This window comes from Semicossyphus pulcher, unplaced genomic scaffold (genome assembly GCF_022749685.1).
Source record: "Semicossyphus pulcher isolate SPU_LCO1_2020_fin unplaced genomic scaffold, fSemPul1.0.p SCAF_6, whole genome shotgun sequence".
NCBI lineage: Eukaryota > Metazoa > Chordata > Actinopteri > Labriformes > Labridae > Semicossyphus > Semicossyphus pulcher.
In genome coordinates, this window is record NW_027211737.1 from 2,604,075 (window position 1) to 2,747,390 (window position 143,316).

General features: G+C 39.7%; 6 protein-coding genes across 9 annotated transcripts; 3 read left to right on the forward strand and 3 right to left on the reverse strand.

Annotated features, from left to right (window-relative positions):
- Positions 1–21,838: 21,838 nt before the first annotated feature.
- htra4 (HtrA serine peptidase 4) lies at positions 21,839–46,729 on the forward strand. Its single transcript, XM_069682360.1, has 9 exons — positions 21,839–22,262; positions 36,569–36,668; positions 36,755–36,959; positions 37,891–38,085; positions 38,200–38,232; positions 38,761–38,875; positions 38,986–39,043; positions 41,147–41,242; positions 46,410–46,729. The coding sequence occupies exons 1-9, from the start codon at positions 21,839–21,841 to the stop codon at positions 46,573–46,575; spliced, it is 1,392 nt and encodes a 463-aa protein (XP_069538461.1). The 3' UTR covers positions 46,576–46,729.
- A 3,453-nt stretch (positions 46,730–50,182) lies between these two features.
- tm2d2 (TM2 domain containing 2) lies at positions 50,183–55,337 on the reverse strand. The gene is made up of 4 exons (XM_069683603.1): positions 54,982–55,337; positions 54,381–54,468; positions 54,189–54,304; positions 50,183–53,221 (listed from the first exon to the last, which is right to left on the reverse strand). The coding sequence occupies exons 1-4, from the start codon at positions 55,245–55,247 to the stop codon at positions 53,008–53,010; spliced, it is 684 nt and encodes a 227-aa protein (XP_069539704.1). The 5' UTR covers positions 55,248–55,337; the 3' UTR covers positions 50,183–53,007.
- Positions 55,338–62,941: 7,604 nt separating this feature from the next.
- tbx3b (T-box transcription factor 3b) lies at positions 62,942–64,251 on the reverse strand. Its single transcript, XM_069682361.1, has 5 exons — positions 64,048–64,251; positions 63,702–63,969; positions 63,404–63,550; positions 63,164–63,240; positions 62,942–63,026 (listed from the first exon to the last, which is right to left on the reverse strand). The coding sequence occupies exons 1-5, from the start codon at positions 64,206–64,208 to the stop codon at positions 62,942–62,944; spliced, it is 738 nt and encodes a 245-aa protein (XP_069538462.1). The 5' UTR covers positions 64,209–64,251.
- A 21,431-nt stretch (positions 64,252–85,682) lies between these two features.
- Positions 85,683–97,145, forward strand: lman2lb (lectin, mannose-binding 2-like b). The gene is made up of 8 exons (XM_069682709.1): positions 85,683–85,887; positions 86,656–86,774; positions 87,077–87,194; positions 93,815–93,897; positions 94,745–94,906; positions 95,068–95,182; positions 95,432–95,557; positions 95,971–97,145. Exons 1-8 carry the CDS (start codon positions 85,683–85,685, stop codon positions 96,111–96,113), a joined length of 1,071 nt encoding a protein of 356 aa, XP_069538810.1. The 3' UTR covers positions 96,114–97,145.
- LOC138609847 (uncharacterized) lies at positions 88,888–89,784 on the reverse strand (the record flags this gene model as incomplete). The annotated part of the gene is made up of 1 exon (XM_069682512.1): positions 88,888–89,784. A coding segment is annotated over one exon (897 nt), but the record flags the coding sequence as incomplete, so codon positions are not given.
- Positions 97,146–101,881: 4,736 nt separating the features above from the next.
- On the forward strand, positions 101,882–111,265 carry LOC138609655 (leukocyte surface antigen CD53-like). Of its 4 annotated transcripts, none has more exons than XM_069682286.1 (8): positions 101,882–101,998; positions 102,626–102,716; positions 104,751–104,939; positions 107,636–107,710; positions 107,991–108,101; positions 108,243–108,350; positions 109,036–109,119; positions 109,287–111,265. In XM_069682286.1, exons 2-8 carry the CDS (start codon positions 102,654–102,656, stop codon positions 109,353–109,355), a joined length of 699 nt encoding a protein of 232 aa, XP_069538387.1. In that variant the 5' UTR covers positions 101,882–101,998; positions 102,626–102,653; the 3' UTR covers positions 109,356–111,265. The 4 variants fall into 4 exon arrangements, with proteins under 4 accessions (XP_069538387.1, XP_069538388.1, XP_069538389.1 ...); XM_069682287.1 differs by having other exon boundaries at positions 104,790–104,939; XM_069682288.1 differs by lacking the exon at positions 102,626–102,716.
- The last annotated feature ends 32,051 nt before the right edge of the window (positions 111,266–143,316 follow it).

Genomic DNA, 143,316 nt, shown 5'->3' on the forward strand with positions numbered 1-143,316 from the left:
TGTAAAAATGACTGCTAAACACTGTTTTTTATGCTTTTTCAATCATTTTTCACAAATACCAGCAGCAGCAGCAGCAGCATCTCTTCCCCTCTACCGCATTCATTTATCAACCACATTAAACATTAGTGAAGTTAGCTAGCTCTAGATGCAACTCAATATACCAAACAATCCCCTGCTGTTACAGTAACGTTAGTATAACTTAAATGTGACTTCCACTCACCAGGTACGATGACAGCGTCACTATCACTTAAGGTTTCGGAAGCATCAACCTTACAACAGGTATCAGGCTCCCTTTCTGTACTTTCCGTAACGTTAGCAGTTTCACCCAGAGCGGCCAGCAGGCTTACGGAGACACTGAAAGAGTGTTTTCTGAGTTTGCTTTTATTTCACATCTCTGTGGTGATTCTACGCATTAAGGTTAGCTGAAACGTGAAGCGCTACATAGCTACTGACAAGCCAGACAAATTACAGCCAAGCAACTGTTTTGTTTCCTTGGTGACGTCATGTCACCTTACGGAAACCCATATGGTCCAAAAGTCTGTGCATCGTAACACAGACAGAGCGCACTAAGTGAATTTTATGAATGAAAGCGTGTTGTTACGTATCCTTGAGCATTTTTAAGTGGGTATACAGAAATCTGGGACCTTTCCTAGTGGGTATACGGCGTATACCTGCGTATCACGTAGACCACACCACTGACTCAAACATAAGAATCCTTGGTCTGCACAGAATCTGTCTCTGCTCTTTGTCACTTGGTAGCTGTCAACCTCATATTTGCCTTTTAGTTGCTTATAAACAGCATGCCACCTTAGTGTAATGGCCTTCTCTGAACCTCCCTGCCACCTTGGCTTTTCATGTATTACAGTCATGCTGAGGCAGTCTGGGTTGTACTTATGATGTCCCGATACAAAAGAACTGTCAGACACCTCCCCCTTGTGTATCTGCACTTTGCATGTGAGAAGGGGAAGGTAACCAGCGGGCTAGCGCCAATAGAGACCAGTAAACAGTAAAGGTATGAGCTATGAAATATTCATGACTGTGTATCCAGTGCAAAGCCTTCAGCGAAGCCCCTCACAGCCTGTTATGCTCTGGTGTGAGAAGCATTCACAAGCCAGTGGTAAATTCATGACACAAGCCAGACACCCCTGCAATCTATTTAATTCTTCTGATTTTAAATGTGCACTTTTACCTGCTTATTTCAGCATTCAACATACAACTGCATAATATGAAAGATTTAAAATGACTAAATATAAACAAATCAAAGACATACTATGATTTACATACACTGTCACAAACATATCCTTTTATGTCTACATGTTTTGTCATAATTGCATGAAAAACATGTTCAAGTTTTCAGTGCTATATTAAAAATCTAATCTCAGCACAGATTAGTAGAGATATTGAAGAGACATGTTGCATTTCAGTGTTGCCCAGCAGAGAAGAGAGCTGCCAATACTAAATGCAAAGCACTGTCAGTTTTTAATGAGGACATGCTTTTTCTTTGGCTTTTGATGTGAACATGTAACATTGTATCCAGAATACTATTGGGTCAAATTACATCACATGATGTTCTTACGCTGACTGAGACATCCATGGTTATTTGGTTCGAGGCACTTCTGCAGTATTTATTGTAATTAACACTTGGAAGTTTATGTGAACACAATTTACAAGTTGGAAACTCGTAATTAGAAGAACTTTGATGTGACATGAATGTTTCATCAGTGTAACAGATAGCTTAGATGTATGCATGCCCAGGACTGAGAGCCCCTGATTTTGCATAACACTCTCACCATTGAAAGCATACATATGTCTAAAACATTGGCTCTGCTGGTGCTTTTTTGGCCCTGCAGTATGATAGTGAACTGAAACGGTTTCTGTCTGTCTGTAGCATTAAGAATGGATTGGGCTGGACAGACAGTTATAGGGATTTACTTGGCAGAATTCTTCATATGTCTCAACAGCTTTGCTAAAAAGTGTTAGCTTGCTAAAATTAGCTTACAATAGACAATCATGATACCTACCACGTTATCATGCAATATGTCTTTATGGCATAATTTAGTCATTCAGTTATTTAGCCATTTTAAATCTTCCATAAATGTGTGGATAGATAAATGTGAGCATAAAGGTGCTGCACTGTTACAATGTTACACATTCATTTAGCAGACGCTTTTGTCCAAAGCGACACACATCTGAGAGTTAATACAACACAAGCAAGGATCTAGACAGAAGGGAACACATAAGTGCCAACAATCAGCTGCAAGTGCGATCAGGCACAGGTGCCATCAGGCAGTGCACAGAGAGCAATGCACAAGGTGTAGAGAAGCAGATTTTTTTTTGTATCATCTTCTTCTTCGTCATCGTCATCATCAGCAACATCAACGACAGCATCAATATGATTAAGTGTGGAGGTGTTCATAAAAGGGTCATCAGCTTTTTTTGGGTAGAAAGCGAGGAGTTGATGATGTGCCTGACTGCAGGGTTAAGTGTTAATCTTGGATCCCATCAGCTATAACCTGAGACGATACAGCCTCTGGGGACACCGGTGAACGTGCCGGGCAGTAAGAAATAAACAACTTCCCTTCAAGACTTCTTTTTCCTCATGCTGCATTGGTACAGAAAGAGAACCCATTTTCTTGTGATTTACTTGTTATTAACGGGTCTTACCATTGCCAAAATTTCAATATCATGATGCAGATTTGTAAGAAGCAAAAATTCAAGCTGTGTGTGTTTGTGTGTGTGTGTGTGTGTGTGTGTGTGACCAGTAAAGTTAGCAACTAGTAGTGGTTATGATCAAGCAAAAAAAAAAATCAGGCAAATATGAAATTCTAATTAGGCTTTTTTAACAAATATAATTTAAGGTTATGAAATGTGAGTCAATTAAAATGTTGTTGATACTTACTTCTACCTCAGGATTGTAAGAGTGTGATGAGTAACAGCTACTTTCTTTGGGGGACAGTAACCACGAAAACAGCCCCTGGAATAGGCCCATTTGTTGTAAAGTTTTTTAAAGTTAATATCATGATTTAGCAGAATAAATAATGAAATACAGTTTAAGAGTATAATATACTACAGCGCTAATGTAGTTCCGGTAGCAAGCTAACATTAACAAAATAGTTAAGGATTTAGACTGTAATTCACATGACATACTAAATAACATGGGGTGTATGAACAATCATTGTACCAGCACAACAAATAATGCAAAAAGTTGGTGTATTTTATTAAACTAGAATACATATGATGTGGATGTTAGAACCAGTTAACTTGCCTTACCATCCGACACATCACAAGCATCCAGAGGTATTTAAGTCTCCGCCCCTTGGAAATCCAGACTATGTTTAATGCATGAATCTGTCTGACAATGTCAGGATAGGGAGGCAGGTAGGAAAAAGATAGATGATTGTTTCTAGAGCTTATATACAGTTCCAGTTTGTTTTCCAAAAGTAATAACATCTCATTAAAAATACTTGTTACTTATTAATACTTACAAATACCTATTATCTTTTAAAATGATCTAATATTGTTGTATATTCAATATTAAATTGAAAAAAGGGAAGGGTTGATGTCAGGGATATGGATGAAACCACATGTTAGTGCTCCTTACTAAACCAAGTAACATTAGATATTCAACTTTCATGTTTCTTAACTTTAAGAAACATGTAAAAAAAAAAATGGTTAAAACCATAAAGTACCACTTGGCAAATTTTAGACATATTAGAAACTGTCTCTCTTTGGATGCAGCCAAGATATTTATGCATGCGATGATCCTCTCCCATATGTCTTATTGCATTACATGTTGGGGGCAGGCTGCTGAAACAGCCATAAGACCGCTTGAGTCGTTATATAAACAAACTCTAAAAGCTCTGGACAAAAAGCCATTGCACTCTCATCACTGTAGGGTACTGGAGAAATACAATTTACTGAGCTTTGAGAGTTTTAGATTATTTTCAAATTTGTGTCTGGTTTATAAAACTTTAAATGGTTTGGCCCCTCCCCCTCTACGCGGCTTTGTGTATACTCGCTCAGTAAATTCTTTTAGATCCTCAAGAATATCCTCTACAAATGATTGTACGATACCATTTCGCCGCACTGCTTTTGGGCAATCAGCTTTTTCTGTAAAAACCACAAATCAGTGGAACACCCTGCCTGATGCTGTGAGGAGCTGCAGCTCTATCAGCATCTTCAAAACCAACTTAAAAAGTCTGTTAAAAGCTGCTCAGCTCTGCACTCACTGACCTTGTTTCCCATCTTATGGTCTTTATGGCTTGATTTTATTTGACAAGCATGCATTTAGGATGTGCTACTCTGTGTGTAGCTTTGCATTTTTGGTGTGCTCTTTCTTGTGTAACTTTGTTGTATACTTTACTCTGTACTGTTTGTTATTATCCTGTTTTTTCTTTTGTGTTGACCTGCCAAGGGACTACAGATGCAAACTAGTGCTGCAAGCAGCATTGAACGGGCCCTCGCACCCGTGGCCACGTTGGGGCGTGTCGCGGCCGCAGGGTGTGCTGCAGACACGAGGTGCACCTCAGAAGCGGGGTGTGCATGAAGCACAGGATGGGCTGTAGCCACAGGCTGTCCACCAGTAGGGGCTGCTGTCGGCGTGAGCACAATCAATATTTAGATCTGTTCACACCGGGACTGGCACCATGCATGTGAAATTTGGAGGAGATTGAACAATGTATAGGAGACCTACTACTGCCTCTTTCCACTAGGTGGCGCTATGAGTATGTGTGAAAAATTAATATGTAGACCTGTTCAGGCAGAGACTATAATCATGCATGTGAAATTTGAAGCTGATATAACATGGTGGGTGAGACGTATTACTGGCTCTTACCAGTAGGTGGCGCTATGAGTTTGAGAGAAAAATGAATATGTAGATGTGTTCAGGGCAGTACCCTCATGAAAGCAGTGAAATTTGGAGGAGATTGGACAATGTATATGAGAGTTGATACCGGCTGCCACCAGTGGGTGGCGCTATAGAATTGGCCATAAAAGGAGTGTGTAGATCTGTTCGGGGCGGGAATGTTATCAAGCATGTGAAATTTGGTGCAGACAGGATGAAGTACAGGCGAGTTATCATTGGCTAAATGTAATGGCGAGGTATCATGACGAAGGTTATATTCGCCACTCCGCCAGGGTCACGCCCTCTGTTGAAACCTCAGCGAGGCTTTTCACACACCTTAATTAAGGTCTTAAGAGTTTCCTGACATGATTTTGAAGCTAATATGTTTTACCACCTTGGAGGTGGGGCTTGTAGAGTAAAACATGTCACTTCCTGTCTCCAGTAGCGGGCGCTAGGCCTGATGGGAAATATTTTCCCGTAATAGTGTTCAGGCTGGGACTCTTGTCATACATGTGAAATATGAAGAAGATAGAAGACTGTATGCAAGAGTTACAGTGATTTTCAGTTTTTGGCATTTTGCCAAATAAACATCAGACCTTGACCCCCCGCCAAGGCCACGCCTCCATTGATGAAAACTCAATTTTTAATCATCAGTGTGTTGTCAATACACTGACTCAGTTTGAAAAGGATCAGATCAAAGGCCTAGGAGGAGTTCGTTAAAGTATGGACCCCTCGCACCGCCTTCGGTGCTCGGGCCCTAATTAGCTTAAAGCTATAATCTGGTACGGTGCATCAAATGGTGACATTGTTTTTTAAACTGTACATGGTCCCTTTTAAATAAAATACAATAAATATATAAACTCATTACTAAGCTGAACGTTGAAGCAGTGTCACACAGAAAGGAGCAAAATCAGACTAAGCAAAAAAGGACAGGAAAGCAACGATCGATCGATCGATCGATAGATAGATAGATAGATAGATGAGGTAGGCTACCTGTGTATAAAAGACTAGAAATAACTGAAAATGAGTTGAGTTGTGTTAGGTCACCCTTGGTTAAGAGCACATAACCCTCATATTGATTGGTCTACTGGCAAAATTTGGAGTTGGAGTCCCGCTTCCTTATCCTTGAGCCTGCAGTCTGCCCTCGCCCCAGTAGAGGTCACTGCAACTCCACTCCCCTCTGAGCCCCAGATCTGTCATCAGTTCCCTCTGAGTATCTGGACCTATAGGTGTTGAGCAAGCAATGTGCCCTCTCACTGCCCCCACATCGTCCATATGACTGCTCCAGACCTCCTCCCTGGAGATTCCCTGCTTCCAGTCGCCTTTACAACCTGTCTTGTCCAGAGAGGGAGGCAGTTTTATGATGTTTTTAAACCACACAGTGAAGCAATTACAGATGAAGTATGCAGAGATTTGTTTGTTCAGATTTTAAATTGATTCACTGATTTAAAACGCCTTTAAAATCTTTCAAATTTGCTGACAGGTACAACAATTAAGGTGTAACCTCAACTACTGCGATATAAACTAGCTTGTAGAGTGCAACCCATTTGTCACTCACTGCTCTAATTCCAACTAAAACTACATTTTAACTTACACAAAGCTGTTGCCATAGTCTGAAGGGATGACTAGCTGGGGTTCACTACGGTTGATTAAGGTTGAGGAATGATGAAATATTTCTTGGGCTTGGGGATGACTGAAAATGTCTCCTCCATGCGTTGGTGTCAAGAGCTTGTGTATCTGTACACACATAGCCTGAATGTTGCTAATAAACAGCTTTAACAGCTAATGACTTTTTCCTGATCACCTCTTGTTCATGCATTTTTCAACCAGAATTTGTTTTGACATTAAGAAAGCTAATTCTCTGCCCTCAATTTTGTACAAGCCCAAATCCTCTTAATAGATTACGCTCCATCAATCAGCACGCACAAAGGACAGTGAGGGAGTAAACTCGATATCCATGACTGAGCTTATTTGCCATGCTGGTGATCTGACAGCTATCGCCAGGGAGAGGGTGTTTAGATGCGCTTTGCCACCACATTACATCTCATCCACAACAGCAGACAAGGCTAATCAAATAAGATCTGGAGAGTTCCCCTCAAACAGCCCTGCTTTTGACAATTGCCATATGAAAAAAAGCGTCATATCGGATCAGGTCATTTTGCTTCTGTTTCATTTTCAGTGTTGCAAACACATTCCAGAGCAATTAGTCCAGCAGCCATCAGCGGAAGAGGAGAGGAGCTACTGCGGTCAGTGTTGGTCCTGAGATACCTGACCTTGGGAGCAGCAGGATGCCCTCCACTGGCAGCAAGACTATATTTAAACTTTTCAACGTCTTTCCAGAGCCGAACAGCAGCACGAGGTTGTGATCAAATGGTGCACTGGTGGTTGAAGACATGGCTCTGGAGAAGGCCAAGACGCCATGGCTCACGGTGACATTGTAATGAGTCAGAGATAAGTGGAGTGTGCAAAAAACTATGTGAAGCTCTGTGTGTGACCTGAGATTTTCATGACATGAGGACAAACTAAAGTCCTTTCAAAGTCACAGACAGAACCTCCAGAAGTTGGAGGAATAAACGCTTTTAAAACCGTTCTTGACTTTCAAAAGTAGGCCACTCTGGATCAGGAAATTGCACAAAGGATGTTTGCAGACAGACAGCCTCTATAAATAAATAAAAAAATGACTTGCGCAGTTACAGTCAGGCATTATGGAAATGTCAGGTCATTTCTTTTGCCTCTGATGTAAGGGATCTTAACTGCACTATGTTAAATGTAAATCCATTGGCCATGTGGACATACTGTAATTACAATCATTACAAAATAATCAGGAAATTGAATTCCACCACAGTCTGACATTATTGTGTCTCATTCTGGCCATTATGCCGCCAGCGTTGGGGAAAATGGGATGTGGGCTGTGCCTTCAGAGGTCCACGTCAATTGTCACAGTCCTCACCATGAAATGACACGGTGTGCTTAGATGCTGAACATGCAAAACACAAATAGTTTTTGCAACAAGCTGACACTCAAGAACTTTAATCCAAATCCAAAGTTCTAATTTTTCTATTTCAAAGCAGGTGGTGTGTGTTTAACTTGAACTGCCTTTAGCACATACCAAAGCTCTCTCACAGGCAGAATGAAACAGATGCTACTCATCAATTCATCAGCTCTCAGTCACCATATAATGGAGCCTTGGAGGCAGTCTAAACATCATATAACGTCATGTAATTGAACTCTAGCCAAAAGGTGCATTTGTAATGCCAGTATCATTACTTTTACCCATAGACTGTATAAATAATGGACGTAGTCTCAGTGACGTCACCCATTGGTTTCTGAAGAAGCGTTTTGAAGCCAGAATTGCGCCGCTGCTGGTGGTCTCCATATTGCAAATGCCAGAGCCGGCTAATCCAGAGACGGGCAAAGAGGCGGAGCACGACCGAGCTACAGCCTATGGCTGAGCTCTATGGGCGGGCCGCATGAATCAGCCAGCTACGGCTATGAAGCTAGGCTATATGCTCCTCAGCGTAGCTAGCGGTTATTAGCCATAGACAGCCAGCAGGATCCACCTGTCAATCAAGTGAGCCGGCCCCTATGATTTAAGGCTTAATATAATTAAAACAGGTGTGTTATAAAAAAATTCACCCCCTGTACCGTTATCGTGAACAATAAAATTGGCAATTTATAACAAAACCGTTTTTTGTACCAGGCTGGTATTGGCTTCATTTTTCATCACCGGAGGTTGCCGCTTGCTTTTACCCAAACTGTTAGCATTATCATGAAGACCTCATTTAAAGAATCACTCCTCCATATGTTCGATCAGCCCATACTATCACAGAGGCCCCCCTGAGGTGTCTACGATAGATGTTGCAAGAGGTGACGTTAAAGAATTAAACAAATATATGGGTTAATGGTCTTGTGTGAAGGGTGAGAATAGAACAAAGAGAGCATATAAACTGGAACATAGAGTAATTCAGTTAAATATGAACAAAAAACACTACTTTGATTATGTACCTGCCTGAATAATCTCCCTATGGGATGCGACTGTGGTTTCAGGAGATGTAAAAGTAGCAGTATTAGTAAAAGCACCAGCTTCCTTGTAATTGCTGTTGTATTGTTTGTATTTTAGTTCTGTTATGCTGTATATCTGTGTGTTGACTTCATCATGCATGCACTGACACTTTCATGATAGAGTACTTGGCCTATTTTGTTTTTAAGGCTTAAATATTTGCATGGCCCACATTACATTTCCATTTTTTTTAACGATTGCTGTGAGTGGAAAGAGCTATCACTGAAATATATTAGGCCTACATTATGTCACACAGAGTGTGTCACACACTGCCACTGGCTGCTTGTCAGAGACTATTGAGCTTTTTATCAAGGTCTCTCATACTGAGAATGTGCAGACTCACACTCTTTGTGCAATATCAGTATCAGAAACCCAGTGATGACCAAAAATTACATAGATGGACAATCGCTGTCTTTTTCAATCTACACAAAATAAGTACTGTCATCTTAAAACTATGAGGGGCCATTCTGGTACACACTGAATCATATCATTGCAATCTTTTTTGAATCATGCTTTTTATTAACTGATTACAAGACAATAAATGGTGAAAAACAAAATATTAAAAAACAAAAGGAAAATAAATTCAATAAGTAGATAAATAAATAAATAAAGATAAATAAGCAAGTAAGGCAGATTCACCCATCAGATTCTCATCGCCTGCTTGTGTCCCCATGCTGTTTCGCCCACAAAGGGTAGACATTGTTCAAACATTGTGATTAAAGAGCATTTAAAGCCCATTTACAAAAGAATAAACAAAGCAAGGCACAGCAGTGAATAAATGACACAAATAAAAATTAAATAAAATACAAAGTAAAAAAAACCCAACCCTATAACCCGAACCAATACCACCAATCTAGAGCACTGGGCGGTGACTATCTGTTTCAACTCCCTGGAATGTGTCAGGAAAGGTTCCCAGATTTCCAGGAGGACATCTAGTTTGTTGTTTATCTTGTAAATGAGGCACTCGTAGGAAGCTGTTCCCACTAGAGCAGGGGTGCCCAATCCTGCTCCTGGAGAGCTACCTTCCTGCATGTTTTAGGTTTCTCTGTACTTGAACACAGCTGATTTGAATGATCTGCTCGTTATCAACTGAAGCTTCTCAGGGGATTGATAATGAGCAAAACATTCGAATCAGGTGTGGAGCACGGAGAAACCTAAAACATGCAGGAAGGTAGCTCTCCAGGAGCAGGATTGGGCACCCCTGCACTAGAGTATTAGACCATTCTTGATCATTTGGAGGTTCACTCTCTTTCCAATGTCTAACTATGACCCTCTTAGCAGTGGTAAAGGCGACCTTTAGCCATCTCAAATAGTTAGCACTCACGCCTTTGATGCCATTAGTGATGTTCAAGAGGCATAAACTTGGATTGAGAGTTACCAGTGTCCCTAGACTGTTGCTGATCTTCTCCATGGTCTTTTGCCAGAAAGTGACCAATGAGTGGCAACTAAAAAACATGTGCACTAGGCTGGAGTTGCATCTCCAGCACAGGTTAGACGGTATCAAGCCCATTGTCTGTAGCCTTGCTGGAGTGAAATAGATTCTATTGAACATTTTATATTGAGTGAGTTTTGATCTAGCATCTCTCATTGGAAGGAGCACCTGCTCTACCAATGTACTCCAGTAATCTTCCTCAAAAGAAACCCCTGAATCTCTTTCAACCCTCCAGTGTTTACAATGTATTTGCATATAAGGTATTTATAAATTAAGCTTGCTGTGTGTGGCAAGTCAGAAAAACGCTTTATGTGTTCTTCTATATCTGATTGTTGCAGAGATTTACATTTAATCTCGCCCACTTTAAGTAGACAGCTTCTGTTGGAGATATCTCCAGAAATCATTTTTCTGCAGATAAAACTGACCTTTAAATATCTCAAAGGATTTCAAAATATTCTCCTGGTAGAGACACTCGAGACTCCAGTAGAATGACTCCACTCCTATCCTCAATAAAGGGTTGTTCCAGAGAGATGCTGATTTAGTTAAGAAGGGGGAAGATGTCTCTCTTTTGTGTATTTTGTCCCAAATGGTTTTAGTGTGCAACATAATTGGATTGTCCGGTTTAGAACGCTGGCTTAGATAGTCAGCTGCTCCGAAGGGGTTATTCAGTTCCTGTTCTATAGCAACCCATGTTGGTCTGTTGTTACTTTCTGATAAGAGCGATCCTATTTGGGCTATTTGACAGGCCTCCTGATAGAGGCCAGTAGTTTGTCAAGTTTCATTCTAGCTCTTTTCCCCGCCCATATGAATTCTGTGAACATTCTATCAATGGATTTAAAGATATTTGCAGGGATGTTCAACTGCAACATGCTTATGAGGTATATCAGTTTTGGGGCGACAACCATTTTTATAACCTGAACACGACCCCACAAGGAGATTAGGAGCTTGTCCCAGCTTTTAAAGAGAAGCTGAATCTTCTGCAGGAGCGGGTCAAAATTATCCTTTACCATATTGACGAGTCCAGGGTTTAACAATATACAGAGATACTTCATGTTTTTGTGAACCCATTGGAATCTCCATTCATGGAAATCTTTTTTTGGCAGTCTTGATAGGGGCATTACCACAGATTTACTCCAGTTCACCTTGTACCCTGAAATTTCAGAACATTTCTCAACTGTATTTATTCCCTATGGGTGATGGCAAGTTTGCCTTTTTTATCTTTAACCCTTGCAATTTCACGAGGAGCTTCCCTGGCCTTTAACTGACTAGCCAAAAGTTTCCTGGCCTTGTCTCCAGACTCATACCATTTTTGTTTGAGGCTAAAAAGAGAGTACTCAGCTTTCTGAAATAATATTTTATTAAGTTCATATTTTACTTTGACTAAGTCTGAGAGACAAGAGTCGGTGGGGGTAGTCCAGTTCTTTTCCAACCTTTTAATTTCACTCTCATACCTATGGATTTTTTCCTGATCAAGCTTCTTGACTGTGGCAGTTTGGTGAATTGAGACCACCCTAATGTAAGCTTTGAAGGCAACCCAGACATAAATTTGTTTTGTGCTATAATGGCTATTGCTCCAATGCTACAGGCCCTGGTACTATCAATTAGAGAGTGTGTTATAAGAAAATAATCAATACAAGAGTAAACGGAGTGCCTGTTTGAGAAAAATGTATAGCCACGAGTAGCTGGATTAAGCAGCCTCCATATATCATGTATGTCACTATGTTTACAGAGGGATTGAATTGCATTCTGAGTTTTGGAAGGTATGGTTATCCCGGATTTGGATTTGTCCAAGAAAGCGTCAAGAGGCTTGTTAAAATGTCCACCCAATATAACTGGGAAGTCTCCAAAATCTAAAAGAATTTTCTTAAGGTTTAAAAAGAAGTCTAGGTTGTTTAGAGTGTATAGGTTCCCAAATATCCCCATTTGGCCAGAAAAAAATCTTTATCTCTGAATTCTTTATCCACCTTTACATCTATGTGTTTCAAAAATTAGTGTTGGAGAGTAGAGCCTTCAATTAGAGCCTTCAATTACCAGGCCCCCCTCTACCAGTCAAGGTCCGGGAGGCAGACACCCTCTCTTCTTTTAAGAGTAGACTTAAAACTTTCCTCTTTGATAAAGCTTATAGTCAGGGCTGGCTCAGGCCTGGACTAGCCCATAGTTATGCTGCTATAGGTTTAGACTGCCGGGGGATCTGACACACCAAGCTTCTCTCTCTCTCTCTCTCTCTCTCTGACTCTCTGACTCGCTCTCTCTCTCTCTCTCTGTCATATTAATGCAGCTCATTAACTCTGTATCTTCTGGTCCCATTAACATTACTAACCACATATCTTCCCGGGAGTTCTTGTGCTCCTTTGTCTTGAAGGTTCCTGGGGATCGTTGCTGCAGACCACCTGCTGCTGTGGACCTGCTCGACTGCAACAACTACTAACATAAGTCTTCCCCATAGTATCATTATTGTTGCTGCTAATGCTAATAGTAGACCTGTTGACTTCAACTGTTACAATTACGATTACCTCAGCCTTTATCATTACTCTGCTTCTCTCGCTAATTTATTTATTTATTTATTTATTTAGCCAATCTTCACCCTAGTCTACCACTATTATTGGCATTGTAACCATAAGTATGTGTCTGTTGTTGTTCATGTAACAAGGACATATGTTGTTGTGGTAACAAGAACATATGTTGTTGTTGCTCTCTTTGCCCGTCTCTATCCTGCATCATCTTCTATCCCATTTTGGGCCCATCCAGTCGAGGCAGATGGCTGTTCAACATGAGTCTGGTTCTGCTCGAGGTTTCTGCCTGTTAAAAGGAAGTTTTTCTGCCAATGTGCCGAATTGCTAAGTGTTACTCATGGTGGATTCATGTTGGGCCTCTCTTTAAATAACATAAAGAGTCGGTCTAGACCTGCTCTTTCTGTAAAGTGTCTCGAGATAACCCTGGTTATGATTTGGCGCTATACAAATAAAATTTGATTGATTGATTGATTGAAAAATAGGACAGAAACTCCCCTTTGTTTTTTGTTGTAACAAATGTGGTAAGAGCAGCTCATCCATCTACCCTGTATTCTAGGTGCGTCCCTCTTTAACAGGTGAGTCTCCTGGAGCATTATCACGTCCAATTGTTTTTGCTTTCAATATTTTATTGTTCTGCGTCTCTTTTTAAAAGACCCCATTGTCTCTTACCTCCGTTAAAAGTTACAGTTACAAATCCTGATAAAATTTGAACAGTCTGCTACTGAAAGGGAGCAATTCTTTGGCTAATAATTCTTTGATTCTGCGTCCTCAACTAAAAACCCGAGCAGAGTTCGCAGGAGAACGCAATCTAGGATTGATTTTGCCTCGTCAAACTCCAAACAAAGTGAGCCTGATGCTAATGCTAGCACCCCCACGATGGAAGCTGAGGAGGAAACCCCCGGTGTCGAAGAAAACAGAAGCAAGCCAGTCCTTGATGCAATTAAAGACTTACAAACGGACTTCTCCAAAAGATTTGATGGAGAACTGGCTGCGATTGAAGGAATGAGAAAAGAGGTGGGGGCATGTATGGAGCGGGTTAAAAATGCAGAGACCCGCATCTCCGACACTGAAGACACGGTTGTTGGCCTGCAGGCGAAAGTGGACCTTCTCGAAAAAACTAACAAAGAATTGGTGGAGAAGGAAATTCTGATTTCACTTTGGGTCAACAGCCATGACCAGTGGATTAGAAGTTAAGTTTACGTCTTGGAACTGCAGAGGGTTACGAAAGCTCGAAAAATTTAGAAAAGTTATGGGAAGGTTAAAAGATTTACATTCCAAAATATTTTTTTTTACAAGAAACACACTTAGATGGGAACGAGGATTTAAGGATTAAGAGGAGGTGGCAGGGGTGGTCTTTTCAGCACCCTTTAATACCCAGGCCAGGGGAGTTATGACTCTTGTGCACAGGTCTATCCCCCTAAATGTTACAAAGGTAATAGCAGATAAAATGGGTAGATACCTGATTGTTCAGGGTACTCTTTGTACAGAATGTCTGAATTTAGTCAATATTTACGCACCAAATACAGATGACCCCAAATTTTTCAGTAATCTATTTATTAACTTGACGTCACTTAAAGGGCATTACATTATTGCTGGCGATTGGAACTGCACTCTAGTCCCCGAGAAAGACAGGTCATCCCATCCAGAAAACTCTCACAATAAAAGTAGGGAAATAATTCACCAATTCATTAAAGAACTCAATTTGAAGAACATCTGGAGGGAGAGAGGCCCAGACGCTTCAGTGTATTCCTGTTTCTCTAAAACTCATGGATCGTACAGTCGAATTGATTACTACTTAATTTCTGCAAATTTAGCATATAAGATTAAGGACTGTAGCTATGACAGTATCTTGATTTCGGATCATGCTCCCAATAGCCTAATGTATGTGGATCTGGGTCTGTGGCGGGACCCCCCTAAATGGAAATTTCAACAAAAATGGGTACATGATAAAGAGTTAATGGACTTTTTAGGGAAGCAAATTGACTTATATTTTGCGGTAAATACCACTGAAACGACAGCCTGCACTAAATGGGAAGCATTCAAAGCTTTTATAAGGGGGCAGATAATTAATTTTACCAGTTCCAAATCCAAGAAGGCCAATCAAAAACGATTATTATTGCAGACAAAAATTAAAAACTTGGAAAATACCTATTTTAAAAATATCTGCCCTAAATTACACCAAGAGTTGTTGCTGTTGAGATCACAATATAACGAAATGTCAGCCTCTAAGGCGACTGCTAATTTGCTAAAGCTTAAACAATCTATATTTGATCAAGGAGAAAAATCAGGCAAGGTGTTGGCATGACGCATTAAAGAACTTGAAACCGAAAGATCCATTACAATGCTGAAGAACAGTGTGGGGGAGACTGTGGCAGACCCTGCTGCAATAAATGAAGTGTTTAGGGAATATTATGAAAGATTATACAGCTCTGAACTAACACAGGGACATTTACACCAAAGCTCATTCCTAGACGACCATAAGATACCCAAGATAAAGGAGGAGGACAATGTAAGGTTGGGGGCAGGGTTGACCCTAGAGGAAATATCTGAGGCTTTAATGAGCATGAACTCTGGGTAGGCGGCTGGGCCAGACGGCCTGTCTATTGATATTTACAAAAAAATTGTTTCAAAACTTAAGACGCCCCTTTTGGAAATGTTTTCAGAGGCCTTTCAGTGTGGAATACTTCCACCTACCTTGGGAGGAGCCCTGATAACCCTCCTGCCAAAACCTGGGAAATCAAATGACAAATGTGAAAATATGAGGCCGATCAGCCTTTTAAATTCAGATTTATAGATACTTTGTAAAATTATGGCCAAAAGACTGGAGGTTTTACTACCAGAAATCATATAGGAAGATCAGAATGGTTTTATGGTTGGAAGGCAAGGATTTCACAATGTGAGAGGGGTTCTAAACATTTTATATGACCAGAGGGGGGCGCCGGATACTGCCTTCTTAGCTCTTGATGCTGAGAAGGCTTTCGATAGGGTGGAATGGTCTTACTTGTTTGAACTTTTAGAGCGTTTTGGTCTTGGAGAGAACTTCTGCAGATGGGTTAAACTTCTCTACAATGACCCTTATGCAGAGGTGATCACTAACAATATTGTATCCAAACAGATAAGGATAGGTAGGGGTTGTAGACAGGGTTGTCCTTTATCCCCTCTTTTATTTCTGATCGCGATAGAGCCTTTTGCTATAGCAGTGAGAGAAAGTACAGGAATTAAGGGTATGAATATAGGAGGGTACGACCATCGAATTGCCTTATATGCTGATGACGTGATTCTTTTTCTTACAAATTTAGAACAGTCGGTGCTAGCTCTTATGGAGTTAATTAATCAGTTTGGTGGTATATCTGGGTATAAAGTTAATAATTCAAAATCTTCCATAATGCTCCTTAACCCAGAAGAGAGGAGTAACCCACCAAATTATGCATGTCACTTTAAAATGGTAGATAGATTTACATATTGGGTATTCAGATTGTTCCTAACCTAGAAGAGATTGTGAATCATAATTACAACCCACTTATGAATACTATCTCCGAAGCGGTGAACAGGTGGTCAAGCCTTCCAATTTCTCTAATAGGATGAATTAATATACTCAAAATGAACACACTCCCTTAGCTGCTATATTTGTTTCAGAATATCCCCTTGTCACCTCCAATTGGTTATTTTTCTGTAATGGAAAAAATGTTTCGTAACTATATTTGGAATAATTGACACCCTGGGCTCCGTTTGTCTCTTTTATACCTGCCTTACGATAGGGGAGGATTAAAATGTCCTAACATGTTGTGGTACTACTGGGCGGCCCAATTGAGAACAATAATGTTCTTTTTTACAGAGGAGGGATCTCCTACATGGAGGAGTATTGAAGCTGGCTCATTGAGGCTCCCTCTGCCCACTTACCTATACTCAAATTCTGTAAAAAAGCTCAAAAAGATTACAGGTAACCCTATTGTTAGAAACATGATTAAAGTCTGGCAGGATGTTAGAAGACGTGTGGGATGTTTCCCCCATATCTCGCTTTAGCCCAATCTGGGGCAATGACAGCTTTGTCCTGGGCAGGGCGGATGGGGGCTTTAAACTATTCTTAGCAGAATTTTCTCCTGAATCTTCTGAACCTAGATTTAAAGCCTGGAATTCTGATCTGCAGGGGGAACTAACAACGGAACAGTGGAGTACAGCCTGTAAGGAGGCTCAAACCCAGACGGGTAATACTCGGTTAAGGTTATTGCAATATAACTGGCTGATGAGGGTGTATATTACGCCAGAGAAACTAAATAAAATTAATGTTGATATTCCAGATACTTGTATCAGATGTGGGGATGATAAAGGTACATTGTTCCATTGTTTGTGGGCATGCCCAAGAGTGAAGGAGTTCTGGGGGGAGGTTAGAAGGGAGGTACAGAAGATTTTGTTAATAAATGTTGAGCTGGACCCAAAACTTTTTATCATGCAAGAAGTGTGGCAAACCGAGCATCGCTCAGTGTTTTAAGGAATTGACCAGGTGCCTTCCTTTGGAAAAAATTACTTACACTCTAAAAGATAAGCAGGAGTTGTTATGGGGACGATTTATTAATTATGTCAAGGACAATGATCTGTCTCATTTAACGGATGTTTCTGGAGATGGATAAATGTACTCTCTGCAAATGCTTGGTCTTATGGCCATAAAGACTCACAGGAGAACCAGTTTAAGTGCCCTTATTTCATGTACTTGTATTTTTATTTTTGTATTTGTGTATATTGTTTGTTTTTTGTTTTGGTTTGTTTTGTCACTTTGAGCGATTGTGTTGTCTAAGTTGTGTTATCTGATTGTTTTGTTGTATTGTATATGTTTAAAAAATAGAAACTCTAATAAATATATTGATTAAAAAAAAAAGGAGAAAATATCCAGCCAATAGTTTAAAGTAATTGAAACCAAGTGATAGATTGGAATAAACAACATAGTCCACAACTAGATGACTGGTGGTCCCTACCCTAACAACCCCATAAAGAACACAACACCCCTCTAGAATACCCTTTCTCCTCCACCCCGGATCCCCCTCCTGCAATGTCAAGACCCCCTGTATTACCTTCATCCATGTGAAGTCGTCCAGGTGTCGGCTCCAACGGCAGTTGTAAACAACTAGAGTCCAGTCATTTGCTTTGTAAGTTTAGCTTAACTTTTAAGTCCCAAACAACAGCCTCAAAATATAATTAGGCTCTATCATATGAAAGAAGAAAGGAAAAAAATCAAGTAAAATAATAATAAAGTAAAAGAGAATACTAAAAATGAGCACAGAGCCCAATATGCATCTGTCCTTTAAAGTTATCCAAGTAGCCAAGGCATTTGTGGTTCACTGGATGAAATCCCAAAGACAGGATATCATTTTTTTTTTTAAACAGTCGAGAAAAACAACCAGGGATGGATCACAACAGGCAACACGTGTGTGTGCGTAAAATGTAAACATGTACTCTCTCGCCCCCAAAAATTGAAAGTCACACATTTAGCAAACGTATAGCTATTTAGTCCAAAAGAAAAACAAACATAGAAAGCCACATCTGTGTGGTGTCATAGCTGAGTCAGAAAGCTTTTACACTCTCCAGTTCTGTGTATGCTGCTCAGCCTCTTCAGCTGAGTGCTGGTGGGAAACATACCGCCTCGCCTCCTCTGCATCCTCAAAAGGGCGTTTGGTTCCGTTGATCATCACCCAGAGCATGGCGGGGTATTGCAGAGAGTAGCCCAGGCCTCTCGTCATGCAGATGTCGCAAACTTCTGTGAACTTTTTTCTTTTATCCTGTACCTCTTTGGAGAAGTCCGGAAAAAAGTCCACCTTAGACCCGTTCCAAGTAAATGTTCCAGCCCCCCGCGCTCGGGCGTGCACCTCCTCATGGTCAGTGTAGCGCAGTAATTTCACCAGAATGTGACGTGGCCATTGTGGGGGATATTCCTTCCCGTGTCGGGTCGTCGATGTCCGGTGGGCTCTCTCAATGTTCACTCTGGACCACGTCAGGCGTTTCCTTAAATAGCCCACGAAGCATCTCCTTGACAAAGTCCACCATGCCCGTGCTTTTTTCCACCTCCTCTGGGACACCCTTGATTCTGATTGAGTTCCTTCTGCTGTAGTTCTCTTGATATTGTAGCTGTTCCCCTAGTTTTGAGATGGTATCCGTCACATTAGCTATTTAGCCTGGTGTTATCATCCTCCAGCTGAGATATTCTGTTCGGCTTCATCAGTTCTGCTTTTAAGCCTGGTCATATCCGTTTTGAGAGAGTCCACCAAGCCTTTAATGTCAGCTACATCCTCGATTACCTTGTCAATCTTTGTTTTGAGGATATGGTTCTTGTTGGGAAGCTCGTGCAGCACCGGGATATCCTCATCGTCTCCGCGGTGCACTTTTACAAGAAGTGTAAAGTATTAAATGTCATTTCAACAGCCCTGCAATGTACAAATACAGTAGTGTCTTACCAGCATTATGCTGTTGACCAATCAGAAGCCTTGAAAGTGCTGAGGGGAGAGAGAGCAGATTTGTCCAAATATCAGTCAAACCTCACAGCAAGCTGGTATTTCTCCAGTATTTATTACTTTTGGAGTCACAAGTTGCCACTCCAGGTGTTTTTTTTGGGGTTCTCATTTTACAGCCCCAAAGGCTTCCTGTATATGACCTGTGTATTGATCACTTCTTTTTTATTTGTAATCAATCAAATTACATCATGTCAGAAGGTCAGAAGGCAACTCACTTATTAAATTCAATTTGTCAGGAAACCTTCTTTCAACTGTCTATTGAAAACTAACATGAAACTAAAAGGCACTACTTAAGATCCCAGCTCTTGTCTCTTGAGTTGACATTACAGTGTTTGATCAAAGGTTGTTCTAGATCTTTCAAAAAGGCACAAAGGCACTGCCCTCAACAGGTTCAATTCAGATGAGAGACAAATACATTCAGGGGCTTAATAAAGTAAATTGAAACCCACACAAATATACATAGTTAAGATTGTAAAATATGTTGGTTATGTAACACGTGTAAGCTAAGGAAGTAGTTTTAGTGCCTCAACATAACCAAACTGTAACCTTTTTAAAACTTGTATTGATTGTTGTGCATATCCAAAAGCCATATGTTTCTTGTTCAGTATCGCTAACTGGACTGCATTATTTTGAAAGTCTAACCGGAAGTGCATATTTATTATTGCTAACTTTGGCATATGGGGCTCTGCACCTAACTGATGCTAGAGTGGTACCTAGATTAAGACCACAGACTAAGCTGCTGTATTCGAGGTTGGTGTGAGCACATATTTGACTGTGAATAGTCTTACAACTGACTAATGATACATTTTATGTTGTCCTGGCTTTATCTTCTGTTTATTTTTATCTGGCTGTTTGCTAACTAGTTTAAAGATGTGATATAACTAGGGAACATAAGTAAATGTTAAAGCCCTTGTAACATCTACTATGAGCAAGCAACTGAATCTGTTACGTCTTAGCTCGTGCTCTAAGAACTGTATCAAAACAAAGTTTATTATCATAGATGATTATTATTCATCTTACATACCCAAAAATAGAAACATTACCTCATTACTATGCCTTGCTGTGTTTAAAAAAGGAAAGTTGCATCTTTCTTTCGTATGCGTCGAAAACAAATGCTCTGCCAGCCAGATCAAGACCTTTGCAACACCTGGGCTAAGCCTTCTGTCTACAGGGGACGCCAAAAATCAACACAAAAATAAAAGTCTTTTAAGCTATTTAAGATATTTATGTATGAACAAATATCAGAAAGCTCAACTGTTACCAAACACTGTTTGTTCTCATGGAAGGTAAAAATGTGTTCCTGAGTCAAATCCAGTTTCTGTTAAAATGTGATGGCCTCTTTCTTGGTTGGTGCCAAATCGGGCTTCTGTTATCCAACCAACAAACAAATGACCTCCTCGGTAGAGGTTATTAATACGGCAAGTTTGAATAGAAAACTGCTAATGCATTGTTTGTTGGCTGACCGCCAGGGTCAGCCCTGCACATGGGTCTGTATGTGAGTGAGTGAGTAATCAAATCATTTCCTGGAAAAGTTACAAATAAAGTAAAAAAACAACAACAACAACAACAACGGCCAGGAAACACTTCAAAATAAAAGCATTTTGCACAAACGAAGGGAGTCGGAATTCCAGGTCGGGCTTTTACTTTGAAAAACATACCGGAAGTGTTGTCCTACATTACTGTCCATGCTTGTGACTTTTACTACAGGAAGAGATGTTTATATTGCTGTCTGAGATATTCTCTACATTTTCGGAGAATTCTACTTTATGTCTATAATTCTCAAATGCAAAAAAGAAATATACTCGCCAGAATAAACATATCATAGGAATTTATTTTTCTTTTCTGAAAGTTGAACGTTATTCAAATGAAATGCTTACAATCAAATCTAGCCTGTCTACCTCCTTTTTTCAACACTAACACCCCCTGCCCTGTTAGGATACAATATGTGTTATGCAGTATCTTATGATTAACTTAATAAGTAAGGTGACATGTCATGCTCGCTCTAAAAAAAACATTTAACCGTTTTGTTTTTAAAGTTTAAAATAATTCCGTCAGTAAAACATCATATGCACCAAGACATAAATGTCAATTATAATCTGAGAATAAGACTGTCAGCCCTGAGGCGCAGCTCAGGGTTAAAAGGCAGTTTTAAACTAGTTCTTAATCACAGACTAAAGAGTAAACCATTCATCATAACTTGCAATTTGGTGTGCATGAGGGGTATTTTATGAGACTGCATTCCATAAAGGTTACATAAGAACACATCATACAGGAGCAAAAGGGGGAAAGCGGGATCAACATGCAGCGACTAGAAGATAAAAAGGTCTGCTGGCCCTGAGCCAGACCTGTAGGCGATGTTAACAGCAGTACGGAGATTGTCTCAGCGAGGTGGTGGAGCCCAGCATGACGTTTATTAGTAAGGACACAGGCATCGGTACATCATAGTCCCCCCTACTGTCTAAAGGAAGACAGTTGTGAATCGTTGTTACGATGCAGTGTGTGGCTTTCTTCACCCTCCTCACCTCCGCAGTCCATGCTGGTCTGCTGAGAAAAAGACAAACTTGCCCGCAGGTGTGCGATGCCTCTAACTGCGCTGGCGCTCCGCAGGCCTGTTTCTACGGGCAGGTGAAAGACGCATGCGGCTGCTGCGTGGTGTGTGCAGCCGGGGAGGGGGATGTATGCGGAGCGCGGGGCGATAGAGGCCTTTCCTGTGGTGACGGACTGAGGTGTGACTATGTCCCGGGGAAGCTCGGTGGGCTCCATGGCTCCTGTGTGTGCGCCTCCTCCGGCTCGGTGTGCGGCAGCGACGGCAGGACTTACCCCAGCATCTGCCGCCTGAGAGCTGAGAACCGGCGAGCCGAGCTCGGTGAGACCCCCTCGGTCATCTTGATCCATAGGGGTGCGTGTGATTCAGGTGAGTGGTGTGACTTTTCTTTCTTTCTTTCTTTGGTTTAAACATTTTAATATCTTGACCTGACAAAGGTTATTGAAGTTGTAATCAACAACAACCAATACATGTTTATAGTATGCTATTAGCTTGTTGATTAATATTAATTTGATCGTATCATTATTCATATTTATGAAAAGGCTAGGTAGCCCATTTTAACTTTGCATCTACTAAAACAGATAGTATCCATTATAATGGTCAAAAAATGTCATATAAACCAAAAACTTCACTCCAGCACCAGAGCGCTTTACAAAAATAGGAACGACCAGGCTACATCAGAAAGTTATCGCGATAAGCTGCCGTTGGAATAAAGAAAAAAGTTTTAGACGTAGGCTTAATATTCGTAGGCCTTGTTTTTGCAACCAACTAACCATGTTACGTAGGTCTTTATATGTGTGTGTGTGTGTGTGTGTGTGTGTGTGTGTGTGTGTGTAAACAAATAAACAAAAAATGCAATATGCAAGTTGTATAAGAAAAGCCTTTCCCATTCCATCTGATCCGCTGAATCTGTGGGTTGTTTCAAACTGCTGCTGAAAACGCATCTGTGCAGGTTAGACTTTTTGAAATACTCTCTTTTTGCCTTTAGTTTATTTCTCTCATGTGCTTGAATATTTTTCTATGTCTCATTTATGTGTGTATTTTATCCAGTATGAGAAGCACTTGCAATGTGTGTTTGAATAAAATTATAACTGAGAATGTTATTATTTACAGTATGACATTTAGCCATTGATATTCTTTTAAACTAAAGACCCTTCTGAATTCATTTATTTGTTTTATTTTTTATAAAGTTCATAAAGTTTAATACAGTATTTGTTCATTGTGGTATTGCATCTTTTAATTAAAGGAATAGTTTAACCAGACGTATGGAACTATTGCTTTAAATACAGGATCTTCATACAACACGGGTCCCTGGAAATAACCCCAACCATGATTCCTAAATGTCAAACATTCAGAAAAAGATTGTGTTACAGCCAGTAATGTATAGTTATGACATGATCAACAAAGATCATGAGAGCAGCACAATAGTGCTGTGTACCCTACTTGATGTCCGATTTAGGATAAGATTACATGAGTCCAAGAAAGTTGAAAGAAATGTTGAGCAGCAGTGCCTAAAATAATAAATATAGAGAGAGGTCATCATAGTGTCACCTGTTCCGTCTGTTTGCTTTTGTCAAGTATCCAGGATGCTGTTTGCAACAGTTCAGCTGCCTGCCATATACAATGATGAAGTTAAATTTTTTTGGGCCAGTCAGTTCGCATGCAGTCCAGGGACGGATCCAGACTTCTTCGACTGAGGTGGCCCAACTGGGGCACTGACTTAAGCTGGGGTGGCATGAAGCGTGTGTCCCAACCACACACACGAATCAATAGCATCTATTTACCCTTTCTTTCTGCACTAATCATATCTACTTTGACTACTATTAAAGTATCTAAAAGATATGATATTCATGTGTATATATTTTAACTTAGAAAAGTAACACAAAAGAGTAGCAACATATAAATCTTCTAAGCTTCATTCTTTAAAGGAATAGTTGGGTTTGTTTGAAGTGGGGTTGTGTGGACCGCAACAGATTTGTGTTACTACGCCTGCAGCGTATGGTGTCAGAGGTTTGTAAGAGACAACAAATAAAAGAAAATACAATATAATGGATGCGACAAAGTGCTGTTCATGGTGGGGACCAGAGGACATTGTTTTCCTTCTTGCCATGAAGTGTTTTATGCTGTTGAGTTACAATAATGTTAGATAGCAGGGGCTAGCTGCCCTAAATGTAAACATCAACACTCCAGGAGCAATACTGAGACAGTTGTATGCCTGCACCAATCATTTTTCTGAAGAGGATTATGCAAAACTAATGCCGATTGATCCATGTGGGCTCTTGCTTACTCTTCATGATGGACACTAGAGGATACTTTTATGAACCAGAGAACACAGAGGAGGTACTTTTACAGATGAGACTGGCCGACAGATACACACACACACGTCGCTGTTCCGCCCTGCCGGCTTCGCTGTTTATACAGACGCCGTTTCACCTCTGTTACTACCTTCGATACCGGCACAGAGGCAGAACAACTTCGCCCCACCATTACGCCTCCGTGCGTTCTACATAGAAGAGGGAACGTAACAGAGGCGTAATAATCCCACCTTGAACTGGCAATTTAAAAGGGGCTATAGTTTACGATTTTGGGGTGGCACCTGGGGTGGCCAATCGACTTCAAGGGGGGCCCATGCCACCCCTCTGGATCTGCCCCTGATGCAGTGGGTCTGCAGTGTCGGCATCATCACAAGAAAATAAGTGAAAATAGAATTTAATGAAAATTAAATGAATTCAATAAAACATGATCAGACATTGTCTACAAAAAGATATCAGTATGTTTGATCCAACACGAGAACAGTTTAAGCAGTAGAACAGCATTTTCAGAGGCATTTTTAATGACCACATTTTTCCACCATTTTATTGACCCGACACGGTCTGGATCTCTGCTCTCTCTCCTCTTGGACATGAACAGGTCGGGTCAATGATATCTGAGGCAGACACAGACCCGACCATCAAGATAAATGAGATGTCAAAACTAGTTTTCCAGGTAAATTTGGTTTTGGGTCCAGAATTTGGGACATTTGAAGCCAAAAAAGAGGCTTTTGTGTTGCATTGTGGGAAGTGTAGGATCCAGTGTTATTTTAAGTTGACTAATACCAAAGACTAAAACTCAGGAAATATCCACCTCTGCTGCATCAGTTTTGTTTATTCTTTTTAAAAAATCTTTTTCCCATGAGTCCTTAAATATTATGTCAGCACATTACTACATTGGTGAGGTTCCCTGTTAAACCGAAGCTATACTGGTAGGCTCTTCTGTGACCTAACAGACTGCGGTAACATCTGTCACTGTGCTCAGCAAACATTCCCAAATACATTTTACAATGTGGTCGGATTTCCTATTTCCCCACTGTGTGGAACCTTAAAAATCCCACTCTACATCATGCTCTTTGATTTCACTGGAGATCCTTATATGCTAAATGGGCTGTACTTATAAAGAGCTTTTCAAGTCTTACGACCACTCAAAGCGCTTTTAAAATACATGTCACATTCGCACTCAATCAAATTTTATTTGTATAGTTGACAATGAGAGCCTAAGAGCCGATCTCCAATCAGGATCTATGGACATTCATAGGAGGGCATTGCCTTTGGGAGCAATTCGGGGTTCAGTGTCTTGCCCAAATACACTTCGACATGTGACTGTAGTGGTTAGGGACAGAACCTGCAACCTTCCGATTGAGAGACAACCGATTTTACCACTAAGCCAAAGCTGCCACAGCTATTCTGGAGACTTGTCCATTGGATAGCAAGGATATCCAAAAAAAGCCTTCCCTCAGAGCTTGATATAGTGAGCCTCCAATGCTCTGCATGTTCATGCTTAGAAGAGAAACAAGACAAACTGCAGTCACAAATTCTCCAACGATGGTGTTTAATTCTCCTGAGGGAATCCCAACATCACGCTTCTGTGCTTCTGTACATATTTCCATCTTGTGCTTTTCATCTTTATCATGTGCACTTTGTTATCGTAGTCACCCTACCATAGAGAATAGAAAAATTTATTAGAGCTCTTACTTCTCTTCTATACAAGCCAGGATGAAAACGCTCGCAGATAAATGATGTAGATACACCTTCTGTTACATTCTTTGAGTGGCAACATGTGGGTCAGAGGTAGAATCAGTCGTCCTTCAATCTAAAGGTTGGCTGTTCGATCCCCAGCTCCCTCAGTCTACATGTCGAAGTGTCCTTGGGCAAGAAACTGAACCCCAAAGTGCTCCTTGTGGCATAGGCATAGGTGTGTGAATGATTAGTGATTGACAGTTGGGCACTTTACGTAGCAGCCTGTGCCATCAGTGTGTGAATGAGTGTGTGAATGGGTGAATACGACATGTAGTGTAAAAAGCAGTGTGTCACAAGACTAGAAAAGCGCTATATAAATACAGTCCATTTAACATTTACCATATTTAGATGAGAAGGTGGAGCTAGAGAGGAGGGGATGGCAAACGCCAAGTTAACAAAGCTGTTTGTGCCACAGTCTGTCTGTGGCTGATCAGTTAGCTTGTGAGTTTAACTTTGTGTTTCCCACAGAGGAGATTCTTTATGTGGTGGTGACTGACAGCAGTCGTTGATTAATCAGACTGAAGAAGTAGCAGTCACTGATCAGACACACAGTCACTGATGACTGACTGTGTGTCTTGTAACTCAAGTGACTTGCCCCTATAATTTAAGGCTTAATATAATTAAAAGGTTAGTAATAAAAAAAATGTAAGCCTGTGCAGTTATGTTGAATAGTAAAAATAGCTATTTATAACAAAACCATGTTTTGTACCAGGCTGTAAACATGTTTATTTCGGCTGTGAGAATGGCCATTTTAGTGGAGCAGATAAGTCACATAATCGTGCATTTGGTGATACAAGCATGAAAATTGGCATGAGCAGTCTCCATGGGTCACTTGACAAGAAAATTGTCCTAGCCACTTGGAATTTCAAGTTGGCGGCCATTTTTCAAGATGGCCGCCACCTTGGTCGAACAATTAAGTGATGTTATTGTTTGGTTGGTGATATAGGCATGACAATTGGCATGGGCAGTCTCCATGAGTCACTTGACCAGAAAATGCTCACAGCCAATTGAGATTTCAAGATGGCTGCCACCTTATTGGAGCATTTAGGCTAATACAAGCATGGAAACTGGCGTGAGCCGCCTAATGGATCTTCAAAAGGTCAATTATCTCATATAAATATTGTTTTTTTCAGTAAAGAGGATTTAGAGTCATTTTATGACCTCTAACACTGATGCATAAAAATACACTTGTGTAGATTTGGTGATTACAGGTAATTTAGACTAGAGTGAATATCTGCACTTCCAGGGCACACTGGTGATATATCACTGCTGTTAAACTCAGAGTGGGGTTCAATGTCAGCTAATTGAAAGTTAGTATCCCAAATGTTATCTTATTTACCCCAAATCAGTTAGATAGCCGCACCTGAATTGACAGGTTTTGCCAGTGCGGGAGGGCCGAGCTAAGGTTAACAGATTTTTAAGTAACCGGATGGTGTACAGATCGCACGGGATTTAAATGGCATTGGATGAACGATCGGACTAGGTGTAGGGCGAAAGCATGAACCTAGTTGTATCCCATACAAGAATGTGCTTGGTAAAAGGTGGTAAAAGGATGAACCCTCGGCCTTTGCCTATACATTTGCTGCAGACATGGCAGAGGTTATCATAACAGTTCAGAAAACCAACTGGGACAGATGTTGTATTTGTCAGCAAGACACAAAGGAAAAACTCGTTCAGAAAACATGGGACATGTGTGATGAGGTCTCAAACACATTTGCAAAACTCAGTGAATGCCCCTCTGCAGTGGATGACAGCGACCTGCAAGCTTTGGAGAGATTTGTTGTGCTAATGTATGACAGATCCAGCGATGTCACAACTGTGAATGAGGCGAGGCTTGATCTCTTTGCCAGAAAACAAAGACCATATGACCTGATCTCACCAACTCAAGTAGCACTCAAGGAGCATGCCAAACGTGCATTTTATGAGGCTGGATACGTGTGGGGACAGGCATTAAAGCAACAACCGGAAATGCCAAGCCCATCCGACTGGGGATGTATGAAACAAGATGAGGAGTGGAAAATCCTTTGGACTCCTCTTCCACCTATTGCAGAGAGTTGTTGGGAGTTGACCAAATGCGGCTGTACCAAGGCATGTACTGGAAGGTGTAATTGCTTCAGATATGGAGTCACTTGCACATGTCTGTGTAGTTGCCCCTGCTAGACCCTATGTGTGTATTCTTTTTGCCAGGGTTACTCCCCCTTGGCCACCTGTGTTTTCTGGTGTAGACCTATGGCTCGGCTCCCCATCGCCACATCAGTGTGACTTCAGTTCTAATAGTGAATCACATTTTGACAAGAGTTAGACAAAACACAGTCAAAAAAACACTTTTGGCCTTTTTAGGAACTCAAATTAACATGAGGAAATATATTATTTAAAGATCCTGGTGGCAATCTCAAACAATGCCATCTTGAAATCTCAATTGGCTGTGAGCAGTTTCTGGTCAAGTGACCCAAGTACACTGCTCATGCCAATTTTCATGTGTGTATCACCAACTGAATGATGACATCACTTAATTGTTCGACCAAGGTGGCAGCCATCTTGAAAAATGGCTGCCAACTTGAAATTTCAAGTGGCTGGGACAATTTTCTTGTCAAGTGACCCATGGAGACTGCTCATGCCAATTTTCATGCTTGTATCACCAAATGCACGATTCTGCCTAAAATCAGCTCTTAGCCGCTCCACTATTTTCCCACCTGCTCTAATGTTATCTCTTGTTTTCTGGAGCCTCAAGTGGCTGCTTGTGGAACTGCAGTTTTTTGCACTTTCGCATTAGCTTCATTTTTCAACACGGGAGGTTGCCGCTTGGTTCCAATCAATCAATCAATCAATAAATCAATCAATCAATCAATCAATCAATCAATCAATCAATCAATCAATCTTTGTTATGTTATTTAGAGAGAGGACCAACATGAATCACCATGAGTAGCACTTTACAACATTCGGCACATTGGCAGAAAAACTTCCTTTTAACAGGCAGAAACCTCGAGCAGAACCAGACTCATGTTGAACAGCCATCTGCCTCGACTGGATGCGCCGAAAATGGGATAGAAGGAGATGCAGGATAGAGACAGGCAAAGAGAGCAACAACAACAACAACAACAACAATAGATAATTCATACTTAAGGTTCCAATGCCAAGAATAGTGGTACAAATGTGTAAAAATGAGCAAGAACAGCATAGTCATGATAAAAGGCTGATAATAGTAATTGTAACAGTTGAAGTCCACAGGTCTATTATTAGCATTAGCAACTATAATTATGATACAATCGGGAAGACTGATATCAAAACTTGTTGCAGTCTGAGTCGAGCTGGGGTCCGTTTCAGAAAGGAAGTTCGACAAACCCTCAGTCTAACCCCGGACTGTGGTTTGACTTACTCTGAGTTAAAATTCGCTGGCTTTTTGGTTTCAGGACAGCTGATCTGAGTTAGTTCAATCAACTCTGAGTAGGTCCAGCCAGAGTTAAAAAGCCAGCATTAATGGAGCCCTGATACCACCATTCACCATGGCAACAGTACACAAAAAGAGGTCCTCCTACGTCACACCAGTGGAGCTCGAAATCTTCACGCGGACGTTCAGCGAATACGAGCATGTTTTTAGAAAAATAAAGTAACACGGCTGCAGCTGCAAAAGAGAGAGAAGCGGCGTGGGAAGAAACTGCTGCTCGAGTTAATGCGCAAGTTGGAACTGGTCTATTTATTTAATACTTAATCACGACCGGAAGCTAGAATTTATATTAATTTAGGAGCAATCCAGCGGGAGAAAAAAACATGCATGGAAGCAGTTAAAAATAAAACACCAGAACATCAACAGGCTCATGGCTGAACCTCATTTTAATCATATTTTAAATATTAAACTAATGAAATATCATTCAGTGGCTGTTTTAATGTGCATTACTGTTTGAGGGACTTGAGGGACTGCCTTGAAGAACTGATGACAACTGGAAACTAACATGGAAATCTGTAACTTGGGTTGTGCTTAAAGATGTAATCAGTTCGTATTTGGGGCGATGTCATTGCGTCTCTCCTGACCTCAGTGCCTTGGACTTGAAGAGACTGTACGTCTGCTTCTGCTGCAAGACTTTGAGCAGGTTCAGGTGCAGCCAGCTGCCTACTTGTGTTGACAAGTCTTTTCTCAGGAACTTCTTGAGAAAGTGGATGTCTTACAGGTTGTTGGCAGCCTGAGATTAATCAGTGGCGGAGGTGAAACTGAATAAACCTGGCATGTGGTTATCTATTTTCCTGACACAAACCAAACATTATTCTTGTTATGTAATAGCCATGACTATTTTATTGATGATTAGTCAAAACCGTAATGTTATGTAATTTCAGTTGAATCTATTTTTCAAATGTACAACAGCTCTTTTTTTGTTTTTGTAACATACGTACAAGTGGAACCCCTCTTATTGTCCTTCTGCTACTCTGTGGTATCGACCTTTGCCCATTGTGACATTATATGTGCATCATCATATAGGAGGTTCTTTATTTTAATACAGCCTGGTTAACACTCATGGTAGTCGTGTGACTGAAGGGAGAATCTGTGATCATTATTTTTGGCTAATATGTGACATAAATTAAATGAGAAAGGCAATCTATTGTAAGGAAGGGTTTTATGTAGAAATCCACCCTTCTCTTTCAAGTGAAAATGATTGTGTAGAGCTGTGAAAGAGAAGATCAATACATTTACCCTGTTTGTCGCCATGAGTCTTGTGGGTGGGATGCTCATGAGCATCATGATTTGTGCCACATTGCAAGTCGACTTGTTCCTGCTACTACAATATGGCAAGCACTAGCAGCATGACAAAATCATATATTATATAATATATTATTAACAGAATATATTAACAAACAAATACACTTTTTGATCACACTAAAGGTGAACTTGTTTTGATCAGTTGAAACTATGTATGTGACAACCCTTATATTACTGTGCAGCAGTTACCACCAGCTGCTCGGTGCTGTTAGCACGGGCGTTTGTGAATGAGGTGTTTTTAGCTAGGAGGCCCATGTGCATAGAAAGAGGCCAAATTTGCCCTGAATGTTTGCTTAATGACTCATTTAAATACGCTCAAACGCCACCGGAGCACAGAGACGCTGTTGAGACACACTTTGGGGTGCACTTAACCCTCTGCGTGTGCTTCGAGAATGAGACGGAGTCTTTTTGTGTCATTTGCACAGGTTTAGCTGTCGCAAAAACCTTGCAATCCTTTGGAAATTCCCCCCTATGTATATATATTTTAGCTTGATTACTGCTTTCTGGGGTGGTGCAGTGGTTAGCGTTGTTGCCACACAGCAAGAAGGTTCCTAGTTTGAGTCCCGTTTTGGACGAAGTTTGGAGTTTGCATGTTCTCCCTGTGCATGTGTTGGCTCACTCCGGGTACCCAGGCTTCCTCCCACAGTCCAAAAACATGCTCGTTAGGTCAACTGGGATTATTAAACACGATAGGCAGTATATAAAATAGATGGATTGCTTTCGGTTCTTTAAATGGGGTTCCAGCATAATGCATAATGATAACATGTGAACTCTAATAACTAAATCCACTGACACACGTATCAAACAATGTCAGCATCACAAATTAAATGTTTTACCTCTTAATGAAAGTACATTTGGAAAAAGATCCTCTTACATACAAGAATATTTAAGTTGTCAAAACCCTAAACCCATGTATACCATACACGTTTAGAGAAGGTAAATAAGGACAAAGTGACTTGCAGAGGCCTGTCAGCGCATTTCATCACCTTTCACTGCCTCTCAGTAACCCATGGTGAACTGGAAACAGGCAAGTCAAAATGTTGGCATGTCCACAGCTCCTCTGCCTGCTTGATGGTAAGCATCCACCACAATATGAAAGTTGTAAAGTGATGTATAGATGTATCGTTTGTATGTCATTCAATTTTACATTTCACATATATTTTTACATACTTATTATTATCAATGTTATCCTAATTTGAGTTTGTTTAATTATTAGTACCCATATCTATCTTTGTGCTAATGTAACACCTGGATAAAAAAAAAAAAGCTTGATGGGCAACATGCCAAACTAAGTTCAAAAACCAATGAATGATGTCATGGCGGCTACATCTACTTATTATATACATTCCATGAATAATACACATTGTGATTAAAATGTTTAATCTAGTTTGTGATCTGCTTTGCCTCCTATATGCATATTTGACGCTTTTGACAATTGGAGACTCTGTAGCACATTAGGTGGCATGTCAAGTATAGATTCTATTCAACTGATGGATCATCTACAATCAAGCTGGCATAGCTACTCAGTCTAATTGAAATGATAGTGAGGGCTGCAGGATCTGGCATACTGTTGATTTGTTAGTAAAGCTTTCTGACAAGAAAAATAGTTGGTCTTCTGCCAGAGTAGCTCCTGGCAAAAGACACAATGTCATTTGCAAATAAAACTATTCCTGCAGAGACAAGTTTATTTGTGAAAGCCTGTCTCATCAGTCAGAATGTGGTGTTCACAGCACGTTTACGCTTCACTGTAGAGGTTTGCCCTTCCATTTCCACTTGTAGCCACTAAAACCTTTAACACCTTTTATTCAGCAAATACGTATTGAACTGTGTAACTTAAGTGGTGGCAAGGCATCAGGTTTGATTGTGTTTTCGGTTATTTAAAGATGTCAGAGAAAATAAGGCCAGAATGATTTATCACTGCTTGTCTCAGAAACAACACATAGTGAGAGTAGCGTGCTCTGAAAATGCAGCTTAGCATTGGGAAGTAGATGGTAGCTCAGCCTGCAGGGACTTGGCTTGGGAACCGTAAGGTTGGCCGGCTCAAGTCCCAGTGTGGAACAAGCGTGGAATTGGGGCTTGTAGCTGGATAGGTGCTAGTTCCTTTCCTGGGCACTGTTGAGGTGTCCATGAGCAAGGCACCGAATCCTCCAACTGCTCTGGGCGCATGTCCATGTGCAGCCCCCTCACTCTGACATCTCTCCATTAGTGCATGTCCATTGGTTGATGTTTGTGCATGTCTGTATTTCTGGCCAATGTGTGTGTAGCATGTTTGTAAAAACAGAGAATAGAGTTTCTCCTCAGGGATTAATAAAGTATGTCTTCTTCTTCTTCTTACTTACTTAAGCACCTTTTCTAGCATTTAGAGAAATAGAACAACGTTTATCATGAGCTTTTCTATCATTTCACAGAAGCTGCTCTTTGAGATTAAACACCATTGACTGTGTTTAAGAATTGGTCATAGCTTATTAGTTTTAAAGTGAAGATAATGCGGAAGTAGGTAGGTGGAATAATGGCTGCAAAAAAGCATGACTGCACGTATGTCTACCAGAAAATGAGCCGAATTATAACTTAATATATTACTTTGGTGGTTCAAACAGGAGTGATGCATGTCCACACTCATGTCCAAGTATGGTCACTTCTGGTTTAAAAACACTAACATGGCAAGAGCACAAATACAAAACTCAGAGCTTTAAAACAGCAGTCAACTAAGCAATTGGGGAAATCACGGTGGCGACATGAACTTTTATATAAAGTCTATAAATAGCAGAAATAGCAGGTGGTCAGTCTAAACAGACAAACAAAACTTAAGGGCTACTGAAGACAGAAACAACGAATAACAAGGAGGAAGTGGTGGGGAGCTGAGGAACAGTGTATGTTTAAAACTGAAGAAAACTACAGGTCATGGAGACTGTAAAACCTCAGTGAGAGGCAATGACTGTCAACAGGAAATAATAATGTTTGCAAGCAATGTGAAAAAAATACTTTTAGCAATGCCTTATAGGATTGTCAGATCAACAACAAGGGAAACGCTATCTGCTAAACATCTGCATGTTAACATTGTAATGTCCAGTGTATTAGCATGCTGACGTCAGCTCAGGTCCTTTGATGTCTATCAGTCAGTGGTGGCAAGTGTCCATTTTTATGCTGCAGTCTGCTGGGGAGGTAACCTGACAGAGAAGACTCCAGGCGGCTGGACAAGCTGGTTAAAAAGGCTGTCTCAGTGCTTCGTAAGAGTCTGGATTCACTGGGGACGTTGGTGGCGACACGCACACGGAGTAAGCTGCAAGCCATCATGAACAATGTCAACCACGCTCTCCACCACACCCAGGCAGGACAGGGAGCAGCTGCAGCAGACGGCTCATCTCGCTGCGGTCGCGGACTGAGCAGTACAGTCCCCGCAGCCTTAGTTGAGGGCAGTGGCCCCTGACCTCCCTCTCTCTTGACCTTGGCTGCTGGATACCTGAACCGGATTGGAAAAGAGGCATTCCAGGAGTGCTGATACAGAGAACAACATCACTGAGACTTTTAATGTGTATTACTCCGCCTCAGCCACGTGTTCTGAATACTGTTCACACTACAACAGGAGGTCTCTATCTTGATTAATCAAGCTGGTACCTTGGAATCACACAGGCCCCCTAAGCATCTGCAAACAGACTCTTATGTCACTGGTTGGAAAGATATAGATGAATGTTAATAATACAACGTGCACGCGTCGGCGCAGTCTATGACTGGAAAAAGTGAACCGACTTTTTACGCATTTTATGCAGTTTTAAACCCAGAATTTAATGAATTAAGTTCCTGATCCGTATTGTTTGAACTCTAATGTTCAAATTGGGTCTTAGCTTGCAATCATCATACGTCTAGACCAGAAGCTTTAGACCTCTATGCCTCACGGATGTCCTGGCAGAGAGACCAACACCCAGAACCGCCTGTAGATGCTACACATCTACAACACAAATGCAGACGGTCCAGTTAATTAAAAGATATACGGAAGGAAATCATACCTTCTCCTCTGGTGCCTCATGACCCTCCTTCAGCCGCGCCTGTCTTAAACAAGTTTGACCCAGTGTGTCTTCCCTCTCTCTGCGACATAGTCAACCATCTGTAGCCCACAACATGCCCATCTGACTCCATTCCCTCACACCTACTTAAAGAGGCATTTGATATTGTTGGCCCCTCATAAATTGTTGCCTCTCTATGGGTTGTTTTCCTTGGTCTTTAAAACACACTGTGGTACAGCTACTTCTTTTTATCTAAAATTCTGGAAAAGGTTGTTCACCAACAAATTTCCCCATTTTTAAGCAAAAATAACTTGAAAACAGCAGTGAATCGGCTCTTTCAAAAGTTCTTAATGACCTGTTTTTAGCGCCTTAGCCTTAGCGCCGCGCTTGACATTGTTGATCACAGCCTGCTTATCGCCAGGCTCAAGGACTTGGTCGGGTTCCAGGGAAAAGCACTAAATCTGCTCAATTCATATCTAGAAAATAGAACCTTTAATGTGACCTGAAGAAATGTCCTGTCCTCATCGGGCCCCCTCACCTGTGGGGTTCCCCAGGGCTCAGTATTGGCACCTCTTCTGTTTTCTCTCTACATGCTTCTACTGGGTCCCCTCATAAAGAAGCATGGCATCTCCTGCCACTGTTTCACCGACGATACCCAAATATACCTCCCACTAAAATGCCATAGCCCTCGGTCTCTCTAACCGCTGCTTGACTGCTTCCAGGACATTAAAGACTGGATGGCCCAAAACTTCATGAAACTTAACGATGAACTACTGAGGTAGTTCTGTTCGGCCCATCTGATTACACCAGCCAGATCTGTCACAAACGTGGTCTACTGTCAGCATGTATAAAACCGTGGGCTGATTTTTGATTCTTCCTTTAAATTCGACAAACAAATAAACACTGTGGTGAGAGCCTGCTTCCTCCAGCTGAGAGCCCTAGCCAAAGTGAGGCCATTCCTAGTATGTGCAAAACGCTGCTGCCAGATTTTTAACAGGTACACGACGGGCTGACTGCGCCTTCTCAGTTGTCGGCCCCAATCTGTGGAACTCATCGCCTCCTCATATCAAAAGTTCAGACTCAATAAATTAATTCAAAGCTCAGCTCTAAGCCCACCTTTTTTCCTTGGCCTTTGAAACTACGTAAAGCGTTTGAAGATGTTTGAAATTGTTTATATTATTCATGAGTATTTTGTATGTATGGGTATATATACGTATGTGTGTATGTATGTGTTTATGTATGTTGTTGTGTGTTATATTCAGAATCATAAAGCACTTTGGTTAGCTTATGTTGTTTCAAATGTGGTATACAAATAAATTTGACTTGACTTGACAAAGTAGCTGCTCTGCCGTGTAGACTCACCCAAAGTAGGCAAGAGTTTAGAGAAATATTTGGGTTGCTGGCCATCAGTCCAGTTCCAATCAAGCCGTGGAACTATTTGTGTTGGTGGAGCCAAGTGTATGAGTGAACAAACAGAAAACTATAATCTGCTGTTACTTATTACTTTTTACTACTGTATGCCCCTTCTTGTATGAAAGCAATATCACACTTAAGGTTGTGATGTTGTTGTCCAACATTACTCCCTTTCATGTGATATTGCTTAAACTTCAAATACCTGGTGGCAATAGAGAAAAACAAAACAGGGACTCACCAAAGTGACAAGGAGGCTAAGGCTATGAAAGGCAATCCATCAAAGAGTGAATGAGATACTTTTGTCTGATCAAGTGGTGGGCATACAGATCAATCGCTTTATACTAACATCCACGGATGGCCAAAAAAAAAGTTTTTATTTATTTTTCAAATTTTACAGGTAAATCACATTTCACAGAAGCTGACTGGCCTAACCTGTTATCTATGATCCTGTGTCCTCAGGAGTGCAACATCCAGGAAGTATGCGCTACAAATTCAACTTCATCGCAGATGTGGTAGACAAGATCGTCCCAGCTGTGGTGCATCTGGAGCTTTTTCAAAGGTAAAACTAACTGAAGCAAAAAAAAATTGGAAGTCTCACCTCACATTTTCAAACATACAAGATGATTTGATTTTTTCTCTCCTCAGAGTGCTGTTTTCCAGTGAGGAGGTCTCTGTGTCTAGTGGCTCTGGGTTCATAGTGTCAGAGGATGGATGGATTGTCACAAATGCTCACGTTCTCAACAACAAGCAGCGGATAAAAGTAGAGCTGAAAAGCGGCTTGCAGTACGATGCTAAAGTCAAGGACGTGGACCAGAAAACAGACATTGCACTCATCAAAATTGAACCAGAGGTGAGTGGCTTTGTTTCCCCTCAACTCCCCAAGTGCCTTAGACTAAATTCTGTCCTGTGTTTTCTTCTGGTCTGGGAGCTTGTCATCAATGGCTACATACACTGTGGGGCTGATATTCCATGGAGGTCAACAAGGCTTTGTCCTACCAAAGTAGACTCTTTTCCTTAACATAGTGAATTTGTCTTCTGACTTTCTCTGAGGGGTATTTGGTCATGCCTTGTTAATCCAAAGCCTTAGCTTTTTTTTTTATCTGTGTGTGTGTGTGTGTGTGTGTGTGTGTGTGTGTGTGTGTGAGGTGGGGGACTCCATTTCTGTCAGTGCATACTTAGCATGAAGCACATGATTAACATTTTTCATACTGATCTGAATACAAAAATTCCTTAATATCACCTGAAGAATTACTGTAGTTGGCTGCTCTGTAGGTGAAGGAGTCCGTCTTATAACAACCAGGGAGTGGGGACAGCTTTACCATGCTATAAATCCCTCTAAAGCTTGCCTAAAAGGCACATTTCTCATAAGGCTCCATGCCCTGGGAGATGCAGCTATAAATCCAGCTGAGCATTACAACCCACCCCAGTTATAAATTGCTGCAGCCTAGAAAAAGACACAGGCGAAGACATGCTGAGGCTTTGGGTCGTTCCATTCATGCTTAACAAATCCCATGTTAAAATTATATAGATTGTAATCACATAGATTGGTGCTTGAAAAAACTAAAGACTAATTTCAACTTGTTTTTTCAGGCTTTAAAGTCGATTTTTTGCATTTGAAATATTTAACTGTATTCTATAACATCTCAGCATTTCAACTTAATCCTCAAATCAATCTTAAATGAAAAAATGACATTTTTCCCCCAAGCATGTGTTCGTTCCATTCATTAAACAGATTTTGATCCTTCTTTATTGGCATCTGTCTTTTTTGTCACCCGATGCAGAGTCCCCTGCCTGTGCTTCGTCTGGGCCAGTCCTCAGACCTGCGCCCTGGTGAGTTTGTGGTTGCTGTGGGAAGCCCTTTCTCCCTGCAGAACACCGTCACCACCGGCATTATCAGCACTGCCCAGCGCAATGGCCTGGAACTGGGCTTCAAGGACTCGGACATGGACTACATCCAAACCGATGCCATCATTAATGTCAGTTAGACCACAACAATTTCCTCTTATTTTCAATAATTCCATTTGATCTATGTGGACAGCTTTGTTGTTTAATAGCAATGAAAATGTTGTTGTTGCTCTGTTGATTTACAGTACGGAAACTCCGGTGGACCGCTTGTCAACTTGGTGAGAGGATTTATAATATTATAATTTCCTGGCATGAAAAGAGATCATAGCACATCATTTTCATATTGATTCAGCTTTCTGCTATGTTGGCTATCTCTCTTGTTTTATTTATGACAGCTGGGAATAAGGTCAGGATTTAGTTTTATTTAATACCCAAAGTCTCCAGTCCGCTCCCTCAGATTCAAGATTAAGACTCCCTCACAGTGGCAAGTCCTGATTATGGAGGCCATTGCAATTATTACTGTATAAAATCACAAGATGTTATCAAGGTTGCTGACGCCACCTCCCTCCCCAATAAAATGAGTTCTTTCTAAAGGAGAACTGTTGTCATGCCAACAGTACACTTAATAAATCAGAAAGGACAAATAATGGTTTACAATAACCAAGGCTGCTTTTGTTGTTGGTTAAATAGAACATTTAATAGGACCTATTTTATGGTCATGCAATTAATTATTGAATTATTAATTATTATTATTAAATACTTGAGACCACTTACTCATGGCTTTCCTTTCATTCTTTGTTTAACAGGATGGAGATGTAATAGGCATTAATACTCTGAAAGTGGCAGCAGGAATCTCGTTTGCCATCCCTGCAGACAGAATACGACAGTTCCTCGCTGAATCCTTCAACAGACAAGTCAGCGGTGAGCAGGATCTAATGTTGGTATTGCAGATGTTGGACAATCTCCCGAAATAAGTAAAAGATTTCATTCATTCATTTAAATAACTATTTTATTCATTCATTTGCCTCTAGGAAATACAACTCAAAAAAAGAAATACATAGGTGTCCGGATGCTGCAGCTTTCATCATCGTAAGTAGACATCAGAAGAAATATTTTCTAAAATGCCACAAATTATTTTATGAAAACCTCAAATGGTATTCGGTATTATAAAAACTGGATATGGGACTCAGAAATGCAACCCAAAAACTTCAATGGAAATCACTTGCAAGCAGTCAAAGCAACTTAATAATTTTTTAAAATAACAAAGAAACCTTATAAAAATAAGAGTCACAACTGACTTTGTTTTTGGCTGCAGGGGATTTTTTTTTTGTGATCAGTACTGTGACTAGCCACTGGGACAAATGTGCAGCAAGGCGCCTTATTCATTCCGAATAGATAACAGCCGAGCTCTGTCCTACTGAGCTGTGATTGGCTACTGTGCTTTTGTTGGCTAGGAAAGCCAATTAGTGAAACAAAGAAGTTTATCCTGGAGGCCACTGGTCGCTTCCCAGTAGAAACCCAACTGTCAGTGTTGTCGTAATATTCCAGCCCAAACCATATTTTTTCCTAAATGGAAACAAGTATGTGGTTAAAATTGTGAAATGGTCCTACTTTGCCGAGGAATAGGCGGTAAAACTACTTGGATAGTTAAAGGAAAAATGATGGTGAAAACATTAAGTCAACACGGAACTTTTACACAGGACACAAACATCGGTCTCCTGCACTCCTGACTGAAAAACCTCTATGGCACAAAAATGGACAATACTAACATGACGATGTTAAGCAGGTACAGTGTTTACTTTGTTAACCATCATAGTCTAGTTTGTGGGAATACAAACAGTTGCCTATTAGCACTTGACACCTGAAGAACTACAATTTAGCCTGAGGAGGACACAAATGTGTTTCAAAAAATGTAATGGACGCGCATCTAATATCAATTCAACTTTCTTTATTAGAGGCAATGTCTTTAATCATGTACAGTTGTGATATTTCAGTCTGGATCAAATTGTGGACAGACCAATCTCTGCCCTCATAAGTGTAATCTGTTACTTAGAGTGGATTGTAGGGATGGGGCGGCTGTGGCTCAGTGGTAGAGTCGGTCGTCTTTTAACCAGAAGGTTGTAGGTTCTATCTCAGCTCCCTCAGGCTACACGTCGAAGTTTCCTGAACCCCAAATTGCTCTAGATGGCATAGCCAACGGGTATGAATGTGATAACTGATTGACAGTTGGGCACTTTACGTAGCAGCCTCTGTGTATGAATGTGTGTGTGAACGGGTGAATGTGATATGTAGTGTAAAAGCAGCTTTGAGTGGTCGCAAAGACTAGAAAAGCGCTATATAAGTACAGTCCATTTACCATTTACCATTTACCAGAATACAAACAAAATCTTTAATCAAATCATATCTAATTCTATTTATCAATATCAATTATTACCATGCTATTGCACATAACAAAAAGAAACAAATGCAAATTTTAATAATTCACAAAATATCTGTAAAAATACATCTATATTATACAATAGTGGAACCTGTAACAGAAATGAGAAATACATTTGAACTCTGACACTATCCCACTCTTTATTGTTTCACTGTAGCCTATATAATGTGATGCTTGCAATATATATGATATAATGCAATAGTTTAGAAGAATGTTGCATATAATATGCTAATGATCTGATAAACTCCTTTAAATATTTAATTGAAAGTTACAAACCATTCAGCCTTCCAAAGTTTGTGCTTTGTGAGGGTGATGGTTATTTGACCATTATTATCATGCAAAATGTGTTTATGCATACATCCTTATTCACTTAAATTGCACTCCCATCCTTCAAAAATAGCAATCATAAGTATAAATCTATATCACACTTTGCAGAATCATTTTTAATTGGCTTGTGACGTCTTTTTTCACTATTAGTATGGTTCCTAACTAAAGACACCACACTTTTTGATTTTTTTAAGTAGAAAACATTATCTCCAGCTTAACAGTATGAATCAGAGAAAGAGCTCCTTTAGACACAAGGTATACAATATCCAACAACAGTTTGGGGTTCTCCAGATATTTTCTGATGTGTGGAATAAGAGCATCCATGCAGGGATTCAGATTGGTGTGTGCCTTTCTGAACAGAATTTTGTCTTAACTGGAATATACTGTTTTTAAGTTACTCTAATCCATCTTTGTCTCACATTCACCAGTTTGAAACGAGATCTCAAGGCACGTGATGGAGAATTTCCTGATGTGAGCTCAGGGGTTTACATTTATGAGGTCATACCTGGAACAGCTGCATCCAGGTAAGAGTCCAGCTACAGTACAATCTCTTCTACCATGTGGTCCGCAGTCCCATCACCAATTGGAAGATATTTGACCTTTTTTATTCATCAGATCCACTATTCATTATCCACTACTATATGATGGAAGTAAAATTGATTTACAAAACAGCCTTCAAGGCTGCACAAATATTTTTATATTAACAGTTTAAAAAATGTTTCTAACGCCGGGGACACACCGGTCGCGGAAGCGCCGCGAATAGCCAGCGGAGCCAGTTTCCTTTCGGCGCCCATGTTAACCGATTGTGTCGTTCATACCAGACGTGCCGCGGTGCGCACCTCCGCGGGCGGCTCGCGCCCTGCAGCGACCGTTTCGGCATCTGGTCTATTTTTTGCGCGAGCCGCAAGCGATCGCGTCAATCCTGGCAGGAAGTCACACATGAAACAATGAGAGAATCCGGTCAATTTTCAAAATTAAAACAATTTTCAAAATAAAACACCGCGATTGACAAATGCAATGTTATATTTGTGTGCTTTTATATATTTGTCAGTATCTAAACAGAGCGCGAGAGAGATGAAAGAAAGAGAAAGACACAAAGTGGGCTGGCTATAGGGGGTGGGGGCGGGGTGTCAAAACACACACGCAAACAGAGAGAGAGAGCAAGAGAGAGAGAGCATGATGAAAAAACAGCTCCAAATGTGAGTGACAGCTGAGGAGTAGAGGCGCTTGTCGACCGGCACGGAGAAATGCGCGTCTGGTGTGAACGGAAGTGCTCTGGCTCGCACGCGATTTTCGTCACGCGGCGCTTCGCAGCACTTTCTCGTCCGGTGTGGTTTTTACAGTGAAAAACCAACAGAGAATTTAGACTCTGCCCTTCAGCTTTGTGGAGCATTTCCCATTTTTTAACTCCTTGTTTATGTTTTAAGGCTGCAGCTAAAACAGCCCAAACAGCATATAGACAAGTTAACAATTTTTTGGAGGCATTGAAGCATTTGGCAGGTAAAGCCAGATTTAATGTCAAACTTTATGTGCGTTATAATGCAATTTGGCCACCTTGTTCACCAGATAATTACTAACTTTATTAGTGTACCTTTGTGTGCTGGGCAGTAGAGAACAGTGGTTTAGTTACTGTTTTTAATGCCTCTGCACAGGCCACAGCTGTGTCTGGAGGCATTCTGTTTTGGGGGTATCCATCCACCCATAAATCTGTCAATCATATTCTTTTGAAAACCATACTCTCAGAGCGCCTTGGCAGAATATCTTCATATTCATCTTCATGAATAACTCATTAATCAAGTAGGATAAAATCATGAAGTAAGACATTTTCTACCCTAAAAGGTCAAAGGCCAACTGCATCATAATTTCCTGAAAAACATTTTCTGACCATTACTATTATCTCATTCATGAGGACCTGCTATCTCTTGAATGCTCATTTAGACTTCAACTTGAACGTTTTGCTGAAGCAAGAAAGGTCCACTGACAGTCACATGCTCTGTAGAGGAAGATTGACATGTCCCTCCTGAACATTGTGGTGCCGCCCCTCCTATGTGGGCCGAGTTATGATGCTATTTTCTTTTTTTAGGTGATGTATTCTTTGAAATATTTGCAAGTTGTCTCTTGTCATACACCTAAAAAACATCAGCCAACACAAAATTCCTCATACAACTTTAAAAAAAGTAGATAATTCTAGCAGAAGAACGCAAAGCAGTAATTTTCCTTAAGCTGAAACAGCTGTGTGCTGTGACTAGAAATGAATATTTTGGTCTGTAATACTATTCCAAATTAGCTACAATGCGCCAAAAGAATAATGACAAACTGAGGGGAAGTGCAAAGTTGGGTGGATAATTCAGAGTGGGTTCATCACGAAACGGCTTCATACGGAACACAAGACTCATTTGATCCATTATTATCATAACATTTGTGCAAGTGCAAGTTTAATATCATCAGGTTTCCCACCTGATTCCGGCTGTCTGGGTTGTAAATATTCCTAGACTTTCCAACCTTAGAATGGCTACTTTAGAATAAATCTTTTATTTACTCCAAAACATATCAGAAACCCTATAAGCTTTTAAAGTAACAGTGACAAACACTGACTGACAAATGAAAATGTCATATTAATATGTTTTACCCTGAAATGTTTGCTCTTGCATAAAATATGTTGCTTGTTTAAAGATTAAATGTGTTTTTTCCCATTGGTGTCGGTTTTTAAGTTAGACAACACACCAGTGAGTTGTCCTTTTATCAAGGAGCTTTACCTGGAGCTCATCAATATGATGCTCAGTAAGAGCTTATTTAGACACTAGGTTTTACAAAATGCAACAGCAGTGCTGTGAACTGGCATTTGGATGCCTCTGACTATTTTTCGAGGCGTGGAATAACAGCATCCCCGCAGTTCTCAAGGCAGCAGATTGAATTGTGGTCCAGTTGCTCATTATACTTGTGCTTCCCACAGGCAAAGCTTTGACATCTTTCTCTTGGTGAAGACAGGATCTCTCTCTCTGACTCTTTAGACATTAAAAGTTTAACGCCTCCTCCTGGGATATTGAAGCCTGAATCTTTGAACAGCAATAAGCAGTAGTCTAACATGCAACCAGTACAGCAGAATCTGACCGTTTACTGTGACAATGCTGAATTATCTGCTACACTTCTCCTGGCACCCCTCACTATTGTTTGGTAAAATGAGAATGCAATCTTTAATCTTGCCTTAGAGTCTTGGGTGTATTGTCAGTATCAGTCTGCATTGGATCATCAGCAGGAGTAAATGCCTCAAATGTAAATGTCAAGCAGTACAGTGCATTATAAAGCATGACCCCATCGCACTCAGTGTGTCTCTTGAAGAGAAAGGAACCTGACAGGAACAGGCTTGTCTAAAGGTCAATGCTGTTTTCCTGAGGGGGTGAGATCTACCCACCTGGGTTGGGCTTGGTTTACCGGGTTCCTCTGCAGTGTGGAAAAGTACAGGACTGTGCACAAGTTTTAGGCAGGTGTGAAAAAATGCTGTAAACTACAAATGCTTTCAAAAATATCAATAATAATAGTTTATTTTTGATCAATTTACAAAATGATCAGTGAGCAAACAAGAGAAAAATCTAAATCAAATCAATATTTGGTGTTACTACGCTTTGCTTTCAAACCAGCATCAATTCTTACAGGTACACCTGCACAAAGTCAGGGATTTAGTAGGATCATAGTCTTGTGTAAGATCAACCAATTATACCAAACAGGTGCTAATAATCATCAATTTCACATGTAGGTTGAAACACAGTCATTAAGTGAAACAGAAACAGCTGTAGGAGGCTTAAAACTGGGTGAGGAACAGCCAAACTCTGCTACCAAGGTGAGGCTGTGGAAGACAGTTTCATGTCACAGGTCAGACACCATGGCAAGACTGAGCACAGCAACAAGACACAAGGTAGTTATACTGCATCAGCAAGGTCTCTCCCACACAAAGATTTTAAAGCACACTGGGGTTTCAAGATGTGCTGTTCAAGCTCTTTGGAAGAAGCACAAAGAAACAGGCAACGTTGAGGATCGTAGACGCAGTGGTCGGCCAAGGAAACTTTGTGCAGCAGATGAAAAACACATCAAGCTTATTTCCTTTCCAAATCAGAAGATGTCCAGCAGTGCCATCAGCTCAGAACTGGCAGAAACCAGTGGGACCCAGGTACACCCATCTACTGTCCGGAGAAGTCTGGCCAGAAATGGTCTTCATGGAACAGCTGCAGCCAAAAAGCCTCCGACATGGAAACAAGGCCAAGCAACTCAACTACGCACGAAAACATAGGAACTGGGCTGCAGAGAAATGGCAGCAGGTGCTCTGGACTGATGAGTCAGAATGTGAAATATCTGGCTGTAGCAGAAGGCAGTTTGTTCGCCGAAGGGCTGGAGAGTGGTACGATAATGAGTGTCTGCAGGCAACAGTGAAGCATGGTGGAGGTTCCTTGCAAATTTGGGGCTGCCTTTCTGCAAATGGAGTCAGAGATTTGGTCAGGATTAATGGTGTCCTCAATGCTGAGAGACACAGGCAGATATTTATCCATCATGCAATACCATCAGGGAGGCGTATGATTGGCCCCAAATGTATTCTGCAGCAGGACAACGACCCCAAACATACAGCCAATGTCATTAAGAACTATCTTCAGCGTAAAGAAGAACAAGAAGTCCTGGAAGTGATGGTATGGCCCCCACAGAGCCCTGATCTCAACATCATGGAGTCTGTCTGGGATTACATGAAGAGACAGAAGGATCTGAGGAAGCCTACATCCACAGAAGATCTGTGGTTAGTTCTCCAAGATGTTTGGAACAACCTACCAGCCGAGTTCCTTCAAAAACTGTGTGCAAGTGTACCAAGAAGAATTGATGCTGTTTTGAAGGCAAAGGGTGGTCACACCAAATATTGATTTGATTTAGATTTCTCTTCTGTTCATTCACTGCATTTTGTTCATTGAGGGAAATAAACTATGAACACTTCCATTTTTGAAAGCATTCTTAGTTTACAGCATTTTTTCACACCTGCCCAAAACTTTTGCACAGTCCTGTGTGTCTTTTGATTTTGGTAATTCCAGAAAAATGCTTGATGCACAGCTGATGTTTACTTCTCTGTAAGAAACAGCCAGCCAGAGTGAGCATCCTGTGTCCAACACGAGCCAAGAACTATTGCAAGTGAACCAAAGGCACAGTGTTGCCTCTACATCTGTACGTACATGGCCTTGAAAATATCAGCGACCATATTCATTTGAAAGAAATGCATCAATAGCTTTGAATTGCATATATACATAGGAACACAGAATACCAACATTACAAACATTTAGCTTGTCTTAACCTGTATGAGGTATGCATTGAAGTATTTAAGAGATAAAGAAAGTGATTATCTTTTCTAGTGTCGATTCTCTCTCGTGAACACAGTGAATAAACTTGTCTGCCTCAAAAAGTCAATTATCAAACTGTTTCAAGTATTTTTTGGTTGTTTGTCTTGTGGCCCTAACATTCCTAAAATTCTGATCAAGGTACCACTCTTGCGTCAGTTTGGCAAGTGCAGGGCTCTGAGGTCAAGTTAGTGATGAAAACGTTCATTCTTTTAATGATATTAATTTAAATGCATGGTCAGGTATATTAAAAGAAAATTATTATTCTGAAGGAGAATGGAATTTTGAAAAGCAGTGATGTGTGATGTTGTATCCATCTCTGCAGTGCTGGCATGCTGGATCATGACGTCATCATTGGAATCAATGGCCAGATGGTTCACACCACACAGGAAGTGAGCGACGCCATCCACAGTGGCACCGCACTGTCAGTGCTGGTGAGACGAAAGGACAAGGATGTTACACTAACTATCATTCCTCAAGAGATTGACTAATACCATTCAGACATTGAAAAAAAATGTACTTTAATGTACCGTTCCACTGGTATAACAGTTTTTAAGGATGTGCCCTGCATGACTTGGTGTATTCTGTGGTTACAAGACCAATCTACTGATGGGTACAAAAATGTGATCTTCAACAATCAAGGAATTAAACACCACATTTAGTCAGTTCCTCAGAATGTAAATGCGAGGGAGCCTTTCTGTTATTACTGAAAAATTCAACATGGTTCCACAGAAGAAGGAACCATCAAAGGTAAATAAACATATTTTTACACCTGAAGCAACAAGACACGTCACGTTCTGGCTGACTGAGGCAACAAGCCATGGCAGTAAAAATACCCCAATGTTCACAAGCTACAGTAACTTGACATGACATGCCTAGAATAATTTAAATACCCATACACTCTATTTTTTTAAGCAGTTAGATGGAAATGAAGGATAATGACTGTGGGAAAAAACAGGTGCATACACTGAAGAAATTAAGTGGAAGTATTTTCACAAAATAACTCCTGGGGTGCATAAACATCACTTACTGTTTGTTACTCAGTTTATCAGACTGCTACGGTATTATTTTCCCACGTAAGAGAAATCCATCTCTGAAATATCGGCCTCTGTAGCAACTTACAGCAGCAGAACCACTCATTTATTCCTGCTGAGGGCATTTTCCTGTACTGTATGTACCAGAACAGGCATAAATGCTTTTGATTTTCCACATTGTCTGATGACACGAATATGCAGTATGATAATTCTGTTCAAGCATAAATTGGCCCTTCGCCTGTCTATGAAGGCTTTCTTATCCTGTGTATGAGCAAATGCTTTTGTTTCCACTAAATATTTAAATCTTTACAAACAGCTACTAATTCTGTAATAAATGTGTTTTAGTTGTTTTCTGAAACAGTTGTGTACTGTAGTTTTTATCAAGTTTTGTTTAACCAGGAGTAAATAAGGTGGTGGATTAGTGTGTGTTTGGGGCAGCAGGATGAGTTCACATTATACAATTAGTATGTTTATAGTATTAAACAAAGATTAATGTCAATGGAGTTCTATTGGAATGAGGAATAAGTTATCAGGGTTTGGATACACACACAGTATTGTTGTTACAGGAGGATCAAATAATCCCCAGTCTTGCACTTTTTTTATGTGAAACTTAAAGAAACATAGAGAAAACATTTAATTACCACCCTTTCCCATCAAACAATTAGTTACATGCTGATTTATGAGGTTGCTGGCCATTGTAGTACAGTTATTTTTTTCTGTAACTATCAGGAGAATGATAGGAAATGGTGAATAGACACTTTTATTGGCATGTGTTTTTGCCACCCAGGACATGCTCCTGTATCAATGTCCCACTGTGTTTTTCTGGACCCACGTGCAATAAACCAATCACAGCCATCTGACGTCATAGTGCTCTTTTTACTACTGTGAAAGATCCCCTTCTGCTTTGTTGTTTTACACACTTATATTAGTATAATTGAACAAAATCCTTAACTGCATGTTTACCTCATGATAGCTAGAGCTCCAGGTAGGTAATACAATCTAAAGATTGAATTTTCATCACTAAAAGTACTTAATGATTGTGTTCAGCTGTACTGATATCAGTTTGGAAAACTTGGTATCACGCAAAGCCATTTTGAAGATGCACAGGAGCGACTGATGATGTCAGAGGGCTGTGACTGTTCAGCATCACATTGTGCAATCTATAATGCCTCTTTAGTCATCTGACCACTTACATTGCTTTGCACTACACTCCATCCATACCCCTCACACACAAATAAACACACACATTAAATGCGCAGCTTCAGGTGCAATTTGGGCTTCAGTGTCTCGTCCAAAGATGATCCGACATGCAGACTGGAGAAGCAAACATTCTACCCTGCTCCAGTCCATGACATCTTATCGGTGAAGTAGGAGGACACTCTGTATCAGATACTTTTTATCAAGTCATAACAACTGTGCACAGTGATAAAACAGCATGAGACACTTTCCTTCTCATATTCCCAAAAGGAGAAATTGGGTTTTCCCATGTATCTCTAAATAAAAGTTGAAGACAACAGGAAACTTCCACTATAGAACAATCAGTCTGCTACAGTGCATACGGAAAGTATTCACAGCGCTTCACTTTTTCCACATTTTTTTATGTTACAGCCTTATTCCAAAATGGATTAAATTAATTTTGTTCCTCAAATTTCTACACATAAAACCCCATAATGACAACTTAAAAAAAGTTTGTTTGAAATTTTTGCAAATTTATTAAAAATAAAAAACGAAGAAATCACTTGTACATAAGTATTCACAGCCTTTGCGATCAAGCTCAAAATTGAGCTCAGGTGCATTCTGTTTCCACTGATTGTCCTTGAGATGTTTCTACAGCTTAACTGGAGTCCACCTGTGGTAAATTCAGTTGATTGGACATGATTAGGAAAGGCACACACCTGTCTATATAAGGTCCCACAGTTAACAGTGCATGTCAGACCACAAAACAAGCATGAAGTCAAAGGAATTGTCTGTAGACCTTCGAGACAGGATTGTCTTGAGGCATAGATCTGGGGAAGGGTACAGAAAAATTTCTGCTGCTTTAAAGGTCCCTATGAGCACAGTGGCCTCCATCATCCGAAAATGGAAGAAGTTTGGAACCACCAGAACTCTTCCTGGAGCTGGCCGTCGATCAAAACGGAGTGATCGGGGGAGAAGGGCTTTAGTTAGGGAGGTGACCAATAACCCGATGGTCACTCTGACAGAGCTCCAGCGTTCCTCTGTGGAGAGAGGAGAACCTTCCAGAAGGACGACCATCGCTGCAGCACTCCACCAATCAGGCCTGTATGGTAGAGTGGCCAGACGGAAGCCACTCCTTAGTAAAAGGCACATGGCAGCCCGCCTGGAGTTTGCCAAAAGACTCTCAGACCATGAGAAACAAAATTCTCTGGTCTGATGAGACAAAGATTGAACTCTTTGGCGTGAATGCCAAGCGTTATGTTTGGAGGAAACCAGGCACCGCTCATCACCTGGCCAATACCATCCCTACAGTGAAACATGGTGGTGGCAGCATCATGCTGTGGGGATGTTTTTCAGCGGCAGGAACTGGAAGACTAGTCAGGATTGAGGGAAAGATGAATGCAGCAATGTACAGAGACATCCTGGAGGAAAACCTGTTCCAGAGCGCTCTTGACCTCAGACTGGGACGACGGTTCATCTTTCAACAGGACAACGACCCTAAGCACACAGCTAAGATATCGAAGAAGTGGCTTCAGGACAACTCTGTGAATGTCCTGGAGTGGCCCAGCCAGAGCCCAGACTTGAATCCAATTGAACATCTCTGGAGGGATCTGAAAATGGCTGTGCACCGACGCTCCCCATCCAACCTGATGGAGCTTGAGAAGTTTTGTAAAGAGGAATGGGCGAAACTGGCCAAAGATAGGTGTGCCAAGCTTGTGGCTTCATATTCCAAAAGACTTGAGGCTGTAATTGCTGCCAAAGGTGCCACAACCAAGTATTGAGCAAAGGCTGTGAATACTTATGTACAAGTGATTTCCTTGTTTTTTTATTTTTAATAAATTAACAAAAATTTCAAACAAACTTTTTTTAAGTTGTCATTATGGGGTTTTATGTGTAGAATTTTGAGGAAAAAAATTAATTTAATCCATTTTGGAATAAGGCTGTAACATAAAAAAATGTGGAAAAAGTGAAGCGCTGTGAATACTTTCCGTATGCACTGTATATTTTAGTTCCGCAGAAATAAGCTTGATAAGGAAAGGTTAGATCAAAACAAGATTCAAGACAGGAACCAGAAACATGTTTTTTTTCTGAATCATCACACAAACTGCAAATAAATACATTTTATAAAATGTGACACTTCCCAAGCAACGTTTCTTTTTGGGAATTCTATATTATATACCATATCTTACAAGGCCAAAAGACTTTCAGTGTGTTTTTATACTAAGTCAAGAAAAGTCTGCAAAGCTGGATTTAGACTCGAGTACAAAACGGAGCAAATGATCTCATTCAGATAAAAAGAAAGACCTTCTGTTTGAAACACTCTGAACATATTTTTCAGATTTCCATACTGTGAATCAAATGGAAACCCGCAGTATGTAATGCAGTGTTTAAATACTTCCTACTCCAAAAGATGTTCAGCCAGCTGAAATATATTGCCTGCTAAAAGTGATCGTGTCTTCTTTTTTATGATTTCAACAGGCTTTATGGATCCCCAGGTAATTAAACCTGCTCTACCTGTGACAGAGCACATAAACCCTCAGTTGAGGTAAAGACGAGAAATTTAACAAAGTGGAGGATGAAGATTTCAATATTTAATGAGACCTGTGCCAAGCTGGAGAAAGTCAGTGAAGACTAAGATTTGTTTTAGTTAGAGACATTTAAACAGGGTCGGACTGAACGCAAAGGAGGAAATGCACACACAGCATGGATGGCGTTTTTTTTACATAACATTCAAGTCAAACCTAAAAACCAATAAATCTCCACCTGGTGACTTGTGTCAACGCTGTCCATCTTTAGTTGTATGTTGCTGCTTGCTTGAGGCTGTGTTGTCAACCACTCCAAGTACAGTTGTAACAAATCAAGGAGTCAGAACGCCTACAGTAGAAGAGGACAGCGAAGGGTCAAAGCTGGGTTTGCTAATCTGAATGGGGAAAGCCATTATAAGCTTTTATATATAAGCTAAGTTTGTGTAGGATGTTGCCTTCAGGAAATTGCAGAATATTTCTAAGATCATTTCCCAGAGTTTAAGTGGAAGTGAAGACTCTTGGACGGTATGCAACATTATGTATGTGAGCAGTGACTGTCAACTAGACCATATCACTCCACAACATGCATGTGAACAATATGTAAAATACGTATGGGGACTGTAGCTCCAGAAAATGTGGAAAACCCATTTGGTTGATATTATACACATCACAGATGTATCTTAATAGGCTTCTAAGTATACTAATATCCACCGACATGGAAACTTTTTTTTTTACAGCTCATATATTGCACAATGCTTAGCTTTATTTAGAATGGTTGATGTGATGTTGGTCCAGCAGAGACACACCAACTTTACTTTTTACAACACTCTCAGCACCGTCAGCCGCACATGTAACAGAGCATCACAGCCGAGCAGATGGTGGTCCACACCAGAATTAGCTGTCAATGTATAACAAGTCATAGCCTGCTTTAAAGCAAACTTTGATGTGTTTTGTTTGTGGTGTAAAAGCCAAATGACTGACCGTCCGATCCATTCCAATGATATGATATAATGAGTGTTTGTTATTTTTGCAGCAAGTCAAGGACTGCACAGCTGGGAAATCTATCTATGAATCAACAGCTGTACACACAGCAATCTTATGTAAATATCTACGTAATTTTTTTGGTAACCATGGTTACAAATATGTGCCACCACGCGAGTGCAGTGATGTTAGGCTTGTGTCCTCCATCTGTCACTCAGGTCAAGTCAAGTCAGTATCACCATGAAGCACAATTATGGCTGGGATCAGACTAGAAGAAGTCCATAATCCCAACTGATTTAAAATCAGGTTGCTTCGCTCACATGCACGTACTCTCCTGACACGGTCTCACATGTTCTCACAGGGAAGCAGATGTAAACAAAGCAGAGACTGTGGCGCTAATGGTTGCTGTAGTAATGCTTTGCAGTGACAAAGAACAAAACAAAAGCAGAAGGCTTCACAAGTGTGGATGATAAAAGGTTCCGGCTCATGTGGTTAACACGGGTTCTCTATTTTCATCAAGAACCAAAGGTGAGATTTTAACTTTGACCTTCAAGCTAACGGCGGTGTACTTGCTAACATTAGCCTCAGGGCTAGAATGTTTACCGTTGCTTAGAAACACCATCAGCTGCGCTGTCTCCTTGTGGACTAGTCTCTTATTGGCTATTGTTGTATGTCTTGGAAAGTAAAGTAATAGTCCAGACTTTCAATCCTAAATATAAAATGGATTTGGGATTTGAGACTGGATCTGTAAAGCCCCCAAATTAACAGATAATATCAGCCATCAGGAGGTGTGAATCAGGCTTTGGTCCCAAACTCCTGCAGACCTAGCCTGACCTAAAAAGTTTTTTTTCTTGGCACAAATTATATAAACTGAACTATAGATTTAAAAGTGACTGGAGATGACAACTTAGTGCTAAATAATGCCATTATGGTATTTCTGGGGAGCACAGTACAATAGTCATTGGGATGGATTCTCAAATTGGGATATTTCAAATGAATTAAATTAGAGTGAAACCCTGTAGGAGTCCTCATGAGGTCCCTGGACTCCACTTTGCACAGCAGAGCTAAAAAAAACCTCAAAGCAGGCCAGCACACAGATTCATAATCATAGCAGGCTGAGGCCAGATCCCTCCAGTTCTCAATATCTAACCGATGGTATCAGTCTGAATAAGTGGCTGGAGTCCTCAGTCCCATTCAGCAGTTGGTCTCAGTAGTAGGTGCACCAGTTGCTGTAATCGCTAGGCATCAGACCACCAGTGATGAGCAGGATCAAGTCCACAAACCACCAGATTCCCAGGCCTCCAAGGGTTAATAGCTTCCCAACAGCAGTGCCGGTGTGGCCCAGGCAGAAACGATCAACCCCAAAACAACCAAGGAAGAAGGAGTACAGCAGCGTGGTGATGAAATAATGCCCGGTGTATCTGTGCAAAACCAACAGCAAAAGAGGACGTTTAGGCAATTTTTATGTAACCTTTAATTAAATATGAACAATTGTGCAAATAAGATAAACCATGACATTTAATATTACATTTAATGTCAACATGATCTTATATCTCATATTACAGCCATGTCTGATTTCTGAACCTGCTGATATTCAGTTTAAGGTTTGATATGTAAGAAAATACATCTTGCCAGTTATTAAGCAAAATAATATTAGGTATTTTGATATCATAAAGATAAACCAAAGCACAGAAGTTCATAAAAAATCTGGTGCAGAGCACCTGCCACTCTAATTTTAGAAGGAGGGACAATAAAAGCAACACCTTTTTAGAGACTAAACATTATAGGCCTTGCAGTAGTGTCTTTGTGCATGCGCTACTGTTTGTGTCTAACCGCTGCACATGTCTCTCTATGCATTTACTACAGTGATTAAATGCTGTGCTGATGAATGCAGAGAACATGGTGGGAGAACACTGTGGACTGAAAAACTACCAAATAAAAAACAAAAAAACCCAGGAAAGTGGAGGTTCATTCATTTGTGAGCATTGCCCTCTAGTGGTTTGGTCATGTTACTATAGATCATTCAACAGGATCTGGAGGTCTGTACACATGAACAGACAAATACTGTATTATTATTGTTTTATTGTATTTCAGCAACTATTAGGTGGTGCTACAAAAAAGCAAAAACATGGATTTGATGTGCCATGTTGAATGATCAAATCCCACCGAAACAGTTTGCTATTTTTTTTGTAGAGACGTAACAAAAAAAGCAAGCAGCAGCTTAACTCTAAGCCCCTCCTTGCGTCTTGTGTCCACTGAAGTGACACCGATGTTTAAAGTGAAACTGCTTCAGTAGATGTTGCATCATCCCCACACACATGTATAATTACAGATGAGCAGATTATTGGCACATGTATATACAATTGTGTTTCCAGCAGGGTCTCTTACTTGATACAGGGTACGTTTCCTCTGAGGAATTCTCGGGGTCCAGCACACTCTATATCATCAAGAGCAGTGCAGACAACTGGTGTGTGGTTCACCTCTTTTTGAGTCTGGCCACCCCACTAAACATAAAAACAGTAAATCAGTTCATTACAGAGTGACACAAAACATTAGATACTCCTAAAAAACTAAACTCACCCCAACACAACCATGGCCCATCTCCAAATAGGCACTGTTGTTTCCTGCATGATCCACAGGGTCTTGACAGTAGATGAACTCCTCTGGTCTTCATCATACATAGAAGGTATAAAACAAAAGGCAGAGTGAGGAATGAAAATGAATAATAACCTACAATAGGCAACTTCAGATCTAATTAATTCTGTTGAGTAGAGAAGAGAAACTACCCTTCTTTTGATATCTGAAAGGTAATTATCTAATATACATATGTTCATGAAAATAACCAGAGCATGACTTTGGGCCAGTTTTGACCATTTTGACATTACAATAATTTCGGCATACATATTACCAATGCGGAACTTTATGTTAAGGCTAGGTCACAACAGCTTTATCTGTATAACAGCGGTTGAAGTTACAGACTCGTATTACGTAACGGTAAGTGTAAATTAGACCTTTGGAAACGGCACTGTTTTTGTTTCTGATTCGTTGATGGACAATTAGGTATGATTAAAAAGATTTCAGAGAGCACAGAGCAGTTTGCTCACGACAGAGGCTGTGCGTAGTTAGCATTAGCTAGCACGCTAACGACTGCATTATATCAAGACTACTGTATGATACTTACAGATAGTTGCAGAGGACGACTGGTGACGGCGGTCTGTACTCATAGGCCTCTGTATAATTGGTACTTTCCACGGGTATTTCATATTTCACTATTTCTGGCGGCTGCTCGCTAAACGGGAGAGCTGTAGCTCCCTGACCAGGAGAAGCAGACGGCGTTTCCGTTGTTGTTGAGTTTTGGGAGTGAATTCCTTCCAGACATTGTAACAGAATCACCGTCAGTAGCAGCAGGAACTGTCCACACAACAGAATATAGCTCACTGAAATCATGGTCTCGCCCAAAACATTACGTTAATTCCTTAATAAAATAACCATTCATGGTTAACGCTACATTCAGCTAGCTATTTAACGTTACAAGATTCGTTCGGGTCACATGTGTATGACGTCGTCAAAAAGCGCTTTGAGTGGCAAAACTACAAGTACGGCAAGCCAAATGATACTTTGTATTTGTCTTTTTTGATCGTGACATTTCGCTCCTCGAAATTCGGTGGAACCTTGAAAATCACAAAATAAAAAACAGAATTAAACTTTGTTTGTGAAAACATAACATAAGACGATACAAGAAACTGAACGAGAAAAAATAGGATTAGCTCAATTAATTAATTATTGCCTAACGGAAGATGGTCATCAGATAGTTACAGTTAAACATCTTTACTCTTATAATGCTTTTGAAATTACAACCTACAAAGACATCCTACAAGGACAGTTAGCTCCTACTGGGAACTACGTTTTGTAAACTTGCAACCAAAAAAAAAAAAGACTTAATAACCATATGCAATTAAAACCTGCTAAGAGCTGGTTAATATTTGCTAGCCATCTTTAACCTGTTCTTGAAATATTTGTGTATTTCAGTCAGACTTTAGTAAGGAAGGAAAGATAGATAGATTCATTCTGGACATGATAAAATAGGCCTATTGCATTTTTATGTAGGCTATGTGCCAGTATGCCAGTATAATTATTTATATTATGTATTATCAACTAACTTAATTTATCAACTATTCCCAAACAAAGGGAATTATTATTTTCAATTAAAAATAATGCATACTATATAAGAGCAATCCATTTTAATATAAAAAATATGCATAGATATTATAATGTGTAAAGACAAAAAAAGAGAACAAATAAGCAGACAAGACAATTTGGAGAGTTTGAAAAAATCCAACCATTGGCACATAAAAAAATCTGTTATCATTATTACTGTTATCATTTACTGTCTAAACTAATCCATGCATGCCATTCTTTCTATCCTTCTCCTATATGTCCTATCCTGAATCTCCAGGCTTGAATCTAATGCACTTGAATTAATGGTTGGTGTATTAAAGTTCAATTGAATAAATATTGAATAAAAGTTAATTTAGCACAATTTGGTTCTTTGTATTTTCATGTACCAAAAACATTTATTGAAGGAAGCTGGTCGGTATTTTTGTTGAAATGTAACATGTTTTTTCTTATTTTACTGTTATGCTGTCATCACAGTTTCACACCACATGTCATCAGCTTGTGTAGTAATAGACCAATCCTGATTAAGAGTGAAGAGCACTGAAGAAATTCTAACCTAAGAAAAGCACTAATGTCATTAGGAAGAACATGGCTTGCAGCCCCTCTAACTGCCTGTCCACCAAAGAGCGTTGCAATGTAAAAAGACAAAAATCACTCTATTCTGTGTTTTTAACAGTTTTTAATTTTCACTTTAAAAAATGCATCGTTGAAAATGTGTGTGAAGTGGATCCATATCAGGATTTCACCTCTTGCCTAGTCAAAGTGAATATTCTGTTTTTTATGGTAGAGCAGTTCATAGTTCTTTTCATTACTTTGTAGTTGTTTTTTCAGTACTTATACAGAGTATTCTCATATCAATCAATATACTCTGAGAAAGCATGTCTTCTTTTTATTTTGCCTTTACAAAAAAAACACCTATTCCAAAAAAGCAACTGTTGATGACTACAAACAGCTTGCTGTGCTATCTCAACAACATGTGTCCTCTGATGCCATCGTGCTATATGACTCGTGGTCTTGAGCATAACAAGTTGAATTTTCACTTTTTGAATCTTCTAGCTATAACCCCTTAAATATATGGATAATGGACTGTACTTATACTTTTCTAGTCTTTGCGACCACTCAAAGCTGCTTTTACACTACATATCACATTCACCCATTCATACACTGATGGCAGAAGCTGCTACGTAAAGTGCCCAACTGTCAATCAGATATCACATTCATACCCGTTGGCTATGCCACCACTGAGCCACAGCCGCCCCATATATACAAATATGTACACCTCTCTGGGGTGAGTGGCAGTTTTACTTTATCTAGCAAGTTACAAAGTGGCTTCAGTGGTATGAATCTAAAAGAAACACATTTTCCTGTCATTGAGTAGTAATAAATGGCTCAAAAGTATGCCAAAGTAACTTCATTATGATGCAAGTCATGATTTGTTCGGTCTGTCTGCAAGTGAAAAAGCAACCTACTTTTGACATGCTTGTTTAATGGAGGTTGGATTCATAACTTTTGATTCAATCTCAGCACATTCCGAAATGTAAGCGCTGATAGGCTTTTGCAACACAGGGTCATGAAATTCTTTTGGGCAAGTTGAAAATGATTAACTTGGGTGAAGCAAGTAAAGTCTGAGACTGAATGATTCTGTGAACAAACCTTGAATGAATATCTTTAATGAACACATTTTAAAGATTCAGTTATATAAAAGAGGAACTTCTTTGCCCAACACTTTTCCAGAGGATTACAGAGTTTCCTTCAGAGAACTACGCAATTTCCTTAAGGCTTGCAGAAAATATAACAGCAAATAAAAAGTGAAAACATTTTTTCTTTATGATATCTGAAGAGGATATTTGACTCATGTCCTCAGTATCATGACCTTCATCAACATGTGACAGATATCATAGTCTTTGTTCAAAATGCACCAACAAACTGCAGCTGCTTACAAGGCTTATGTCATTTGTTTTACTATCATATTACACATTACTAGTTAATTAACCTGTTACATTAAGAAAACCAAAAGCAGTTGCTTTAAATGCCTTTTAATATTTGTTTGTGATCACAGGATAATAACATAAAATGATGGCAAGAGCATGTCTGTTTTCAGCGTCGGTGGTCATGGACTGTATATGTTAGTGACTGAATGACACAGGGAAAGAGATGAATTTCAAAGATAAACTCCGGGAGCGTTGCAATTATGATGTTTTAATAAAATTTGCTTGTGTCGATAACATTTTTAAGAATTTCAATGCTTCTATTAATTATTATGGATATTTGACTTGCATGACCCTTTAGTTTATAATCTATAGTTAATAGATGAAGCATTTCAATATACTCAAAGAAAACTTCAACATAAGCAAAAATATTATATAGTCACTGGCTGACTATTTTCATTGCAGAGTTAATGAGTACTTGAAACATTTTAAGAGGCTTTAAACCCACTCACACAGGGGGACATTTTTCAGGATTTATGGAATCAGTCTCTCAGTCTTTCAGACAAAAACTGCACTGTCTCATGGAGAAGTACATTGATTGTTTAAATGAAAAGAGAAGCCATGTGTTGTAAGCTATTCATTTGAAGTTTGTCTTTCTTTAAATGGCTCAGTGGTTGGCTCATAACTTTTCAGAGAACTTCACTGGAGAAAATCTAAAAAGATATTAATCAATCTTTTTGGCTTTATATTGCTCCTTTTTTGTTAAATGTACTAAGGCCATATTTTATATGACAAACTTCATTCAGAAATCCAACCATATAGTGTCTCAGTTTCTGGGTTCCACAACATTTTCTAAATCGTAAAGGGCCATACCTTAGCATCCGCATGACTCATCAATCAGCACCCCAACTTATTTTATTGATTAATATAAAACGCTCTTTGTACCAGTGTGATTCAGTTTTCAGTCATTTACCAACACATAAGTTTCATTTTGAAATAACTAAATCGAGTCATCCCCGCAGAAGAACAGCCTCAGCAGTGTAGAAGGGAGTAGGCAGACCACATGCAGGGGCAGTAACAGCTTACAAGTCAGTATTCACTCTGACTGTGACTCCTCCTTACTGCAGTCAGGACAAGCTTCATCCACTGAGTTCTTCTGGTCTGTTTTGGGTTGCATTAGCAAATCAGGGGTGAAATATTTCAATCCACCACCACCCACAGGAGGAACAAAAGAAAACATAGGAGAGGTAAAGCAGTCCCTGCTGTTGATACCTGGAAAGGCACTGAAATCCACTCCGGACCGCACTGGTGGGACGAGATACGGGAGCGATGCTGCAGTGTAGTTCGAGTAAGGATAAAACAGAAAGCCTCTGAATTGTGAAAGACTCACCAGATCCTGTAAAAAGGGAGAATTAACACATTTAACAGATTATCAGTTGTTAACAACAAGGGACAGCTCAGCTGTTATTTAAAGTCTATGACACTGATCTGTACTGGTTTGTATTTGTAGTTAATATGGATGCACCTGTATAAAATTGAAACTGTTTCGTAACCAGTTAAAATTTCCTTTAGTATGTTAAAATAAGTATTCTTCTTTAGGCTCATTTCAAATATTCTTTTGTTAAATAGATGAATATTGATTTCATCCATATTTGATTAGCAACCAGTTCTTGACTACAATCACGATACATCGCTTTGTAATCCCTCAGTGGCTACAAAGGTCACTTGGCCAGTGTTCCACTGTTAGGGCTGAAAAGATCAACCTGTTCCTAATTTCCAATACCAGGTCACTAGGCCTCCTGGGTATGGAAAGACGTGTTTTTGGATCGTTGGGGCCCTATCTTTGTCATTGTCTGTTTCCGTCAGACAGTTGTATCTGCACCCATGTGCATTTTAGCGATTGCACTGTTGACAGCCAAAAACTGGTAAATGTCAATTGATTTTCCTGGTACTTAGGGGGCACATTTTCAGATAGCAAGTTGCCCGTCAAAGGTTTGTTTCACACACAGATGCACAGCAGCACTCCTCCTCAGTTAAATATCAGTTAAATATTTGCTTATATAGGTTCAAATATAGAAAGCCTGAAGATGGTAAGCTTTTGTTTTCCCCATCTCCATTCTCCATCTCTTTCAGCATTATGTAGCAGTTCCAGGAAGCCAGAAAATAAGGCTCACTGCTGTGTCCTTCATGTCTACTAGCCCTTGTGCTTCCACACCAAGCTCTCTCTCATGCATACTTAGTCTTACATGCAGCATGTCATGAGATTGAAATAATCCTTGTGTGTGCCTTGTGCGTAAATGTTTCTCTAGTCTAGCCCAGTTTCTCTATAAATGTGGAGATACATAAGCTTTTTTGCTTTGGTGGGATGGGATCATTGCAGTGATATATTACTACAATTCATGCATTAGGGGACACGGGTTTAGTTCTGTTGTTAAGGAGCGCGCCCCTATACAGAAGCTCAGTCCTTGATGTAGTGGCCATACCAACATAATCTTAAAAAATAATAATGATAATTCACCACCAGATTTTTTTTTTTTTTTTTTACATAAAACATCATTTCTTCATTCATGCAGTAATACCTGTCTACCAAGTCTAAAACGTTTGCTGTAACAATGACCATCCAATATTTATTTTAGCATCTTTACACTTTGCTCTGTTGTCCTCTTGTTCAATGTTTCATGTTAAATATTGTTCTGTGAAAGTACATGAGAGCAATGTCAAATTCCTTGTTCTTACTAATTGAAATAAAGTGGATGCTGATTCTAATTTTATTAGCCAGTGCTTGCATAAGAGATACTGTGTCTTGGAGTTGCTCCTAAAAATATTGCACAGAAGACTAATGAAATAAAGTGATGATCAAATATAGTTTTTAAATCTTTGTATAGAATTAAAAAAAAGAAGTGTATAAATAAACTAAAAAGCCAGTTGTGGCAGATGGCTGTCCACCATGATTCCAGTTCTGCTCATTAAGTTTTCAGCTTGTTTAAACCTGTTTTGTCCTTGTCTCTTGTCTCTTTGTCTCTTTGATGCACACACATACACACAAGTGTTTTAAGAAAAATGCTTCTATATAAAATCCTCAGCCAAATATTCTTGGAAATAAAAAATTAAGTTGACTGTTACACCTTTTCTTATCAGGGTTAGTGGCGCATAGATTTGTGATGCAGGTTACATAACTATGCAACAATAATGATAATAAGAAAAGTTAAATTTTTTAAGTAAAAAAAACATTGATTGGCGAGCTGTCCAGGGTCTACCCGGTCGTGGCCAGCTGACATGGGCCACGACCCTTAACAGGACAGGGGTATAGAGAATTGATGGATGGAAGTTCAAACCATAGCGTGACTACTATGTGACTAACAGTACTTCTGTACTTGTTACATAAAATATATGATGGCTTAGTTTCTGTATTATTAACAGACAATGAAATACAAAAATGTGATCTCAAGTATTGAATGTGTTTAAACTTATTTTTAGTCTGTACTGTACCAGTGGGTGCTGTTGAAGGCTGATGGGAATCCCTGGAGTTCCTGGAGTCCTGACAGGTGCTGCCACGCTCAGTCCACATGATACTGCTTTGTCAATGGTGGCACAGCTGTTCCACGTGTTTACCTGAGCAGTGTGGAGAAGGCTGGTGGGGGAACTCTGATCCCGCAAATGTTTGTGTGTTTCCCCTGGATAAACGCAGCTGTGTGGAAAACTGCTGCATAGTTTGCAGAATCGAGTCTCCTCTGAGTCTTGTGGCCCCAAGCAACCCGCTCCATCAGTTAACGTACTGGTGGCATGGCTTTGACATGGGTCCATTTCCTTCTTTGTACCAAACTGAATTGTGACTGTTCTTTTCGTTAATGACACCTTTGGCTCAGTTCTTGTTTCCTGGTGGGTTGTGTGGACCTCTTGTCCAGGACTGTCCTCAACATTGTTGTCTTTGTCAATGTCACTTTCATGAGAATCTTGGGAAAAAAACATAAATTTAAAGTTATTTTTGACTCCTGTTTGTAGCTCACACAAAGTTAATTACTGACAGAATCAGAAAGATATGAGATCAAGTACGTCTGTAAAAAATACATTCTGTACCTGAAGATTTGGAATTGTCTGAATACTTAGCAGATGATGCTTTTAAAGGTTCAGATTCCCTGTCTGTCATCTGCATCTCATTGGACCTTATCGGTGAATGTTGTAGTTTCCTGAAGTAACAAAAAAAGGAGAAAAATGGCTGATAATCATTTCATATAATTATTATTTTGGAATCATTCTGCAAAACATGGATCAATTGGAGGGCATTTATGCTGCTTATTTACCATCTCCTTAAAGTTTATGAATGTTGAACAGTATTGTTTGTCTGTGTAGAGTTTAAATCACTGTGGAGTATAAAATGAGTGTGACAATCCTGCAAACAGCAGTATGATGTTGACCTTTACAGGTTCTGAAAACGAGATTTTCTCCATGTATAAACCAAGAGACATTTTCAGCTTCTCTGGCAGGGTTAAGGTTGAAACTGTATTTGCACTGACTTGGCTACACTGTTTAGCTTTGGAGACAGATTTCTGTGTAATGAATAGAAAAAAAAGATACAATACCAGCAACTACACATTTTATGCACTGTAAAAAACAACTAGTCATGGCAATTATTCATTGTTGAGTGTAGAATGGGAGTCATAAGGATATTCCTCGTAATAAAGTTGACCCAGATATGAATACATAATTAGGTTGAAATAACATGAAGTGGATTTGGTGCAGTGGTTAGTGCTGTCGCCTCACAGCAAGAAGGTCTCTGGTTTGCATACTCGTTTGGCCATGAATGGGATTGTAAGACTGTGCTGACACAACAACTAACTTACAATTAAAAGCTAAGTTAACTATATGACAACAACTACAAGTTCCTTTTTACAGCGTTGTTATTATGGGAACTGCTTTATTAAGTTCAAGCTACTGTATTATTATTATTATTATTATTATTATTATTGTTATTATTAAATTATTAATAGACAAATTATTATTATTAGTAGTAGTAGTATTAGTAGTAGTCATAGTGGCCTAGTAGTAGTAGCTAGTGGTAGTAGTATAACCAAGGATGAGGTAGGATGAGGCCTGGGACATTTGATTGTGATACATGGCAGAACTGAACATTGTACATTGCGGTATTAAAAGCTCCTTCTTCCAGAGGAGTTGAACTACATTTTTTTAAAAAGACCTCCTCCAGGATACTGTAAAACATATTCATGTATTGTATCACAATACAATGAAAAAGTGACTTGCCTCTTCTCTCTCCTTCCGTTGCCCGTGTCTCGGAATCCCTTCGCGAAAGGATTGTTGTCTATTTTCAGCTGCGTGATCTGAAAAATGCAACAATGTAGAGCAACATGGAAGTTGCATGTTTATTTGTCACGTGGTTAATTACGATTACATCCCTCATTGTAAAAAAAAAACTACACGTTATAAATAAAAGGTATTTTCTCTTTGGAAAGTTGAAGCATTTTTTGAGAAAAAACGTTTTACCTTATCATTTTGGTAAGCTGTTACTGCGATGAATTCTGTCTCACAGAAAACATATGTCCTGAAGGTGCTGTAAGGCAGTTTCTGGAGGTCATTTGCCTTCACTATATGAAATCTTGGCTGGTATTTGTGCATCGAGTTGAGAATTGTCTGTAAATAAAACATAATAAAGTCAAACTCATATTTTGAGAGATGTCGTGGGGAAAAAAGTAGATACAGAAATAAATATAAACAAATGAGTCAGCATCAGTGCACTTTGTGCCCTAAACAGTCAAGAATCGTTTAAATGGAACGAACTTACAAATCCATGTTTATCTGATATATTGTTGGTCAGTTTCAATTTGTGGAAGTTGACCAATTTGGACATCCAGTGCTCGCCCGTGGCCGGACTGTCCGGGTGGATGTACATGCGTTTGGGCATCTCCGGGTCCGCCTTCCCCGCCACCATCCAGCGGGAGTTATGAAACTTATATCTGCAGTCATCAGCAGCTACAATGTCCATCAGAAGAATATATCTTGCTTTCCTGTCCATCGCAGTGCACCTGGCTCTGAGCGGCGGAAACATGCGTCTGTAGGAAACAAGATAACGGCGTAAAGCGTAAAAAGTTTATACCCTGCTTAGCCTAATTATTTCACATTTACTGTACCTTCCAGATTTCGTAATAACCATTTCAGTCCCGCATTTGTGGAATTGTCTCCAAAGGTCACTTGATTCCAAATAAACTTTGGGCTCATCCTGTGACATTTCTTCTCCCTCCGGAGTTTCGGCAGGCCTGCAGGTCTGATGCGCTGGCGATGTGAGACTCATCGGGTCTGTACTGTCATCCAAACTGAGATCTGATGATCGTCGGGAGGCGATGGTCGAGAACAGCGACGGTCCCGCGAAGATAGTCGCGTGAGGGGTTGAATCCCCTACTCTTGTTGAAAACGCTTGTAGTCCGCCGCCTGGGACGCACGCCTCCGAATAGCTGCGCATGGTCTCCAAAGAGAAATAAACTTTTACGCACGACTCTGACCGGGTCGCACTTTTACGTCACGTTTATATCTATATGGAAACTGTATTTGCATTGTTTTTACATTACATGCAGCTGCTTTGAAACTATTTTTGCTTTTTCTCTGGATGCTTTGTCTTAGAAAAGTCCTGCATACTGTCCAGTGAGCTTTGATGCCCCCCTGCCTGTGGCCAAGATGATTTGCTCCTTGACATATTTGGACTCAGCATGACATCAACAGTGGGCGGAGTAACCCTGTTGTAGGCTTTTCGTGCCGGAAAATGGGAGGAAGCTGCTGAGCATTATTTATCATTAAACGGCACACCAAACCTTAACCATTACAGCACTTTATTAGGCACAAAATCTCTACATTGTTCTCCTCAGTATATCAATTCTGTTTGGTTTGTTGTAAGATCTGAGGGTCCCATATAAACACTTTGGTAAGGAACAGACCTGCACCATCATGAAATCTGAGTGATAACCCAACAGTCTGGTACAGACACTGACTTTGTCTTCCCACATCAGAGTGCCCTGTGGTTTGATTAGCCGCACTGATGTGGTCTCCCCGCTCATGCAGCGCTGCATGTGGACAGTCAGCAGGGATTCAGCTCTGTCGTGATGCAGTCTCTGCCAGCGATTGGCCCTGCTGGATTAGGTTCTGGGTTTGGTTACAAGCTTTTATTGCCGTATGGATCCTGACAGTGTAGGAACGTCCCAGGGAAAACTTTCTGTGAGTGAGAGCGGCAGGTTCAGGACACATATGTGCCACTATCCATGTTCAGCACAGCAGGGGCTCTACAGCATGACAACATTAGGAGGTGGTGCTCGATATGAATTCACTGAAACTATTAAGTATGGAAGCGTAAGAAGTTTCTGAAAAATCCTTGAATACGTTCCCTTGTTTGTTTGTTTTTTTATGTCTGTTTTTACATTCTGACATACCACAATATGTGCTGATGGTAAAATGGTATGATTATGATAAGGGGAACATTCTAGTCATGGTAATTAAAACATTAAAGTATGGTGAGGTTCAGACTGCTAAAATTCTCAGTTAGGGTCAGAGAAAGATCGTTGTTAAAGGATAACTTTGGGATTTTTCAACCTAGACCCTATTTTCCCATGTGTTGGTGTGTAAGTGACTAGTGGCGAGAGGAGCGAGAGAAGACAAAGACGAAGACGGAGAAGTGGCGTTTGTTGTGTTGGAGTACAGAAAGCGTTGCTCAGTGCTATCTAAAAAAAAAGATTGTCATGGCTGAAGATCCTCTCTCCCTCTTCGTCTTCGTCTTCTCTCACTCCTCTCTCCTTCTTCCTGCAACAACTACAGTCTCACGCGAGATTTCAGCGTGAGACTTCTCCGTGAGCGAGACTTGGTTACGGACAACAACAGAGAGCATAAGGTAAAGTATCATGGCTGCCACAGTGTTGTCAGACACAAACGATCTGAGCCTGTCAGTAGCAAAAACAAGCGCTTTTAGTGGCTGTATATTGGCGTATGCCCGGTGCCCCGTTTAGTTACATTGTATCTCATTTGGCAGCTGCCGGCTGGTGCTCCCTCCCTGAATACTGGAACGATTTCAGTAATTGTTGTCTCCACGAGTCACTTACACACAAACACATGGGAAAATAGGGTATATATAGGGTATAGGTTAAAAAAAGTTATCCTTTAATGGTCAAACATGGAAATAGGAAAAAGCAACAAATAGGTGCTTTAAATGTAGCTATTGTGATGCTTTTCTACAGACTCTTTAGACAACATTTTTTAAGTACAGTTTTTTTTATTAACAAATTACATTAATGCTTGAATTTTAAATATTTAAAAATAAAGCATTAAAAAACACACCCAAAAATGAAATGAAGACATTAAGATGTTTCTATTAAACTTAAAAAGGCAGGATGTTCTAGGGACCTAAGAAAGCACAAAGCACACTGACTGACACACTGAAATGTCACATGTAGTGCTCATATTATTTATCGTGAGCAATGCAAATAAAACAATGAAGGTTTAAAACTGAAAACTGACACACAACACATTTATCTTTAACCTACCATCAAGTGTGTTTTTACTTTCTTTGTGCTCTCGTTGTTCACTCATTTATCAGCTTTTTCACCACCAACTTTTGCTACGACCTGCTGCAGGCAGTGTTTGACAGTTGAATAGGGTGAAATGAAGTAAAATATGCAAAGCTGCTCTCTGAATATTTTCCACTGCTCTTTAATAATAAAGAAAGGCAAAGAGAATAGATTCAACAGAACTTTACATTACCACAGTTTATTTTGGGTTTCAAGATTTTCAATTGCATGAACTGCAAAGTGTCCAACACTGGTAGTGTTGGCCCCATATCACAAACATGAACCCAGACGTATGTATGTTCATTTTATTGCACATGACTGAAAGACACGTGTTTAGTGCAATTGTTATGATTTCAATGGCAGTCTTTGACATGGATTACAGAATATACATGTTTATGGTGGATGGATTTTTCTTGCTTTTAAAACAGGATATCTATTTTGTTAATCAAAAACGTTTTAAACAGGATCATCAGTGATAATACCATGTATTCAGTTTATTCACAAAACACAAGAGTTGCAACTACTGTGCTGAAAGTTTTGCACCATGACCATTCAATTATTTATAGCTTGATACTACTTGAAGGCCTTTGATGAAACAATGGTAAGCAGTAACAGTAGTGTTTCTAAAAGCAACACACTGGGGCTTAGATGTCAGTGAGGACTTCACTGTGAAATCAGGAAATATCTCACACTGGGACTTTTGTTACTGCTTCCCGCCAGTTCTCTGATCAGATGCCTAAGTAAGCACACGTCTTATTCAGAGGTCATTCAAGATATGCAATGCGTGGCAAAGCTGTAGATGACCCAATCTTTTTCTGGCAGAGAAGCAGGGGAAAACCCTGCCTGTCCGTCAGCCAACTTCAAAGAGCCAGTCAGTAATCTGAAACAGGCCTGAGAATGATGGCAAACAAGACGCCTGGCTGTTATTTGTGGGTTGGCCCACGAGCTGCATGTGAAACCTGTCGCTGAAGATAAACCCACAGATCTCCACTGGGTCACTGCCCAGGAACACATTCTCCCCATTAAAACCTCCACATTACTGGATGGACCCTTTTGGGTGTGAGGATATTGTCCATAATAAGGCAGGAGCAGCTATCAGTCCCAGCACGGCCACATTTTCTTTTCTTTTTTCATTCTTTTTTTTAATTGCTTTTCCATTACAACACAGAGAGAAAGCAAAAAAAGTCATCAAACAAGACAACAAACAAAGAAAACAAAAGAAAACATTAAAAAAGATCTGAATTGGAATGTTTCCAAAAAAACAAAGAGAACGTTTCTGTTCCCTTGGCATATTCAGTAGTTCGTCCTCCAGTCTTGTTGTTGACATGTAAACATTGTCCATTTCTCTTGACATTGTTCCTCGTGGGCTCTTATCCTATGAGCCAACAGTTCCATATCACATACAGTATTTCATTCTCAATTTCCAGCCATTCATCTCGTGTTGGCGATTCTGCCTTGTACCATTTCTTTGTGAAGCCTTCTTACAAGCTGCCAACAAGCAAATATCTGTCTTCTCTTAACACAATATCTCCAGTGATATTACCAAAGTACAGCACCATACATGACCTAGGTATGTCAGAGCCCAGCATTGTGATAACAGCTGTATGAACAATGGCCCAGAACTGTACAATGCCAGGACAAAGCCAAAAAACATGGGAATGGTCTACATTTATTGCCCCTCTTATTCCCATTTCAGCTTCATGTATAAATGTTATGTTGTGTTTCCTCTTCTCTCCATTAGGTGTTGGTATAATGTAGATTTTGTTCTATATTTATTTGGATTGTACACTCCAATTATGGTTGTAGTTATTCCATCTTTATCTAAATTTATGTTGTACTTTATTTCTCTGGCATAAACTATAATCTATAATGTCCTTCATAAAGTGTTACATCTTTTTGCGATAATCGAGGTATACAGTTTATAATCTATGTTCAATATAGATATAGAGTAGGTCTGTAACCCGAGCAGGTCTTACTGTTCTCACTGATATTACAGCTTCATTCCATGATGGTGGGAGTTCACCATGTTCAATTGTATAATTAAATGAGGACTCAAGCAATGGTGTAAGTGGTTCACTGAATGTTTTGTACCATTCCGATGGTAAACCGCCACCGCAAAAAACTTCCTATTGCTTTCTCTACTTCTGTTTTTGTAATGGGTGAAGTCAGAAGGTCATTCTGGCCTTTCCCAGTTGCTGCTAATTCCAGTGTGTCTAAAAAGCTCTCATTTGATCAATGTCAGCTGATGGAGGCTGGCTATTCAAATCCCCATAATAGTCCTTGGAAATAGTTTCAATCTTGTTTCTTTTCTATCTCTGTGGGTAATAGTTTATCCAGACCCCTGGTTCTCAACTGGTGGGTCGGGACCCAAAACTGGGTCGCGGAGCTGTTTTCAGTGGGTGCGGATGTGTTCTTGTGGCCAGAAGTCTATGCTGCGCTTTTATTTTGAAGAACATCTGAAGTGCGGGCAGTAGACGTGTAGTTTATTCACACTCCATGTATCGACTGATTGGGTAACCAGCTATAGTTACATTTGCATTCTTCAAACTTAATGAGCCCTACAGTACATTGCATTTATGTTCTTGTAGTTTATTTCTGTTGAAAAAAGGCTGTTAATTGAATGAATTGTAGAGATATTATGTTACGTATTATTATTACGTGCGCCTGCTTGTCATTTTGGCGGAATATACTGTGGTGTTTTGTGATGTTCATTGCGTCTCAGTTCCAAAATGCACTTATTTTAATTAAATAAATTTAAATGGTGAAATAATTTCAGAAATTTGGGTCGCAATTCGTCATTAAGGAGGCGGTGGTGGGTCCTGAGGCTGGGCCAGTTGAGAACCACTGCTCTATATCATCCCTAATTTCTTGAGTTTTTGGTAGCAATGTGGAGTTTTGTGTTTTCTTATGTTGCTGTTCAATTTCAAGCAGTTTTTTCGTTTTTATAGATTTCCTCTTTATCTTTTTTGATAGATGCTGTCTTAGCAACAAGCTTCCCTCTCATGACTGCTTTAAGAGCATACCACAGAATAGTGGGGTGAACCTCTCCATTGTCATTTTCATTCTGATATGTTGTAATTTATTTTTTAATCTACTGGACAATTGATTTATTATTTAGTAATACCCAAGTAATTTAACCTCCATAATATTTTCTTCTCCTGCGGTTCCAATTTAACAATAAGATTAACTGCACAGTGATCCGATACGTCCGCTCCTTCAGTTTCACACTCCATTACTCTGTATAGGTCCATTTTATTCATAAAAAAAGAATCAATTGTGGCATAACTTTTATTAGGTGCTGAGTATTGTGTATAATCCCTTTTAAAAGGATGCAGTTCTCTCCAAATATACATTTCTTTAAATGTTGTCTTGATCGTTTTTGTCACATGGTTGGTATTTTTCTTATCGTTGTTGTGTCTAGATTACTATTCATCACAACATTAAAGTCACCCGCACACATTATTTATACATCTTCCATTTCCAAAATGATGTTATCAAGTAAGTTAAAAAAACAAACCAAAAAAGCTTTTCACTGTTACATTAATCAGTGTCACTTTTTCGTTCTCTAGTTTTCCTTTCACAATAATAGATCTTCCCTCCTTGTCACTGATTTCTTTAGTACATTCAAATTTCAGTTAGGAATAAGTATAGTCATGCCTCTTCTACAACCATGATGGAATGAGCTATAGAATGTATTAGCAGAGCCAAACCTCTTGAACTTTTCATTTTCCTGCCTAGATTATGTGTTTCCTGTAAATATATAACCTGTGCCTTGTCTTTCCTAAACCGTTCAACAGGTTCCCTGTTGGTGGGAGGAGGGTAAAGTGCCTCATTACTGTAGGGACCCTCCCTAAATTGTGTGAAAATATTCACAAATTGTACTAAGTGTCCAACATTCAGATTTCACTTAAACTACTCCCTCTGTCATTTTCATAAGCTTGTTTAGTTGAGTCATAAGTCTGTCAGAGTATGTGGCCCAGAATTAGCATTTTTCAGACAGTAAAAACCACAACAAAAACATCATAAACAAAACCAAATCAATAAATTGTCATCTTTATCATTGTAACTAAAACTATCAAGAGGTACATTCTTAGAATTTGTATTGTATAATTGATAATAAGAGCTTCGTTAAACTTTATAAAACATGACTGGATCCTCTTCTTTTATTTAAACTGAATGATGCACTTTGAAAAAGGGTTTTTGTTGTGTTTATTTTCTTTTTTCACAGATTTGGGAATAATGCTCTCTTAATGTTTGTTGTGGGATCATAGGAATATTACAACTGCAGCTACTCGCATGGATGTTGTGTATTGACGGTGAAAAGAAGTTAAGTAAATGTGTCAGTCCATCAGAAATTCAGGGCTACTTTTTTATGGTGCACTGGCACCTTTTCCACCTTGATACTGGTAATGACTTTGACACAGTGCATCCAAAGTAGAGTTTGCTATAGCATCAAGCATCACCCATTCACACTCTCTTTAAGACCAAAAACCAAAGAGTCTCTAATCCCTCAGTTTTTCCTGCAGCCTAAATGTCCACTGACGGGAAATCTCCTCCACATGGTCACTGGAAAGCTTCCAAACAGCTCTGGCCGCGCTGTCTCCCTAACACCTCTCATGTTTGGACAGTTGAACATTGATGAATGGCCTAATGGTAACGGGTGAGTGCGAGCGAACATAGTTTGGTTTCGGAGGTGGGAGGAATGTAGTTTACCAGAGAGCAGAGGTGCTAAAAGAGACAGGGCCTGATCTGATTTCAGACACAAACACAGCAGTCACAAGTTTCGAGGTGAAGCAGACTGGAAGAAGAACTACAAAAGAGTCAAGTGTAGACAGTCTCCAACAGACTGCACTGTATTGTATCATAACTGCCTTTATTTAATGTCTTGTCCAATAGCGTGAAGATGGAGATTCCCTCCATCCATTACTGATCAGCATAGCACTCCCCAGTTGGTACTGCACAAGAACACAGAAACCACAAACCCGAAGAAACCAGTAGGAAAAGAGATGAACCGCTCATTCTACTTCCATCATCATGTTTATTCTGTTTTAAAAGTCATCATGTGAATATATATATACTGTATATATATACATATGCACTAAAGGGCTGAAAGTCGGAGTTGAACCAGTGGTCCATGCTGCAAGAACTTGACCGCTCTATATGGAACCCCTGTTTACGAGGAAAGGGGCTGTTCTCTCCTCGTTTCCACAAGCCGCCAAAGCCTATCACTTCTCAGTCTTCTCCTTCTGAAAACTCCCAGCCTATTCCCCCACAGCCTCTCTTCTCAACTACAACTTTGATTATTGGGCTCTCCATTATTAGGAATGTGCGCTTCTTTGATGCCGTAACGGACTGCTTCCCCAGCGCCACAGTCCCCGATATCCGCAGCAAGCTCCAGAACATGCACCCGTCATTCCCCTCCTCTATCAGCAGAGTAATAATCCATGTGGGAACTAATGACACCGAAACTCCATCTCTCTGAGGTGACAAAGATAGATTTTAACTGTCTTTTAAATTTTTTAAAGCACTGCGGGAAGATAGTTTATACCTCAAGTCCCATTCTAACGGTTGATCATGGGTCCGGTAGCTTCAGCTGGCTCGTGAACCTCCACTACTGGCTTCTATCCGCTTGCAATGCACAAAACATTGGGTTTATTGACAATTTTGATCCATTTTGGAACCTTGTATCCTTTTTTAATAGAGACGGACTTCACCCAAACAATCTGGGCTCTCGGATGCTGGCTGCTAATATGCAGCATGCTGTGCAGACTCAGACACCCGCGATATCTTCCAAATTTTCTGACCCGTGTATTGGTGCCTGCCATCTTTCTCTGTCCCCAGTACCGTCACCTGTTGATCTCCCCATTGAAACTGTAATAACTCACAACCGGCGTATTCTTTTTGTAAATACAGCCTTGGATCTTTATACAAGTAGATTTGACAAAGCCAAGTCCGGTGCGGGCCATCCATGCCAACTAAGTTCGCACTTTTAAACATCAGATCCCTCTCAGCAAAACATTTTATATGAATGATTTAATCTCAGAACACTGTCTTAGCTTTTTATTTTCAACTGAAACCTGGCTCACCTCAACTGCTACTTTGTGAGAGTCTTTTCCACCTAATTTTACCTTTTTATTTTCAAATAGACAAATCAAGAGAGGGGGTGGAATCAAAAGTATTTTATCTTATAGTTTAAACTGTACCTCATGCTCTTTTGGTAATTTTCAAACATTTGAATACCTGGCCATGATTATCTCCACAGCCTGTACTCACTTTAACTGTGTATCGCCCCCCAAAACATGAAAGCAATTATATAAATTATATAAAAATAAATAAATTAAATGTTTTTATTTATTTGACAAATTTCTTATTTTTGTATTCATTTATTTTTATATTTAATTATTTCCCAATTTATTCTTTCTGTTTACATTTATATCTGTTTTTCTTTATTTCAATATTTCTTTATTTCTGTATTTATTCATTTCTGTCTACATTTATTTCTGTATTTATTCATCCATATGTAAATGAGTAGGCGTGTCTTGATTGTATCACTTAACAGCCATTGGTTGATCATATGAGAGTCCACAGATCGGTTGTATACGTCTAGCTCCCCACAGTTTCCGGAAATTACTTAAAGAAGCAATGCTTGCCTAGCTATATGCAACTAGTAATGGATGTGAAAATGCTTCTCCAGACATAATAATGATGGTTACATCCGGTTCAAAACAATAATCCAAACTGCACTCTAATTTCTGGTTATGGCTCATACATACCGTTGTTGTAGATCGTCTAGGCGATCAGTCGCGCAGGAGCTATGAAACAGAGCATCTGGCAGCTATCTGATCACGAAGCTAGATCTAGAGGGAGAAGTGTAGTCTTACATGATTGGTGTGTTTGGTGATCGATTCATGAGCTAGGGACGACTACTGACTACACTTGACAGTGAACATTAACATTACATGAAGTTATCCTCATGCACTGGTTGAAGCGCTTACCATGTAACTGAAATATTAATTAGACATAAGTTAGACATAAGTCAACAGTTACAGCTCCAACACTGTAAATGTTGATATCCTAGTTCTAAGCATTATCAAGTTTACAAGGACAGCTTGCTACCTAACATAGCGTTAGCTTGCTAGGTTGTTGTCAGTATTACCTTGATAATGTTGCCAAATTTCCTTGTGGCGTGTTTCTACACAGCCCTCACCAGCTACTGGCATCACCACCATATTCGCAGCTCTGGGCACAGACCTCGACACATCCACGCAGTAATGTGGTGTGTGGGTTTGATTGCTAATGCCTGGATAGCCAAGAGACGCCTACTCATTTACACACGGATGAAGAAATACAGAAATAAATGTAGACAGAAATGAATAAATACAGAAATAAATAAATATGGAAATAATAGGTAAATAAAGAAAAACAGATATAAATGTTAACAGAAAATAAAAAAATGGGAAATAATTAAATAAGAAAATAAATGAATAAAAAAATAAGGAATTTGTCAAATAAATAAAAACATTTAATTTATTTTTATATTTCTGAATATATTTATTTATATTTAAATGAATATGAACATTTATTTGATAATTGAGGCTTTTATTTCTACATTTCTGTCTTTATTATTTTATTAACTTATTTATTTATTTGAGATATTCATTTATTTATTTATTTATTTTTGATAAGTTTCAGTCCTCCATAGTAGTGGTTAGCAGGATGAAGTGTTCCTCATGTGCAATTGATTCCATCCCAACAAGTTATTGAATCCTGCTTCCACAGCCTCTAGTATTATAGTATTAGTATTATAAACAACTCTCAGTTCAGGCATCTTCCCCTCAGCTTTTAAGACCTCCATGGTAAAACCTCTCTTGAAAAAACCCAATCTGGATCCCTCTGACTTAAATCATTATAGACCACTTTCTAATCTACCTTTAAATTTTTTTTTAAATCGGTTACTTATTTATTTAACCAATCACAGTATTTCAGAGAAATTCCAATCTGGCTATAGCGCGACCCACAGCACAGAAACTGCCCTGCTTAAAGTCATAAACGATATCAGAATGATTTTAGATTCAAACAGTGTGGCAGTTCTCTTTCTTTTAGACCTCAAGGCAGCATTTAACACCATTGACCATGACATTTTAATTAACAGACTTGAGAAATGGACAGGTCTCTCTGACCATGATGTAGCCTGGTTTAGCTCTTATCTTTTTAACAGACAGTTTTTAGCTAGCTGCGGTGCTTGTGTGTCAAAAACTCATGATTTTAACTATGGTATTCGTCAGAGAAGCATTCTTGGACCTATTCTATTTTCTTTATATATGCTCCCACTCGGAAATATCATCTCACAACAGAATGCCAATTATCATTTTTATGCAGATGATACACAATTGTAAATTTCTGTTTTACCTGACGACCCCAACAGACTTCACTCTTCTGTCTCTCCGATATAAATATATGGATGAGCAAGAATTTTTAAAAACTGAATGAGGAAAAGTCAGAAATTCTTTTAGAAGGAGAAAAAGCAGCCAGAGAAAAACGTCAAAATATGTTAGGAGGTTTAACAAACAGGTCAAGCACAACGTTACAAACTTGAGAATAAACTGTAGAAATTGTTATGTATTAATTTTATCTTTTTATTGAATCTTTTATAATTTTAATATATTTTTTATTTCCTGTTTTATGGTCTACTTCTGTCAATTTCTGGTTTTATCTACTGTCTGTTTGCTCTTTTGTGAAGAACTTTGGGTTGCATGCTTTATGTATGAAAGGTGCTATATAAATAAAGCTGAGTTGAGTTGAGTTGAGTTGCTCTACTGACTGAGCTAAACATGTGCCCCAGTTAGAAATATTTAAACAATAACTCACTAGGCTACCTCAGCCTTTAATAAACGTTTTGTACTGAATAGTGAAAAATGTGATTTATTTTGTATTTCCTTCCAGTGATAAACAGGTTTATGATGATGTTTTAATCCATAATAATATATATAACTATATATATAAATTTGTGAGTTACTCTTATAATGTTATATATCTTTTACACACATTTTTACATAGAAATTCAACTGAACACATGAATTGTCCCCCAATTCTAATCTCAAGATGGAGGACCCCAAGGCCCCATTAAATTCTGTTCTCACTATGATGCTCTTGCAGTTGAAGATAATGTTTTCAGTCATAAAAGTTACATATCGTGATTGCACACACTAAGCAGCTGACAGAAAATAACACTGAGGCCAAAGCAGTTCAGAAGTGTGTCTCAGAATGTAACTGTGTATGTAGACGAGTCAGACAGCAGATTGCAGATTGCAGGAACGAGTGAGGACTTTGAAGCAGAGGCTTCACAAGGTGATGCTAAACATTCCTCACATTTTCCAGCTCTCCATATCCCTTCTGCAATAAGTCAGACGCAGGTATAAAACATATTTCCCCAATAGGACTGAATATGAACAACAGTACTCATCAGTGTAATTTTCTGAAGATTAAATTAACATGTCCATTTGCAGAGCAATTACTGTGAGTTTAAGTTGTCAGTAAGAACTGTGTGTAACTGCACGAAAGAATCTTGTCTTAGAAAACAAGCAAAACATACAAGGCATGAATTTTGCTGGATGTGTAAATCAAAATGCCTTTTTAAAGGAAAAACATGACCTATGAACCATTACAAATAAAATACACTGATAAAGAAATAAATAAAAATATATTTTTTAATTTCATATTGTGAATACTACATACTTTTTTATTACACGCATATACAGTAGATCACCTTAATGCCAAAAATGACTGTCATCTATGGAAGTGCCAGCCTGTTTTTTATATTGAAGCCTGTGGGTGGATTTGTTTTTTCAGGTCATTCTGCTCAGCCAGCAAACTTTACACAAAACAAAGATAAAAAAATCAATGTGGTTTTTCCAGCACTAACAGGTCCATAAATCAGTTCTATAGGAAGGTGAGCAAAGAAAGGGGATGAGAAAGAGCTGTGGAAGGAGGAGGCAGAAAGCCCCTTGAAATCAATTTTGACACATTAGAACTATTAGCTTATTGAGAGGTGAAAGATGGAGTGAAGGCTGGACGTTAAAGAGAGCTGTTACTGTAAAACAGCCTCTCCACTGATGAGCTCTGTAGAGTGAGGAGCCTCACTCTCCATCATTATTTTATGTCCTGCAGTGAAGTTAGCTGCAAAAGTTAGCATTTGTATTAAGATCCCCTATATGACACTTAGACTGCCTATTCCTATTTGAATGACTTGACTGAGGTAATTGAACAAAAAAATGTACAAAAACAAACAAACCAAAAAAAACTCCTGCTTCTGTCGGGCTTCAGAGGTTAAAGGACTGCAGATGAAATGTTAATAAAATGAATGAGTAATGAGAAGGTTTTGACAGAGTGTTTACATTATATTTACTGGATAATAGGGGTCATACCAAACCAATTCTTGTTGGTACAACTGTTAATATTTGTCATGCATTTTTAAAGTAAAATTGTATTTATATATTACCTTGTCTCCAGCCATGACATGCTCAATACTATCTGACTGTTGAGAGCTTTTCAAAGTCTGGATGAGTGTGTTTTGATTGCCATGAGTGGCAAGTTCGAAAAAAATCCATTTTTAAGTCGGATCTAAATTCTCTAGTGTTTGTGACTTGAGAACAGATATTAAAAACATTATTGCATAACCTTTTAAAGTTCCTTATTTTGTAAATGAAATTAGTTGGAAAAAAGCTTTCATAGTTTCATCTGTTCATCCTAAACACAGCAGAGAAAACAGTTTGGATTAAACCTTAAAAAATATATAGAATACCCATGGGTTTGTTTGCATTTATTGATAGAAAAGCTTAAGATTGGCAAGAAATACTGGAAGAAGAGATGACATTCAGCAAAGGGCCGAGGATGGGAGTCGAACCTGCAGCGCTGCATTGAGGACTGTGGCCCCCATACATGGGATGCCTTCTCTCTGAGCTGTACCAGCACCCATACCCCTGTTTTTTCTCATTTGCCTTTAGGGTTTCTACAGTTTTTACATTCATCTGACATGGGATAAAAAAAATCCCAAACTGTATCAAAATCCTGGATGTAGGATTTGCATTTTGGCCAAAATGCAATACTAAAAAAAAGTTAAAAATGCAATGTTATTCCTTTTTTTTGGATGAGCAAGTGATCCCTTGAGAATGTGTAGTGTCAGGTGTCACTCGTGCAACAAACCAACAGACAATTATCATTCGCCTTTGCAGTTTCTGCCAACTTTACGAAGCATTTTAGAGCCTTTAAGCTCATTGTTTCCAGTTTTTATCTGTTTCATTGGTTTCATTAGATCTATTGTTCTTACTCACAGTTCTCACCTCTTGCTATTTCATGTGGGGTAACACTTTACATTCAGGGTACAATTTATATACTTAAGTAATACTTAACTAATGCATGACTCATGATGATTTAATGCATGAATTAACGCAGGATGTATCATGAATTCCTGTTGCTCACCATAAGGAAATGATGAAGTCACTGTGACTTCATGTGATTAGTTTACACTTAATAGATAATCAATTAAGGAATGTTAATTCACAGTTACTTCATACATTGATTGATTCGAACCATTTACAAATGAGTATTACGACGTCACTTGACTTGGGGGGGGGGGGGGGGGCACAAGTCAAGGAAGTGATGGGGAGTTCATGTGAATTGATGATTTAGTAATGATGAACTCAATTAGCAAACACTCCCTTTTAGTGATGTTCATGAAGTCATCATTAACAAATGACTATTACGACGTGAGCAATGCAACAGCATCCACCACAGACAGAACTCGCTAAGTTTGTTTTCTAAGTCGCACGTTTTCTAACATGCTATCCAATGTTAGCATGGAAAGCTAGCTAATGTTAACCCACTATAAGCTTTGATGGGTTAGCCTATGTATTGTGTCATTTGTATCATATTTGGGGTAGAACAAGTTTGAGTTTGTCATATGCTTCACAACACAACAAGGGTCCACTGCAAATACAACACAAATGACACAATACATAGGCCAACCCAGCAAAGCTAATCTGTACTGGGTTAACTATAGCTAGCTTAACATGCTAACATTGTCTGCGGTGGATGCTGTTCCATTGCTCAAAGCCTGAATTCAAGCCAAAACAGCCCTTCCCATGTTTAGGGCTAATTAGCTGGCAACAGATTGAGGAGCACATGGAGTCACACAGGCTTCATTACTTATATTCAGTACTTCCGCTAACTGGCGGTGAATTTGCATATTAGCTGAATATTTAGTTTTATCAAGCACATTTATATATAACATTTAACATTTAGATTTAGATGGAATATTTAGAATATTAATTAATTTAGATTGTTAATAAAACAATCATAATACAGCTTTTGTAGCAGCAAAGCCTTTGATAGAAAGTGATATTAAATATGAAAATATATAATGGATAAATAATAATTTCTCTGGTCTATCTCTCTATTAGAAGTGTTTTGAGAGACACCTTGAAACACTCTTTCTCCGATGACAATTGATCCTCCTGTCTTTCCTTTAAGCTTACAATCCACTTCATTGCTCCAAACTGAACACTACTGCACTTTTCAGAATAATTTACAGAATCTGGCAGAGTGTCGCTAATTTACTCAAGTAGGTTTTCACAGCGTGAGGAAGTCCATCTTTTGAGGAAGTGTTTGCATTTCAAATTTTGCGCAAAACCCAGACAACTTGCTGCTTTCCATCTTACACCAGCCAGTAAGCTGAGTCAAAAGTTGGAAGCAGATCCCCCATTTGTGTTTGTGCAATTTCAACGTCTCTGAAAACAGTTTAAAGACTGGAACCTTTTCTTTAGGCAGAACTAAGTTATTTTACCAAAATATCACAAATCTATCCATACATTAAATAACATTTTGCATGTCATCACAGTAGCTGTGAAAAAGTGGCATGTGTCTGGATTACACTGACTACAGAGAAAATAGTTAGGAATTGAGCATTTTAATTAAGAAGATGTGTTTTCCTTGTTGTCAGCACAAAGACACGGGTGAATGAAAAGCCCATTAAGGTACGTCTGAAATAAGAAGCAACTATATTTCACTCTGCTGGCTGCTCCGACAACAGTCTCTCCGGCCTGTTGACTGTTGATCTGAATAGTGTGAATATTTATGTCCAGAGGTGTTTGACTGTTCTTACTGTCTGCACTCTTTAAGCAGACAAAGAGGACAGTTATTGTCTGCTGTAAGTGGTCATATATTAACAGAGGCTTGTCCTGCCAGGAGAAGCATTAAGGTCTCCTCATTATTTAATCATTCGCTGCTTCACACTGTGGGCTTGTCAGGAGGCTAGACACACTGGGTAAGCTGTATTTTCTGTGTGTGTAATGTAAACTCAACTAAACCAGGGTTCAATTACGCTGATGATTAATGCTTTTGGCTCACACCCAGGTGATGTCATTACAAACCATGAACACAGCCTTCAGTATTTATTTTCTTTCTTAAAAAAGTTTTACTTTAGAAGGAAATTTTTGAAGAAATTGGTGTGTAATAAATTACACTAAACTGCAGTGCTGGGTTAAAAGTGTAATAAATAAATGAAAAACATTAAATTGTAAAAAGAAAATTGTAACATTGTAATATAAACATTGTAATATCAATATGAAATTCTACTTTTCTTTCCCTGCTGTTGTGGTGATGGTTTCAAAAATGAAACAACTTCAGTATAACATTAACCTTCAGAGAAAAAGGCCCCATTTCCACCTCGTGTTAAAAAAGCATCTGTATCTGGACACGTTATATTGATGACGGAAAATATGCTGATGCTGGTGTAAATACACACAAAACATATTGAAAAAAAGAAGGCTTGTCTTGCTTTAAAATCCCACCTCCGGAAGAACTTACCTAAACTTACCTAAGAACCCTACCAAAACGTCCTCTGATGAGGAGGCAGAGTTTGAAGTTCCAGGGAAAGCCTTATCAATATCCTTGGTCGCTGAGGTAGTCAAGAAGCTCCTCAGTGGCAAGGCGCCTGGTGTAGATGAGATTCGCCCTGAGATGCTGAAGGCTCTGGACAGTGTTGGGCTGTCTTGGCTGACAGTAGGGCTGCAACAACTAATCAATTAAATCGATTAAAATCGATTATTAAAATAGTTGGCAACAAATTTCATCATCGTTTAGTTGGGTCTATGTTATGATGCACGGCATGTGCTGTGATAATGTCACTGGGGCAGCCAGCCAATGCTTTGGCTTGTGTAGCTCAAGTGATCTCTCTCCTTTGGAATAAACATGTTTAAACAATGGCGGAGGCAGAGGCTAACGTTACAGAGGAGCAAAGCGGATGACATAAGTCGTTTAAAGTTTGGCAGCACTTTACATTAAAGCCTGCAAAGAAGAGCACTAGCTGCAAAATGTTTAAAGCTGATCTTGCATGGCACGGCAGCACAACATCACTGCGTGAGCACCTGAAGAGGAAGCATGTTGGAGCCATGGATGAAGGAGACTCACGGTAAGTAAAGTAACCTTAGAAACACCGTAGCTCAGCTATCTGTTACTATGTCTATTTTCAAGTATTTTGAGTTTGAGGACCTCAGAATTTCATCTCTGCTTTTTGCAGATGATGTGGTTCTGTTGGCTTCATCAAACTGGGACCTCCTGTAGGCATTGGGGCAGTTTGCAGTCAAGTGTGGAGCGGTTGGGATGAGAGTCAGCACCTCCAAGTCTGAGGCCATGGTTCTCTGCCAGAAAATGGTGGATTGCCCCCCCCGGGTAGGGAGTCAGTCTCTGCCTCACTCTGTGGGGGAGTTTAAGTATCCCGGGGTCATGTTGTTGGAAAAATTCTTAGAGCCTGTATAACAATCTTAAAGGTGTAAGTGAACTGGTGAAAGTCAACTATGTTATCAGAATGAAGAACTTAAAATCTGTGTGAAAAACATACAGTATATCAAGTAGAATGTTTGAAATCAATGTGCTTTATGCAAAAAAAGTATTTGTTTTACTGATTTTTAAAGATTCACTCTGACCTCTGGTCAGAAATAACCGTGTCATGAGTCAGATGTTTTCCAGACAACCGCAGACAATAGCAGGGTTTTTTCACAAGTAGAAACCAGACAACACTGAAACTGACATTTAACGGCTAAAAGGTCAGTTTTGTTGACACGGTTAAAAATAATCAGAGAATAGATATAATAATCATGCTCTGTGAATGCCTATACAGTCTCTATTGCCCAGGCTTAGATTCTGGTTGTATTGTGGTTCTGTTTTTGGACTCAGGACCTTGTTGCATCAGGTCCTGCTTTTTCTCATCTCATCTTTGAGTGACTTCAGTTACTTTTTAATAGGTTATTGTATCCAGATTTTAGATACGTATAAAGTTTAAATTGTCAGTGTTTGGAGAGGCCCAGGCCTCATCTGGCCCTTGGTCTAGGCCTTTTCTGACACAACAATGTTCATGAGTAAGTGTAAAAAGGATCAAGAGATTAACAGACGGATGTAGCATCAGCAGTAATGCTGCTACTCCTTCACATCAAAAGGAGCCAGGTGGTTCAGGCATCTGATCAGGATGCCTCCTGGGCGCCTCCCTTTGGAGGTTTTATGGGCACATCCAATTGGGAGGAGACCCTGGGGAGGACCCAGAGCCCGCAGGAGGGATATATATATTGGGCGGCTGTGGCTCAGTGGTAGAGTCGGTCATCTTTCAATCGAAAGGTCGGAGGTTTGATCCCCAGCTCCGTCAGGCTACATGTCTAAGTGTCCTTGGGCAAGACACTGAACCCCACATTGCTCCCGGTGGCATAGCCAACGGGTATGAATGTGATATCTGATTGGTTGGGCACCATCAGTGTATGAATGTGTGTGTGAATGGGTGAATGTGACATGTAGTGTAAAAGCAGCTTTGAGTGGTCGCAAAGACTAGAAAAGCGCTATATAAGTACATTTCCATTTACCATATCCTGTCTGGCCTGGGAACACCTTGGAATCCCCCAGGAGGAGCTGGAGAGAGGGACGCCTGGGTCACCTTGCTTAGGCTGTTGCCACCACGACCCGGCCCCGGATAAGCGGAAGATAATGGATGGATCCTGCTTTATTGTCTTTTTTACTCTAAATGAATAAAGAGACTTGGAGCTACCTGAAGAGATGCAAAACTCAACGGAGAAGTACGCTCATTTTTTTTGCAACCAGTGCAGTGTCCACCTGCTGGCCTTTTATTAAAATGCAGGTTTCAGGAACTTGTCCATTGGACACATATAACAAGATGTGGTTCATACCAAGTGTAAAAGCAGTCACCTCGTAACTACACTGATCATGTGAACGACGAAACTACATCAGGTCTTGATTCAGTTTATGTGACAATGATTGATAGATTCTGACATTTTATGATCACGTTGTAACTAATCAGAGCATGCATGTCACCATGTTTCGAAAATAATAATGATTAAAAATAAAGTTTAAAAAATGTGTTAAATCCTTTTTACTGTCATGACAGATTCACCATAAAGAATACTTTTGTCTCATGTAGTGAACCGTGTAGCAATAAACTTTATAATTCTTCATTTCCAAACCTGCACAATATACACAGGCTGCATTGCTTAAATCATACAGCTATGGTTGTGTAAAGGTGATGCCTTCTCTGCCCCTGGGAAACTTTCACTCCCACTGTTTATACTAGAACAGGTGTGGATGGATTTAATAAAGATGAGCACTGAACTGACTGTGCCTGATGGATATTAAAATATCTCTTGACCTTGCAAACAGGGATTACAGTGTGAGTCTGCCACAGCGGGAGCCGGCTGCATGCAGCATGCCCTGCGATCCTCTCCACTCAATAGGCTGAGGCAGAATTTATGGGCCTGCAGACAGCCCTGTGCTGTATCTGTTGGTCTCTGCTGCGGATTATGGGATACACAAATGGTGATGCGTGGGTGTCAGGAGAGGTGCTAGACGCTGATGTTTCAGGTTTCAAGGTTCAGCTGGAATTCTGCAGATTTCTCGATGTAAGTAAATAATATCTTCCCAGGGGACAAATACAGGAAATACTAAGGGCCTCATGTCACTGCTGGATCATAAACACCTTCATGTTTGCTCTCTTATTTGTCTCTGAGGAGCAATAGCATCACCCTCAAGTTGCATTACTGTAATTTCTCCCAGGATCCTGACACAAACCTGGCTACCTCCATCACATGTCAATACTTGGCTCTGTCCATTAACTGAATCTAGCACCAATCTCTTTTGAGACACAACAAGGCTAGGTGAGGGAACAAACTAGCTCAGCAAAGAGCTAGGTTAAATACAATTCTCTGTTGATGCAGACAACATCTTTAAATGTTTTCTGTGACTAGAAGTCATGAGAAAAAGCAAGTTTGGTAAGTTTCTATCAACATTTAGTTTGATTACATGTAGTAAATCTCTGTCCAAGTTCGTAGTTGCGAACTTTCTTTAACCTGTGTTTTTATCTTGACAATTTAATAGGTTTTTATAGCCCACATATTCTGTTGTAGGGTACACCCACATTACTACTTTTTCATTTTAAAACTCTAATGTTTTTGCCTCATGACAGTATTTAAAAGTCCCTAAAACAGAAACATTGTATTTAAGTTTGTATAGGCATAACTTTTGGAAGACTCTGAGGCATACACCCTCCTTCCCTTTCTGATTAGGTCTCTGATAGAAAATGAATAATGCCACTTCTACTGCCTACGTGCACGGGGGGCAAGCCATTATGCCGTTAGTTCCTGTGCTCAGCAGCCTTACTGGCCTTACATGAAATGCAGGTGTTTTTTATATGAGCGAACCAGTGCCATTTTTGTGTGTGTCTGTACATGCAAGGGCATGCCCAGTGTTTAGGAATGCCCAGGTTACTTGGTGATAAAATCAGAAAACTTGTATCATCAGACATTGATTAATTGTTATTAAAGTTCTGCTTTTTAAAGGAAATGGCATAAATGAATTATTATTGAACTGTTTGGTTTAGTTCAGTCATAATCATTGGTGCATATTGTTCTGTTAATGAAGCTGCTGCTTGTTCAGATTATTTTTGTTCTACCAAGTTTGAACCTGTTCTATGAAGTCCATGTGCGTATTCCAAACGCGTGGCATACAGGAAAATGGGTAAAACTTAATCACCATTATGCTTGCATGCACACTAACACACACACACGCACACACACAGGTGTACATGTTATACACTTTGAGTAATACTATTTTTCACTCCTGCTACCTAAACTGAAGTAGATAACATTTGTCTGGTAGGAATTTGAGGTAAACATAATTTCTAATGTTAAAAGCTGCCATTAAAAGCAGAATGCAGAGTTTCATCCTTAGAATGCCTCCTTGGGCCAACGCTATATACTGCCACTTAAGTAGAGGAAATCAAATTAGCATTAGATTCTTTATTTAGCAACTAACTGCGAGTTTGACTGTGAACATAACCAGCTTGGAGGGGAGGCTTGAGATTGAAACCACTATATCACACCATGTGTTGATGTTTTAAATCAGTAATGTAAGACATCATAACAATGTGGTGAATGACTAAGATATAAGGCACCACTGCCAGAAGATGGTGCTGTTTTCCACTTTGTCAGGTACCCCCTGACTGAGATCAAGGAAAAACTGTACCTCCACTAATGTGATACTAATATATTCCAGTTTCATTATTTTTTATGGTATTTAAATGTACAAGACTGAAAAAACTTACAATGAATGCTTCAAACAAGAATGTAATATCAACAGAACCCCTTTTTTGTATAGGATTTGCACTGTTGACCTGGATAGGAAAACCTGGTCTTTAAAGGCACCACATTGCTCCTGTTGTGCTTTGTTGTGGACACTTATCAGTATAGAACAGAAGATTTAAGATTTTTACTTAAATAACAACTGAGATTACTTTTTATGGCAGGCTACTTGTATTTATTTTAACAGTGTTCATTTTGACTGTTAAGCACCCGTGACTAAATCAAGGCTGTTTTATGTGGAAGCGCTTCTATACATTTATAACAGAGTGCAGTTTGAATCAGAGACATCAGGATGAGAGTTCCCTCTGACAGAATCTTATAGTCCTGATGATAATTACTATAGAGGGCTCTTTTACCCTCGAAGTGACTATACTAGCACATTCATTTTTATGATGAGGTTATTTCTTAATTGTTCTATTGAAACTTAGTTAAATTAGTTGGACGGGTTTTAATTTGGAAATCACTAACCGGAAGTGTAGTTTTTCCTGCTCTTGATACCACGTGACCAGTTTGAAGTGGGGGAGTGTAAAAATGGATGCCACTCTAGCTAAGTCAAATCCTGTCCGATTGAGAAGTTTCTGGTTTTTATCTACAATGTTTTATTTTAAAAACATCCGTGAATTAACATGTTTGTTTGTTATCGTATGTATTTTCATGAGCCAGTCGTTAGCTGACGACCAGGACTTTATTGAGGAGTTTTTGAAGCGGGAGTATTCTCTGGCAAAGCCATACCGGGGTAAGTTACTGTCAACCAATGGTTACGTTAACCGAGCGTTAGCTAAGGAGGGCAACAAAGCTAACGTTACACTGAGTTAACATTACCCTTCAAAAGCATTGCCACTTATCATATACTAGCATTTCGTTCAATTTAGCCATACCCTTGCATAGCTCATGCTGTAAGGTATTAGGTGCTGAGTATAATAATTAGCCTGACCAAGAGACTTGTAGTAACACTTCTTCGCTAAACATGTCACAATACGGGACATTATCCAGCCTCTCGAAATTATTGCAATTATTATCCCATAATGACAGGTAACTAATCAACTCATCAGCAATGACTTACAACTAACATAACTCCAACGAGCTAACGTTAACTGTCAATAAAGGCGATGACAGCGTTAGCTCCGACAAGTGCTTCTCTCTTGGGGACAATATTACATTACTTAGTGAGTATTGTTCTTTCTTGCTCCATTTACACCTAACATCAGTCAGTTTTATTTACGATTTAAATGGCAACCACCATAATCCATACCACCATCAAGTTGTTAGGGACAATAACACGAAAATATAAACTAAATGCATATTTGACTGATTTTAGCGTAATCACGTTTTGAAATGTCTACATTTTTTACTTGTTCTGATGTGTATTCAGCTAGAAAGTAAAATAAAGTTAAGCTGAGATATTTTTGAAGGCAGTTTGGGCAAAAAAGTCTGCACAGTCGTGCTATCTGGTGAGGTTACTGAATGTTCTTTTAAACGTAACAGGTTAATTACTGTTTTACAGGGTTGGGCTTCTCTAGTTCTTCACAATGGGATCTGATGGGCACTGCAGTGGTTACACCTGACTATGTGAGGCTGACCCCAGACCAGCAAAGCAGACAGGGAGCAGTGTGGAGTCGAATTGTAGGTCTTTAATTACTTAAAATTACTTTGAAATGAAAATGAAATATTATTTTTGACATACATACATACATACATACAAACATACATACACACACACACACACACACATATATATATGTGTGTGTGTGTGTGTGTGTGTGTGTGTGTAGTGTATATGTATATATATTCATTCTCTTATATGTTGGCTCATACTGTAGCAGTAGAAAAATAGAATTACTCAACTCTGTTGACAAGTGCTTACTACACACAGCATTGTATAGACCATGTATAACCTGCTTCACTTCATTTCTCTTGCTTTCTAGCCTTTCTTGTTGCGGGATTGGGAGCTCAAGGTGCACTTTAAAATCCACGGTCAGGGAAAGAAGAATTTGAATGGGGATGGCCTGGCCATCTGGCTAACCAAAGATCGCATGCAGAATGGTAGGTAGACCCTGGTTGTGCTTAACAAAAGAAGTCATCATTTCTGGAAATGTGCTTCTTTCTCATCTCATCTAACTGTGTCATAGTCAGATCAATGATTGATACATCAGTTATGTCCACTCTACATCCTGTACTAATTAACTTAACAGACCTGGCTTTTGCAGCCTGTGTGCACTCTCATTGCTGTGGTGGAATAGTCCTTTTTGCGTAGAAAGGTCCCTAACTGAGTGAAATGACCCAGAAGTGTTTAACAGTCAGCCATGATAACAAGGTTTTGAATTCTCATTATGATAAAGAAAGGAGCTTCATTGCTTCCTTTATTCTTCTTTAGCTTGGGGAACACGAGACCATCCTTTACGAAAGGAGAAAAGAAAATAAAGACCCACAATTCCTTGCAGCAGCTACTAATTTAAAGAAACGCACCTCTCGGCTGTTCATAAAAACTTGCTATCAATATGACTAGTAGATTTAAATGTCATCTTGACTGGATTACACAGTTATTTTCATACAATCAAACCTATGATTCATGTGGATAAACATGAGATGACAGGAGGGTAGTCAGTGACTATTTCACATCACCTTTGGTTACTTATATTCCTTCTTATTTAATTCCAACATCCAATTAATTAATCAATCATTTAAACTGTATTTGTATCTCTATTTCAAGATAATAGACATTATCAATCAATCAATCAAATCAATCAAATTTTATTTGTATAGCGCCAAATCATAACCAGAGTTATCTCGAGACACTTTACAGAAAGAGCAGGTCTAGACCGACTCTTTGTTATGTTATTTAAAGAGAGGCCCAACATGAATCACCATGAGTAGCACTTAGCAATATTCGGCACATTGGCAGAAAAACTTCCTTTAAACAGGCAGAAACCTCGAGCAGAACCAGACTCATGTTGAACAGCCATCTGCCTCGACTGGATGGGCCGAACATGGGATAGAAGGAGATGCAGGATAGAGACAGGCAAAGAGAGCAACAACAACATATGTTCTTGTTACAACAACAACATATGTCCTTGTTACATGAACAACAACAGACACATACTTATGGTTACAATGCCAATAATAGTGGTAGACTAGGGTGAAGATTGGCTAAATAAATAAATAAATAAATAAATTAGCGAGAGAAGCAGAGTAATGATAAAGGTCAACAGGTCTACTGTTAGCATTAGCAGCAACAATAATGATACTATGGGGAAGGCTGATGTTAGTAGTTGTTGCAGTCGAGCAGGTCCACAGCAGCAGGTGGTCTGCAGCAACGATCCCCAGGAACCTTCAAGACAAGGGAGCACAAGAACTCCCGGGAAGATATGTGGTTAGTAATGTTAATGGGACCAGAAGATACAGAGTTAATGAGCTGCATTAATATGACAGAGAGAGAGAGAGAGAGAGGGAGAGAGAGGGAGAGAGAGCGAGAGAGAGGGAGAGAGGCAGAGAGAGAGAGAGAGAGACAGAGAGAGAGAGAGAGAGAGAGAGAGAGAGAGAGAGAGAGAGAGAGAGAGGGAGAGAGAGAGAGGGAGAGAGAGGGAGAGAGAGAGAGAGAGAGAGGGAGAGAGAGGGAGAGAGAGGGAGAGAGAGAGAGAGAGAGAGAGAGAGAGAGAGAAGCTTGGTGTGTCAGATCCCCCCAGCAGTCTAAACCTATAGCAGCATAACTATGGGCTAGTCCAAGCCTGAGCCAGCCCTAACTATAAGCTTTATCAAAGAGGAAAGTTTTAAGTCTACTCTTTAAAGAAGAGAGGGTGTCTGCCTCCCGGACCTTGACTGGTAGATTGTTCCAGAGGAGGGGGGCCTGGTAATTGAAGGCTCTACCTCCAACACTACTCTTAGAGACTTTAGGTACCACAAGCAGGCCTGCATCCTGGGAGCGCAATGTTCTAGAGGGGTAATATGGCACTATGAGCTCTTTAAGATATGATGGTGCCTGACCATTAAGAGCTTTGTAAGTAAGAAGAAGGATTTTAAATTCTATTCTATATTTTACAGGAAGCCAGTGCAGAGAGGCTAATACAGGAGAGATGTGATCTCTCTTCCTAGTTCTTGTCAGCACACGTGCTGCAGCATTTTGTACCAGCTGCAGAGTTTTTAGTGACTTATTAGGGCAGCCTGATAGTAACGAGTTACAATAATCCAACCTGGAAGTAACGAATGCATGGACTAGTTTTTCTGCATCGTTTTGAGACAGGATGTGTCTGATTTTTGCTATGTTGCGAAGATGAAAGAAGGCTGTCCTTGATATTTGTTTTATGTGGGAGATGAAGGACATATCCTGATCAAATAGAACTCCCAGATTCCTAACAGTAGTGCTGGATGCCAGGCTGATGCCATCTAGGGCAGCTATATCATTAGAGAAAGAGTCTCTAAGGTGTTTTGGGCCGAGCACAATAACTTCAGTTTTGTCTGAATTAAGTAGCAGAAAGTTTCTAGTCATCCAGATCTTTATGTCCTTAAGGCATGCTTCTAGTTTGGATAGCTGATTGGTTTCGTCTGGCTTCATAGATAAGTATAATTGAGTATCATCTGCATAACAATGAACATTAATGGAGTGTTTCCTCATGATATTACCCAGAGGAAGCATATATAAGGTTAAAAGAATCGGTCCGAGCACAGAACCTTGTGGAACTCCATGACTAACTTTGGTTTGCATAGAGGACACATCATGAACATTAACAAACTGAGATCGATCTGATCGATAAGATTTAAACCAACTTAATGCAGATCCTGTAATGCCAATTAAATGTTCTAGTCTCTGTAACAGGATGTGATGGTCTATCGTGTCGAAAGCGGCACTAAGATCTAACAGGACGAGTACAGAGAGAAGTCCTCTGTCTGAAGCAGTAAGTAGATCATTTGAAACGCGCACAAGGGCTGTCTCAGTGCTATGGTGGACTCTAAATCCTGACTGAAAGTCCTCAAATAAACTGTTGTTATGAAGAAAGTCACATAATTGATTAGCGGCTGCTTTCTCAAGGATCTTTGAGATAAAAGGAAGGTAAGATATAGGTCTATAGTTAGCTAAGGTGCCTGAATCTAGGGTAGGCTTTTTAAGAAGTGGCTTAATTACAGCTAGTTTAAAAGACTGGGGTACATAGCCCGTCGATAAAGACATATTGATCATATCTAGTAAAGAAGTGCTAATTGAGGGAAAGACTTCCTTAAGCAGCTTGGTTGGAATCGGGTCTAAAAGACAGGTTGATGGTTTAGACGAAGATATCAGAGAATTTAGCTCAGGAAGGTCAATTGGAGAAAAACAGTCACATTAGTCAAGTTCAAAGTTCAAAACTCACTTTCCAATTTAAAGTGTTATTTCTGCTGTTTTGATGACGTAAATGATGGCTTATAGCCGAAACGCAGTTTTTTTGCCCACCATATTTAACATAAATAAAACATTTTTTCTGTGTGAGTGTGTGTTTGCTTGTACAGAGGGCTTCACACATTACAAACAAGCGGAGCAAATGTACACTATAATGATATTAACATAAATAAGATACAAGATAAAATAAGTTAGTTTTGTACTATAAATAACACAATAAGATTTTACAACTTTAATACAATAAAATAAGTGATTTGAAATGTATTCATAGAAACAATTCAGAGAAGTTTGAAGTTTGTGTTTAACATATGAACAGATCCTCAGACAGACTGCTGCAGCAGTTAAAAGCTGCCATGCCTGAAGGGCCGCACTGCTTCATACCTTAAGCACCTTAATGAGGGCATATTTTTCAACGAATTGCCCAACTTTCTATGGCTGCGTGAAACAACATGGTACACACCGGGCGATAGCTGGCGTCTTGTAGTCCATCTTCAGTTGATTGTAGTTCGTACTTGACAGACACACATGACATCAGTAACATCTGCCTCGAGTAAGTGCAGTTGGATTTTCTAAGCACCACAGGAGAAATGGTTGGAAAAAGACATGAGGAAGACAGGTAATTTGTGGGTTAAATTCACAGGGTACAATGTGTAAATAAGAGAGCAGCATTTTCTGTTGTTACAAAGCCCTATTGTGTCTTGAATCATTTCTTTTAGAAAAAAACTGATTTTAAAATTACTTTCACTGACGCGTGAATTTTATTTTGTCAGAGCATGTATAACTGTAATTGACTGTAACCACCTGCTACAGCCACCTACTTTTTAATGCAAACTCTTCGGTCGTCTTTACTTATTTGTAATCCAGAGAGACACTTTAGATTTTGAAAGTTCACATCTTTCTCTATTCTAAAGTAATGTCTCTCTTCATGATGTTAATCATGGCTGTTGATTTGAGACTTTGCCCCCTGCCCTCAGCTACTTTTTATTACTTTGTTATCATCATATTTTTTGAGCTTCCATCAGCAGTTATCTTTCTGTTCATTTCCTGAATTCCATATAAGCAGGGGACCAAAAAAAATGTGTTAGCCAGACTATGACTATGTCTATTTTACCTCTCTTCATTCCCAAATTTCTTTCATTTGTATATAACCAACTTTCACTTAAAAGTATAATATGGTCTTTCTTTCCACATCCTTTCATTCTGACTCAGTATGCGAAGGATAGCTTTTTTGGCAAAGATTTAGGGGCAGCTCTCTCACTTTTTTCATGCAAGATTACACATTTTCAGTATACAGTACAAGGGCTGCCCTCTTAAAGTCCCAGATTCAAATCATTAGTCTAGAAGACTCTGAGCCCGCTGCATTTTGTCAGTCAATTCTCTGTCCTTTTGTTTAGTTTTTTCCTTCTTTATTGCACACAGAACAATACAAGACTAACAGCATGGCAGGCTGTTGTTTCCTTCAGTATGCATGTTATACGAAGTTTTTACAGATAGTGTAAGTATCAGCACAGGTCTTCCACTCACAAAAATTGCAAAAAACATAAATAAACCAGACTTACTTTAAAATTGAGTCTCTTGTCCCTAATCAGCGGGGTTCTGGGGCTGCTAGCTGAGCTCCCGCTAAATTAAGCTCACTTGGTGACAATAGTCTTAGACTTATAGTCTTGGCCAACAACAAAAGTAAGCACTTAGAGAAAACTGATTAACCTCTATCTCAGAGGTAAAACAAGACTTTGAACCTGATGAACATTTGGTGTCATACAGAACTGAAACAAAACCAGCTTCATACTGAACAGCTGTTTTACTGTATGCACTTAACATAAGAGTCCCATATGTACTTTTGACTAACCCGTTAACTGCCCCAGCATCTGCATATAATAGAGCAATTAGTTTCTCTTTACACCTGTATGTATATCATTTGTCATGTTATTGGAAAAAAAAGGTCACATTACACTTCCTTAATGAATTGTGTGTTCTACTTTAAACCCACCTGGCAAATCCCACCCACCAGATCCCACTTTAACCCTCGAATGTACGAATGTATGAATGAGTAATAAAAAAAACAGAATATCTAATTATACAGCTTTCCCCTAATACCAAGCTAACGCTTTTATTTAGTTGCCCTTAATTCCAAATAGCATTTTGTTATGTTGAAATATAAAATTCAGGGTTTATTTTGTCTTTACCCATTTATACTACCTTTTTATACCGGCCCTATGTGTGTAGCATGTTTGTACTAACAGAGTGAAAACATTGAATTTCCCCTCAGGGATTAATAAAGTATCTCTTCGTCTATTTTAACTAAGGCATCAAAACAATCTGTCTTTAAAGGGAGCCACTTTACCATGGGCTTGGCTATTATGCTCCAAAAAGTACATTATTCTTTCTAATCATGTTTTTTAATGATTAACATTAACGGTAGGGCTTAAGCTACAGTCATATAAAAGCTGGATCCTTATCTGGTTTAATAAATGATCACAGTACTATTCTTCCCACCATGAAGATTTCTTTCAACACATTTCAATTTAAAGGCTTTATTGGCATGGAAGTCTCCGGAAAAGTTGTGTCAAAGTACAAAAAGATCAAATATTTGGTAACATTCAACTTGTTAAACAAATATAAAATAACATTAAAAAACTTATCAGGTAACTGTTTAAATATTGCACAAATGACTGGCTCATGTCGAGGAGCAGTGTGTGCAGTGCATACATTTTAAATCCAGACAAGAATCCCTTTATCATAATTCTTGTCACATCAGTGTTTCCTCTCTTATAACTCTTCTTTTTCTGTCAGTCTTTGTAAGCCTTCTTAGTCTTTTTCTGAGACGCTGTCCAGTCCACGTTTTATTGAACCTTGTAGGTTTGATGACTTCCCTAGCCTTAGCTCTCATTTAAATTGTTCATATTCTCTCTTAGAATTTTAAAATCTGTGATATATAATTTCTCATCATCATCCAATTCACACAATGCAGGAAAATGTAAAGATGAATCTTTTGAGACCCCACAAGTTTATTAGTGTCATGTTGAAGGTCAGCCTGTCTTTAGTGGTCTACCTTTGTATAACAAAATAGATTTTATGTGTATCAGGCTACATGTAATACACACATAAAAGTGGAGCTCAATTAAAGACAATAGTTAAATACAAATTCAATTACATCTGTACAAATAGAGCTTATTAACACTACTATTAAAAGTACAACTGTCCCACAACCAACCCTTGTAATAATGAACAGTTAGTGAAGTGGGTTTTGAGCCAGTTTCTGAGAAACACCCTGATGTACCTCACTCTTTCTTTGCAGGTCCTGTGTTTGGCAACATGAACCAGTTTGTTGGACTTGGAATATTTGTGGACACTTACCCCAATGCTGACAAGAACCATGATGTGAGTAAGTTGGTATCGTCCGTTTCACGCCTGCGTAACTATTTATTAAAAAGAAGACTACATCATGTCATAAGTGATGTTTTTTCTCCAGAAATGATTGAATTCAGGTTAACATGGCATGCAGTGTAAAAGCTTTGCATGGTAGAGCCTGCCCCTTTTTTAAAGTATTAAAATGATTTCCAACATGTCATGTTTCTCTTTCTGCAACCCTCTTGAATATGCAGAGGACACAACCTGGAACTCAGGTAGCATCAGCTATATTTTTTCCATAAGCTGAGAAATCATTTTCACCAGTTCATGGTCTCATGTTTATTCATCACAAACATCTGTGTGATTCATCAACACAGCCTGGTGTCCGATTGTGACACTACAAGAGTGTAATGTGTGGTTTGTTGGGTGAAATTGTCGCTAAGGGCCGAGTCCCAAAACGCAAAACAGTCTGCAAGTCTTCAGTTTTTAGCATCCAAGCAAGACAGTGAAACATTGTTATTGGACTACCTTCTTACTGTGGTTGTTGTTATGGGACGTCTTTATTCAGTGTTTCTTTGGGTTTATATTTTCACTGAAAAGAAATAAAAACAATGCAGTTTTAAAAATGTGTGATATACAACTTCAGTGCATTTTTCTAAACTTTTAGATTTAGTTCAACTTGTAAAAGTTCTGGGTTCTTTAGTCTTTTGACATTAGGGAACTGGCCGCATTATCTAATTAATGTGTTGTGATAAATATCAATATTGATCAATGCAAAAAAGGTTATTGTGATCCTAATTTTTGTCATATTGCCCAGCCTTAGTGTTGCTGCTGTAGCCACAGTGTTGTGTGTTTAACTCACTTGTCCTCCTTACAGAGGGCCTTCCCGTATGTATCTGTGATGCTGGGGAACGGGACTCTGTCATATGACCACGAATCTGATGGACGGCCCACTGAACTTGGAGGATGTACAGCTATGACGCGCAACGCAATCTATGACACTTTTGTACTCATCAGATACTTCAAAAACAGGCTCACAGTATGAAACCTTCCAGTTTTTGATTGATGATTGTGTATGTTTACACATCAGTTTTAATACTGTTATTTTGCTTTAAATGTCACACATTTATGTCATTCAGTTAACAAACCTTAGTTTATCCTTCAGCTGTGACCCTTACTGACCATTTCTCTGCCCTCTAGCTCATGGTGGACGTGGATGGCAAGCAGGAATGGAAGGACTGTGCTGACATCACAGGACTGCGACTTCCCATAGGTTACTTCTTTGGTGCCTCCTCTGTCACCGGAGATCTGTCAGGTATGAAGACTTATCGGTAAGCTGTTTGACCATAAGGGAATAAATGTTGAAGTTTAAACTGTTATCATGTCTTCCTGGAAACTGGGTTACATGCAGTACAAGTAAAGAAATTCCAGTGAGTTAATTGATAAAAATCCAAATTAGAATCTCTCCCAAGCTGCAGAGACGCAAACATGACAAAGGAACACAACAGTTTTGTGGGATTTTTTTCATCAAGAGTTAATTCCTGCCCTGCGCATGTTGTTCTAGATAACCATGACATCATCTCCATGAAGTTGTACCAGCTGACAGTCGAGCGGACTCCTGAGGAGGAGGAGGAGGAGGGAGAGGAGGAGGTCACCATCCCCAGTGTTGACAACATGGAGCAATTCCGAGGTAGATGCAGCAAGCCCCTCTCCACTCTGTGAACTCAGATCTAGATTGAATCCTTTGAACACTAATTTGATATAACCATCACGTTTTAATGTTTTAAATCAAAGAGCCCCTTTTCAATTTCTATTTCAAAGCATGTCTAGGCCATTCATTGACAGTGACGGTGTTTCTGTAGGTTATGTTGTCTCGCATGCCCTTTGTTCAGTGTGTGATCCTCACCACGTAAATAGTTTAATCATTTTTAGCAATGATACTCACGGTGGCATAACAACATTTTAAATGTTGGATCGAGCTTATTGCAAAATTAGGTTTGACTTTGACAATTTTAGGGGAGAGTCTTGGTGTGAAGAAATCCCTGTGCATGAAGTTGTTTCATAAACAAACTCATATTAATCTCTCAATCTTCTGCTTTGTAGTGGAAGTCCAGGAGGAAGGGATGAGCGGAGTCCAGTTTTTCTTCACCCTCCTCTTCTCGATCCTGGGCGTGGGTGTGCTTGCAGTGGTAGGGCTGGTGCTTTACGGGCGCTGGAAGGAAAACAGACGCAAGCGGTTCTATTAATCCGAGAACATTTGATCTACGATGTGTTATTTTAAATCAACACTCAACACATGAATGCAAAGACTGCCATAGCTTTACTGAACCATACAATCAACTGATCAAAGAACAACTGCATAGTTCTAAAGCCCAGAGAACAAGAACCGCCAAGTTGAATAAGTGGCGATCACAAACAGGGGAGCCAGCTGTGAAATATTCTTTACTTTTGTGTGTGTGTGTGTTGTGAAAGATAGATGAGATAAAGCTGCTGTAGTGGAATTTTTTGTTAAAACAAGTTCATCTCAACCTAAAGCACAGTGGGTCTGTAACATCTGCACTAGCTGAGACACTGTAGATTTAACGTGGTCCCCCATACGAGTTTCTGATGTCCGTTATGGAAGAGACAAACAAAACTCCAGACTCAATCACAGATGCTGTATCATGTTGTCATGTTACCTTGACCTTTACTAACATGTAGATACCTCTTACTGCCACTTGGTGCCGCCAACAGGCAGCTTTAACCTGATAAGTAGCTGCTGTGAAGACCAATCAACCTGTGGATCTTTTTTCTTGCTGCACTGAAAAAATTCAAATTGTAATGAGCTCTCATGAATTTGAGAGCACCCTATAAGTCAGGTGAAGCACATAATTCAGCTGAAATGGATTTATGTTAGCTGTATGTAAATGTATGATTTATCATAAGTGGTCGTTGTACATCAAAAAAGGAATTTGGGTAGTTTTTAAACCTGGGCCCTGTTTTTAGACATACTGGGGTATAGATGGCTGATTGGTATCAACAGTTTTTGAAGTGCTCCACTAGATTGCTTTGCCTGTCAGCTGCAAGAAGGGCTGTTATGACTGCAATGTAATATTTCAGGGAATATCAGCCTAATTGAAAGGATGTCCACTTATAGTAATTGTTTTAGCCCCCTTGTAGGCAAAAATAGGGCTTAGGTTAAAAAATACCAGAATTTCCCTAATAAGGAAGGATTTACGTTAGCAGTGCTTTTTGAAGTGCCTAGCTATGTCCAATAAAGATGAGCTCTTTTTTAATTTAATTTGGCCTAATTTTCTTTCTAAAGTGACATATATTTTGAGTTATGAGAAGGAGATATAAATGTTTTTGTTTTTTTTAAATCTTTTTTTCACCATTGAGCACCAGATATATTTTACAATTTATAATTTACAGTGTTCATGTAAAAGAAAAACTGTAGCTTTTTCTGTGGCACTGGACTTCATCAGACCCCTGTCAATTGAAATATTGTGTTTTTTCATCAATTAATTTGTGATCATGTTGATTTTGACTTTTACATTAGCGATATGGAAGATCATGAAGTTTGAGTAAATTGAAAATGATGTTAATATTAACACTGTTTACTTTTCAGGTGTTTTACCTGTAATATTACTTCTGCCATCATATGAGCTGGCGCCTTTACCTCCAGTGTCCAATGGATGAGGCTTTGTCAAGTTTGGCTTTGGTGTGCTTTTCTACTGTGTGGGCTAATGTTCACTGGACCTCTGACCAATACGTCTTACTTTGTGCTTGCAGTGTGTTTTTGCCAAGGCAACTCACATCTCTGATGCAATATATGCTCTTTTTAGTTAATATATGAATTTGTAGAGACATTGTGCTAATATTTAGAAAGTAACTTGCAACTTGAACCAATTTTTTAGTTAGCAAATGACATTTACTGGACTATTTATTAAGCACTGTATAGATCCTGGTCCCATTATAGTGAGTGAGAGTGTTCATCTCAACGTGGGTTCATTCAATTTTTGTAGAGAAAATATGTAATTCTATCTCCAACAGCGCTCTGACAGAGCTGTGGTTAAGTGTGTGAGTCTGGGTTTGGACACAACTTTAAAAATAGTTAGGGGAGTGTATTAAGGCAAAACAGGATTCCAAGTTGCTCTGGATTAAATCTGTAGCTTTATGTACATTTGTTAAACCAGTTTTTCAAAAGCACCAGAGGGAATGCCACAGTTTTCCCCCTTTTTAGTACACAGCAGGGATGTGGTGCTTCCTACCGTTATTAAAAAGAGTGAAATACAGCAAAATCAGGAATGAACTGCAAACCTGTTATGCAATATGCTTTTAAAACAAACAACTTTTAACATTATTAGAAGTTTGTTTGCTCAAGAACAGACTACTTCAAGTTGCTTCATTTCTGACAAATCTGCAGTGGACGTCTGACCTGTGAAGGACATGCTGACTCATCCATTGGACACAAAGGGTTATTCAGGTAGGCCTCTTTCACAGCAGACGTTTTTAGTTTATAGTTGGCAAAGCACAGGTGTTAGTAATTGCACTAACGATTAACCATTAATTCATAAACCCTGGAAGTAATGCAGCTGAATGGAATTTATTTCTTCTCTTTTTTTAATTATCAACACTTGTGCTTCTGCTACTGTGGGACCTGTCGTCACTTTAGGATCATTTTACATTACTTGGTGGGTACAATGTACAATTTTTGATGTGAAAGCAATGAGATGCTGTGAATGAGGCCAGTCAAAAATCCAGTAGGTTAAATTGAAAGAAAACTATCAAAGTATTAAATTATAGGAGTACTCCTCCACTTTAGCATTCAGTAACACTGTCAGACCCATGTTGTCTGTGTTCATATTCTTCTTCCTGAAACCTGACATTACATTACCAACAGTTCTATTTTATGAAGAATTGTTCCATGGAGGTTTTTATATTTATAAAACCTTTGACAGTCCCTGACTTCATCACAATGTGGAGTGTATGGGCCAAGCAGGATCTCGGGGTTCAGGTCAGCGGGGGAAATTGGTAAACCTCTGAGTTCAAAAACCTTTTTGGATATAACAGGCGCCATCTTTGGATCAGCCTCATCTGATGCTGACTCAGGTGACATCACTTAAGGCAATTCATCTTCATACAGGTCCTTCTGAAGCCCAAAAAAATGCCTATACACATGTGCAGTAGTTATGTTAAATTAGGGGAGGTCCTCTTTAATCAATTTAGTGAATGTTTGATTGTGATTTATAACTGATCCCTTCTGTGTAAGGTTTTGTATTTTTTTCTGGGGAATCCAGAAATCAAAATAGACAATAGATGTAACGCAAAACAAGAATCAGGTTAAACCGAGCATCAGCACTCAATTTAATAGTCATTTAACTGACTAGTATCATTACTTAAGAAGTCATTATCCCCCCCAATAAAGAGACACATTTCATTAAGACACAAACTATCACATTTTTGTTATATTGAAATATCTATTTGGGACATTTTCATACAGTTTTATTGTGTATCCTTACATTTCATTTTAACTCGATTGAAAACCATTGTGATGCTTAGAAGTCTAACTTTACCAACACAACCCACGTTGTGATGTGTTCCTTCGAAATGATTTTTTTCCTCCCATCTTCTTGTTATTTTAATTGTTTTCTCTCTTTTCTATAACAAGCTCTGTATTTTTTTGTTAAATTCAACTAGCTAACATGAGGTAAGTGGTCCTGTAGTTTTTTAATTAATGAAATTGATAAGGCTATTCTGCTTTGAATTTGCTGATCAACCCCTTTGATGTGAGCTAAGCTAGTGTACAGTATGTCCTTATGCGTCTGTGTCTGTTCTTTGTCTCAGTAAAGATTTCTACTGTGACTTTTTAATGTGATAATGTATTTTCTTTTGGTCTGTCCCTTTAACCATTCGAATGTCAAATACATGAGGTTGTATCTCACGACTTCCATAGACTCATAATGACAAAGCAAAACCACGTTTTGAGATTATGATTATTTTCTTTGGAAAATTAAATAATAAAAAATGAAATTCCCCTCCGCCATCATAGATTATCCTCCAATTCTTTTAATGCAACTAGAGGAAACGTGGAGCCAGGACAGACAGGGTTTCTGGAGGAGCTTTCAGTGAGTAAACACGGGCGTGACCTCAGCTGAAGCCTTTTATCAGACAGTATGATGTAGTCTCACCAAAATCCATGGGTCGCCCTGGTAGCTCAGTAGGTAGAGCGGGTGCCCTACATGCAGATGCTGGTTCGATTTCAGCCCTCACACTTGCTGCTTGTCATCCCCAGTCTCTCTTTCCCACATTTCCTGTCACTCTTCATGACACGATCAATAAAGACAAAAATGCCAGAAAATATGTTCTTTATAAACAGAATCTAAATACTTTGACTGGAATTGTAAAATCCTTTCTTTTGCCCATTCTACTGCTTTATCTCAGAGATGTTCCAAAGATATTAGTTTTGTTCCCAATACTCATCACAATACTACATTTTGTGAAACTGACTGATGGCGAGTACAGATCCAATACTAGTGTGACAGACAAATATACATGCTTTTATTTATTCAACAGCTGGATGGAAGAACGGACAAGACAGATTAATTTATCCCCAAGAGAAAATTACATTGGAACTTTCATGTCAACTTTCTTGCATTACATTTAAATACATAATACATTACTAATACATTACATTTCATTACTTCAAACATTACTTTCAACAGTACAGTTACGGTTATAATGTGATATGATACAATGGGATACAATATATTTTAATATGATACAGATATCACACATAACACAACCTAATAGATGTAAATATACTAGACACATTCATGTATTCAGGCAGTACAAAAAAGGCAGAGTGAATAGTGCAAGATAAGCTTCTCCTTCAGCGGCTTGGGCTGCATAGTGTTAAAGGCGCTCAAGAAGTCTTAGAACATGATCCGCACTGAACTGCTTGATCTGTCCAAGGAGGAGTATGCTCTTTGCAGCAGATATATTATTGTGTCATCCACACTTACATGAGGCTGGTTTGAAACTTAGGGGGTCTTGTGCTGAGGATGCTGCTGCTCTGATGTGTGCTAAGACCAGCCTCTCCATGACCTTCATCTCTAATGCCTGTCCATACATCCCACAAAGTCTGATGGCTATCAGCGTAACATAGATATTGTCCTGGGTTACACCACCTGGAATTTACAAAGACAGTGAGCCCCTCTCCTTTCTTCTTACCTCTCACGCTGGTGTCTCTGTCCGCGCCTACTATGTAGAAGCTAGGGGCAATTACATTGCAGCCACATTTCCGTGAAGCACATGATACTGCACTCTTTGTGCTTCCTCTGGATCCTAGTGAGCTCTTCCAGTCATCCATCTTATTCCCCGAGGACTGGACAACCATGTTTGAAATGATGGTTACCCCTGTTGTATGGTCTGGCTCTGGTTTAATGAGTAGTTGCTGGTGGCAGCCATAATGCACCCATTAAAGTCATGCTATGGAAACGGTGCACACCTGCTTATACCAGATCTTACATTATATCTCACATTTCTATATTTAAGGCTTTTCTGATACTGGTATCAACATTGGAAGACATCTATCTGACGCCTGCTGCAGATGTGTTAGTTGAAAATGTGTTTGCTCTGTTACTAAATAAATCCCAGCTAGCTCTGTAGTCACTATATCACCAAGCTTCCGTTCCCACCTATTTCACATGGACAGGTTTTTCTTTGTAGAGTGACCTTTTGTGTCACAGCACATTTCCCAAAAACTGCTATGTTGGCCACAGTTACAGTTCAAGAGCATCTCCAAATGCTGGACTTCAGGAAGTGAAGAAGGCAGATAAACTGGTGATAGATTCAAGTGGTTTGTTTACTGACAGTCACTCTTTATCAAACTTTACACAAACCCGACTTCTCTCACAGCCCTTCTTTCCTGTAAATGCTGTAGTGTGGACACTCCTCCTCTTCAGTGTTGGTCATGTAGGTACACTCTTAGTGCCAGACAGTGGCCTCAGTTGTCTTTCCTCCTCCTGCTTATTTCTCTTCCTCCTCATACCTGTCTGTCGTCAGTTGACACTGGGAATGTTTGGAACAACACCAAAATACTGCTCACTGGATCTGTTACAGGAATATTACCAGATACAGTGTTGTTAAGGTAAGTTATTGATATATTTTATTATGATCCAATTAATCCCAATGATTAGACTTTGAGTGTATAAATGTTTAGTGAGAGTACAACTTAACCACTCCATGTAAAGGACATACAAAATCAACAAAATTAACACTCGTTAAATAAATAAATTACATATCAAGATATATGTAGTACTGCAGGTTTATAAAACATGATGTATGTATTAATTTAAAAAACATGAAGAGACAAAATACTACATTAAATGCAAAATGTTTGTCACTGTGGAACTTTGTGTAGAAAACACGAAGGACACACTATTTTTTCAGAGAGGAAAACAAGTACTAAGCTGCTTTAACAAAACACAACCACAAATGCTGGCGCAAACTTGTAACAAATGGTTCATCTTGAGATAAGAACAAGTAATAATAATTAACTGAAGCCTGAATAGGTCACAAGTGTCCATTGTGCCTCATGGCTCAGTGTTGCCATATCAAACAGTGGTGTCCTGTAAACACTCAAGCGCTCCAACAGGAGCAGCGGCTTCGATTGTTTTCACTCACAATACATTGAAAGATAAAGGTCATTTGTAAATGTAAATCGTCATGCAACAATTACTATCATTTTAATAAACCAGCTTGTCTATTATTACAGATAATACAGAGGAAGATTATCAGGAAGGATGAATCGCTCATGTGTAAACTTCTGGAAAACTATGGTGGTCAATCTCAACTTTCTGTGCTGGGTAGGTGCTGAAAGATCACTGATACACAGCAGCCCCAACACTCCGCCCAACCAAACACTGTCTAACAAAACACTGTCCAACCAAACACTGGGCTGTCTTGTGAATGTGTAGTACCTGGTACACCCAACAGACAGGACATATCAACTTGGATCGTTGCCATGCTTGTAGACCTCCAAATGTCAATAAATTGTAATAACCTTCTGTTGTAAAAGATGGATCAAATTAGTTTTGTTAAATCAAATCATTTAATGATGAATTTGATTAATTTTAGGAGCGGGATTTCATTTCTCAACACATTACTTCATCCTTCAGTTTATTTCAAATTGGTTGCACTCCAAATCAAGAAATTTGGAGATACATGATTTTCAGTGGACATGAAGGCTGTGAAAAATTGTAATCTGAAGAGAATAAAAGTATGTAGAAATACTATAAATACAAGTAAAAGTCCCTCAAATTACTATTAAACCTACTGTGAGGAGTTTCTTACTGGTTGTGAGAGAGACTGAAATGAATACTGATGACTCTATGTGACCTTCAGACTGTGAAAAGGAGGCAGGATGAGATTTTCCCTTTGAAAAAAATACTCACACATGTACAGGACAAGATCAGCTTTGTCTTCAGGGGTTATGATTGAGACAGACCGAGGTTCCTTACAGTGATCTCTTCCTCCTATTGTATAATATTTACTTACACACTTAAAATCTCTGCCACTAAACTGATACTTTACCTCGTGCCCAAGGGTAGAAAACGCTCGCAGCAATTGGTTGTTGGGACCCAGTGTTAGTGTCAGTGTTGTTAGTTTTTTCTCTGTAACTCTTATAATGTACTCTAGCTCTTTAAAACTTACATTCACTTTGTTACTGATTGTTGCCAATATGAGTTTCAAATATAATATACAACATCATTATACTCAGAGATAGCAGGTTAGCAGGTTGTTTTACTGCTACAGCCAGTAATTCTGATGGGTCATGAGAAAGGAAGAAAGAAAAACTACGTTCTGTTTCAAAATGTGGAGTACAGTTTTGGGGGATGTTACGTTAAATAATGTACCTTTTTTAAAAACCCATTTAGGCCTTTACTAGGATTTAAATGAAACCATGTGAATAGTTTAATTCAGTAGGAAAGTCATGTGTATTAATGTAGTGCTTTTCACAGACATAAGTCACAATGTGCTTTACAAGAACATTAAACACCATACAAGAATAAAAGCATAAAAGATGAGGCGACCACCTGAGTAATTTTAGTTTAGATGGGAAAACTTAACATGTTTTTTTAAAGGGTCACAAACCCTGAATATGAATATTTGGAAACCCTTCTATGAATTATTTGTTAAGCTTCTTTTTTTAAGTAAACATTAAACAGTAAACATTGCTGTAGAGCACACTGCAGTAAAAGTACAACATTTCACTCTGAAATGTAGTGAGGAAGTAGTAAGTATTAAGAACAAACATTAAAAACAATTATGTACAAGTACCTCAAGAAGTACAGTACTTGTGCAGGCTTCTTGTACTTGTACTCCAGAATAAGGGAAATGTATATATAGGACAACAAATGCAAATGTACACATTCTGTATACACAATGTCTATGTTTCACATGTGAAAGAAAAATACTTGCCCCCTTAAATTGGTCGCAGACCTTCTAGTCCTTTGAGGGGGGACTGCAGTTTTTAAACAGTAAGGAACATCTTTATCTGGGATTCATGTTTAATTATTATAAAAAATACATTGTTTATTTTAATTCAGCTTGAATATTTTTCTTGCTATGTCCCTGAAGAAACAGTAGAGGGCCAGAAATCCTTACTATCTGAAATGAATTAAAGGGATTGTTCTGTGAAAATAAGGTAAGATAATTTGGAGGAGTTTTTAAAAAAGTCTGTAGTTTGTGAAAAAGCAATGCACTCATGGTTGAGATACACTGTTTTTGTCCTGACCCCCAGGGGAGACTGAAAAGTCTGATTCATGCTGTCAGTCAAACCTTCACCACATAGCCAGAATAACATGCAGTGCTTTTTGTCTCTCCTGTGTGTATTGGAGCTGTGTGGTGCGTTTGTGGTGGCGTTTGGGGAGTTCCAGATGATACACTCCAAGTTCGCCTCCCTCATCACCACCTTCTGGCCCATCTACCCAGCCAACACTCTGGTGGTCACAGGTACCATTGTTACCTGTGTGTGCTATGTGGGAGTGTTAGGAGGCATGAAGGAGAACCGCTGTATGTTAACCAGTGTGAGTATGACGCATGATGTACTTGTTGTAATGGGATTTACATGGTTAAATAATGGGAAAGCTGTAAGTATAAGGTAACGCATTAAAATGAAGGTCGTTTTGTAATGTTTGCATTTGAATGCATCAAAATGTTTACATTTCTTATTGTTCTGTAAATGCTAAATGTTTATTATTCGTACCTGATATGGATGTAACAGGCAAATATGTCATCAATGCAGGACATGATGTGCTGTGCTCATTTTCAAATCGTAAATTAAATGAAGCCACAAATCTCAACAGCTATTACAGCCCGTACATGAAAACTGATTCTTAAAACATTTTGTTTTCCAAGCTTGCCTGTCAAGCCACGCATGAAAATAATTTGATAGTGAATTTGCATGTGGTTACCATGAACAGTTTTTCATGGTAATGTGAGTTCACTTCAGACACAGGTACAATGTCAACATGCTAGCATGCGCTAGAGCTAATTGATTGTATTCACAGGAGGAGTTTGCTCCTCAGTGTTCGAAGTGTTGTGATTTTTATCTTCAACTTCTTTTGAATGGCAGATTGTAAACTCTGTCAGAGTCGTTGATATTATCATGACCTTGAAACAGGAGTGATGTTTAATTGACTGACTGAGAAATGGTAGGTCTAAAATTTGTATATCTTTGTAAAATATTATCTCTATTTCCATCCAGTGTTGTTTGGTTGGTTATTGTGTATCCATTTCGGTATATACTGGAGTTGGTTTGCTAAGAAGTAATGGAAAAAATGTGGGGCTTCTAAGTCTCCTTTGGGTTTGGGATTTTGTAATGTTTGATCCTGGGTGTCTTGTTTTTCCAGTAGTATTTTGTGATGGTGGAATCTAGTGATGGATGAGTTGAATAAGGATCATTGAGAATAAATAATTTTATTTACTTTTTACTATTGTAATTTTAACACTTGCAATGTTATTAGTAATTTCATCCAGTGTTGAAGATCATCATTTATTGTTTTAAGCAGTGGTGTAAGTTTAGATTGAACAGCTCTGACAGCCTGGGGAAATGTGAATCCCTAAATATTGAATGTGAGGGGAGATGCTGTGTGGGCTGCCGGATCCCAGTTATTGATTACGATTGGGAGGATGCAAGGTTTGGACCAGTTTATAGAGTAATCAGTGATTTTGGAGAAAGCTTCAGTTATGGTGATGGTTTCTTTAAGTGATGTTGGAGGGTTTTTCAGATATAACAATATGTCATCTGCATATGGGCTAATTGTATGGTCTGTTGTGGGTGTTTGGATTCCTTTGATGTTTTTGCCGAATAGCTAACTGTTCAATGAAGATGGTGAATAAAGAAGGGGAGAGTGGGCATCCTTGCCTAGTCCTCCTGTGCAGTGTGAAACTTTGTGATACTTACCCATTAATGATGACAGTGGCTGAGGGTGAGGTGTAAAGAATCCTAATCCAGTGAATAAATGATTTTCCAAAGCCCAATCTCCTCAATTTGGGAAAACAGGAAATCCCTACCCCCTCTGTCAAATGCTTTTTAGTATTGTTATTGGCATCAAGGGAGAAAAAAGATTTAATTTGACGTCCATATTAAAGATTTACGAGCTGAAGCTCAACAGTTTTGACGCTTGTATGGTGCCAAACAGACGTCAAAACTGTCCATGGGGCCGTTTGACCTTCTAGTGGAAGTGACATGGGCAGTTAAGAGAAACCGAACACAAGTGCTCAACTGGACACTCTTAAGATGCATGATATACACACATGAACATAGATACAGGCCTAAACAACAGCCTGTCTCGGCGGTCCACTTGTCTTTGGATCACTGGAACCAAATGATAAAACTAAGAGGGAATTCACTAAAGGATTGCGAAGCTTTTGCACCCGCTCAACCTGTGCAAATGACACAAAAACACTCCACCTCATTCTTGAAACACCCGCAGAGGATTGAATGCACTCCAAAGCGCACTGCAGAGCAAGCGCCTCTTTGCTCTGGTGCCGTTTGCACGTATTTAAATGAGTCATTATGCAGACATTCAGGGCGAATTTGGCCCCTTTCTATGCAAATGAGCCTTGTGGTAAAAAAGCACCTAATTCACAAACACCAGCTAAGAGCACCGTGCAGATAGAGTGCACATATTACTGTCTGCAGAGAGATGGTGGTAACTGCAGTGCACTATTATTAGGGCTGTCACACGCTGAGTTTCCAGTGATCATGACAACAATTCCACCTTTTGTGTGATCAAAAAATGGATTTGTAAATACAGGCTAATAATAATATATTGTCATTACTATAATAATTGGGAGACCAATCAGTCCATGGCTCTGAGAGACTCAACGCAGAAACACAAGCACACATGGTCTGGCGTCGTTACGCATGACATGATTATAATATGGACGAGCTGCTGTTGCGCACTCATTTAAAAAATGAAGCTGTGTTACAGTGAAACTAGAGTCTGGACTTTACAATAAACCACAATCAGACACACAACAAGAGCAAACTGCACGGCTCTGTGAAACTTTATGGGCGTGTTTGCGCTTGAATATATTAAGTGCAATTTGCTTTGTGAATCAGACCTTGAGACGGAGCAGAAAGCGGGTGCAAACGATTTGCAATTTCAGCCATCGCAATTCAGAATTGCTCCCTAAGTATTTTATCTGACTCATGTACAAACTGCAAACTAAAGTACAGATCGTACAAACTTACCTATGTTTGAATATGATCCAGTTCTTCGTCATGCTGTTCATCCTGATGCTGGTGGAGCTTGCCATGGCCCTTGTGTTCCTGGTATACAGCAGAGAGGTAGGCAGATTAAATGAATATATTTCTAGAAGAATATGAATGATATGGTTCCCCCTTTTGCAACCTTTTCACCTCAAACCTCTTGATCAACTTGACTGAATTTTTCACACTGAAATTGAGTGAACTGAAAATAAAGTTCTTTAAACTGTACTGAAGGTCATGATATCAGGAGCTGCTGGCTGCCATAGGGACTATTGACTGATTAACTGTTTTGGGGTCTTTAATGTCTAGTAGGCATCAGTGTTTTGCAAGTCATAGAGCTGGCATGTCTGTTGTACAGATTGACACATACTTCGAGAGAGACCTAATGCAAAGCTTGGAGATCTACAGACAGTCCAGTCCAGGAGGCAACAAGACCATTAAAGACGACTTTGATGCTGTCCAGCACCTGGTAAATGATCCACAATTCTGCTAACTGTACCTAAAATCAACTTTATTGTTTTTTGTCTTTGTAACATGTTTGTTGTATTCATCATATGTTTTGGCGGTCATATCATTCCATTTACATATTTTATTTTTATTTTTTTTACAGTTTAGGTGCTGTGGAGTTCATGGTGAGGCAGACTGGAAGGGTAACGTCCCAATCTCCTGTTGTACCATGGACCCATGTAACATCCCCTTTCACACCTACTGGAAAGAGGTAACACCTGGTCTCAAAGGGATCTCTAAGTAGACACACAGCACAGCACTCTTTAGTCCCTCACAAAAATAAAGGAAACATTTTGTTCTTATTATTAGTAATATTACATAAAAATCAGACTATGGATTTGCATACCTCTTTAGCAAGGAGTGAAACCTAGAGAAAGGGCTGATTTCTCCCATGGTTGACAATGTCCCCTTTCTTATAGAATGAGTGATCACTGTGTGCTTTGGTCAGTATGCAAATAATGTGAGTAATCTGTTGAAAGAAAGATGGTCTACCTGCCTTTTTCTTTCACATGACCTGATCCAAACCGTGTCAGCAAAGTGCTCCTCTCAGCATACATTGCACACTAATGCAAGAGAATGATGGTCATCAAATGGGTGCTGTTGACCACAAATGTGGATCCTTTTTTACCGAAGTCTGTCCCTTAGATCCATTAGTCACTGTCTTATTGAAACACTAACCAGTTGAGCAGATTAATTCCTGCCTTACATGCCCAAACAATTTGCCTATCAACATCTTAAAAAAATATAAACTAATAAACTGGGCCCACATATTTATTCATGCATGCCACAGAGCATGATGGCTTAATTACAGTGCTCCTGCGTGGAGACATCTGCATTCACATGTTTCAACACTCAAATATTCAGGTTTCTTTATGTAACCGCATTTTGTTTTTCAGGGATGTCTTGATAAACTGAAGAACTGGTTTGCTGGAAACTATCTTAGCACAGGTGCCGGTGTTGTCACAATGTTTATCATACAGGTACAGTACATTCAGCTGTCTTATTGTCCTCATTATCAGCCTTTCAAGGTTCATTCAAGTTCAAACTTTCTTGAATGTTGGTGTATATGGATATAATGCTGTTATATGGAATGTTCTTGAATGTCTTTGCAGTTAGTTAATATATGTTGTGTCTTCTTTGTTTACAGTTTATTTGTCTGTCAATCACCATCCCGCTCTTTTGCCACTTTAAGAAACGTGGACTGGGTTACCAGTGAAAAAGGGCCAATAAACCTGGATCTGCAATTTACAGTGACATTCCACATGTCAGGTGTCTTTTAGATGTATCAAGTTTGTATTCATCTGATCAAAACCACAAAAGGATAATATTTAGTTTTCATATTTTAGCCATCAAAAAGGAGGCCAACTGGAGATAACCCTGTTTTTCTTTGACCTGGCATGAGCTGCTTTTATGCTCTTTTTTCTTTACTTGCTATCATTTTCTACCCCCCTAACCTATTTTCATTGATCATTTTTCACCTTTGTTTTTGATTTTTTCATTTTGTGCTTTACTTGTTTAGGAAAGTACTGTTCAACTTCTTAACTTCTCTTTGTATTCTTTTACACTGCTAAAGAAACACACATGCACACATCCTGATTTTCCCTCTACACTTTTGAATGCCTTCCATTTGTGTGATGTTTTTTCTGTTTTCAGTGTACAGTCTCTCTGATATGGGTTCAAGTCTAACCACAGGTCACTGTAATGTTTATGATCCTCTCAATGGAAGAAAATCTTTATAGTTAGGAAGCATTATTCAGCAGAGCTGATCTTTCCCCTGCTAATAACAGCTTTCCTGTTTGTTATAGCTGCGGGGAGTGTGCAGAAAATTACAAAAATGTTGCCCAATCTAATTGAAACATACCATTGTTACTAAACTTTAATTATCTGCTGAGGTTTGGTTACCTCTAGCCAAGGCAGACATAAAGCTGTTTAGTTGTTTTGTCTCTTAGAAAGTTTGGCTATCCCATAATTTTCTCAGTATGTTATTTTCAACATTTTTCCTGGACAAGGAATTAAATCATGGTTTATCTGTTTTCATTTACATTCCCAGTAATCTGTAAGCATGTGACCACATTTTAGTACAGGGAGTGTTCTGGTTGCCCTTTGTGGTACGCTTGTAGTCCCAGTAGTTTTGATTAATCACATATCAGCAAAAGCAAGCGGAACGTAATCGCCATAATGACATCCTGGCTCCCATCAGCATTCATCTGACACAACTTAGCTTCTTAATAATCTCTGGAGCTTCATGAAACATGTAACTTTGGATGGTTAAAACCTGTTTTGACATGATGTTAGGCTGTGGTCTCATCAAGCTGCTGGTGTTAAAGGGCAATTCCAACATTTGTCATAAAGCAACAAAAGTGTATTGTAATAAATAAATTCTGTAGTATCTTATCAATCAGGTCAAACATTATTTTAACCATTTAAAATAATAATGAAGAGGTCCAATATTTCTCAAACCTGTTTTGAACATAATGTAAGAAGATTTATTTTTGTTTAATCGAAAAACCTGTCTGCCTGAGCTTTACTGTCAGCAAACGAAGGGAACAACATTTTCCAGTTGAATAAATGCCTCGGTGTGTTTTTTAAACTCTACATGGCTTTTATGATAAGGAGTTTATAAAGCTTATTTATCATCTCCTCTCTTTTTCTCTCATCTCTCTGGAAAAATACAAATGTGCCCTTTCCAAAGTCAGGGCTGCCACTCTCTCTCTGGGGCTGGGGAGGCAGGGCTATTCACAAAGATATGGACTCGACAGCCAGTGGGAAAAAGAATCCAGTTATCGGGTTCTGGGAAAATGCCACCCTGAAGAAAAAAATTCCTATAAAACCCAAATTTGGAGACCCCTGGCAAAAGAATGGATTTTATGAAATATTGTCATGAGAGATATTCTTTGTGCTTTGCTGATATACATCTACAGCAGAGACTGATACAAACAATGAAGCCTGAAGTAAATTTGCAGCAACTTAAGAAATGAAAGTAAGCATCTGTACTTCTTTAAATTGTGGTTTTATAATTATTTTTGTTTGCTCCAGTTTGAGCGGGGCTGAGAGAATAAGTCTCAATCTGTCATTAACCAGCAAAAATACATCTGTACAACGTATTAATAAATAAGTTTTAATTAATATATCGTGTTCTGATGATGGACTGATATATATATTTGTGCATTTGCATTTGAGTGGATTTTAGTCTGGATTATAATAAACCATACAGTAATGCTTTATATTGGAGCATCTCTGAAGTAAGTTTGTTCTATTATTTAAACCTTTGAGTGACAGTCCTTATATGCTGTATTATTCTTCCTTTTTGCCTTTACTTTGCCTATTTCTTTGTGTCTTTGAGTGTCCTTTATGTAGTGTATCAACACTTTTCTTTATTGACATAAATGAAACAACTCTAATCCCAAAACATCACTCTTAGACCTGCAGAGCACCTGTGTGGAGCTATTATTGCTGCAAAACTATTTGTATTTGCGTAAATAGATTCACAAATGCGTACAAAGATCTGCAAATATGTGGACCTAAGTGTTTCTGCTCCAAGAGCTGAAAACACACACAAGTCATCAGTTACAACTGAAACTTTCATAGACATGTTTATTACACGCCCCATAGCGGACCCGGGCCACTGAGTCTGATCGCTGCTATTTCTGGAAGCGCAAGATGTGCCCACGGTTCTCTGGTTTCCCAGCCTTGTAAAGGACTAAACTTTGCTTAATTTAGTATAAGAGCAAGTGTTACGGACATGTGAGGGTGGATGGGACTGTTCGTTAACCCACTAATAACGTACGATGTTGATTCCTTTACCTAACAGAGTTAGTCTAGTTACACACTTCCTTGTAGTGTCAAGCTGTCTCTCAATGTTCATGAGGGAATTTTTTTCCGTCTGCGCTTACGCTGATGCTGTCAATGTCATGTCACAATGTTTTAGATATGGTCTTACATGATTGCATGCAGCTCTTCTCTTTCGCCACATGGCGGCAGTCTAACACTACTTAGCATGAATGTCAGAGGCTTGAGAAGTAACTTGAAGAAAGTTTTTTTCCCATTTAAAATCTTTATCTGGGGACATTATTTTTCTGCAAGAAACACATATCAAACATACAGAGCAATAGAGGTTAAAATGCAGTTGGATATCACAAATATACCAGTCAACCTTCTCTTCTAAGGCAAGAGGTGTGGCAAGATTAATTCGCGGAAATGTCCCATTTGGACATATTATAACCATTTCTGACCCCAATGGCCTTCACCTCATTGTGTTCTAACCCTTTCTTAAACGTTTATGCACCTAATTTTGACGATCCCAGATTTTTCCGGAAATTCTTTTAATCTTGTCCCAGATCTATCAACAACTCACTTAATTGCAGGCAGAGACTATAATACTGTATTAGACTTTTATTGATAGGCTCGTACCACTACTCCTTCCAATTCCACGATAGCCCTAAATAACCTTATTGGATAATATCTGGAGACTACATCACCCAACCGACAGAGATGATTTGTTCTCTTTGAATGCACATAAATCATATTCAATAATGACTTTTTCTAATAGATGCTAAATTGACCTCAGATATTATTTCTACCAAATACCACAACATTTTAATTTCTGATCACAGCCCTATTGAGTTAAAAATAGATTTCGGCAGAGCAAAGTCTCTGTTTAACAGCCGATTCAATCCATTAGTACTTAACGATGCAATTTCACCAACAAACAACCAACTTAATCACGGACTACCTCTCCCACAATAACACTCCAGATAACTGACTCCACTTTGTGGGAAGCCCTTAAGGCCGTTGTACGAGGTCACTTTATAGTTTATGAGGCTGAACTGAAAAAAGATTGTCAGACATCACTGCTCAGCTTTCCGTGCTCAAAAGTGACTATTTGGCATTGGAGTTTGGAGTTTTACAAAGCATTTTTGGACATTATGTTAAGGATGTTTAATCATTACATTGCAAATTGTCGACTCTCTAAATCTTTATATTCTGCTCATCTCTCCCTGATACTGAGAAAGGAAGAATGAGACTGATCCAGCCTCGTATCGTCCTATTGCTCTTCTTGGTTGTGAACCGAAGGACGTTTACTAAAATTCTTGCAAACAGACTTAATAAACGTAGTGTATACGTGTATAATCCACCACGACCAAACTGGATTTATTCCAGGAATATTTTCCTTCTTTAATGTCAGGCAGCTGATGAACATAACATACTCCAGATACGACAAATTTTATTTACAATATATACAAAGATTTTCAGAAATGTCTGTTTTGGCACTTGATGCCCAGAAAGCCTTCGACCAGATCAAATGGAGGTATATTTTGATGGTGATAAACGAGGTTGGTTTTGGCAATAACTTAGTTTTTTGGGTCAATATGCTATATACCTTCCCAAAGGCCTCAGTTATTACTAACTGTGATCAATCACCTACCTTCTCATTACAACGATCCTGCCAACAAGGTAGTCCGTTGAGCCCACTTTTATTTGCTATTACGGAGCGTCTTGCCATTAGTATAAGAAATCATCCCTCTATTTCCCCGTTAATCTTAGGTAAGGTTGATCACCACATCTCGCTCTACGCTGATGACGTGGTCTTGTTCCTTTCCCGCCCTGAAGAACCCTACCTCCCCTGTTGGAAGTCATTAAAACATTTGGTGAACTTTCCGGTTACACAATTAACTGCGATAAAAGTGAATTTTGACCTCTTAAAGGAGACTTGAGCCCTGATTTTCTTCAAAATTGCCCTGCTACAGATAGAATTAAGTATTTAAGAGTTGTTATCCCCAAAGATCCTGAAATGATGTATAAGCTAAACTACTTGAATATGGCTGAAATGTTGAAATCCAGCATTGAAACCTGGAGACTATTGCCTCTGTCCATGATAGGTCATGTCACTGCAATTAAAATGGTGGCACTACCCAGGTTCTTTTAACTCTTCCAAAATCCACCAATATTTATCCCCAAGCCTTTTTTAGTTATTTTTCTATTGTCTATTGTCTTGCCTTTTGTGTGGGGATTCAAAGTGCACCGTATCTCTAAAAAGCATATTATCAAGCCTAAACCTGTGGGAGCCCGCAGTCTGCCCAACTTCCAGCACTATTACTGGGCTGCAAACTGTAGAGCACTGATTTATTGGCAAGAGACATATTCAGGCAAGACCACCGCCTCGACCAGTTCATGGCTTGCAATTGAACAGGATCTCCCCAAAAGCTGTCTCCCAGCCCTTCGCTTCTCTCAACCAAAGCTCCAAAGACTATTACAGGTAACAACTTTATGGTTAAAAATTCTTTAAGAATTTGGTATCAAATAAGGAAAATATTTAAGTTGCCTGAAATTTCTGTTTGTACTCCTGTTGTCCATAAACTTGATTATTCACACTGCATAAAACATGTAATATGTTCACAAACCACCCCCCTTATAACAGCTGTTTAGCTCACATCAGACAACATGTCCTTATATCTGTAAACATGTAAACATGTCATTTATATAAATATGTATATATATGTGACAGGACTGTGCAAACGTTTTAGGCAGGTGTGAAAAAATGCTGTAAACTAAGAATGCTTTCAAAAATATAAACAATAATTGTTTATTTTTGATCAATTTACAAAATGATCAGTGAGCAAACAAGAGAAAAATCCAAATCAAATCAATATTTGGTGTTACTACGCTTTGCTTTCAAACCAGCATCAATTCTTACAGGTACACCTGCACAAAGTCAGGGATTTAGTAGGATCATAGTCAGGTGTATGATCAACCAATTATACCAAACAGGTGCTAATGATCATCAATTTCACATCTAGGTTGAAACACAGTCATTAAGTGAAACAGAAACAGCTGTAGGAGGCTTAAAACTGGGTGAGGAACAGCCAAACTCTGCTACCAAGGTGAGGCTGTGGAAGACAGTTTCATGTCACAGGTCAGACACCATGGCAAGACTGAGCACAGCAACAAGACACAAGGTAGTTATACTGCATCAGCAAGGTCTCTCCCAGACAAAGATTTCAAAGCACACTGGGGTTTCAAGATGTGCTGTTCAAGCTCTTTGGAAGAAGCACAAAGAAACAGGCAACGTTGAGGATCGTAGTGGTCGGCCCAGAGACACTGAGTGCAGCAGATGAAAAACACATCAAGCTTATTTCCCTTCCAAATCAGAAGATGTCCAGCAGTGCCATCAGCTCAGAACTGGCAGAAACCAGTGGGACCCAGGTACACCCATCTACTGTCCGGAGAAGTCTGGCCAGAAGTGGTCTTCGTGGAACAGCTGCAGCCAAAAAGCCTCCGACATGGAAACAAGGCCAAGCAACTCAACTACGCATGAAAACATAGGAACTGGGGTGCAAATTGAAATATCTGTGAGTGAGTGTACCAAGAAGAATTGATGCTGTTTTGAAGGCAAAGGGTGGTCACACCAAATATTGATTTGATTTAGATTTCTCTTCTGTTCAGTTTTATCCCAACACCCTGACAGCACTTCTCGGCAAAAAAATAAATAAATAAATCCTACAAGGCCCGAAACCTTTTTTAACAGTAAACCTCTCATTATGTCATGAATTTGGCTCTCTGTCGACCTAACCCGCTTTAGCAACAAGAAGTCTGTGTCAACACCAGAAGTGGGAAAGTGTCACGTTGTAAAACCGTACCTGGTTATAGTTTCTAAGCTGTGACGTGTAACACCCTATGCTAGGATAATAATTTAGATTGTAGTATGCATTTGTAAAAAAAAATAAAAAAATAACTCTAGGCTTTCTAACTCTAGATGCTGGAGAGTTTGAAACATCAATCTGGAATGCTGTATCTTTTAACTCTAATGTTAGGGAGTAGTTTAATGCCCGTGGTTGTGTGGAGCGTTTCATAATAACAGTTATGATTATTTTAAAGCATCTCAGTGCTGACAGCCCTGATAGGCTGCTTGTTGCTGGATTAAAGATTTAGCACTCTGGCACTGCGAGGAAGTGAACAACCTCCTCTTGTGAGGTGATTGGGCCTGATTGATGTCTCTGCTGATTTCTCCTGAGATGTTTTCACAGTCCCCTCTCCCATCGCCTGGGGAAAGTCTTAAAGAGTATTGTTGCACATATTGACACACTGAATATCTGATCCACTTGTTGGTTTCATCACATCATCTTCTTACAGCTGGGACAGAGAAAACTTTTAATAAAGAGATATGACACCAATTCATCTGAGAAGAAAACTGTGAAACACCTTCAAATAGTGTCATTAACAGAGGAATCATAAGCTACACAGTGTGACATTTTACACAGGGTAGAGGGTTGTATTTAAAAAACTCTGTCTGTATAATTTAAAGTTATAAAGCTAATGAATCAAATAATGTCAAAGCTATTTGAGCCTTTCAGCAAATGGAGCCAAACAAAAGCAATGTTCTGCTGCTGCAATAAACATTTACAAATGTGAGCTGACTGAACTCATTAGAGCCTTTGCAACAGTATTCTTTGGTATTATAAACTGGGTGTTGGGTCGATATTCCCAGGAACGAAAAATCTGGAGTTGCTCCATCACACCAGCAGCGATTAGTCTACCAGAGAGTCGTCAGAACCTGTGTACTGTTTTTCTACAGACAAAGACATTTCAAAAACAATATAATCCAAAGTTCAGTTCAACATTCAGATGAAAAAATAAACTGTTGGATCTATTAGTGTGAGTTCCAAAAACGCAATTACGGCTTATAACCAGTCCGCTGGAAAGTTTAATTCCTTTTTTTTAAATCGTGTTTTTCATTCTTCACATCAATGTATAATTAAGATATTCAATTTTTTTTTTTACATTTTTCTCTTCAAGGAATGTTGGAAAATGAAACAATTAAAAATAGAAAATCGGAAAAGTTTTATTTCTTTTGGTGAATCCGAACTATCCCTTTAGTGTGTGCTCCAGCCACTTCGTGATGTAACGTTATGATCTGGGCAGTTGAATTAAAATTCCTCTTTTCCCTCACATGTCTGCAGTAGTGCTGCTTTGGTCATCTTGCTCCGGTCATCCTGTTCCTGGGCTGTGCAGCTGCTCCCTGTAGATCTCATCTCAACTCAGGACATTCCTACCGCACTTCTCTGCAACAAGCACTCAGCATTTACAAATGTAGCTCAACGTACACTACCAATCAAAAGTTTGGACACATTTTCTCATACAAGTGAATGGGAAAGTGTGTCCAAACTTTTGACTGGTAGTGTAAGTTCAAGAAGGAAGACACAAGACGAGTGACGCCCCATCTGATTGGTTGCCTGAGCGGCGGTGATGACACCATCGCTTTTCTGAAAAGTACTCCACAACTGTTTTCCAACATGTTTCATATTTAGAGAAACAAATCTCTGATTTTGCTTACCCGGTCTTTAAGAATCGCATGTCACAACAAATAAAGAATAACCGAAAAAATATTAGGTTTGTATTCGAGGTTGTTTTTCACTGACGTCTTACGACTGAGAATCTGCTTTTCTTCATGCCAACACACAGACACTGCTCGTCTTAGTAATAATAAAGAAGAAAGTGCTCTCTATCCTGTGATGGGAACAACACAGCAGCAGTAAACTGAGTGAATACCAGCAGAACAAGAAGATATTTTCTGATTATTCAAAGGACTAGATGCAGACTATGTTATGTGTTTTTTTACTTAATGTGACAGTATTTTGTTTGGGATTTCATATTGAGCAAGAAAGCTTATTTCTAATGCTAACGTTAAATTAATCAAACTATCCTGCAGAATTTACTCAAATTCTGTCTCAACGTGTCCTTATTGTCTGCAGTCTGTGCTCCTCCATGAATATACTCGTTCACTGTAATTAAAGCACTTATTGTGGGATTTCACTTTACTTAACCCTCTGAGCTTATGTTGAACCACTAGGTGGGAGCATTGTGTAACTTGTTGAAAGAGAACAGTGCAACAGTACATGTTGAATCTAGAGAGAAGTTTTCCAGCTGAAGTGAGTCTGGCTAACTAACATTAGCATATAATACGCGAATGAGATCTTTTGTGTACAATTTGTCTAGTTCCCCTAATATAGTGTGTAGAGCAGTGTTTGTGAACACAGCCCAATACCTGATTCGTCCTCCACCTACCCCCTAAAGAGGGCCAGGTAATATAAGGCACCTGTGGTCTCTGAGCTGCATAGATCTTTGTCGGTGAGATCCCCTCTGTTTGGTTTATTGCTTAGCACTGACCCTGGCCCATGGTTTGCCTGCTTCTTACTAAGTGATTCCTTATGTTGCCCAATACCCAAGGTGTTACGCAGGTGGCTTGGCATTTAGAAATGTAAAGTTGTAGCATTAGGAGCCTTGGTATTATGTGAGTTTTTGTAATTGTATGTTGAGCTAATGTTAAACTGCTGCTGTGTTTTCCCCCTTTTTCTATACGGATTGTTTTGGGTTTCAGTAATTGTTTAGCCCCTCTTGTTACTATCGTTTAGGTTGATCTGAGTAGTTGTATGGCCTTTTTAAAAACAACTGGGTTTATTATTTGTTTTTTATTTCTTTCAGAAGAGCCATTTGTTGGGAGGCTAGGCAACCATCGTGAGGTCCCTCTATTAATGCATGTGAATTAAGGGCACTGGGACAAGAATATATACTGCACCATTTTTGCTGTAAGGTTTGCTGTGTTGCACCCATGGTGGGTAAGTGGTAGCACCCCTGGGCCCTCCTCAGTGTCGTTTCCCTCTCACAGCAAAGTTATGCACTCAGTAGTAGGTTAGCCGGTAAATAAAAAAGGAGGATATTTTTCTTTAGAAAATACAAAGGACATACACCGGTCATAACATTATTACCACCTGCCTAATATTGTGTATGTGCCCCACCTTTTGCCACCAAAACAGCCCTGACCCATCGAGACATGGACTCCACTAGACCTCTGAAGGTGTGCCGTGGTATCTGGCACCAACATTTAGCACCAGATCCTTTAAGTCCTCTAAGTTGCGAGGTGGGGCCTCCAGCATATCCCACAGATGCTCGATTGGATTGAGATCTGGTGAATTTGGAGGCCAAGTCAACACCTTGAACTCGTCCTGTTCCTCAAACCATTCCTGAACCATGTCTGCAGTGTGGCAGGACGCATTATCCTGCTGAAAGACGCCACTGCCATTAGGGAATATCGTTACATGAACGGGTGTACGTGGTCTGCAATAATGTTTCGGTAGGTGGTACAGGTAAGTAACATCCACATGAATGGCAGGACTCAACGCTTCCAAGCAGAACATTGCCCAAAGCATCACACTGCCTCCGTCGGCTTGCCTTCTTCCCATAGTGCATCCTGGTGTCATGTGTACCCCAAGTAAGCAACGCACACGCACCCGGCCAACCACATGATGTAAAAGAAAATGTGATTCATCAGACCAGTACACCTTCTTCCATTGACCCTCATTTCCTATCGGATCTTCCGGCATATCTCCGCCGCACTTTAGTGCCACCCCCGCGGCGAAAACGGCACCGACGCCGGGGAAAGCGTACCGGCTGTCTTGTGAGGCTGAGGGCCGGGTTGGTACGTCCTGATCGAGGTGGATATGGGGCTGGGCCTCGCTTGTGTGTCTCTCGACGTTTCCTGGACCCTGTTGCTGCCTGTTTGGTCCTGGTGGCGGGCTCGGATGTGGTGTTCCAGCCCCGCGGACCCTGCTCTCCTTGTCTCCGCTGGCGCGGAGTGAATCTGGGGATCCTGCGGCCTCTGTGTCGGGCCTCCTCGTCAGCTGTTCGCTCAGACCCGCCAGCTCCTGCCAGGTTTGGTCTGGTCAACGCCAGATCACTTGGGAATAAATCATTTATCCTTAAGGATTTCTTCATTTCCCGGGATCTGGATTTTCTCTTTATCTCCGAGACTTGGCTGAGTGTTGGTGAGTCCAGTGTCTTCACAGAACTTTTACCTGACGAGTGCTGCTATTTTAATTCTCCTCGGACGCCTGGCCGAGGAGGAGGAATTGCGACTGTTTTTAAGAGTGACTTTAAATGCAAACAGATATCGCTGTCATCCTCCTTCACCAGCTTTGAACTGAGTCTGTTTGAGCTGGGGCATTCTCACACGGTGTTGTGTGCTGTGGTTTATCAGCCTCCCAAATATAACAGAGACTTTTTAACAGATTTTTCTGTGTTCTTAGCTGATATTATGCCTAAATATGACCGGGTCCTTATTGTTGGAGATTGTAATATTCATGTGTGTTGCCCTGAAAACCCTCTGGCGCGGGACTTCTTAAACATCATTGACTCTTTTAATCTTGTGCAGTCTGTACTTGGGCCTACACATGAACGTGGTCACACTCTTGATCTTGTTTTATCTCACGGTTTGCCTGTTTTTAACCTGGAGATCTGTGACGCTTTTTTCTCTGATCATATGCCTGTACTGTTTGAAGCTGCTGTTTGCTGTCAAACAGTTAAACCTCGCGCTGCTGCTCGCAAATGTCGAATTATTAACCCTTCCACTGCTGCTCACTTCTCAGATGTTTTCAGTCAAAACTGTGTCATGCCTGAATCTGTGTATGAGGATACAGAGGCTCTTACCTCATGGTTTCTCGACACCTGTCAATCTGCCATAGACTTTGTAGCTCCATTAAAGACCAGACAGTGTAAAACTAAATCGGAGAGCCCTGGCTGAATGAAACAACCCGTGCTGCCAGACGGGATTGTCGAAGAGCAGAACGAAAGTGGAAAAAGGACAAATTGCAAGCGTCTTTTCAAATGTTGAAGGATTGCTGGCGTCATTACCAATGCATTGTGAAAGAGGCTAAAAGAAAATATTTTTCTGACATTGTCCTGTTAACTTTAAAACAACACACGAGGCGAGTGGTGCATTCAGAGCAGAGTTGATAAACTGCCACAGACTGTGGGAATTGAGGCCTCCCCGGCTGTGTGTAAAAAATTTCTTCACTTCTTCATTGATAAAGTCACTTCTACCAGAGCACTTATCTCACCTCCTGCCGATGACCTTTCAGTGTCTGTCCCCTGCTCTGCTGGGTTGGACTTATTTGAGCCTGTGACCCTGCCCTTTGTGCAGGACATTGTTGGTCAATTGAAGCCCTCAGGTTCTCCAGATGATACTGTCCCTCCCCGGCTTTTTAAGGAGGCTTTCCAGACTGTCGGACCATCTTTTCTCACTGTTATTAATAGCAGTCTGTCCTCTGGAGTGGTTCCTGTGAATTTTAAACATGCCGTTGTGCAACCTGGGCTGGATCCTACTGTTTTGGCAAACTTCAGGCCTATCTCTAAATTGCCTTTTCTTTCTAAAATCTTAGAAAAGATTGTCTATTCTCAGCTCATGGACTTTTTAAATGAACAAAATATTTTAGAGATTTTCCAATCTGGTTTTAAAACATTGCACAGCACCGAATCAGCACTTTTAAGAGTTTTTAATGACATCTTCTTAGCTACTGACTCTGGTCACTGTGTTGTCCTTGTACTTTTAGATCTGACTGCAGCCTTTGATACAGTGCACCATGAAACCCTGATTGCTCGTTTGGAGCAGTGGGTGGGCATCAGTGGCACTGCACTTGAATGGTTCAGGTCCTACCTGTCACATCGAACCTTCTGTGTCAGCCTTGATGACTCTGTGTCCTCCACTGCTCCCCTCTCATGTGGGGTACCACAGGGCTCTGTGCTTGGCCCTCTTTTATTCTCCTTCTATTTACTCCCACTTGGTTCAATCCTCAGGAAACATGGCATTTCGTTTTCATTGCTATGTGGATGACAGTCAGATCTATGTCCCCCTTAAAAAGTCAGACTCCTACAGCATTACGCCACTGCTAGAATGTTTATGTGACATTAAAGCCTGGATGTCTTTAAACTTTCTAAATTTTAATGAAAAAAAGACAGAAGTCATGGTCTTTGGTGGCACTTCTGCAACCCCCCTGGTTGATCTGGGTTCTTTGGCACAGTTTCATAAGCCAACTGTGAACAATCTGGGGGTAAAAGTGGACACAGACCTTAAATTTGACAGCCAGATTAAAGCTGTGGTGAAGTCAAGCTTCTTCCAGTTGAGGCAGCTAGCAAAAATTAAACCAGTCCTTCAGAGACAGCACTTTGAGACAGTAATCCATGCCTTTGTGACCACTCGGCTGGATTACTGCAACACACTTTATATCGGGGTTAGTGGGTCCACCATTGCTCATCTTCAACTGGTACAAGCAAGTATGAGCACATTTCACCTATTTTAGCTTCACTCCACTGGCTGCCCGTACATTTTAGGATCCATTTTAAAATTATTTTATTTGCTTTTAAAGCCTTGAATGGCCTTGCCCCACTTTACCTCTCTGAGTTGCTGCACCCTTACACTCCCAGCCGCTCTCTCAGGTCAGCCGACCAGCTGCTCCTGACAGTCCCTAAAGCTCGGCTTAAGCTCAGAGGTGAACAAGCTTTTGCGGTTGCAGCTCCAAAACTGTGGAATGAACGGCCACTCCACATCAGACAGGCCTCTTCACTGTCGCATTTTAAATCTCTTCTTAAAACCCACCGCTTTTCTCTGGCTTTTGATACCATGTAGCGTGTTGATCTTATGTTTTTATCTTATTTTATTACTTTTACCCTTTTGTGTCCATCGTTTTATTGTGCTTCTGTTGTGTTATTTATTGTGTTTTTTATCTTGCTGTGCAGCACTTTGGGAACCCTGTGTTTGTTAAAATTGTGCTATATAAATAAAATGGATTGGATTGGATTGCTCTGAGGTCCAGTTCTGATGCTCTCATGCCCATTCTAGGCACTGTCGGCACCCGGCATAACTCTAACCCTAGACCCTGACTGGTCTGCGGCTACGTAGCCCCATACGCAACAAATGTATGTTGCACTGTATGTTCTGACACCTTTCTATCAGAACCAGCATTAACTTTGTGTGGATCGGACCACAAGGGCCAGCCTTTGCCACCCACGCGCATCAGTGAGCCGTGCCTGCCCATGACCCTGTCGCTGGTTCACAGTTTTCTTTCCTTGGACCACTTTTGGTAGGTACTGACTAGGGCTGCACAAATGATTAAATATTAATCACGATTTTGGCTTCCCACGATTTGGCAATATTGACATGTAACACATGTCCTCCGCCCATATAACTCTGTTGCATATGAAATCAAACGCTCATGAAAAACTTTGCTACTCTCACAGGGGGCGATCAAGAGGTTTTGGCTTCACTTCTGGGGGAGCTGGTAAGTCATGTCATGAGTAGCGGCAGTTTAGACTGAGACTGGTGCTTCAGTTCAATAAGTGAACATGTTAAATAAAGACTTTCAGCCAAATGCCTGGTTTTGGTAGTTACAGCAGCTGTTGAGACGGGAAGATATGTAGCTGTGCTTGTGAATTCCTCTGTATTGTTCTTCATTATGATCATAAAATATACTTATGTTACATCTATGAAGTGTTTGCACCCATGTCATGTAGGCTACTAACACTCAGTCGCCTTTTGAATGCTCCTTGTTCTTACGCTCAAACAGTAAGAGACCAAGTCGTTAAACCAACACACAGTGAAACAGCTCGCCATTAGTGGTTTGGAGGTATTTCAGGTTTCGGGCAAGTGATGTTAAGCAGGGGAAAAAAATGCAAAGAGTGCATGAAACCTGTGTCTGTGCCATCAAGCAACGCAACCTATTTGTTCAATCACCTAAAAAAAACATTAAGTACAGCATGATGAGTTCGAAGGCCAAGAGGAATAGCGTCGCTACACCCCATCCTTGTCTAGATGCTGTACAGCGCTACACCATATCCACCCAACTCTCAAAGAAAGACTGAAATTACCAATGAAATTTGCATTGCATTTTGCGTCTAGAAAATAGCTAAATTCAGGTAAAGAACCCAGTTAAGTCTTTGTATTCGGCGTTGGTTTTGCGTAATCCTCTTGAGAAAAATGATCGGTGCAGACGTGGAGCTGTCTCAGTGTTGCGCCTGGAGTGTAGATGTTTACATTAAGCGGAGCTATCATCACTATCTAACATCATTATCACTCATCAGAACTTGTGTAATCTATAAGGTAACCAGGACACTCTTTGAACAGTTTGAGAAAAAACAAGCAAGCACCAATGGTGATATCTTCATAAAAGTGAAATTTGATTTCAGTCTGGGCACGTGACTCTCTGACCCAAACAGCTGACATACAGCATAATACACATCAGGACATGCACAGGAAAATATTGTCCATGAAATAGTATTTTATTTTATTTGTTGTCTCTTTTACAAACCGCTGACTCAAATAGCTGATCCGTTACCGTGCACTGCACGCGTAGGTATAGGTATATCGGGCTGTTGTGCAGAGCAAGACAAAGTGCCGAGGGAAAGGGCTGTCTGACATCAATGTGAAGTGGTGACAAAACACTAAAATATAGCGTACACTTAAATGGAAATGTTGCTTTACATGTGGGCTTCTTTTAAGTGGTAAAGTATGTGATACTCCTGACTCCGTCTGCAGCGTGCTTCGCTTAGCTTCCGTGTAGGAACTCCGGCCGACTTCTCTAAAAGGTTATCTACTGTACGTAGGACTCTTACTATTGATAAGTACCTCATACTACCCCACTTTAAATAAACCGAACTATCCCTTTAAGGCTTGCCCATTTCTCCTGTTTCCAAAACATCAACTTTGAGGACAACATATTCACTTGCTGCCTAACATATCCCACCCACTGACAGGTGTCATTGGCACGAGATAATGTTATTCATTTCACCTGTCAGTGGTCCTAATGTTATGGCTGATGTACAGGAAGCATCAACAAAGAGATTAAAATCAGATGTGTCACGTGTGGCGTGTACGTTGGTTGCCAGTGTGGATCTAGGGCACAATGTGACTCAGTGACATGATTTATTTTCTGTAAAGGCTAGAGACCTTCTTCTCTCCCCCTGACAGGAGAGAGGCTGGAGTGAGGGGAGATGAACATGTAGGGTAAACCAGAAAAAAGCACATGATATAATAAATAGCTTTTTAACAATACACAAGTCAGTGTATTTCAAGTTTTAAATTTATGCAAACGAATACATCTCATTCAAGCTTAAGTGATTTGTTAGCACAAGTTCATCATAAATGTTCTACAATGTTCCACAGCGGATCAAACTTTAAAGATATTGGAGCTCCAATACTTTTTCTTTTCACTGAAAAAAAGATGAAATACCTCTTCATAACTATTAATTATTTATAAATTATTATTATAAAAAACTTAGTTCAAAGAGCAACGCATTTTGCGGTTTATGCCATTTATTAACACTGTGTAGGCGTTGAAAATCATGTTTTGATTTGAGTCTTCCTGGCTTTGCACACAGCAATGGTGCATGTGACAATCAGCATTGGGCAGTCCTAAACATAGCAGGAAAATATTTATTTTAAATGGTCACTGAATGGTGAGTAACAAAACACATGGCCATCAAAGTTATGAGCATTTAGCATGCATGTGCAAGTGTTGCATGCAATGTTGGTTCAGATGCCTCTGTGTTCGCAAAGCTATGAAGGTAATGCTAAATGAAGGCTCCGTAGCATTCAAATGGTGAAGTTCAGCTTCTTCCTTCTGGAGGTATAGGTACCAGCCTAAGAAACCAACCGGTACAAAAATAGCTTTGTCCCAGCAGCCATCAGTGAGATCAATAAGTTAAAGCAATACAGAAAAGTTCTGTATTTATGTATTTGATTATTTATTTATTTATTTATTTTTATCCCCACCTGCATTTCTTATGATGACATTTTTATTGATGATTTTCTTTGGTTACTTTGATTAAAAATATCCATATCTCTTATACATATAGGTATATATACAATTAAACATTGTACAAGATGTGGGACCAGCCGGGGTGGGGACAGGGTGGGCGGGGGCTTTGAGTCCGACTGTCCGGCGGTAAGGCGGGGCATCTGACTGGGGCGGGTGGAGAGTGGGGTTGGCGGGGCCTACCTCTGCACCAACACTTTTGAAAAGGGGGGGTGTATACAATCACAAATAAAAAAAATAAATAAAGAAGGCATGTGCTCCCTCACTAGACAGACTCCCTCCCAAAGGGTCTGGGAGTGGTCTGTGTACAGGACGGACCATGAGATTTGGGCCATCTCAGTAGCGGGCCAGCATTCACCTCTGGGCCTGGGTGCGGCCCCGTGGGGGGGGGGCTCGCTGACCTGTCCTGCCTTTCTCCTGTCGGGGCTTCGGGATGTGCCTCTAGGGACAAGGGGTCTCCTGCTCTCCTCTCCGGTGACCCGGTCCGGCCTCGCCCCTCATTGCTATATAACAGTTTTATTAATTATCATAATGCTCATTATCATAACACACAATACTATATTGTACATTATATCATATTATATACATTATATTATATTATATTATATTGTATTGTGGTAACATATTATATTGTTATGTTATATTATTTGGTGGTTGCTGGTGTTATTAGATTAAACTACATCATTATACTATATAAAATGTTTATGATAATTATTATAATACTCTATTAATTATATATTTATCATATTAATTCTATTATTTTATTAATTATATATTAGAATATTAATTACACACACACACACACACACACACACACACCACACACCATACCTAATTTTTGTTTGTTTTGTTTATTTGTTTGGTTTTTCTTTTCAATGTCACTATCTTGTTTGTCATGTTAATCCCCAAATTAAAAAAAAAAGGAAAATTATGTAGATACTGATCGACTATTTCTGGATATCTACCTATTTTATCTTGTTTTCAATTATCTTGTTCATACTGATGGCACATTTTGATTTCTATCTTGTTTTTATTCACCTTGTTTTTACAGATGGTATTTTTTTATCTTGTCTTTACTAAGGGTTAACCTTTTAGTCTTAAGCACTGGTGTCACATTGTGTATCACGTTTATCAAGTCTGTCTTGTGCTGCAGACTCACTCACTGTAAACCAAATCTACCTCCGGGTACAAACAAAGTAACCCAACCTAACCTAAGGCAGGAGAGAACTAAGGTCAGTAAGATTTACCCTCTGGATACCATGAATTTCTACAAAATTCTAGTTACAAGTAATAGTCAATGAGATATTCCAGCCTGGAGAAAGGTGGCCATTGATTGACATTGGTATGGCTGAAGCCACATCAGTCAGTTTTTTTTTTACAAATGTCCACACTTTGAAAGCCACAACTCTGATATTTCCAAGCAGGTGCCCAGTACAACCACAGTGTTGCACCCTTTAAAGTACAAATGAAGAAAGATGGCATTGCAGCTATCCCCCCACATGCACAACCTCCCCTTGGAGACATAATTGATCTCATCTGTGTTAGTAGCCTTCCTCCTTCTGTTTGCAAATGACTTTCTAACCACATCTAACCACTTCTCATCCATGTTTCTCTGGGCTTCTGGGTCATCCATTTTTTATATACAACAAAGCGGGTCACACAGGTAAGTAGGTCATTGCGCAGTTGAAGCTGCGAATCCCTCTGGCTTCAGCACATGGTTATGTACAGTACCTGATGCCAATTGCTCCCCACAGACATCAGACATGTGCATACAAGGCACGTTTCCCTACAGGAAACTAGATCAATGTGCTAGGTGACCTGTTCATTCTCTGACACAATCACCTCCTGCCTTAACTGAACTGTCACCAGAAAAAAATAATATATAATAAGCTTGCCACATTGATATATGGATGGCAATGCCTGCCAGTCCGGTGGTCAATCTATGAATTTTGTCCTTACTTACATATATTCACATTGGATGGGATGCCCTTAAGTTCTAACGATTCATGGTCCCGAGAACATGAATTTGATCACTATAACGATCCCCTGAATCTTCCTGCAGTGCCACAAGCAGGTTCACAGAATTGTTCTTCAGTGAAACATTTTCACTTACACATGATGGATTCCCATGTATTTTTATTCAAGACATTGATTGTTTGTACAGGATGAATCATACTTACCTTTGCATCAAAGCTTGGTGCAGTGACTGATGGTTCCTAGATGATGTAGTGTGATGAGTTGAAGACTTCCTTTCATGGACAGGTTGCGTTATGTAAACTAATCACATTCCCAACAGCCTCCACTGCACTTCGATTTCAAAGCTAGCAAGCAAACGTTAGCATACCTGCATGATTAAATATAAAAGTAAACATCTTACATTCATAACATTACCTGTGTTACATTTTTTAACTGGACATCCTCAGGCTGAAGGACTTGGTTAGTCAATGGGCTGTGGCTTTGATGGTATCTGTGGTGAAATTGGTGTGTGGGAGCAGGTGGGTGGGCTGTGAAGAAACACTTCCATAGGCTTAGAGGGAGTTCTGTCCAACTATTCCATGACTAAGGAGGGTTGGCTCTGGCTACTGTAAGCAGGGGAGAATTGTTGACTCTAGCGACGGGATTAGTTGAGCTTTTGAAAGAGCACTTTGATGAACACCAAGGCCTGACTTCTATGTCCTGTGTGGAGCAGGCAGAGTCTGAAGGCCCAGAGGAAGGTTAACCCATATCCTGCAGAGGTCGCTGAGGTAGTCAAGAAGATCCTTAGTGGCAGTGGCAGTAGGTGGATTCAGTCTGAGATGATTAAGCCTCTGGAGCTGAGTGCACCAGCCGGGTGTATGCCTGGGTGTAACGTTATGTCCGACCTAGATCTGAAAGTTATGAGAGACTTTAAATTACGCCCTGTACACCAGTAAGACTTAAACCCAGTTCAGTCAGACAACTCGCGTTGTTTTAGTTTGAAATGTTTATTGCAGCAGAACATAGCTTGTTTGGCGTCTAGGCTCCGACCTCATCACTCCTCACTGATTTATTTTACATGCAGAAATTGAGAAGTGATGAGATAATATCTTAAACCCCCTATTCAGAGCCTACAGGTGGATGCTGGGGTGGTGGTGAGGCTGAAAGCAGGAGCGCAGTACTGGTGCAGGGCAGCGATGGCAATGACAGAGCAGAGGGAGAGACAGGAAATCTTGCAGCTTAAATAGACCGCCAATTGGGAGGAAGTGTTTGTCAGGTGATGTGGAAGTGACGTATATCAATTATTATATCAGTGCAGCTCGAGTTGTCTGCCTGAACTAGCTCGCAGGCGTCACCCCATTTCAGTCAGACAACTCACGTTGTTTAGCTTGAAATGTTTATTGGAGCAGAACATAGCTTGTTTGGCGTCTGGGCTCCGACCTCATCACTCCTCGCTGATTTATTTTACATGCAGAAATTGAGGAGTGATGAGATAATATCTTAAACCCCCCAAAACTGCACATATGCGGAGCCTGACGCTAAAGCTGTGAGGATCTTCTATGTGCTGGCCTAGGCACCCCGCCTTGTGGCCATTCCTCATAAGCACCGTGGCTACATGAGAAATATACTACCTAGTGAACTGCTATGTGTGAGCCTAGGCACCTGCCTTGTGGCCATTCCCCATGAGTACGGCGCCTACATGAGGAGTATACTACCTAGTGCCAGTGCTAAGTGTGGGCCTCAGACCCCGCCTAGTGGCAATTCTCATGACCACCGCGCTGCATGATAAATATGATTCCTAGAGAAAATTGTTCCCCTACCAGCATATTGCAATTGTTAGTAAAGATATGACTGCATTTCAGGTGGTTTGCTGGGTTTAGAGCAATGACTGAAATATGCAGCAAAGCTGTTACAGATATTGGTCAAGCATCAAGGACTGTAGGAACTTTGGGCAGCCAAGATCTCCTTCTTGGGGCAGGCCACAGCTCAGGTATAGATCGTACAGCTTTCGGGGGAACCAGGATCTCGTCGTTTCTTTGCAACCATCAATGAAGAAGGGCGTAGCCAACCCATGGGTCAGGGAGCGGTGACATGGGAATTTCATCATGGAAGAATAGGTCAGAAATAGGCGTTAGTATTAGCAATGATTATTTGAGTGTCTTGTCAAGTTCTTTCAAAATTAAGTGTTTCAGAAGTATTTAAGTGCTCTTCTGGTTTAAATCAAGAAAGGTCAGATCACGCCAAGGGACTGAATCTGGTCGTTGATCACCACACCTGAGAAACCCATAGAATGCCATTCCAAGAAGTGCCATACCAAAGAAGTGCTTCCGACTAGTATTACTAATACTAATATATAGAGTAAAACAATCCTGCCTTAACCTTGAAATAACTGATGCACCAGTGATAGTGTAAGAAGTTTAACACGCGTAGAGGATGAACCTTTAAGGCTGTATGTGAAACTAAATACCTTCTACAAACTCGATACTTTGCATTTGAAGATGGCAGGATTCAAAGGAAAATTCAGAAAGCTTTAGCTACACAGTTTCAAGGCTCAGGATGAAAGCAGTTTGCAAGATGTTATTTAAAAACAGAACAGAGGACCAAGTTAATCACATAAGACTATTCATTATTGGTATTTTTGAGAGGCCTTTAATGATTGTCTCTGCTGAGTTGTCGTAGGACAACAGAATTTGTTTCCTGGTCCATCTGGCACCCCGAAGCAGGTAAGCAACAACATGTGGAATTTGAACAAAACCTAATCTCAGAAGGCCTTTCATCTGCAAACCACTTATTATTGTAAAACCCCCAAAAACCAACAGTGTAACAATCCTAAACCAAGGATACTCAAATGCAGAGGAAAAATCCAGAACACAAAAATCCAGTAGCAGGAAAACTTCTTTACTGAAAACGTTCTTAGGTTATACACAGAAAATCAGTCAGCGAGGGCAGAACAATCCAAAACGGGCAATCCACAAAAACCAAAATCCAAAAATCCAAACAGGGTTCAAAAACCAGGCAAGCAAACACAATGGTATCAAGGCTGGAAAACATGAACACACGAGGGTGACAATGACAATCTGGCAGAGGGTAAGTGGAAAGACAGGGGTATATATACAGGCTGGACTAATTACCAATGGGATACAGGTGTAGAGAAAAAAACTGGCGGGAAACTGAACAAAGGCAGGAAGTAACACTAGACATGATACACAAGCACCAGGATACAAAATAAAACAGGAAGTGAACACAGATCAAATTAAAACAAACAAACAGGTTACACAGAACATTACAAACAGAAAGTCTACATCAGTAAAAACTACAGTGAATCTGAAGCAGGTCATTAGAGTAGTAAGGAATTACATCCCATTCATCAAATAGCATGAACCAGAACCGCAGATCTGAGCGACAGCTCTCGTTTAAGACAACAATGTAAACATTTTTTGTAGAGTTAGTCAAACAGCAAGCATGATTCAAACGAAAGACATTGAGGGATGATACGCACAGCAGTTTATTTATGTAAATTTATTTTACTTGTTTTATATACAATTATTTTTACGTATTGTCATTTAAATTATGATGATTATTATATTATTATAATTAGTAAAATTGATTTATTTTATGGCAGCTACAGAGCAAGATTTGATAACTTCTGAAGCGCTAGCACATGTTCAACAGAATTCAGCAAAGGCTTCTGACAAGGTGTCAAAGGACTACTTCTGCATCCAAATATCAATTTAACTGAAAGTATAACAGTACAGGCCATTTACACGGAAAAGATTCCATTGTGATGAGTGAAGTGGCATGACTATGAAGGCATTTGTAATGTCTGCCTTTCCCCACCATACCTGTTGCCTTAATCATCAGCACAGCATAAACGACATAGCACAGAAGAAAAAGGGGCTCCTGAGGAATTAAGGTATTTACACATACCCTTTTATAACCTCTTGCTAGGAACTCATCTACAACGTCTGGGTCTTTAGACTGCAGGTTTGACAGCATAGACCTGCTAAAAAAAAAAGATCCTTACTCTAAGCCAGTGATGATGAATTGATAAAGCATTATAATGATTTGACAGCGCTGTGAGAGCTGGCACATTCACTGATTCCAAGGATGTTTCATGTTCATTTCCCCAATTTTTATTATTATTATATTTTATATTTATTGTAGAACAGAGACTCCTAGGGCACTCAGAGTGTGGGTGGCTGTCTGCACACCAACTACACATGTGCACAAATTACATTTAGCAAAAGTAGAAACCGTCTCTTTGAAAACAACGCAGATAGAAGACGAACACCCTGAGGGACATCGTACCCGTCGCTTGAAGGGTGGCTTGAGGATTAAGGACAGGTTCACTGCAAATAGAACCAACCACTGATTTCATTTTTATTTTCTCATCATTGTTATTTACAGTCAGACTAACTATTTGTATTTTATTTATTTTAAATACATTGCAGCTTTGTCAGATAAGGATCTATTGAATAAAAGAGGGCCATCATAGGGCATGGTCTGAGATAATTGCCAATTAGGTGAAAAGCTTGTGCATTATGGAAACACTTAACTGATGTCTCTAACACTAAGGCAACATTGAATTCTGAATCTTGGCTCACTATCTTTAAAGAACAATGGTAAATTCACTATCTTTCATCGGCAGAGCCAGAACAGACTCTTTACCAGACATACTGTACGTCATGGCCCGTCAAAATGAGAGCAAATTATTTGTCTCTATTTAATTATATAATTTTTAATCATTGTATTCATCATAAATCACATATTTATCTTAATACATTAATCGTTCCTTGTATTTGTCAAATTTGCAGACAATTAAAATATTTCACTTTCAAAATGTATTTATTAATGTAGTTCTTTATGTAGTTAATTATTTATTTTTCCAATCAAATTTTATTTGTATAGCGCCAAATCAAAACCAAAGTTACCTCGAGACACTTTACAAAAAGAGCAGGCCTAGTCGTATTCTTTGTTTTATTATTTAAAGAAAGGCCCAACATGAATCACCATGAGTAGCACATTTTTCATTCATTTATGTTTAGGCCTATAAAATATGAGGTGTGGAAATCAGTAGTCAGTACATGTGTGTGTTGTATAATTCAAACAAAGCAAAAGGTAAACTCAAACCAACATACACAAACGCATGTGCCTGTGGAGAGAGCCAGAGAGGAGAGAGAAAGGCTTCCTGCTGGGGTTTAGGTAACCTCAGTACACTGGGCCCAGGTGAGCTGCGTTTCTCTGATTACTGATCTGCAAAGACACACTTTCAGGATGACAATAGAAAGCACATGATGACACAGGGGAATCACAGTACACATGCGCAGAATGAGGAAATACTATTATGTTATTTAGAGGGAGACCCAACAAGAATCCATAGAAGCAGTACTAAGCAACATGTATTCATTTTAATTAATTCATAATTTTCTTTTTTTTCTTTTCTTTTTAAATGTAAATTTAATTTAATTTAAGTATACATTGTTTTCATTATAAGTCACATATATCCACTGATATACTTATTTTAACACATTAAAGCTTCATATAGTACTTGAAATGTCAAATTGCAGACATGAATATTTATTTTATCAATTTTTAAATTATATCTATAATTTCATTATTTCACTAATTTATTCATTTATAAATAAACGTGCACATCTGCTGAATAAGAGACAATAATACCTGTTAAAATTAGACTCCTGAACCTGGAACCCATAATCAGAGCTGGAACTGCAGTTCCCAGGGTCCCGTGGGTAGTGACGTCAGCAGGAAGCGGCGCAGCTTGAGCCGTTTATTTTGATTACAGGTAAAGGAAAAAGTTGTTTCAAGGGAATGTGTTCTGGCCTTTATGACACTTAGTGCGGATTTCATCTTGAGGAGGCAGGACAAGCTAGTGGCTTCAGCTGAGGGACCAGGATCAGAAGGCATGTCCGCAGAACGGCACGCCGTCTTGCCGGCCGGCGTTTTACCTTTGATTGGAGCAGCGTGTGGATTAGCGGTGCCTGGACTGATCGGGACATTGGCGCGGCTTCCTGAATCGGGAAGTAATTAAAAGGCTCCTCGTGTTTAATACCAGAAAACTGAGATGTTCGGTGAATGGCTCCTCCAGATCGGTGCATAAGGCATGTCATTGTGGGAGACGCGGAGTTACGGCGCGGGGATTGAGCCTGGCTTCGGGGATGAAATCCATTCCTTCCCCTGAGAACCGTGACCAACATTGCGACCAACTTGACCAAAAAGAAAAGGTAAAATGACAATCACATGGTAAGGCTGAAAGTAGGAGTGCAGTACTGGTGCAGGGCAGCGATGGCAACGACAGAGCAGAGGGAGAGACAGGAAATCTTGCAGCTTAAATAGACCGCTAATTGGGAGGAAGTGTTTGTCAGGTGATGTGGAAGTGACGTATATCAATTATTAAATCAGTGCAGCTTGAGTTGTCTGCCTGAACTAGCTTGCAGGCGTCGCCCCATTTTGTGTTGCACCCGGGTGTATATTTTACGCCTAGGATGGAACAGGCGTAAGTTTACAAAGTCAGACTTAAATCCAGGGTAAAACAAACGGTAAAAGTCACTTGAAAGTAAAACACAGTGGCAGCGCGTCTTGTTTACAGTATGATTAATGACAGGGCATTTAAACGAGAGAGTGAGCTGATTGAAAGGATTGTTTTTGGTCATTTTGACAGACAAGTCCTGAGAGAATGCAGCGCTGTCCACGCCCTGCAGATGCTGACTGCACTCAGATTTTATGCCAACAAAACGCTTTCCAAAACACCGTGGGAGACATGATAAATGTAGGCCTACATCGGACAACGCCATGCTTGATTATCATTAGTGATCGCAGCAGTGATCAATTTGTCGATAGCTTTTAGGTTTTTTTGTGTGTGGACTCTGGACTAACCGTAAAATGTATTTTTCTTTTGGTTTGTGTTATCCATATTTTCTGTAGAACATTTGATGAGAGAAGTCAGCGACAGTCATCACCGTTGAGTGTTGACGTGGACGCGCATCATAAGATCGGGAGCAGCTACGACCGGGATGTTAGGCCTGGTGCACTCGATGTAAATTTGAACCAAGAAGTGGCTAAGTCAGGAGTAAGAGAAAAGATCACATTTTTTTTACGCCCAGCTGGTGCACATGGCTCATGGACAATGTTGGGATGTGTTTGCTCACACACCGGTTCAGTATTTGGAGATGCGTATGCTCAAATTGCTCCAATCTTACATTGCCCAGTCCAGCTCTAGGAACATTTATGTCAAGATTCCTGGAAGGATTTGTACAATTGTCAAACCTTTGATACAGGAGAAACAACATGGATACCCCCTAACTTTGAAACAGTAGACAAGCTATCTACCCTTGGTGGTTCATGGGAGTTTGCTCAGCTGATGTATTTTGTGGAATGGGAGAAGGTGGATGACTTTTTTAACCTTTGGAATCCTGTGGTGGGTGTGGACCTCCACCAGGGTTGTTTCTTGACAAGGAGATTCTGTTTTAATATTCTGATTAGATTCTATGATAATAATGGACAGAACCGAATGGCACAGCCCGGGTGGAGCAGGTTGGAATTTTAGTACCTCTTATAAAATAGTAAAAGCCCGATTTAATCAGGGGAGCAGAGATAAGGTGTGTTGTCATTTAATCTGAGTATGGCACTGACGGCTTAACAAGTCTTCCAATAGATATTTGTGATGGTAGACCAAGGCAAACGTTTTGCAATGGCCCAAAAGATTTTCATTTGGAAAACCTGCTACATATTCAGATTGTAGCCTATTCAAAAACACATGCAAAAGTCCAAAAACATACAACAGAAAATTGCTTCAAATGAAAAACAATGTCAAAAACACACAAACACAAAACAAATATAACAGAAAAAAGCTACATATGGTCCAGGCCTTTAGGGGGTGCTAAGTAAAATGTATATATGTTTTGGTGAAACACATTTTATGGAGTTATTAATTTAATTTAAAGAGCTTCTGGTGGCGGGAAGGACGAATTTGCATTTTTTTCTGAAGCTGACAGTTTCTCCTAATAAAAATGTTTTGGGTCGTAACAGCACGGTTGCTCTTGCGGCCACTGTAGATATTCTCACTTTATAAAAATTGAGTGAATTGGGTTTTTTATATTTTTATTTATATATCGTCATATTGAAGAATGGGTTTAGCATTGGTCTATTCTGGAATATTTGCTTGTTTCATTCATGGCTAATGCAATAAAAGTTTTTACTTGCATATTCATTTGTGTGTACCTTTGCACACAAATATCAACAGCCTCAGCGAGAAAGGTATCGGTCCACTAAATCCATTTGGGTTCAACCAAAATAATTACATGCATCCCATGCATTCTTGTCTCGAGACATTTGAAGGCATGTAATTAAACCCAGCTCTAAACTAGATGGCGCACAGCTGTGATATCAGATGGCCTATTGGAAGGAAGTGAAAGTGGGAATCCAAATTGAGTTTCCTTTATAGAGGCTTGCACTCCCTGGTGAGTGTTAATTATAGCGTGCTATAACAAAGGGGCTGAATGGAGTGGCTGGGTACACACACACACACACACACACACACACACACACACACACACTTAACCTGTATCGTGATACTGTATTTAAAGACGTATTAACGCCCCTGAACCCCACCATCAGGAAAGATGCCCTTAATAACAAATAAACAACTTACCAAACAACCACAGCCGTTTTTTCAGCTGGCCGTTTTACTGCGATACATAGCTTAGCTTCTCTGTCAGTATTCCGGCCTTTGTGTCCCCATCTACTGTAGGTGGTACCTTCATACAACCCCAATTCGCTGGGAATTATACCAGTTAATGCCAAGAAGGGTCATACAAAGTGGTTGAATGTTTGTGTAGATTAACTTAAATTAAAGACTGATTTATAGCAGCAACAGTCAATACATCAAAATCACTTTGTGTATCCTTTGATAGGGAACACTCGATGCTCTTTACCAATGGAAAGCATATTAAGAACTTGAGAGATAATATTGTACGCAGGCAAGATTAACATAGTTATAGGCCAACTTACTCTCTAGACTCGGGCAGTTCAGCTAAGGTATTACGTGATCGACAGGTAGAATAAAAGTAAACAGGAGGTTTTCTTTTTGCTGTTGTTCCTATACCCTACAGTTATTGCTAACAGAAGTGTGTTGCATTCACCTCACTATTTATAATCCTTGAGCTGTATCACTGTTCACAAACCCCAGATGGTAATGGACTGTACTCATATTGAACTTTCTCATCTTACAACCACTCAAAGCACTTTGACACTACATGTCACATTCACCCTTTCATACACACATTCATGCACTTATGGCAGAGGCTGCTATACAAAGTGCCCATAAGGATCTAACTAAGCACATTGATGCACTTTCACACACTGATGGCTATGCCGCTAGGAGCAGTTTGTTATTCAGTGTCCTTGATCAAAGGCAATTCGACATGTGGGGATAGAAACTCCAACCCTCCGATTGAGAGACAACCAAGTCTACCACTGAGCCACAGCCACCAAATGTATGGTGGTTATGTTCACAAGCAACCTCTCGCATTGGACTGACTATAGCCATACCTGTTGGCTGGTTGCGTTATACATTAGAATGTATCTCAAATGTTCTGGGTCAGATCATACTTGTTTAACGGTTGTTATCTTGGAATTGTATTCCCTGAACTGTACGTATATCTTCTTGTGATTGATTAATGTCCTGGTGGTACGATTATTCTTTTTATTACTCTATTAGCATTCATTTAAAACTTACATTTTTAGCCGTTTTAGCCTAGAAGGGCAATCAGAGAGCGCAGCCCTTCAACAATGCCATTAAACCTGTCATCAACAACATGCAAATCTGCAAGCCCCCTTAAATGTCTTGTTAATATCACAAACTGTAAGAGTATGTCAAAATATGGTGGTATTAAGCTGTTACCATCGCAGTGCTCTTTCTTTGTACTTTTAAAGTGAAAATATCTGGCATCCCTAACACAATTTTCTGATATGCGAACATGACTTTTTTATAAGTCAGATCCAGGCCAAAATATAGTTTAAACTTTACCAAGTTTCAGAAAATAGGGGGAGTACTTTTTCTGCAATTCTTCCTATGAACAAACGGCAGCAAAAACCTGACCTCCATGGTGGAGGTTGTGAGGGAATTTCTCCTCTTGAAGATAATTTGTTGAAGAACTGACAAACCCAATGTTATGAATCAAGTCTTACTTACATTTTACATGCAGCATGGAGAGAAGTACAGATGTTCTCTGACTAACCCTCAGAATGGTCAGACTTATATACATTTTCAGCCCCCGAAGCCCATGACATTAAAATTACACCCCCAAGTGGTATTCACACACAAAAGTTTGTAACTCATTAAAAATATGTAATTGTAAACGAAATTGCCCCCCATATAAGTCCTAAATTTAAGTAAATTACCCCCCTTTATGATCCCTGGAAAATTCCCACAAGGTAAAGATTTGATCGATGTATTTATACTGAGTCCATGCAGCGGCTTTTTCTGTCAGAAAAGCGGCAGGGCGCTTGGGAGCTCTGTGATGAAACGCTTGTGCTGTGAGAGAAAAAACACTGTACACAGGTTTTGTGTCCATGACAACAATAAGTTTAACTCACTACACAGCTGACAACAAGCTTACAATGTGTAGGGCGGTAATAGCACAACACCCAAAGCTGCAGTAGGCAACATTATTAAAACTAACTTTTTGTCATATTTGTTCAAACTGTCACTTTACACATGCAGCAGAGATACTGCATCTCTGCATCTCTACTGTAGAAACATGAGAGAGATAATATCATGTTCGTCTGGCTCCTCCTACTGCTCCTTATGTCATTTGCAAGAATCCAACGCTCTCAACACACACAACCAATCAGAGCTGAGCAGTCTCTCAGGCTGCTGTCAATCACAAGCTGCACAGGACCGCGACTCTGTGTATGCTCACACGGTCAAGAGAATTTCTTCATGGTGCATAACAACCACTGGGAATGAAAAAACTGCCCATCCCTCCACTGCCAACTACGGCTTACACTACAAAGACCGTTAGACCGAAGAAGAGAAATGAGGAAAAGCAAGCTAAAAAGAAAGAGATGGACCGAGACAGAAATGAAACGAGAGTAAACATTGGAGCGACTTTTCCGAGGTTGAGAGAGCTACGGGACCTGAAAGGATAAAAAAGAGATGCTGAGTTAGACCGTTCTGCTCGACAGGTAATTACCCCTGCTAAATGTCTCCAAATTGCTAAGCTGTCTGCGGTTACTGTTATGTTACGTTGGTGTTGCAGTCAGGCTAACGTTAGCTTGTTCCCAATGCGGCTTGTTATTTCATGTTGGAGTGGCTGAAAATATCTTGTTAAGTGCCCAGGCAGTGTGACCGTTTCAGACTTTCTCCTGATAGTTCTGTGTGCCTGCACTCTCACGGCTAAATGTTCTAAACATCAGTGTGTTACTGCTTAGTTGGCTCTGTGTTCTGTTGTGATTTCCGCTGGTTTGATGGGTATCTGCTTCGATAGTGTTAGTGGTCTAATGCAACAGCTGTGGTTGTTGTCATTTCACATTTTTACCGGTGTGTCTGCCATATTCTATATCCGCTCTCTTCTCCATCTTACCTTCTGCAGCTTTAACAGCAACATTTAGTGTCCGGCCGATCTGCTCCCACAGATGGGCTTTTTCGGTCTCTCCTGTGATACTGTTTGTCATATGTAGAGCTCCGGGTAGACAGAAATGGCCAAAACAAGTTGCTCCTCCATGTTTGGTTGTAACCAGGGTGACAAGTGGTGCCCCATCTGATTGGTTGCCTGAAAAAAGTGGCTGTAATGACACCCGCTACTTTCTGAAAAGTTCAGAGATTTTCAACTCAAAGCGCTTGGAGCGGCAACACAAAAAAGGCGGAGCGCTCTGAAAAAAGACACTGGGTGCAGCGCTTTTCCTCTAGATGGCCACATACGCTCTGTCCTCATTGTGAACAACTGAAATAAGACACTGACGCTCAGAAAAAGGCGCTATGTGGACATGGGCCTTATTGGTAAACACTTATTCAAACATTACTGTATCACATAATATTATGAATTCATTACCTCAATGATTTCAATTTTCACCTTAAATAGCAACTATTTGTATAGGTTTAAATACAAAAAATACATACAAGTTGTAAAGCACAATATGAGGTGAAAAATGAAATTTAAAAACAAACCATAGGAGTTTGCTCAGTAAGAATATCTGTGTCAGATGGAGAATTGACAAAGCTGGTAAGATACATTAAAGCTTTGAATTGGTATGAAAATAAGGAGTTAAATTTCCATCTGGCAATATACATAAATCTTGTGCTATACTTGAAGTATGTAAGTAAGTAAAACGCTTCAGCCGTATATGTTGTCATTGAAAATGTATACGTCTAAGAACTTGACGTGTTTGGTTTAAGGCCTTGGCAGGTACAAGGCAGGCCTCATGTTTATTTTTTCTCTGAAATAAATCAGGCTTATTAGCATAAATAGCAGCATCTACACAGATCCAACCCTGTCTATTTTAGTTCAGTGATGCTTGCAGAGTGAGTTGAGGAGTTTGAAGGGAGGAGGATGGGGTTAGGGAGGGCTCTTGATTTGCGTCACCCATATCTAAAAACAGAACCAGGAACACATTAACAGCCTGCATGACACCCAGTTTTTACACCTAGTCTGCCATGTGGAAAATCTGAATTGTGCAGTAGTCCAGTTTATTCTGATAGAAAACCTCTACTCACATATTCAATCATTTCGCCAAATTTGACAGAAAGCCTTCCATATTATGCCTGAGGAAGAAGGGGTTGAAATCTGTTTGTATTCAAGATGATCCCAGATAGTAACCGATCCCCCTACAGGGGGGCTGTACACAAACGTCTACTCTACCAAAAACAACCTGTTGTAATGATAACAAAGATAACAAAGATAACAAAGCAGTTATTTTATTTTCAGTCTGTCTGCGAATGAACTAACTCTGGGTTTGGGAATTTTCCTTGACAGTGCAACATAGCCATTATGACAAGCTTTCAATTAATCAATTCTTTGTATCATTTGTTATCATATAAATCACAATTACAGTAAAACTTCATCCTGTCATTTCCTTCAATGAATGCTTAGAACACTTGAGTGGAATCCAGATTAGCGGTCTGTGAACAGTGCAAGTCTTTACAGACCTGTTAATTAATATTAAATCACAAGAAAATCAGTTAATTGTCAGGTCTGAAAAGCCCCTGTGTGACTAAGAGATTATAGTGAAACTCAAACTCACCAGTCAGATGATCAATCGCTCCTCATCAAAAGTGAAAGTTTTTGGTAGCAAAGTTGTAGTTGGTTTCCATGTGAGCAATCCTTGTACTGAGCTAAGCCGAGCCTGATCTAGCTAAGTCACGTAATTGGCAGTAAAGTTAATAAAACAGAGAAGGAGGTTGAATTAACTTGTAACACCTCGAGGGGAAGTTGTAAACCCAGAAATTATGACATGTCTTAAGGGACGAATATTACCAGCCAAACTTGCATAACTAACCTGAGGGGAACATTCACTTTGCTTTCTGTGTGAACACACCTTTGGAAAGGTTGTCAGTGACAGTCAAACAAGACGGTGTTTTCGTTACGGTAAGAAGACCTTTTATAAAATACTTTTATAGCAGAACTGAAGTGTTGAATGTGCTGTATTTGTCAGAACATAGGCATGCATTTAACAGTCACTGGTTTTAACTTTTCAAAAATCAATTATTGTTTATTAAGTTGCAGAGAGCAAACAAGTAAATATTTAGAATGACTCAATCATCAGCCACAGAGAGCAAACTATTATCAGCTTTACACAGTTCTTTCAAGGTTGTTTAAAGTCACTCTGAGAAGCAGGAAATTTAGGAGATAACACAAAATAGCTCTTGGCATACACCCAGCATCACAGACTGATGATATATATGTGCGTGAGGATAAAAGGGTGGAATTTCCCTTTTAAATCAGTGAAGGGCAAACAGGTTTCTGTATCTAAATCATTACAAACAACATTATCTGAACGCCTTAGCAATACTGAATAATATACAGTATATAATTAATATGGCAAATGCCCGCTCTCTGGCAAGCAAGATGGATGAATTGCAGCTGTTTCCCATAATAAAGTGACTTTTTTGACGCCCTGTGTTTCACTGAAACTTGACTCAGTGAACACATCTAGGACAGCTCACTACACCTACTTTTCCAAGTGGAGCGAGTAATTATATATGAGTTTGGTGTTGAAGAAATCATGCAGCCCTCACTAGACTCTTCAAAAACTGGAAACCGTTTGCTTCACAGCGGGAGTTCTCCTCGTTTGTTCTGGTTCGTGTTTAAATCGCTCCTAAGGCCTGTGTTAGTGATGCAATACAACACCTGGCTGACCAGATAACAGATGTGAAAAAAACCCACCCAGACTCCCTACTTATCATTCTCTGGGATTTTAACAGAGCAAACTTCACCCACAAACTTCCCTAATACAGACAGCATATTTAGTGTCCCACCACGAATACTGTGCTAACACTCTGTTACACAGTTTTAAAGGACGCTTATTGCGCTGTTCCTTGCGCAGCTTTGGGACTGTCTGGTCCATCTCAGCCCAACCCACAGGCAGAAATTAAAATCTTCTAAGCCTGTAGTGAAAACGATGAGGAAAGTTTACTGACGAGTCAAAGCTTGAGTTACAGGCCTGCTTTGACTATACTGATCGGAGTGTCTTTGAATCTGCAGTCACAAACCTGGATGAACTCGCTGACACTGTGATATCATACATCAGTTTTTGTGAGGTTTTGGTCTGCACATACATCAATACACCCTTAGTCTACATCAAAACTCAGGCAGCTACATCAGACCAAGGAGAGCCTACAGTGTGGGGACCGGGTCCTGTACAGGCAGGCCAGAAACAAATTGACAAAAATGATCAGAGGAGCAAAGAGGAGCTACAAAGATAAGTGAAAACAGTTGTTTTGCAAATGATCCTTCGTCAGTGCGGATAAGCCTTCAGAACATCACAAGCCCCTTTTACATTGCCAGTTCAAGGTGGGACTGATATGAATCTGTTACGCCTGGTCTTTAATGTACAACACACAGAGGCGGAATGGCGGGGTGAAGCTTAGGTAGTAACGGAGGTGTGACAGAGCAAACCTTTTACTTACGTACAACTTTATGTAATGTAAAAAGGGCCACTGGAGACCATCCCACCCTGTGGAAAACCCTCATCAGGTGAAACTCCTGTACAGCTTCTACAACACTTTCACACGCCTCACCCACTCCAACATATAAGATCTACCTACACCCCCTGCCACCTCATCCTCTCTGACCCCCACCTGCACTCAGGATCTGTGAAGAGGATGTGTGTCAACTCCTTCAGAGGCAGAAGATCAGGAAAGCACCAGGACCTGATGGTGTGTCTCCCTCCTGCCTGAGAATCTATGCTGACCAGCAGGCTCCCATCTTATCCCAGATCTTCAACAGATCACTCTAGCTGTGTGAAGTCCCACACGCTCCACCATCATCCCAGTCCCTAAGAAACCCCTCTATCACAGGATTAAATGACTACAGGCCAGTCGCCCTGACGTCTGTGGTCATGAAA

Coding starts and splice junctions, on each gene's coding strand:
- htra4 (XM_069682360.1), top strand. CDS start 21,839: ATGCAGTGTGTGGCTTTCTTCACCCTCCTCACCTCCGCAGTCCATGCT. Junction 22,263..36,568: donor TAGGGGTGCGTGTGATTCAG/GTGAGTGGTGTG, acceptor CTGTGTCCTCAG/GAGTGCAACATCCAGGAAGT. Junction 38,086..38,199: donor AAACCGATGCCATCATTAAT/GTCAGTTAGACC, acceptor GTTGATTTACAG/TACGGAAACTCCGGTGGACC.
- tm2d2 (XM_069683603.1), bottom strand. CDS start 55,247: ATGATTTCAGTGAGCTATATTCTGTTGTGTGGACAGTTCCTGCTGCTA. Junction 54,469..54,981: donor GTCGTCCTCTGCAACTATCT/GTAAGTATCATA, acceptor TGTATGATGAAG/ACCAGAGGAGTTCATCTACT. Junction 54,305..54,380: donor TGGGCCATGGTTGTGTTGGG/GTGAGTTTAGTT, acceptor TTTTATGTTTAG/TGGGGTGGCCAGACTCAAAA.
- tbx3b (XM_069682361.1), bottom strand. CDS start 64,208: ATGAGTCTCACATCGCCAGCGCATCAGACCTGCAGGCCTGCCGAAACT. Junction 63,970..64,047: donor GTTATTACGAAATCTGGAAG/GTACAGTAAATG, acceptor TGTTTCCTACAG/ACGCATGTTTCCGCCGCTCA. Junction 63,551..63,701: donor TATCAGATAAACATGGATTT/GTAAGTTCGTTC, acceptor TTTTATTTACAG/ACAATTCTCAACTCGATGCA.
- lman2lb (XM_069682709.1), top strand. CDS start 85,683: ATGGATGCCACTCTAGCTAAGTCAAATCCTGTCCGATTGAGAAGTTTC. Junction 87,195..93,814: donor CAAAGATCGCATGCAGAATG/GTAGGTAGACCC, acceptor CTTTCTTTGCAG/GTCCTGTGTTTGGCAACATG. Junction 94,907..95,067: donor ACTTCAAAAACAGGCTCACA/GTATGAAACCTT, acceptor TCTGCCCTCTAG/CTCATGGTGGACGTGGATGG.
- LOC138609655 (XM_069682286.1), top strand. CDS start 102,654: ATGAATCGCTCATGTGTAAACTTCTGGAAAACTATGGTGGTCAATCTC. Junction 108,102..108,242: donor TTGATGCTGTCCAGCACCTG/GTAAATGATCCA, acceptor TTTTTTTTACAG/TTTAGGTGCTGTGGAGTTCA. Junction 109,120..109,286: donor TCACAATGTTTATCATACAG/GTACAGTACATT, acceptor CTTTGTTTACAG/TTTATTTGTCTGTCAATCAC.